The sequence below is a fragment of the Rana temporaria genome, chromosome 4, assembly GCF_905171775.1.
Source record: "Rana temporaria chromosome 4, aRanTem1.1, whole genome shotgun sequence".
NCBI classification, from domain to species: domain Eukaryota; kingdom Metazoa; phylum Chordata; class Amphibia; order Anura; family Ranidae; genus Rana; species Rana temporaria.
In genome coordinates, this window is record NC_053492.1 from 196,621,931 (window position 1) to 196,766,109 (window position 144,179).

A 144,179-nucleotide genomic window follows, 5' to 3' on the forward strand; every position below is an offset into this window, starting at 1 on the left:
ACCTGTACCACCCAGGTATACAGGAAGGCTGTGAGTTCTGAAAATCCTGTTTACCCCACGGACATGGATCAACACCTGAAGAACTTCATAGATGGAGTAAGTACAAGACGTTTTCTAATTCTGAAGAGGCACAGGGAAGGTTTCTAGGCCTACTGCTGCTGCTTTAGGGGTATAATTTGGGGGGGGGGTTGCCAAGTCTGGTTGTCAGGCGGACTGTTGAGTAGTTTGGCTTCTTCATCCCATGGTGAAGATCCAATGGGAATACTTCATCCTGGAGCTGAGGGCTCAGAAGATGCCACATGGGGTCAATCACTTTATGAGATTATTAAAGCAGAACTCCTCCCCATTTACTATTGTTTTGAACATAGTGGGGAGGATTAGATCACCTGCCATCATTTTAATCTTGTCTGTGTCCCTGTTGTGGACATTTTGTTACATATCCTGTCCTGGGGACACGGAAATCCCACCAAGGAGGGACACACAACAGAAAGGTTCTAACCCTTTCCAACTCCATTCATCAAACTGCTCTGATCGCCCTGTGCTGATAAATTATGTTAATGAGAAGAAAAAAAGATATTTAAAAAAATCCAATCTCCTCCCTTTTCTTGTGGCTGTAATTCTACTTTAAGTGTCACCGCCAATCTAAAGAGCTCAGGGAGTTAGAAGCGATCTAATGGCGGCACATCATAAAGTGTACTCATTTGTTGTGCTGGAATATATTATGAATTCCATCCATGTCAGCAGACATCCAGCACCTGTACTTGGCTATATGTGTCTTCACATGCTATGATCCTCCAATGGGTGAAAGGACCGCCCAGGAGGAGACACACTGTACTCAAAGTTTTTGTTTTCTTTTATAAAAAGTGCAAAATGAATGCAAAATAACTCTTAATTTCTCTTTTATAGCTTCTATGCAAATGTCCAGACAAGAGGCTTGGAGTCGGCAGAGACATAAGACGGCATTTATTCATGAGGCTCATCAATTGGAAGTCGCTGGAACAAGGGAAAGGATGGCCACCTTTCTCAGTAGCCCAGGTAAGTACACAAATCTTTATAGGATGAGGATTCAAAAAGAAGATTGTTACACACTGTAAGGAGCATTGCTGTGTCCTTACAGCCAGGCCCGGACTGGGACAAAAAATAGGCCCGGGCATTTTAGACTGAGCAGCCCGGGGGGAGGGGGGGGGGCACGCGGCGGGGGTTAATGATGGGATGCGGCATTATAGGCGTTTTTAAAGGTGACCTATTTTTTTACATTAGAAATCTCAAAAATGATGGCAAATTATGAAAAACCATAAAAAAAATAAATTAAAAAATGTAATTGCTTGCATTGCATTGTGGACAATCCACAACTTGTGGCAGGTGACGTGGCCAGTGGACAATCCACAACTTGTGGCAGGTGACGTGGCCAGGTGATTTGGCAAGTGGATAATCCACAACTTGTGGCAGGTGTCGTGGTCAGGTGACGTGGCAAGTGGACAATCCACAACTTGTGGCAGGTGACGTGGCCAGTTGACGTGGCAGGTGACATGGCCAGGTGATGTGGCCAGGTGATGTGGCCAGGTGACGTGGCAAGTGGACAATCCACAACTTGTGGCAGGTGACATGGCCAGTTGATGTGGCAGGTGTCGTGGCAAGTGGACAATCCACAACTTGTGGCAGGTGACATGGCCAGTTGACGTGGCAGGTGACGTGGCCAGGTGATGTGCCAGGTGACGTGGCAGGTGACGTGGCCAGGTGACATGGCAAGTGGACAATCCACAACTTGTGGCAGGTGACGTGGCCAGGTGACGTGACAAGTGGACAATCCACAACTTGTGGCAGGTGTCGTGGTCAGGTGACGTGGCAAGTGGATAATCCACAACTTGTGGCAGGTGACATGGCCAGTTGACGTGGCAGGTGACGTGGCCAGGTGATGTGGCAGGTGACATGGCAGGTGACGTGGCCAGGTGACATGGCAAGTGGACAATCCACAACTTGTGGCAGGTGACGTGGCCAGTGGACAATCCACAACTTGTGGCAGGTGGCATGGCCAGGTGACATGGCAGATGACGTGGCAAGTGGACAATACACAACTTGTGGCAGGTGACGTGGCCAGTTGACGTGGCAGGTGACGTGGCCAGTGGACATTCCACAACTTGTGGCAGGTGACGTGGCCAGGTGATGTGGCAGGTGACGTGGCCAGGTGACATGGCAAGTGGACAATCCACAACTTGTGGCAGGTGACGTGGCCAGGTGACGTGGCAGGTGATGTGGCCAGGTGATGTGGCAGGTGACGTGGCCAGGTGACATGGCAAGTGGACAATCCACAACTTGTGGCAGGTGACGTGGCCAGGTGACGTGACAAGTGGACAATCCACAACTTGTGGCAGGTGTCGTGGTCAGGTGACGTGGCAAGTGGACAATCCACAACTTGTGGCAGGTGACATGGCCAGTTGACGTGGCAGGTGACGTGGCCAGGTGATGTGGCAGGTGACGTGGCAGGTGACGTGGCCAGGTGACATGGCAAGTGGACAATCCACAACTTGTGGCAGGTGACGTGGCCAGGTGACGTGGCCAGTGGACAATCCACAACTTGTGGCAGGTGGCATGGCCAGGTGACATGGCAGATGACGTGGCAAGTGGACAATACACAACTTGTGGCAGGTGACGTGGCCAGTTGACGTGGCAGGTGACGTGGCCAGTGGACATTCCACAACTTGTGGCAGGTGACGTGGCCAGGTGATGTGGCAGGTGACGTGGCCAGGTGACATGGCAAGTGGACAATCCACAACTTGTGGCAGGTGACGTGGCCAGGTGACATGGCAGATGACGTGGCAAGTGGACAATACACAACTTGAAGCAGGTGACGTGGCAAGTGGACAATCCACAACTTGTGGCAGGTGACGTGGCCAGGTGATGTGGCAGGTGACGTGGCCAGGTGACGTGGCCAGTGGACAATCCACAACTTGTGGCAGGTGGCGTGGCCAGGTGACATGGCAGATGACGTGCCAAGTGGACAATACACAACTTGAAGCAGGTGACGTGGCAAGTGGACAATCCACAACTCGTGGCAGGTGATGTGGCCAGTTGACGTGGCAGGTGACGTGGCCAGTGGACATTCCACAACTTGTGGTAGGTGACGTGGCCAGGTGATGTGGCAGGTGACGTGGCAGGTGACGTGGCCAGGTGACATGGCAAGTGGACAATCCACAACTTGTGGCAGGTGACGTGGCCAGGTGACGTGGCCAGTGGACAATCCACAACTTGTGGCAGGTGGCGTGGCCAGGTGACATGGCAGATGACATGGCAAGTGGACAATACACAACTTGAAGCAGGTGACGTGGCAAGTGGACAATCCACAACTTGTGGCAGGTGACATGGCCAGTTGACGTGGCAGGTGACGTGGCCAGTGGACATTCCACAACTTGTGGCAGGTGACGTGGCCAGGTGATGTGGCAGGTGACATGGCAAGTGGACAATCCACAACTTGTGGCAGGTGACGTGGCCAGGTGACGTGGCCAGTGGACAATCCACAACTTGTGGCAGGTGGCGTGGCCAGGTGACATGGCAGATGACATGGCAAGTGGACAATACACAACTTGAAGCAGGTGACGTGGCAAGTGGACAATCCACAACTTGTGGCAGGTGACATGGCCAGTTGACGTGGCAGGTGACGTGGCCAGTGGACATTCCACAACTTGTGGCAGGTGACGTGGCCAGGTGATGTGGCAGGTGACATGGCAAGTGGACAATCCACAACTTGTGGCAGGTGACGTGGCCAGGTGACGTGGCCAGTGGACAATCCACAACTTGTGGCAGGTGGCGTGGCCAGGTGACATGGCAGATGACATGGCAAGTGGACAATACACAACTTGAAGCAGGTGACGTGGCAAGTGGACAATCCACAACTTGTGGTAGGTGACATGGCCAGGTGATGTGGCAGGTGACGTGGCCAGGTCACGTGGCCAGTGGACAATCCACAACTTGTGGCAATTGACGTGGCCAGTTGATGTGGCAGGTGACGTAGCCAGTGGACAATCCACAACTTGTGGCAGGTGACGTGGCCAGGTGACGTGGCAGGTGATGTGGCCAGGTGACGTGGCAGGTGACGTGGCCAGGTGACATGGCAAGTGGACAATCCACAACTTGTGGCAGGTAACGTGGCCAGGTGACGTGGCCAGTGGACAATCCACAACTTGTGGCAGGTGACGTGGCCAGGTGATTTGGCAAGTGCATAATCCACTTGTGGCAGGTGACGTGGCAAGTGGACAATCCACAACTTGTGGCAGGTGTCGTGGTCAGGTGACGTGGCAAGTGGACAATCCACAACTTGTGGCAGGTGACGTGGCCAGTTGACGTGGCAGGTGACGTGGCCAGTGGACAATCCACAACTTGTGGCAGGTGATGTGGCCAGGTGACGTGGCAGGTGATGTGGCCAGGTGATGTGGCAGGTGACGTGGCCAGGTGACATGGCAAGTGGACAATCCACAACTTGTGGCAGGTGACGTGGCCAGGTGACGTGGCCAGTGGACAATCCACAACTTGTGGCAGGTGGCGCACTTGGCCAGCTCAGTGGCCTTTTTGCAGGACATTAGAGCAGCCCGGGGGGCAAATGCATTCTTGCAACCCAGCCCAGTCCGCCCCAAGGGCCTTGGTACACATCTGGGTAGAAGTGACATGCGGGCCGCCGAGGGCCGTTCGCGGGCCGCGGTCGGCCCGCGGGCCGCCAAGGGCCATTCGCGGGCCACTACCGGCCCGCGGGCCGCCGCGGCCCACCGGGCATATGCCCGGTATGCCCTATGGCCAGTCCGGGCCTGCTTACAGCTAATGTAGGGGGTACAGACATATCCCAGCCTGCAGGAAAACCTCACAGACTAATCAGTCAATACAGTGGAACCTCAGATTATAATCCATTCCAGGAGAATGCTCGTAATCCAAAGTACTCGCATATCAAAGCGAGTTTCCCCATTGAAATCAATGGAAACGAAAATAATTTGTTCCGCATTGACTTCAATGGCATGCAATATCACATGCAGCCAGAGGTGGGGGGGTGCCGGAGAGCCTCGGAAACAGACAGAAAAGGCCCGAGGACACCTCGGTTGACCTTGCAAAGAACCCATTCCCGAGGTCAGCCGAGCTGTCCTCGGGCCTTTCCGTGCATTTCCAAACAGTGGCGATCATCGCTGTTTGGCTCCAGCGCCCCCCACCTCAGGCCAAACGTGGTACTGCACACAGATTTGGTCTGAATAGTGCTCGTTTTGCGAGACAACACTCGCAAACCGAGTTACGATTTTTAAAAATATAGTGCTTGTAGTGTGAAACGCTCTTTAACCGCGTTACTCGCAATCTGAGGTTCCACTGTATTTCATTTTCTATGGGAGAAGTAAATAAGAATGAAACTTTCTATGCATCAGACACAATGGGGATTTACTAAAACTGGAGAGTGAAAAATCTGATACAGCTGTGTATGGTAGCCAATGAGCTTCTAACTTTTTGCTTGTTCAATAAAGCTTTGACAAAAAAAATACGAGCTGATTGGTTAACATGCAGAGCTGCACCAGGTTTTGCACTCTCCTGTTTTAGTAAATACGCCCCATTGGTGCACAGCTGGGAGTGACAGTTGAAGTGAGAAGGTGCAATGGTTCATAATACAATCTCTGAGCTATCTAGGACATTTGGCTTTGACCATCATGATGTGGTGGAAGGCATGGGACCAGACATGTAGTTTGCTTCTAGATTTGTATCCTATCTGCTCCTCCACTGCATGGAAAGAGGAAGAAGGTTCTAGGTCGTATTAAAGAAGTTGGTCAATGTTAACCTCCCTGGCGGTATGATTCTGTCAGAAAAAACATGCTAAAAGCGGTACCATTATTTGCAAGGAAATTTGGCGTTTTATATTGTAGGTCTGTAATTTTTAGAAATAACTCACTTAAATCTGACCAAACAAGCTTCTAATAGGCATCCCGGGTATGACATTTTTTTAAAAACAAAATTATAAATTATAATATAATAAATAATTATAAATAATTATAACAAATAATAATATAATTATAATAAAAATTATTCAATAATGTAATCAAATCAAAATCACTGAAATTTGCTCAGTTGCAGAATTGTTGCTGTCATTATTTTTTTTTTTTTATGACGAATTTCCCCACAAATCGCTATCGCACAATTCTGCAAGTGATTATAATTTATTATCGCTGTTTTTTAGCTGATCTAAAACTATTTTTGACATAAAGGGACACTTTTGGTTGCTATGGACAATCTACAGTTTGCAGGGAGAAAGAAACGTTTTTATTATATAAAATGACATGCATGACACAGGACAGACCACTAGGGACAGGGGGGGTGTGTTTTTTTTACATACAGTACTGTAATCTATAAGATTACAGTATACTGTATGTAAGGTGTTTGTTTACTTTTTTGAATTTGGCGCCGTTCTCCGTCCCCGTGCGTCGTAACGTCGCAGGGAACGGAGATCGGCGTCACACGGAGGCACTGTGTGAATCGAGCGAGGTCCTGCTCGCTCACACAGCGCGGTGGCATCGCTGGATCCAGGGACAAGGTAAGTAAAACATGCCTGTGGATCTAGCAAGGCAAGCCCGAGTCTGACTCGGGGTTACCGCTCGCAGCAGGAAAATCTAACCCCGAGTCAGACTCGGGAATACCGCCAGGAAGGTTAAAGCCCAGTAAAAAAAAAAAAAAAATGCACAGTAGGCAACCACCACCCCCACCCCACCCTGCACTCTAATGTTTTATGCTTGTAAACTCTAGGGACAGAGAAAGAGGAACCTCGCCCTAACCTCTCTGCATCACCATGTACAATACAGGCCTATCAGTCCTACATTGTATGTGAGGGTAAGCATGTGACCGTGGTTGGGAAAGCTTTGGAGAGGCTCTGTGAGGGACCGGTTACATAGATGAAGGCTGTCCAAAGCAAGGAATAAATTATTATACCTTATTGCTCTACCCCTAGGCAAAAAATCCCCACCCCCCCACACACACACAAATACTGCAATGGTTATTTATTTGTGTTTCTGGAATTAGACTTTAAAGCGGGAGTTCACCCAAAAATCAACTTTCTGCAGTTAGATCCAGCATACTGCTGACATCTGCAGTATGCTGTTTTTTTTTTTTTTTTGGTACTTATCGTTATAGCAGTATTTGTTTTATGGCTCTGAGCAGGGAATCCTGCGGAGAATGGGCGTTCCCGAAGGCAAGCACGTTGATTCACGGCCTTTGATAGCGCATCACGGCTTCCGAAAACAGCCGAGGTGACACTTGGCTGTTTACGGCACCTGCGCCTGCCGTGTAGAGCTGACTGCGCAGGCGCCGTAAATTGCCAAGTGTCACTCGTGTGGATTTTCGGAAGCCGTGACGCGCTATCGAAGGCTGTCAATCAACTTGCTTGTCTTCGGGAACGCCTATACCAGGAAGTAATCCCTGCTCTGGGCCATAGAAGAAATACTGCTATAACGATAAGTACCAAAAAAAAAAAAAAAGACCAGCATACTGCAGATGTCAGCAGTATGCTGGATCTAACTTCAGAAAGTTGCTTTTTGGGTGAACTCCCGCTTTAAGCAATATCCGGATATTTACTCAGGTCAGAGATCTATGAATACAAAATCTCATATTTGTTTTTTCATTTTGGAGCCCTTGGACATGGACATGGAAACAACCTGTCGACTTCCTCCATCAGCGATCGATGTAAAGGCATTGGAAATTCCAGGAAGAAAAATACACATTCCTGGATTCCTAAACATCGACAGGCTATGAGGAGGCCTGTCATGCTGTCAACCTGTACTGTCATGCCTGTCAACATGTAATGTATATGGTGTGTTTTGTGTATGGTGTGTGTGTAGTGTGTGTAATGTGTGTAGTGTGTGTAGTGTTTGGTTGACAGTGCCTGCCAGCAGGGTGCCAGCCAGCAAGCCACCCACAGCAGGGTTCCAGCAAGCCACCCATAGCAGGGTGCCAGCCAGCAAGCCCAACCACAGCAGGGTGCCAGCCAGCAAGCCCACCCACATCAGGGTGCCAGCAAGCAAGTCCACCCACATCAGGGTGCCAGCCAGAAAGCCACCCATACAGGGTGCCAGCCAGAAAGCCACCCACATCAGGGTGCCAGCCAGAAAGTCACTCACATCAGGGTGCCAGCCAGAAAGCCCACCCACACCAGGGTGCCAGCCAGAAAGCCACCCACATCAGGGTGCCAGCCAGAAAGCCACCCACATCAGGGTGCCAGCCAGAAAGCCACCCACACGAGGGTGTCAGCCAGAAAGCCCACCCACACCAGGGTGCCAGCCAGCAGACCCATCCACAGCAGGGTGCCAGTCAGAAAGCCACCCACATCAGGGTGTCAGCCAGAAAGCCACCCATATCAGGGTGCCAGCCAGAAAGCCACCCACATCAGGGTGTCAGCCAGAAAGCCACCCATATCAGGGTGCCAGCCAGAAAGCCACCCACATCAGGGTGCCAGCCAGAAAGCCACCCACATTAGGGTGCCAGCCACCCACACCAGGGTGCCAGCCAGAAAGCCCACCGACACCAGGGTGCCAGCCAGAAAGCCACCCACACCAGGGTGCCAGCCAGAAAGCCACCCACACCAGGGTGCCAGCCAGAAAGCCCACCCACATCAGGGTGCCAGCCAGCAAGCAAGCCCACGCACATCAGGGTGCCAGCCAGCAAGCCAACGCACAGCATGGTGCCAGCCAGCAAGCCCACGCACAGCATGGTGCCAGCCAGCAAGCCTACGCACAGCAGGGTACCAGACAGTAAGCCACCAGCAGCAGGGTGCCAGCCATGGAGCCCACATACAAAAGAAAAACTGCACTGTACAAAAGAGCCACCCACATCAGGGTGCCAGCCAGCAAGCCCACCCACATCAGGGTGCCAGCCAGCAAGCCCACGCACAGCATGGTGCCAGCCAGCAAGCCTATGAACGTTTATTTACTTGCACACACTGGACTGGCATGCACTGACCTACACTAACAGAGGACGTCCAGATGTACATAAACTGACCGCTCCATGCTTTAGAGAGATGCACACAGACAGACAACCAAATTAGGAGAGAGTAGATCGCACACACAGATTATAGGAAGAGGCCGTACTACAAACATACATCCAACATTAGAAAAAGGATGACTAGCATCCAGTAGGGTAGCTTAGTGTAGTTAGTGTAGGTCCTGCCCTAGAAGAGTCTACCTTGCCGTGGTGGGCAGGCTTGGAATATATATATATATATATATATATAGTTGCAAAAGGAAAAAATGTGTATAGATCCATAGTTATACTTTCATAAACACACAATAAAAAAATTGGTATATTTACATTTGAATTGCTTGCTCTTTTATTTGATCCTTTCCTGACCGGGGGGGGTAGGGGGGGGTTATTACCACTTGGATCCACAGGCCACATTTGTAAGGCTGGAAGGGGCTCTATGGCTACTTCTTCCACTTCTGGTGTATTTAGGGATGTGTAATAGGTGTTTATGTAATAACATGTGTCCTAACCATCAATGGCGGACTAAGCAGGGGGCGAGGGGGGCGGGCCGCACCGGGTGCCACACACTGGGGGGGTGTCAGGCCGACGCCCCCCCCTCCGTGACTGAGGCATGGCGCGGTGACAGCATGATTGACGGCAGACTAGGTAACACACAGCCTGGCTATTCAGGAGGGGGGGGGGGGGGCCGTGCGAGCCGTACCCGAGTGATACTCGCCGCCCGGGACCCGGCCGCAATGATCCCCCTTCTCCGTGGCAGCGCAGCGCCGCGGCTCTGATACTATCGGCTGTGACTGTCTGACAGTCACACAGCCGACCCAAGCAGCGTGAAGCTGCGGCCGCCTCCCCCTCCTCCGTACAAGTGCTCTAACACGCGGCACGCTGATCATCACTTTACATCAGCAGCATTACGGGTCTGAAGGCAAGGGGGGGTGTCACTCTGCACTATTGTAAGGGGGGGTTCTGTATATGAGGGGGGGTTCTGTATTGTGGGGGGTGTTCTGTATATGAGGGGGGGTGTTCTGTATAGGAGGGGGGTTCTGTATTGTGGGGGGTGTTCTGTATATGAGGGGGGGTGTTCTGTATAGGAGGGGGGTTCTGTATTGTGGGGGGTGTTCTGTATAGGGGGGTTATGTATATGAGGGAGGGGGGGTCTGTATTGTAGGGGGTGGTATCTGTATGGGGGGGGTTCTGTATTGTAGAGGGGGTGTTCTGTATTGTAGGGGGGTCTGAACTGTAGGGGGGTTCTGTATTGTATGGGGGTGGTATCTGTATAGGGGGGTTTTGTATTTGGGGGGGTTCTGTATTGTAGGGGGGTGTTCTGTATTGTAGGTGGTGGTATCTGTATGGGGGCTTCTGTATTGTAGGGGGGTGTTCTGTATTGTAGGGGGTGGTATCTGTATGGGGGGTTCTGTATATGAGGGGGAGGGGAGTGGTATCTGTATGGGGGGGTTCTGTATATGAGGGGGGGTTCTGTATTGTGGGGGGGTTCTGTATTGTAGGGGGGGGTCTGATCTGTAGGGGTGGGTCCGTATTGTGGGGGGGGGGTGTTCTGTATTGTAGGGAGGTCTGCACTGTAGTGGTGGGTCTGTATTGTAGGGAGGGGTTTGCACTGTCCAGAGGTGCAGTCTAATGTAAAGGGATATAGAGGTGCTGTGTAATGTAAAGGGGTCCAGAGATGCAGGGTGATGTGTAATGTAAAAGGGTCCAGAGGTGCAGGATGCTGTGTAATGTAAAGGGGTCCAGAGGTGCATGGTGCTGTGTAATGTAAAGGGGTCCAGAGATGCAGGGTGCTGTGTAATGTAAAGGGGCCCAGAGGTGCAGGGTGCTGTGTAATGTAAAGGGGTCCAGAGGTGCAGGGTGCTGTGTAATGTAAAGGGGTCCAGAGGTGCATGGTGCTGTGTAATGTAAAGGGGTCCAGAGATGCAGGGTGCTGTGTAATGTAAAGGGGCCCAGAGGTGCAGGGTGCTGTGTAATGTAAAGGGGTCCAGAGGTGCAGGGTGCTGTGTAATGTAAAGGGGTCCAGAGGTGCAGGGTGCTGTGTAATGTAAAGGGGTCCAGAGGTGCATGGTGCTGTGTAATGTAAAGGGGTCCAGAGATGCAGGGTGCTGTGTAATGTAAAGGGGCCCAGAGGTGCAGGGTGCTGTGTAATGTAAAGGGGTCCAGAGATGCAGGGTGCTGTGTAATGTAAAGGGGTCCAGAGGTGCAGGGTGCTGTGTAATGTAAAGGGGTCCAGAGGTGCAGGGTGCCGTGTAATGTAAAGGGATATGTGGAGAGGGGTACACAGTAGTTACAAAGAGATATTAAAGAATGCAGGGGACGCAGTGGGGTGTTTTTACATTTTACCGTGGGGGTGCCAGATATAGGATCCGCCCCGGGTGCCAAATGCTCTAGGTACGCCCCTGCTAACCATGTATATATGTATGTACTGACAAGCCCCCTATGTGACAGTAGTGACAACAAGGTCCTCTCAATGGAGACATCAGGGATCTTCACCCCAAGGACAGGATATATACGATTAAATCCTGAAATGAAACATTACCCTAGGAAAAGAAATCAAGTTCTCAGGGAATGTTATATACATTTTTAATAAATGTTCTATACTATACTTTAGTTTTAAGCCTTTCTCTAGTCTCCAATACAATTGGAGACTAGAGAAAGCACTATTTTAGCAGCACTTTACTGTCGTTTTTGCGGCGCTATTCGGCCACTAGCGGGGCGCCTCAAAGACTTTTTGGAGCGTCCTGCCAGCACACTGCTAGAGGCCCAGAAGAGTTAAAACCGGCCGCAAAGCGCCGCATTGCTGGCAGTTCAGTGGCGCTTTTTTGAGCATCCTGCTAGCGCACCGCTCCAGTGTGAAAGCTCTTGGGCTTTCACATTGGAGTGAGAAAAGAGGCTCTTTTAGGGCACTTTGCAGGCGCTATTTTGTAGTGCTGCAGCACCAGCAAAGCTCCTCAGCGTGAAAGTAGCCTAAGACCCCTTTCACACTGAGGCGCTTTGCAGGCGTTATAACGCTAAAAATACCGCCTGCAACGCGCCCTGAAAGAGCGGATCCATTCACTCCAGTGTGAAATCCCAAGTGCTTTCACACTGGAGCGGTGCGCTTGCAGGACAGTAAAAAATCCTAAAGCGCCCCTGCCCATTGAAATCAAAGCGGCGATTTGCGGGTATTTTTTTAAACCCTTTCTTGGCCGCTAGCGGAGATTAAAAGCACCCCGCTAGCGGCTGAATAGTGCTGCTAAAAATAGCGGCGTTTTACTTTCCGATGCCCCCACCGGCCCAGTGTCAGGGGGGGGGGGCAAAATGCACCTTCGCCTGAGTTGGCAAAAATCCTTGCACCGGCCCTGCACAGAGGCCAATAAATTATTATGCCTATGTTTTGTTCCTGTGGGTGAACAGGAGCATAATTTTCATTGGATGTAAGAAGGTGCGTCCTACAGTACATGGATAGTACAAAGCTTCACAGGTGGAGAGGGCTGGTGGTACGCCAGAGCCAATTTGCAGGGCTGCAACATGGTCCAGTTTTTCAACCTTTGTCAAGCACTACAGATTATACCTGTTATCTGCTAAGGATCAGGCCGTTGGTCGAAAGGTCCCTTAAGTTGTGGTCCCGCCCTAGGGGTAATCACTCCTCACATTTTTGTAAATATTTTATTATATCTTTTTATGTGACAACACTGAAGAAATACAATGTAAACTAGTGACTATACAGCCTGTATAAAAGTGTAAATTTGCTGTCCCCCTCAAAATAACTCCGCACACAGCCATTAATGTCTAAACCACTGGCAACAAATTAGGCCCAATTAGCCATTTTCCCTCTCCGGTGTCATGTGACTCGTTAGTGTTACAAGGTCCCAGGTGTGAATGGGGAACAATGTGTTAAATTTGGTGTTATCGCTCTCACTCTCTCATACTGGTCACTGGAAGTTCAACATGGCACCTCATGGCAAAGAACTCTGAGGATCTGAAAAAAAGAATTGTTGCTTTACATAAAGATGGCCTAGGCCAGTGATGGTGAACCTTGGCACTCCTGATGTTTTGGAACTACATTTCCCATGATGCTCATGCACTCTGCAGTGTAGTTGAGCATTATGGGAAATGTAGTTCCAAAACATCTGGGGTGCCAAGGTTTGCCATCACTGGCCTAGGCTATAAGAAGATTGCCAAGACCCTGAAACTGAGCTACAGCATGATCACCAAGACTATACAGCAGTTTAAAAGGACAGGTTCCACTCAGAACAGGCCTGGCCATGGTCGACCAAAGAAGTTGAGTGCATGTGCTCAGCGTCGTATCCAGAGGTTGTCTTTGGGAAATAGATGTATAAGTGCTGCCAGCATTGCTGCAGAGGTTGAAGGGGTTGGGGGGGTCAGCCTGTCAGAGCTCAGACTATACGCTGCACACTGCATCAAATTGGTCTGCATGGCTGTCATCCTAGAAGGAAGCCTCTTCTAAAGATGCTGCACAAGAAAGCCTACAAACTGTTTGCTGAAAACAAGTAGACTAAGGACATGGATTACTGGAACCATGTTCTGTGGTCTGATGAGACCAAGATAAACTTATTTGGTTCAGATGGTGTGAAGCGTGTGTGGCGGCAACCAGGTGAGGAGTACAAAGACAAGTGTGTCTTGCCTACAGTCAAGCATTGTGGTGGGAGTGTTATGGTCTGGGGCTGAATGAGTGCCGCCAGCACTGGGGAGCTACAGTTCATTGAGGGAACCATTAATGTCAACATGTACTGTGACATACCGAAGCAGAGCATGATCCCCTCCCTTAGAAGATTGGGCCGCAGGGCAGTATTCCAACATAACGACCCCAAACACACTTCCAAGACGACCACTTCCTTTCTAAAGAAGCTGAGGGTAAAGATGATGATGGACTGGCTAAGCATTTCTCCAGACCTAAACCCTATTCAGCATCTGTGGGGCATCCTCAAATGGAAGGTGGAGGAGCGCAAGGTCTCTAACATCCACCAGCTCTGTGATGTCGTCATGGAGGTGTGGAAGAGGACTCCAGTGGCAACCTGTGAAGCTCTGGTGAACTCCATGCCCAAGAGGGTTAAGGCAGCGCTGAAAAATAATGGTGGCCACACAAAATATTGACACTTTTGGTCCAATTTGGAAATCTTTACTTTTGTTGTCAGCGGTTTAGACATTAATGGCTGTGTGTTGTTATTTTGAAGGGACAGCAAATTTACACTGTTATACACTCACTAATTTACATTGTAGCAAAGTGTAATTTCTTCAGTGTTGTCTCATGAAAAGATATAATAAAATATTTATAAAAATGTGAGGGGTGTACTCACTTTTGTGAGATACTGTACATACCAGTATAAATATTCATGTTATAATATAATAACCACTTATTGTTATTAAACTGAACAGTTTATATACAGGGATTGCAGGGTTTCTATATGTGTTGAAAATGTATAATTAATTAGATTCAATTATTTTAGTTCTTTTACACAGCGATTATGTCGTGAATATACGATATTTATAGTTATAATGTTTTTTTTTTTTTTTTTGCTGCACTGTACTATTTTGGCTAATATTGATCACTTTAGATGTGAGAATTCAGTACAATGTGAGCAGCAAGATTATTGATGTATTAATTTTTATGAATATAATATTGAAGGGCTTATGCAGAGATTATTTGGTATAAATATAAAAAAAAAATTGTTTTGGGCTTTAATACCACTTAAATTTGAAAAAAAAATAAAAAATAGTGACATGTGTGTATATATATATATATATATATATATATATATGCATGATTTCACATATACATACCAGTATAAATATCCGTATTATAATATAACAACTTGCTCCAGGTATTCTGTTTTTATATATTTCCATGACCTCATTCCCTTATCTCATTCTCTCCCATTAAGACAGCAGCATGAGTCTGAGAAACGAAACTTGAACGACTCTGTTTACCAATTTTGTGACAGACCATAGAAAGTATGTCAGCTTTTATTATTAGAATAGCAAAAGCCCTGCAGCAGAGTGTGACAAGGCCCATGTACATATGCACGCACATAAATCCTTACAGTAAAGAAATATGATACCATATAAACTGACAGATAGCTGAAATCATTAGCACAGACAGGGATACATACACATGCAGGGACTTGCTCTTTTATGAACTGAATGGCTGGGGAAGTGGGTAGGACCAGTGCACCTTACTGTTAATGCAATGACAGGAGGAGCCACTGTCAAACAGATACTCTTACCAACCCTGTAAGGCGGTGGTGCTGGTGACATAGGCAGCTGGGAGCCTAACACAGGGCAAGTAAGAATGTTTGCTTGAGTTTCTTTAACAACATTATGTTTCTGTTATCAGTATATTGTACCTTATGAAACAGTTCTGTCTTACTTCCTCTTTATAACCCAATATAAATACAATTTTGAAAAAAAGAATGTTTGCTTGATAGCAGTTTCTCCTGTCATTGCAATTTACAGGGCAAATAAGTCCTGTTTACAGCCTGGGTGTTATTATTCGTGTAGGAGCCACTGATTGATTTGGGATCGGCGTATTAAGTTACCTCTATGTGATGTCTAGGGGTGAAGGTAGTGAGTAGAGCAGTAATCGAATGTCCAATCTGTAGATAAGGTTTTTCTGAATGCTTTCTTTTCCTGGTCCAACACGACTAACACATCAACTTGAGGTAGACAGGACAGGTTGATGAAAATAGAGTAACTTTGCAGTATCAGGCTTTGGATGAAGAAAGCAGTCCTGCCTTCTATAATTGTAGCAATACGTCGCCACTCTAGCCAGAGTGGGTGACTTGCCCCCGGACAGACTTCTGCCACAGGCCTGGCAGCCAGAGCGTCACTTTAGGTTGCTGGGAGGAACAAGTCTCTGCCACAGACTTGGCTCTGATTAAATGTTGGGGCCTCTGCCACAGGCCTAGTGCAAATTTAAGTTGAACGACAGAGTGAATCCTCCCAGTAGATTACGTTAGGGTCACCGGCTGACAGTGTAAGTGTACCTGTCAATGTCCGGTCACCAGATTCCCGATGGTTCGTTCAAGCCCTTTTGGATAACCTGCCTCCGGGTTTTCCTCAAGCCGATCCCCCACCGAACGGCATACAGCCTGGAATCTTCTCAAAAGAAGTGTGGACCCAGTAAGTCACTTGGGCCCCTTGGTAGCATCAGTTGCTCCAGGCCAGAAGGGCCCAGAGTCAGGAACTCAGCGTAGCACGCGACCCCAGGCCAGGTGGGCCATGGTGGTGGGGCCCGCGATGTGCGCACACCCTAAAGTTGGGTGCCGCACCCGGGACCAGGAACCTGCGAAGAACCCAGAACAACGGCCTCCGCCACAGAAATACTCCTCCCCAGCATTCCCCACGAGGGAAAACTCCTCTAATTGGCTGCTGGGAAGAAGCGGCTCTGCCTGGATCTCTCTGGCGCCACCTGCCGCCCAGAGATGAAACTGTATCCCTGGAACGCAGACTGACCCGCAGAACAATCCAGATTTGGCGACAGCCAAATTTGACAAAAAATCAAGAATGAGAGCAACATAACTCTCTCATTCCCCCACTAAATTTAACATAGCGTCCTTTCTGAAAGTAAAGGGGCGCTACATTACCTTATCTCCTTCCTTTGGGAACAGTAGAATGAGTATCACAAAGCTGCAATGGTATATGGAAGGAAACCCATAAATATATGCATGCTCATTAATCTTAAAAGTAAAGAAATGTGATACCGTGTAGCGCTACCCCCTCAGGAGCCGCTGGTTGATTTGGGATCGGCGTATTAAGTTACCTCTATGCGTTGTCTAGGGGTGAAGGTAGTGAGTAGAGCAATAAGCGAATGTCCAGTTCGTAGATAAGGTTTTCTGAATGCTTTATTTCTTGGCCCAACACGACCAACATCGACTTGAGGTAGACAGGAAAGGTTGATGAAGTAAAGGAACTTTGCGTTATCAGGCTTGGATAGAAGGAAAGCAATCCTGCTTTCAGTAGTAGTAGTAGTACAGTTCGTCGCCACTCCAGCCAGAGTGGGTGAAGTGCCTCTGAACAGACCCCTGCCACAGGCCTGGCAGCCGAAGTGTCACTTTAAAGTTGCTGGGAGGAACAGGCCATTGCCACAGACCTGGCTCTGGATAGGATTAAGATGCCAGATGAGGCCTCTGCCACAGGCTCAATGCTGACAATGTGAACAGCAGAGCAAATCCTCCGAATAAATCACAATAGGGTCACCAGTTGACAGTTGAAGTGTACCTGTCAGTGTCCGGTCACCAGATCCCCGATGGTTCGTTCAAGCCCTTTTTGACAACCTGCCTCCGGGTTCTCCTCAAGCCGATCCCCCACCGAACGGCACACAGCCTGGGATCTTCTCAATAGAAGGGGACCCAGTCAGTCACTGGGGCCCCTTTGTGGCATCAGTTGCTCCAGGCCAGAAGGGCCCAGAGTCAGGAACTCTGCATTGCGCATGACCCCAGGCCAGGTAGGCCATGGTGGTGGGGCCCGCGATGTGCGCACACCCTAAAGGTGGGTGCCGCACCTGGAACCAGGAACCCGCAAAGAACTCAGAACAACGGCCTCTGCCACATAAATACTCCTCCCCAGCATGCCCCGCGAGGGAACACTCCTCTAATTGGCTGCTGAGGAAAAGCGGCTCCGTCTGGACCTCTCTGGCGCCACCTGCATCCTTAGGTACCGCATCCCTAGAATGCAGTCTGGCCCACAGAACAATCCAGATTTGGCGACAGCCAAATTTAACACAATTAAGAATGAGAGCAACTTACCTCTCTCATTCTCCCACTAACTTTAGCGTGGTGCCCTTATTGAAAGTAAAGGGGGCGCTACATACTCCCCCCACTTAAAATGACACTGTCCCCAGTGTCCTAAGGCATTCAAGCCTGAATGCCAGCCTGATACCTGCTAACTGCACAGAAAAGTAGGAAAAAGAGGAGAAAACAATTGTAAACATTGAATTACAAATCTTAATGCTTTAAGAACATGACATTACAAACATACACAGCCCTATCTATCTATGCTGCCCATTCTCCGCAGTGTTCATAGTAGGTGGGTCCAAATAACCTGCATAGAAAATATAAAAGAGAACATACATAGAAAAATACACATCCTGATATATTATAAAATGTTTCCTATATACAATCTCTAAGGTCAGAATTGAAACTGCACGCTCGAGCCCGAACGCAAAATTTCCCTTCCTCCCAAAGAGATACATAAGTGCTGAGCATAATTTACTCTTTACTCTGTTGCAAGAAATATAAAAGAGAAGAAAAAAAACATATATACATTACAGTTCTGCATTAATAACGTTGCAGAACACTGCCCCTAGCGGTCAGTGCGCTGGTACTGCGGCAGTCCAAGTTCAATTGCAAAGAAATAGCAGCAAAAGGGAAGTAAAAAGATAAAACATTTATTTTCTCACTGAATCTTCCTGTACTGCTGTGGAGAAGTTGGCAAGGACCCCCTCTAACTGACTGAACCCAACCCCTCCAAAGTTCTTCACATAGGCCGCAATGTGGATCCGGAGAGGCCAGGGGGAAAGGGGAAACAGGAGAAAAACAACTTGAGTGGGGGCGAGAACTCTTGTCCAGAACTTCTTTAAAGTTAGTAGGTCAGGCAAAACTGACATGCAGCTCACTTATAGAAGCGCAGATCTGGCAAAATAACAATGGCACCATCTGCTGTGGTCGTGGTAGTTAAAAACACCTGGTCCACTCTCCCAGGAGACTTCAGCACGACCCGATCGCTGTAGATATGCCGACCCCAGCTCCAGTCGCGGAGACAGCGTTCAAACTTAACATTTAGATAAGACAGCCTTAAATCCGCACCCTCCAAGATGCGGGGCACTTTAAGGTGTGTCCATATGGCCTCCTGGCACCAAGCTTCCCGTTCCTAGTCGATCTGCAACAAAAGGGAAGGTGGCACATACGGGTATTCATACCCATGCCGGGCAGCAACTCTCTGGATTACCAGGCGCTGCAGCCTGGCCAAAGTTGGCAATGTTTGTGGGTCCCCTCGTCCCGGCAGCACAATAGCATCCGGTGCCCTTTTCAAACTGGGAGCAACAAGGGGCACGGGGTGGTGAGCGTAACAACAGAAACAGGATTTGACTCACCGACTCCCCAGGTAAGCTGCGGAACATTCACTGACAGATTTGGAGACCCACGCAATGCGCTCTGGCCGGAGCGTTTCTTCCTCCTCCAAGTACCGTAGACAGCTCGGGATCCTCCGAAGCCCTGCGACTCCGGGAACATAGGCTCGAACATAGAGTCATGGAGGTCACCATTATCCGACAGCGAGTCGAAGTCAGAGAAGTTTAATTCCTCCGCCGGTAGAAGACCGCAAGGTTTGGATACAGGAAGGTCCCTTGGCCAATTCGGCCAGGAGTGGCTGGGAGGTAGGCCTCCACCGCGGCTGCGGGGGGCTGGAGCAGGTCCTACTCCAGTAGAGGCATGCCACACGGAGACCGCTGTGGAGGTTGTGGTCTCCGAAGTGGTCTCGGCCTGTGTGCTCGTCACGTGTGTTAGACTGGTCACGCTGGTTGGGTCATCTTCAGTCATAGGGCTAACCTCCAGAAAGCAAGGTGGCGGGGTAGCCGAGTGCAAGGTCAAGGTTGATGAGACCGAGATGGCCTCCGGCTCTACGATCTCCACCAACAGGGATGGTTCCGGTCTTGTGGCTTCCTCCTCCGCGGTGACGGCAGCCGTAATAAAGTTCACCCTGTACTCCCTTGGAGTTTTAACGGGCGATATGGCAACAAAAAGGTAGGCCCGGCACTTCTGGCATCGGGCGAATGGCTGGATTTTCACAGACAGTTCCTCGCATCGAGGGCAGGATAGCCCCAACATCTCCGTTCCTCCGGTCGACAACAGCACAAACTGTCCTTGGGTGGACATGCGAATGCCCGTGTCCGTTATTGGCACTCCTGGCGGTGCGAACATGCTGAGGACCCCCTGTGAGGTGGTTGGAGACCTCAATCGCTGGGTGGCAACACTCGGATGTAGGAAGGCAGACATTGCCACGTGGTTTCTCCTTCTCTCTTGCTGGTGGGCGGCGTTCTGCTGAAATAGTGCGAAGACTCTATTATACGTCTCGCGCAGGGGTGGGTGGCTCCTCCCACTTGAAGAACTTGTCCAGGCACGTTTTTGGCGCGTGCTCTGCTGCACGTACGCCCAAGCTTAGCTGTGCGAGGTTAACTCCCTCAATACCGGACAGTTCAAAACACGACACTCTTCTCTCTTTAGTAAATCTGGTAATCACAATTTTCCGTTGCCAAAGGTAACAGCCGAATCCCGGACGAGCTCCCACGTGTAGCGCTACCCCCTCAGGAGCCGCTGGTTGATTTGGGATCGGCGTATTAAGTTACCTCTATGCGTTGTCTAGGGGTGAAGGTAGTGAGTAGAGCAATAAGCGAATGTCCAGTTCATAGATAAGGTTTTCTGAATGTTTTATTTCTTGGACCAACATCAACTTGAGGCAGACAGGAAAGGTTGATGAAGTAAAGGAACTTTGCGGTATCAGGCTTGGATAGAAGGAAAGCAATTCTGCTTTCAGTAGTAGTAGTACAGTTCATCGCCACTCAAGCCAGAGTGGGTTAAGTGCCTCCGGACAGACCCCTGCCACAGGCCTGGCAGCCGAAGTGTCACTTTAAAGTTGCTGGGAGGAACAGGTCTCTGCCACAGACCTGGCTCTGGATAGGATTAAGATGCCAGATGAGGCCTCTGCCACAGGCTCAATGCTGACAATGTGAACAGCAGAGCAAATCCTCCCAATAAATCACAATAGGGTCACCAGTTGACAGTTGAAGTGTACCTGTCAGTGTCCGGTCACCAGATCCCTGATGGTTCGTTCAAGCCCTTTTTGACAACCTGCCTCCGGCTTCTCCTCAAGCCGATCCCCCACCGAACGGCACACAGCCTGGGATCTTCTCAATAGAAGGGGACCCAGTCAGTCACTGGGGCCCCTTTGTGGCATCAGTTGCTCCAGGCCAGAAGGGCCCAGAGTCGGGAACTCCACGTTGCGCTCGACCCCAGGCCAGGTAGGCCATGGTGGTGGGGCCCGCGATGTGCGCACACCCTAAAGGTGGGTGCCACACCTGGAACCAGGAACCCGCGAAGAACTCAGAACAACGGCCTCCGCCACAGAAATACTCCTCCCATCATGCCCCGTGAGGGAAAACTCCTCTAATTGGCTGCTGAGGAAAAGCGGCTCCGCCTGGACCTCTCTGGCGCCACCTGCCGCCCAGGGATGGTACCGCATCCCTAGAATGCAGTCTGACCCACAGAACAATCCAAATTTGGCGACAGACAAATTTAACACAATTAAGAATGAGAGCAACTTACCTCTCTCATTCTCCCACTAACTTTAGCGTAGTGCCCTTACTGAAAGTAAAGGGGACGCTACATATGTAAACTGGCAGATAGGTGAAATCATAAGCACACGCAGGGGCAAGTACTAACAAAAGAGAATTTGATAACAACTATCACTTTTTCATTTAAAGCTTTGCAGCTCAAAAACAAAATTGATACTTGCTGCATTTTCTTCTTGATATACTGAATGCTGGAGCATCCTCATGTCAGCCTTTTGTGGATCAGCTCACCCCCATTAGCTTCTCAAGGCTACTCTTCTCCTGGGAAGACAGCACTGTGTACAAAGTAAAACTTCTGGTTGGAAGCCATCCTTGATGCCAAAATGATATCTATTTTCGCCTGTATTGCTCTTTTGAAATGAGTGATAATAAATGCGCTGTGTGGGTATGGAGGGATAGGGCAACAACCAAAAAACAATAAACAATAAAAAAAATAAAAAATAAACAGTGGTCAAATAAGTCCCACCAAATGGGCGGGGTAAACTCTACAAGCAGTGTACAATCTGAACCGTGAAGGTGGGTGATCTGGAAAAGGTTAACACTATGCAGCAAAATCCTTATAAGGAAATAAAATAAACATGGAAGTACAGTTATCAAAATAAATGTCCAGGATTGGTACTAAAGACCAAAGGTAAGTGATCCCAACACATAATAAAGGGTAAAAATCCAGTGAAATCGAGTGCAAATACAAATCTCGCATCCAAAAAGCATATATTTAAAGGTGCAGTCCTTGATAGCTGTGAATAATAAGTGATGAGAAACCAGGAAATCCAATATTTCAGAGAAGAGCAAGCTTCGGTGCGCACACCTCTAGTGGTATGGAATGCTCACCTCAAGGCCATAGCACGGATAGCCTGGATACCACTCAGGGTGTACTCAAAGATCCAGCAGGATGAGGGCTAGATGTAGTCTCCACATTAAATGACCATATTGGAAGAAACAAGAAAAAGATATGGCGTAATACTGGAAGCAAGGGTCTAAAAAACTATCAATCACATGCACATGCACTCACATGGAGGCCGTGAGCAGTGGGCCTATCTCCTAAGAACAGCGAGTTCGTGCGACCCAGTCTGAGATCTTGATTGTATGCTGATCCTCTCTCTTTGGCCTCCACCTAAACATCCACGGATACTGGCACTAAATGCTCAGCAGGTATAGATGGGCAAAGAGAGAAGAAGGCACATAGTACAGCTCCGCTTCAAAAGGTATTTAATATAAAAACATATAAAAAAACTCACATTTAAAATGTCAGAAATATCCAAACAAAACGAGCAGCGAGCTCATATCTCTCTCTTCAGAGTGTGTGAGGTCTGGTACTTCCTGTCCCTACTAGTGGCGTCATGTCACTTTTGAAGCGGAGCTGTACTATGTGATCAACCTGGTGCACTGATGGCATATCTTTTCTTGAGGCCCTAAAATGCCAGGACAGTAAAAAAATACCCCCCTAATTACCCTTTTTTTTTTAAATAGATAGTGAAAGATATTTAGTAGGAGGCATTATAAGTTTTTTTTAAGTTATATTTTTTTTTTACATTTTTGGGAAAGAAAGAAATAATAACATTTGGATTTTTTTTCCCCATTTTGCAGTACAGCTTTATCATATGACTGGTGTGGTCATATGATGGTGTGGTGGTGCTCAGGGATACTGGTAAAAGTATGTAAAAATAATAATAATAATAATACTAATAATCATTTTTTATTACTATTAATTTTCTTTAACATTTATTTTTTTCATAATGGGGGGTGGGGGTGATCTAGATTTTTTTTACACTGTTATTGCTCATAACAGTGATGATCACTGTTGTAAGCAATAGTTTTAAAGTGGAGTTCCACCCATAAATATAACATTACATCAGTATTTTAAAAAAAATGTCATTAGTCCTTTATGAAAAAAAAAATTGTTTTTAGATGCCTTCAAAGTGTTGTTGCTAGGCAGAATAGTTAATCTTCCCACTTCCTGCACCTAGGTGCTTAATGCTTCCTAACCTACACCGCACAGACTCCTGGGAATGTAGTGGGTGTAACTTTCCAGGAGTCTGTGCACTCCCCAGTCTCAAAGAATCATGTGACTTGGACAGCACAGGTGCTGAAACCTGATCTGACACTGCTTGTGCAGCACTGAGCATGTGCGAGATCTGCAAGGCTGAAATCCAGGAAGTCATACAGTCTGGCTTCATGATGCCCACACTTAAGATGGCCCCAGTCAATTTCTATTTTATAAAGTGTCTAAATGCTGTAACAACCTAACAAAATGGACCTTAGTTTACAGACTAACTTTACTAGAATACATTAAGCTTGTGTATTACAGGGGTATTTATATTTAAAAAGTGAAATTGTGGCCGGAACTTCGCTTTAAGTGTCATAAATGTCCTGATTCCAGTTTGTTTCCATCAGCACCATGTAGTGGTATTCAAGAACCTGCATTTCCTTTCCTTAAAGAGGAACTGCAGTCTGCTCACATAATTTGTAATAAAAATAATCTTTGCCATTCTGAAGCTTCCCTCCAGCCACTATTTTATAAATAGTGTGATTCTGTACTTGCCAAATATGCTGCAAAAATCTCCCTCCACTGAGTCTGGCTGTATCCATTTTAACTGTGGGCAGCTGACGCTGCTGCCTGTTCACTTCCTGGATTTACACAGACACACAGAGGCACACCTCCAGCTCTGCAGGCCCTCCTATGACTCATCCTCTCTCTCTTCCTGGCAAATGTTCATGAGTGTGAGAGAGAACTGTGCATGATGTCATAAGCCTAGGCTTTTTTCCAGACAAGAAACAGAAAGTGGGCTGTATAAAGTATTTACTGGCAGAAAAAAAATGTTTTACTATCCAAAGTTACAACAACAAGGGCAGAAGATTTATTGGATGGAAAGTTGACAAAATGACTGAAGGTCTGCTTTAACTCCTGTCCAGTGAATGTATAAAGCACTTACAGTATTCAGTATACAGTATTCATTCCTAATGCCATATATCCACATTCAGGTTAGACAGATCATTTTTATGGAGCAAAACAAAAACACTCAAATGAAGTGTCAGCAAGGTAACTTTTATTGATGTCAAATGATCTTCTTTACATGTATAAAACAATATACAGAACCTTACAGCAGTTTTAACCTTTCCCCACTTGGGCCAAAGCTAAAGAAAATTGTTGAACAACAGATATTGTATAACATGTTATTGTGTAATGCTGTGATTTTATAAATATATTCCTTTGGAGGCTGATACTTTTATTTTTTACAAGTAATTGTCATTTAGTTTTAAAGTGTGTTAGCCCAACATTTCATATTTCAGACATGTGTCTGTGTTACCATGTAATAAAAAGTATCCTGTTCTCTTTGCATTGCTTCCTTTGTGTGAAGCCCCCGGTGATCCTGTTAGTCCCCCTGCTTTCCTATTTCATGACAACGCTAGGCATAGAGGCACATCCATCCCTGTGTGGTCAGTTTTCTTTCTAGCATTCTACTTGGGACAAACTTGTGCTGACACCCCCCCTGCGCAGCTCTTTACTGAGCTTTACTCAGTGTACTGCTGTTTCTCTGCCTCCTGCTGACACGCCCCCTGCCATTCTCCTCACAGTGTATTTCTGTCTCTGTATTTTACACTGCAGTGTGACCGTGTCCTGTTCAAACTGCTGCTGCCAAATTCCCCCATCATTATTTCAAGGAGTCTCCATCCCCACCTCTCTTAGCCTCTTATATAGATAAAAACGGAAATCATATGATAACATAGGGGAAAAAAAGAAAACAAAGATATTAAGATTTTTTTTAAATATATACAAAAACATTTTTCCTTGAATTTCTATTTTAAACTGAAAAGATTGTTTTACAAGGTAAAGGTTTACATATACTTTAATCTAATATCTATAACTATGCTGGATAAAACATAGGATAAATATAATCCTTGGGGTTCCAGTCGCTCTTGATATTAACCAGGCTGCACCTGCCAGTCACATAAATTATGTTTGCAGGCTTCACAATGTTCTTTATTATGTGGACCTTCCAACCTGCCATATGGTTCTGGTTTCAAGCCTTCATTTGGATCATGCATGCTATAAAATTTCTTCTGGATTTTAGTGACCACATTGCTGACAACTCTTTTAATATTTTCATGTGTGATTTTGGGGATTTCGAATACATCAGCAGCGCAGGTTTTACATTCCTGCCTGAAAATCCGCATTTTTACAGTTCCTTGTTTGAAGATTTTATTTTGGTTCATCAGGAATAATATATACACCTTTGATGATTTCCAGTGGTGTCTACACTTTGAGCAATTAAATCTAAACAAAAAAATAGAAGAAAAAGCATGTTTCAGAGCAAGTTACTATCACAGAGAAATAAAGCTCATACCGTATATACTCGAGTATAAGCCGACCCGAGTATAAGCCGAGGACCTAATTTTACCACAAAAAAAATGGGAAAACGTATTGACTATATATAAGCCTAGGGAGAGAATGCAGCAGCTACTGTAAGCGGAAATAAGGGTCAACAATGCCCATTTGCAGCCTGACCTCACTGTGCCCATTTGCAGCCTGACCTCACCGTGCCCATTTACAGCCTGACCTCACCGTGCCCATTGCAGCCTGACCTCACCGTGCCCATTGCAGCCTGACCTCACCGTGCCCATTGCAGCCTGACCTTACAGTGCCCATTGCAGCCTGACCTGACTGTGCCCATTGCAGCCTGACCTCACCGTGCCCATTGCAGCCTGACCTCACCGTGCCCATTGAAGCCTGACCTCACCATGCCCATTGCAGATTCCGATCTGTGTACTCGAGTCTGTGACATAGACGGCGACCGTGCAGTTTTAAAAAATCGCGCTCCTCCTTGTGCTGTTCCGTGATAGGCGGAACACTCGGTTTCCCAGAAAACACTGTGATCAGTGTTCCGCCTATCACAATCGCCCTCTCATTCGTGATAGACTGAGTATAAGCCGAGGGGGTCATTTTCAGCCCAAAAAAAGGGCTTATACTTATACGGTACATAACAGACCCCGGTAGAAATCCACCAATCAGACTTCCCTTCCCCAGCAGCAAAGCATGCTGAAGATGAGGACCACTGTGCTCTATTTGAGAGTAGAGGTCTGACACACTTGCTGCACAGTCACAACTACACTATATTACCAAAAGTATTGGGACGTACTATTGCCTTTACATGCACTTTAATGGCATTCCAGTCTTAGTCTGTAGGGTTCATTATTGAGTTAGCCCACCCTTTGCAGCTATAACAGCTTCAACTTTTCTGGGAAAACTGTCCACAAGGTTTAGGAGTGTGTCTTTGGAAGTGTTTGACCATTCTTCTAGAAGCATATTTGTGAGGTCAGGCACTGATGTGGCCGAGAAGGCCTGGCTCAAAGTCTCCTCTCAAATTCACCCCAAAGGTGTTCTGTCAGGTTGAGGTGCAGACCAGTCAAGTTCCTTCACCCCAAACTCGCTCATCCATGTTTTTATGCACCTTGTTTGTGCACTGTGCAGTCATGTTGAAAAAGGAAGGGGCCATCCCTGTTCCAAAGTTGGGAGCATAAAATTGTCCAAAATGTCTTGGTATGCTGACACCTTAAGAGTTCTCTTTACTGGAACTAAGGGGCCAAGCCCAACCCCTGAAAAACAACCCCACACCATAATCCCCCCTCCATCAAATAATTTGGACCAGTGCACAGGCCAAGGTCCATAAAGACATGGCTATAGTGTACTACAATGCTCATCCTTCCTACCGAATGGAGAGCTGTAGTTGTGTCTGACTGGGTCCAATTGTTTAGATGTGTGTGAACACCTCTCTAGGTCAGTCTCCCATCTCCACCTAACACACAGACCAGGTGCTGGCCCCGTCCATCACGGATTTCAATGAGCAAAAAGTAATTGTGGCTGTCCACACGTCCAGTAAAATTACCTTTATTTCAACAAATCCATAAAAACATGTCCAAAAACACAAATAGAGGGGAATAGCATCACCAGCTAATGTGTTTCACGCTTGGTCATAGAGCTATGACTAAGCGCTAAGGAAGAGTGAAACGCATTAGTGTTTTGGACATGTTTTTATGGACTTGCTTAAATGAAGATGGTTTTACTGGACGTGCGGCCAACCAGAATTATTTTTTGGGTCCGATTGTTTAGTAAAAGTGGAACTTCACTCTCTCAATTAACATTGACTATTTTTAATCATTATGCAGCTAGGATTAGTAAATAGATAGGAAGGTATATTATATATGATTGTTTTAAACTTTTTTTTTTTGTTTTCATTTCTTCAGTTACTTCCTGGTTTCCATGCCTAGGCAAATGATGTCATACATCTCAGGAGTCTTTAGGAGGGAAGGAGGGAATTTCTCTGTTAAGGACACCCTCCTGCCTCTGCTAATGGCATATGGATTCCAGGAAGTAACTGCTACATGATTTATCTGCCCTTATTCAAGATGGCCATGACCATAAATTATAGGGGTTTTTTTCAAAGTGATTTCTCAGCAAAAAAAAGCATGGCAACATTATTATTGCTTTTTAATAAAAAAAAAAAAAACATGAATTAAATAGCATTTTTGATTTATGGTGCTCAGATGCAGTGTAGCTAATATTCTTGTTATTTGTTAATAGTTCATACTCAATATCTGTTCATACTTTAATATAAATATACTGTTACAAACATACATGTGTTGTATTTACCCAGCAAAAGTGTTCTGTGTATAATACAATCCTCTATGCCCCTTTAGAAGATTTTCATCAACTACGAGTTTCCACTCATCTCTAAAGTCTGCTTCCTTGATTTTATTCACAAACTCTTCTTTCCACACTGCCACACTCATTTTCACTTCTTTTCATGTACTTTCTGTTGTTTTCTTCCTGGAGTAAAACAGAACATAAGCATTAAAATTTCCACCAGATGTGTGTAAAATGGTTTTACCCCCTTAATGACCAGACCATTTTTTGCAAAACTGCGCTGCGTTCTTTTAACTGACAATTGCGCTGTACCCAAACAAAATGTATGTCCTATTTTCCCCAAAACGTATTTTTTTTTAAAAAAACACAATATTTTCTACTTTCTGCTATAATACATATCCCCCAAAAAATGTAAAAAAAATATTTCTTTATCAATTTAGGCCAATATGTATTCTTCTACAAAATTTTGGTAAAAAAATCCCAATAAGCGTATATTGATTGGTTTGCACAAAAGTTATAGCATTTACAAACTATGGGATAGATTTATGGACTTTTCTTATTTTTTTATTGTTTTTACTGGTAATGGCGGCGATCAGTGGTTTTTAGCGGGACTACGACATTGCGACAGACAAATCTGACACTAATGCCGGCCATACCCGGTTCAAATTTCGAAAGAATTTTCTTTCGAAAATCGTATCTAAGAATTTTCGTATGAATTTTGCACCATTAGTGGGCTGCAGCAACAGCCGATTTTTGTGCAGCAATCAAATTTGAGGAATCAGACATGTTGGAAAGTTTTTGAAAAACTAACGATTTTCTAATCAATGTTGGGAGAATCTTGCAAGAAATGGAATAGAAAAAAGAATGCACATGAGTGCAAGAAAAAAAAAATCCCTGAAAGAAAAGAAGATTCCCGGCCATGAAAATAATTTTCTGTAGCAACAGGAGGTGAAATTGAAGGTTTGGTCGGCCGAATTTCAAAAATCAATAGTGGCATCATCGGATCACAAAAAAAAAACTTTCTGATTTTGAAAAGAAAATTAGTTGGAAATTTGTGAAAATTTGTGTATGGCCTCTGCTTCACTTTTTGGGGACCAGTTACACCAATACAATGATCAGTTCTAAAACAAATTAACTGATCACTGTATAAATTACCTTGGCAGGGAAAGGGTTAACACAAATGTTTTGTAACTGTGTACGGGAACGACTGACAAAGAACACAGAGATCTGTGTTCCTGATTACTAGGAACAGAAAATCTCTGTGTACTTCCCTGTCAGAATGGGGATCTGCCTTGTTTACATAGACAGATCCCTGTTTTGCCTCTCTGTGGAGCGATTGTAGGTGGCTGGCGGATATCGAGTCCACTGGACCTGCCGATTGGCTCAACCTCCGTGCAGCAGGCGCACACGCACCCACAGTATCTAGTTCTCGGAACAAAGTACAGGTACGTTGTTTTGCGCAATAGAGCCGCCCTGCCGCAGTATATGTGTGGTGGGCAGTCTTGAAGTGGTAAAGAAGGGCAGCAGGATAAGTCATCTTCTACCCTGTCAACCTTGGTGATATCTGCCTGTTTGGGACAAAGCATTATAAATTTGTTTATTGAAAGTCCTACCTTCTAAAGAGAGAATACTATATTGCCTGTCTTAACCACTTGCTAACCGCTGACCGTCATTATACGGCGGCAAAGTGGTTGCTTAACTCTGGGAGGACGTCCTCCCAGAATCGCGCTCCCGCGCGCCCTCTGGGGCGCGCACACGGGAATCTCCGTGAACGCAGGGTCCTCCGGACCCGGCGGATCACGGATCACGGTAAATCGCCGCTGATAGCGGCGGTTTACCACGTGATCGCTCCGTCCAATGACGGAGCGATCACATGTAAACAAACCGCGCGTCATTTGATGACGCCGGTTCCTCCCTCCTCTCTCTGTACCGATCGGTACAGTGTGAGAGCGGGGAGCGCAGGTGTCAGCAGCGCTGTGGATGGATCTGTGACTATTGCAGTCACAGATCCATCCATCCCTGCTCAGCCATCCCTGCAACCCCCGCCCCAATACTGTACAATACCCCCTGCCATACTCTGCAATACCCCCTGCAATACTCCCTGCCATACTCTGCAATACCCCCTGCCATACTCTGCAATACCCCCTGCCATACTCTGCAATACCCCCTGCCATACTCTGCAATACTCCCTGCCATACTCTGCAATACCCCCTGCAATACTCTGCAATACCCCCTGCAATACTCTGCAATACTCCCTGCAATACTCTGAAATACCCCCTGCAATACCCCCTGCAATACTCTGCAATACCCCCTGCAATACCCCCTGCAATACTCTGCAATACCCCCTGCAATACTCTGCAATACCCCCTGCAATACTCTGCAATACCCCTGCAATACTCTGTAATACCCCCTGCGCTAATACTCTGCAATACCCCCTGCGCTAATACTCTGCAATACCCCCGCACAATACTCTGCAATACCCCCCGCACAATACTCTGCAATACCCCCGCACAATACTCTGCAGTACCCCCGCACCAATACTCTGCAATACACGGCACCAATACTCTGCAATACCCCGCACCAATACTCTGCAATACCCCCGCACCAATACTCTGCAATACCCCCGCACAATACTCTGCAATACCCCCGCACCAATACTCTGCAATACCCCCGCACCAATACTCTGCAATACCCCCGCATCAATACTCTGCAATACCCCCGCACCATACTCTGCAATACCCCCCCGCACAATACTCTGCAGTTCCCCCGCACCAATACTCTGCAATACCCCCCGCACAATACTCTGCAATACCCGGGGAAAAAATGTGTTTTAACCACTTCCTGCCCGCCGGCCGTCATATGACGTCCTTGACTTTGTGCAGGGATATCTGAATGATGCACCTACAGGCATCATACAGAGATCATCTTTTTCAGTCGGCGATTCTCTACACCATAAGAACAATCATGGCGGCTGTTACGCCTTTTGATTGTTCTTACGGGAGGCGAAAGGGGACGTCCCCCCTCCCTTCTCCCTCCGGTGCTTCTTCCGACTCACCGCTACGATCGAAGCCAGGATCGTTTTTTTTTCAGGCTTCCCAGCCTTGAGGTGAGATGTGGGGTCTTATTGACCCCATATCTTACTGTAAAGAGGACCTGTCATGCTATATTCCTATTACAAGGGATGTTTACATTCCTTGTAATTGGAATAAAAGTGATCAAAACATTTATTTTTGGGGAAAAACATGACAAACTAAAAGAAATAAAGTAAAATTAAAAAATAAAATAAAAATTAAAGCGCCCCTGTTCCCGTGTGCTCGTATACAGAAGCGACCGCACACGTAAGTCCCGCCCACATATGAAAACGGTGTTCAAACCACACATGTGAGGTATCGCTGCGAACGTTAGAGGGAGAGCAATCATTTTGGCCCTAGACCTCTTCTCCAACTAAAAAGATGTAACCAGTAAAAATATTTAAAGCGTCACCTATGGGGATTTTTAAGTAGCAAAGTTTGGCGCCATTCCACGAGTGTGTGCAATTTTGAAGGGTGACATGTTGGGTATCTATCGACTCGGCATAACTTCATCTTTCATATTATGCAAAAACATTGGGCTAACTTTAATGGGTTTTTTTTAAAGCACAAAACCGTTTTATTTCCAAAAAAACGCATTCGAAAAATTGCTGCGAAAATAACGTGCGCGATAAAAAGTTGCAACGACCGCCATTGTATTCTCTAGGATTTTTGCTAAAAAAGCATATATTATGTTTTTGGGTTCTATGCAATTTTCTAGCAAATAAATGATGATTTTTCCATGTAGGAGAGGAATGTCAGAATTGGCCTGGGTGCTCCAAAATGCCTGATGGTGCTCCCTGCATGTTGGGCCTCTGTATGTGGTCACGCTGTGTAAAAGTCTCACACATGTGGTATCGCCATACTCAGGAGGAATAGCAGAATGTGTTTTGGGGTGTAATTTGTGGTATGCATATGCTGTGTGTGAGAAATAACCTGCGAATATGAACATTTTGTGGGAAAAAATTTTTTTGCAAAGACTTGTGGGAAAAATTAACTTAAAAAAACTCACCATGCCTCTTTCTAAATACCTTGGAATGTCTTCTTTTCAAAAAAGGGGTCATTTGGGGGGTATTTGTACTTTTCTGGCATGTTAGGGACTCAAGAAACTAGAGAGGCTGTCAATACTTCAGATGTGATCAAATTGATAAATTTTCAGATATTGGCACAATAGCTTGTAGACCCTATAACTTTCACCCAGACTAAATAATAACCACATTTTTTTTTATATACCAAAGATATGTAGCAGTATACATTTTAGGCCAAATTTATGAAGAACGTTTTATTTTTTGCAAAATTTTATAATAGAAATGAAGAAAAATTCATTTTTTTACAACATTTTCTTTATTTTTTCATTTATAGCGAAAAAAATAAAAACCGCAGAGGTGATCAAATACCACCAAAAGGACAAAAATTTTATTTGGTTACAGTGTTGTATGACTGAGTTATTGTCATTCAAAATGTGAGAGCACCGAAAGCTGAAAATTGGTCTGGTGATTAAGGGGGTTTTCGTGCCCAGTGGTCAAGTGGTTAAACTGATGCAAATTGTATATTTCTATCAAGGACATTACCACAGAAAATGGTGTGACTGCTACAGAGTCCAGCAGCACTGGGGACCTAGCACTAGTGTCATTATAGTAATTTATGCATGTGGTAATTGTATTTGGCAACTAAATATGGATACCGCTGGATAGATTGCTGGGAGTGCATGTGGGATAAATGTTATAATTCGGGGAAATGTATACTAGGGGGTGTGGGAGGAATGCCTAGTGACTGCAGTGCCCGGCTGGGATTGGTCGATGAGAAATGTACTCTTGGTTTTGCTGTGAAATGTTGAATGCCATAAGCTGTATACCACCTTTTCATCAATAAAAACTTTTTTTGTTGGATTTAAAAAAAATATGGATACCGCTGAATGTACATGTAGTCTGTAAATCTCTAAAAATGTTTTTAAGAAAGCAGGATTTTCTATCATTAGGGGATTCCCTTTTAGATGGAAAGTAGAGGCAAAGGGTCCCTTGGTTTTGTTATTGGGACCCTATAACATATATTTATGCCTCTAGTTTATATTGCTCTTTAGATAGTGTTACTGTTTAGGAAAGCTGCATATTAAAATACTACATACAAAATGTAATACTAATTAGATATTGTGTGGAAATACTGCTGTTTAATAGATAGCGAGTGTTGTCACCCTAAGATAAAAACTGCATTACTGCCAGGGGAAAGGAAAAAAGGGCCAGTTCACACCACAAAAACGCACACCGGATCAGTTCCAGATGTGTTTCTGCATGTGCATTTTTAACACGTTTTTGATGTGTTTCTGTGCGTTTTGTTGAATTTTTTATGCATTTCTAAATGGTCCGATGTGTTTTTGATGCTTTTTACTACGTTCCAGTACAGTTCTGTGCAGGAAAAAAGCGGCATTTTGTACTTTTCTTTCTGGAACTGAAATGCACTGGAATGCATTGCACTGGTGTTTATTATGACATTGGAAACCATATAACCTACTTTCCATGTGTTTATGTTGCAGAAAAAATAGCACTGCCCTGCAATTGGTGTGAACGGGTCATAAAAAGAGAAAACTAATGCAGCTTCGATATTTAGTGCTGGTAAACTGTAATGTGTTACATTATTGATCTTAGTTTTAGATACACTGTGAATACATTCAAGTTTAAAGGAAACCTCTTCATGTCTAGAATGGTTAGGCAATGCTCAGTCTATATCAATGACTGAAAGTGGAACTAACGGGGTAATCCACAAAGATCCGGCGTAACGTAAATTTTCCCATTTAAGTTACACTGCCTTAAAATTTCTACCTAAGTGCCCGATCCACAAAGCACTTACCTAAAAATTTTTGGCTGTGTAACTTTCCGCCGGCGCAAGGCGTTCCTCTTTTCATGGGGGCGATTCCCATTTAAATTAGGCGCGCTTCCGCGCCGGCTGTACTGCGCATGCTCGTGACGTCATTTTCCCGACGTGCATAGCGCGAAATTACGTTACGCTGAGCTTTGTGGATCGCGACGGGTCAATAAAGTTGCGTCAGGAAAAAAAAAAGATACGACGAAAAAAAAAAATTCAAAACAAAAAAAAAATCGCGTCGCTGGACAGAAGGGTCTGCTTTTACATGGTGTAAACAGTTTACACTTTGTAAAAGCAGCCCTAATTTTGCGTTTGCAAACTAAAACTTACGGAGAAAAAACGAAGCTGAAAAGCTTCGTGGATCTCCGTAAGTGCTAATTTGCATACCCGAGGCGGCATTTCGACACGAAATGCCCCCAGCGGCGGATGCGGTACTGCATCCTAAGATCCGGCAGTGTAAGTCTCTTACACATGTCGGATCTTCTGCCTAACTATGGAAAACTGATTCTGTGGATCAGTTCCATAGTTAGAAACAGGGATACGACGACGTAACAGCAGTTACGCCGGCGTATCCCTTTTGAGGATCTGGCCCAAAAGGTTTAATACTTACCTGTCCAACGCTCCTACTCCGGGACCAGCCTCTTCTTCTGAGTGCCAGCCTTCAGACCTCTTCATTGGCCGGGGGGGACAATGTTATTCATGCACAGAAGGCCATCATCTCAGCATGCAGAGTTCGGCCTGGTGCTGTAAGCTGCCGGAGTGCCGGAGAACACAGCGAGCAGGCAGATACAGGCATTTTAATGCAGAAGAGACACAGTGCATGTCTCACCTGCAATAAAAGCCTGCCTGATCGCCCTTTCTTATAACGGAACATAAGGCAAAGTTCCACCCAAAAGCACCCCTCGCCCCCTTACACGTCACATTTGGCATGTAATTTTTTTTGAGTGGGTGCCTACTTTAGAGAGGGACTTCCTGTCCCACTTCCTCCATCCACTTACGGGCTGCATAGGCGACTCCTCCTCTCCCTCTAGGTGGCCCCTCCCTCTCTGCAATCTTCTGGAACACGTAAAAGGTCCCAGAAGATTGCCTGTCCACTGGGAGAGCGCAGCACGACTCGCACATGCGCAGTGCGCGCCCGGACGTGAAGCTGCAAGCTGTTATGGCTGGGTGCCCACAGTGTCAATGGAGGCGCCGAGGAGAGGAGGGGGAGAGGAGGGGCCTCCGTGCCGCCGCATTGCTGGACCGTGAGACAGGTGAGTGTCTGTTTATTAAAAGTCAGCAGCTAAACAAAGAAAGCCTGGAACTTGGCTTTAAGAAAGTTCCACTCGTAGAAAAGTTTATACATAGGGCCAGATTCTCATACATTTACGTTGCTCCTGGGCAGCGTAACGTATGTGATTTACGTTACACCGCCGCAGGTTTACAGGTTTACATCCTGATTCTCAGAACACTTACCTGTAAACTTGCGGCGGTGTATCGTTAAATCGCTCGGCGCAAGCCCGCCCAATTCAAATGGGGCGGGCAACATTTAAATTAGGCGCGCTCCCGCGCCGAGCGTACTGCGCATGCTCCGTCGGGTAAATTACCCGACGTGCATTGCGCTAAATGACATCGCCCCGACGTCATTTGCTTAGACGTTTACGTAAATGGCGTCCAGCGCCATTCACGGACGTCTTACGCAAACGACGTAATTTTTTTTAAATTAGACGCGGGAACGACGGCCATACTTAACATTGGCTGCCCCTCATAATAGCAGGGACAACCTTACACGTCACGTACGCTACGGAAACGACGTAAATTCTCAGCGTCGACCGCGCGCATGTTCGGGAATCTCGCGTACTTGCCTCATTTGCATAGACGACGGGGAAAACAACGATGCGACACCTAGCGGCGGGAAAAAAAATAGCTTTTAAGATCTGACAGCGTAAGAGCCTTACGCCTGTCAGATCTAATGGGTATCTATGCGTAACTGATTCTAAGAATCAGTCGCATAGATACCTGGGGCCAGATGAGGAGTTACGACGGCGCAAATGGTGTTGCGCCGTCGTAACGCCTTTGAGAATCTGGGCCATAGTTTTCACTCTCTGAGGTAAACAGACAACATCACAATAGAAAAATGAAAGGTGCTGTAGTTTTATTTCCTATTATCTTGCTACAGGTAACAGAATTATGAGAGGAGAACATGAAATGATAAAGCTTAAACATATATTATATAGCAGAAAAGTCAACAATCTGCTGGAGTTTATGTCATAGATTATGTGCATAAATATCATACTTCATGTAATGGTTACTTCATGCACAGTGAGAACAGAAATCAAAAAAATAAATAATAATAATTACAAAGTAAAACCACATTTAACAAATATTGTAACTGTCAAGCTCACATAAATATATATGTACAGTAAATTAAGTATTTATAATGGCTGTATATAATAATTACATAAACAGCCCAGGCATTAAAGTCACTTTAGATGTCACTTACCTGTCTGATGGTTAGGAATGGTACATGCACACCGGAAAATCAGCTGGTATTTATAATAGGCTTTAGCATCATTATTCAACCATCTCCTCCCTCCTATCATCTGTAGTATGACTTCGAGAAATGAAACTGTCAGCTTTCAGTTTCCCAATCCCTTAGCGATGTTTGCAAACAGTCAGTGATGTGTGAAAAGGCAATAATGGGAATTTCCTAGCACAATTCAACCTGCTACTAGTCAATAATAGAATTATTGTATACTGTTGTAGCGACATTAGACAATACAATATGACCCTTCCATGGTAAGGATATATGTGAATATATATGGGTGATATTGTGGCTAGGTGACAATGTTGCATCATGTACCTTATCCCTAAAATTATGTAGATATCACAAGGAGTAACCAGTGGGATTATAACGGTGCCAAGTGACAGAAATTATATCTGTATTATTATTGTATTATAGATATCCAGTATCAGGTCACAATGCACGATCACTTTGGACAAATAGTTGTGTTGTAGTGTCTGATCCAGGGCCGGATAAACATAGGGGCGTTTGGAGCTGCAGCTCCAGGCCCTTTCCTCAAGATAGGCCAATTTGCCCCAAAAAAAAAAAAAAACACAAAAAAAAAAGATCGACTTTGAGGATCGAGCTCGGTGACCAGAGATCCCACATTTGGGGGGTATGTAGCTGAAGACCCACCCCATCACTGGTCAAAATATGGGGCTTGCTTGCGAAGCCTATCAGAAGCTACATACAGAGCGGCCACTTTAAATACAAGCTGACACACTCTGCAGCAGCAGACTGAAAGGATGAGATCACTGGCCCATATTCTCATAGAAGTTACGATGGAGTATCTCAGGATACTCCATCATATCTCCCTTTTTTGGCCCGTGTATCTATGCGACTGATTCTTAGAATCATTTTCGCATAGATACACTTAAGATCCGCCATCTGTAAGTCACTTACACTGGCGGATCTTAAATGTAATGACGCCGGCCGCCGCTAGATGGCATTTACGTGAAGGACTCATTTGCGTATGCAAATGATACTTCTACGCCGATTCCCGAACGAGTTCGCGTCGCGTAACCGTCGCTAACGTCGTTTGCGTAAGCGGAAATTTAGTCCTGCTATTATGAGGAGTAAATTTCCGCAAGTCCCACGTAGGCCATGTTACGGATGGCGTCGGGTCCGCGTCGTGTTTTTTCGTCGGGTACGTTGTTTCCGTAAGTCGTTCTTGAATACGAATTTACGTCAATGACGCACACGTCGGCGTCATTGACGTTTTCCGCCGAGAACTGGAGCATGCGCACTGGGCTTTTTGAAGTTCAGTTCAGTTCATTAATATCGGGGGCGCGCTTAATTTGAATACAAGCCGCCCCCTTGGAGATCCGCCAGGCTACGCCGGGGCATTTACACTCCGCCGTCCCAACTTATGGAGCAAGTGTTTGGGGAATACAACACTTGCTCCTGTAAGTTGGGACAGCGGAGTGTAAGTGCCTTAAGCGCAGCCCGCGGATTTTTAGAGAGAATATGGGCCTGCGTGCTTATAATAATTATTTGTATATTACTTATAGTAATTAACCCCTCGCCACCCAGGCCAATTCTGACACTTCTCTTCTACATGTAAAAATCATCATTTGTTTTTAGCTAGAAAATTACTCAGAACCCTCAAACATTATGGGGTAGATTCAGAAAGAAGTTACGCTGGCGTATCTATTGATACGCCGCGTAACTTCTAGGATGCTCCGGCGTATGTTTTTTCTGTATTCAGAAAACAATCTTATCTTAGTTGCATATTTACGCTGGCCACTAGGTGGCGCTTCCGTCGATTTACGCGAGGAATATGCAAATTAGGTAGATACGCCGATTCAGAAACGTACGTCCGCCCGACGCATTTTTTTACTTTGTTTACGTTAGGCTTTTTCCGGCGTAAAGTTACCCCTGCTATATGAGGCGTATCCTATGTTAAGTATGGACGTCGGGCCAGCGTCTAATTTTCCGTCGATTACGTAGTTTGCGTAAGTCGTTCGCGAATAGGGCTGGGCGTAATTTACGTTCACGTCGAAAGCATTGGCTTTTTGCGGGTTAATTTGGAGCATGCGCACTGGGATACGTTCACAGACGGCGCATGCACCGTTAGCCAAAAACGTCATTTACGTGGGGTCAGCCATCATTACCATACAACACGCCCACTGCATGGAGAATTTGAATTCCGCGGGCTTACGCCGGACCACATACGCTACGCCGCCTTAACTTAGGGCGCAAGTTCTTTCTGAATACGGAACTTGCGCCCTAATTTACGGCGGCGTAACGTATCTGAGATACGCTACGCCCGCAGAAATTTACGCCGGGCTATCTGAATCTAGCCCAAGATATATATATATATATATATATATATATATATATATATATATATATATATATATATATATATATATTTATTTATAAAAAACACTAAAGTTAGCACGATTTATTTTTGTATACTAAGCAATGCTTTAATTTTTTTTACAGGTTACATGTTTGGAGTTACAGAGGAGGTCTAGTTCTAGAATTATTGTTCTCGCTCTAACGATCGTGGCGTATGTAACCTGTGTGTATCTGGCTCTGATACTAGCCAGGGCCTTCCCAGGGACTGACTAGTATCTCTCCCCAGCCTGTCCCCCACACACCCTCTCACCTGCTGACCTGTGGGTGGGGGAATCACTCCTGCAGTGTTATTGTGTTCTGTCTGTGAATACAATGATCAGTGTTGCTAACTATAGCTGGCAGCACTGATTGTTTTGGGAAAAACCTGACAGGCTGGTTGTACTCAAGTCAGATAATAGAATGACTTGTGTAAAACCAGCTAGCCCATACGTTGGGTATCTATTTACTTGGTGCAACCTTGTCTTTTATAGTTTACCGGAAATTTGGGGAGTTCATTGCATATGTTTACCCCAACTGAAATTTTGAATTTCCTAGACCTTTGCAGTAATAACCTGTGACAAAAAAAATGTTTTATTCTCTAGGGTGTCTGCTTTCAGAAAATATTTAGGGCCAGATTCACGTAACTGCGGCGCAGCGTAACGTAACCCGTTTACGTTACACCGTCGCACGTTTTCAGATTTAGTGCCCGATCCACAAAGCACTTACCTGGAAATTTGCGGCGGTGTATCGTAAACACGTCCGGCGCAAGGCGGCCCAATTCAAATGGGGCGGGACCATTTAAATTAGGCGCGCTCCCGCGCCGGACGTACTGCGCATGCTCCCGTCGTGCTTTGCGCGAAAATTACGACGCGCCGACGTTTTGTGAATCGCGACGTGATCAAAGTACTTACGCCGGGAAAAAGAAAAAATTAAAAAAAAAATCAAAAGCGACGCGGGAAAGACGGGCATACTTTAACATGGTGGAGTACTTTTACACCATATTAAAGGTGCACTATCTTTGCGACGGAAATCTAAGGCCCCATACACACGATAGAATCCATCCGCTGAAAAATCCCAGCAAATGGGTTTCAGCGGATAGATCCTATGGTGTGTACACTCCAGCGGATCTGTTTCCGCGGATATTTCTCCCCTGGGATTGATTTCAAGCAGATCGAATATTTGCTGACATGCTAAACAAATCTATCTGCTGGAATCCATCCCAACGGATGGATCCGCTGGTCTGTATAGACTCACCGGATCCATCCGTCCGAAGGGATCCCCCGCATGCGTCGTAATGATTCGACGCATGCGTGGAATTCCTTATATGACAGCGTCGCGCACGGGGATCGCCGTAACTCCTAATTTGCATACCCGACGCTGGTTTACGACGCAAACTCCCCCCAGCGGCGGCCGCGGTACTGCATCATAAGATCCGACAGTGTAAAACAATTACACCTGTCGGATCTTAGGGATATCTATGCGTAACTGGTTCTATGAATCAGTCGCATAGATACTCTGAGAGATACGACGGCGTATCTGAGATACTCCGTCGTATCTCCTTTGTGAATCTGGCCCTTAGTGTTTAGGGGTTTTGTGTAATATTAAGTTCTAAAATAATTTTTTAAACGTATACAAAAATGTCTCCTCTGGCGGCAAAAAGGTAAAAACATTAGGTTGTTTGGGCATTATTTAAAAATTTTAATGAGAGCAATTAGTCTATTTTCAGTTTTAGGTGGATGTGAAAAGAGCCAGCATACCAGAGACACATTGAGAGATGTTCAGATGAGGTAGAGTCAAGATGCCCACTTAATAAAATAATCCACTTTAATAAAAGAACCCCAGCCTATGCCACCCCAGCCATGCCCTCTATTCTGGCAAGAAGCTCTGAAGTTTTGGAACGATATGCCAGACCTTCAGAGCACGTGCACCGCAGACGTCAGCGGCATGATGTCACCGTTCAGGTTTAGTAGATATTGGGCCAGATTCTCAAAGGCGTTACGACGGCGCAACACCATTAGCGCCGTCGTAACTCCTCATCTGGCCCCGGGTATCTATGCGACTGATTCTTAGAATCAGTTGCGCATAGATACCCATTAGATCTGACATGCGTAAGGCTGTTACGCTGTCAGATCTTAAAAGTTTTTTTTTTTCCCGCCGCTAGGTGTCCCATCGTCGTTTTCCCCGTCGTCTATGCAAATGAGGTAAGTACGCGAGATTCCCGAAACTACGCGCGTCCGACGCTGAGAATTTACGTCGTTTCCGTAGCGTACGCGACGCGTAAGGTTGCCCCTGCTATTAGCAGGGGCAACCAATGTTAACTATGGCCGTCGTTTCCGCGTCAAAGTTTAAAAAAAATACGTCTAAGCAAATGACGTCGGGGCGACGTCATTTAGCGCAATGCACGTCGGGTAATTTACCCGACGGAGCATGCGCAGTACTCTCGGCGTGGGAGCGCGGCTAATTTAAATGGTGCCCGCCCCATTTGAATTGGGCGGGCTTGCGCCGAGCGAATTAACGATACACCGCCGCAAGTTTACAGGTAAGTGTTCTGAGAATCAGGATGTAAACCTGTAAACCTGCGGCGGTGTAGCGTACAGCACATACATTACGCTGCCCAGGAGCAACGTTAATGTATGAGAATCTGGCCCATTAATTTTACCTACCTTATTATAGGCTTATCTGTAGGTAAAAATCACCAACACAACTGCTTTGAGGCTGAACATTTAAATGAAAAATGATCATTTGTTAAAGCCATAATGCCCCTGTGGAAGGCATTATGGGAGGAAAGCATTCAAAGAACAGCCCTCGAAAATCTGCTTTGTTCTAGCATCAGAAACATATCTGGCTCTCATCAGTTGTGCATTGTGGGAACAAAATGATGCCAGCCTGAAGAAGGAGGTGATTTTTTTTTGTCAAGTAATAAAATGTGATACAGACATTTTGATTTTTCAGTTTTAATGTTTTCATTGAATTTCAAAAGTAGGTACATCATAGGTTGGTATGACCATGCTATTGTAGATTACATTGCACTCTCAATCAACATTTACAGCATTTGACAAAAATTGTTATCAAATCAGCAATAAATATTAAGTAGTCAACAAAGAAAGGAAAAAAAAAGTTCTGAGGTTAAAACTAATGATATCTCAATTCCTAAGTGAATCTAAGGTAGGTAACCTAGAAGAAAGACATACATTTGAAAAATGCATCCTAATCAGGGGTCAAGTCCTGGGGAAAAAAGTGTGGGAACTCCCACCCAAGATCCACTCCCCCACCAAAAAAAAAAAGATACACTCATATGCATAATTACTAAACCGCATGTTTTTTTTTTCCGATCCACTGTACCTTAGTAATCCTTTATGTTACTGCCCGCTTCCTGTATATGGATTCATCAGGTAGTGTGCGGTTATTCCTCGATGCTGCAATGTCTCCTGGGAGCTTTTGTCATTGTTTCCAGGAGACATTGAGGAGGTCTGCCGCGAGTTATCGTTGAATTTAAAAAGAAGTAAGTTCTTTCTAAATCCCGCGATAACTCATGGCAGACCTCGGCAATGTCTCCTGGGAACAATGACAAAAGCTCCCAGGAGACATTGCGGCATTGAGGAAGTGACGGAATACCCGCACGCTACCTGATGAATCCATATACAGGAAGCAGCCAGTAACATAAAGGATTACTAAGGTTCGCCTGCCCCTGACAGTGACTCGAGCTGGGCATCGGCGCTTAGTGAAGGATTGGCTCGGGTGGCTCGGCTGCTCTAGTCCTGCAAAGGGAACTGAGTTCCTGCTGTGACAAAAAATTGCCAGGACTCCGTTCCCACGCGTTCCCGCAGGACTTGAGCCCTGATCCTAATGATACTGATCTTCACATATGGAAGAACGTGGCAAACAAGTGAAGTATATAGGATGGCCAGCAAGCATATAAATGTAGTGGATATACAGTAATGCATGAAGACTAGAACGAGGATAGAAAGACAGAAAAAGAGAAAAATAATTTCTGCTTTGCTCAGTACTCACTGAGTGGTATGACAGTGCTGGGCCCTATCACGATGTAAAAAGGGTATTGTGTCACCCAGACTTCTCATCCAGGCAGGTTGAGGGTTTCCAGGGTGTTTGTGTCATACAGAGGAAACTGGATTTTCAGCTTCCTCAAAGACTGATAAAACGCGGTTTCGGTCCTGGAGCACAGAGTCTTTGTAGAAACGTGTTTAACTAAACATGCTATGGAAATAGGAATGTGTGTGAGGTAATTGCAATCCCCAATTCTATCCAGAAGAATCATAGTTTTGCCTCTAGATGGCTGTACTTTACATAACTTTATTTAACCACTTCCTTACTGGGCACTTAAACCCCCTTCCTGCCCAGAGGACTTTTTGCGATTCGGCACGGCGTTGCTTTAACTGACAATTGCGCGGTCGTGCGACGTGGCTCCCAAACAAAATTGACGTTCTTTTTTCCCCACAAATAGAGCTTTCTTTTGGTGGTATTTGATCACCTCTGCGGTTTTTATATTTTGCGCTATAAACAAAAATAGAGCGACAATTTTGAAAAAAAAAAAACATTTTTTACTTGTTGCTATAATAAATAGCTAAAAAAAAATTGTATTATTTTTTTATCCTCAGTCTAGACCGATACGTATTCTACATATTTTTAGTAAAAAAAAAAAAAAAAAATCGCAATAAGCGGCTGGTTTGCGCAAAAGTTATAGCGCCTACAAAATAAGGGACAGAATTATTATTTTTTATTTTAATTTTTTTACTAGTAATGGTGGCGATCTGCGATTTTTATTGCGACTGCGACATTATGGCGGACACATCGGACACTTTTGACACATTTTTGGCGCCATTCACATTTATACTGCAATCAGTGCTATAAATATGCACTAATTACTGTATAAATGTGACTGGCAGGGAAGGGGTTAACACTAGGGGGTGAGGAAGGGGTTAAATGTATTCCCTATTCAGTGTTCTAACTGTGTGGGGGGAGGGGTCTGACTGGGGGAGGTGACCGATCTGTGTCCCTATGTACAAGGGACACAGATCGGTCTCCTCTCTCCCTAACAGCACCGCTGTCTGTGAGAGCCGGCAATGAGAAATGATCTCATATGTAAACATATGAGATCATCTCTCATTGGCCGCACAGATCGCCTAGCAAACGGCCACTCCGATTGGCCGTTCACGGCGATCTGTGATTGGCTGTGTCCAAGGGACATGGCCAGCACAGAAGTTCCCCGCTGCGCGCTCGGGAGCGCGCATGGGGAACGCGGAAAGGGGCGGACGTCAATTGACGGCGCCTCAGAGAAGTAGAACCACCCTGCGGCCGTCAATAGTCGTACGGCCGTCGGGAAGTGGTTAATGTCAGTGTCTCTTTAAAGGGTTAGTTCACCTTTGCAGAAAAAATGTAAAGGTCAACTAACACTGGACACCTACCAACCCCCTCAGTCCCCGCAGTACTTACCTCCAGTGATCCTGAGCTGTCAGGGCTACCACAGTCACTGCAGCCAATCAGGGATTTAAAATCCCTGCTGTTCTCCCCTCTTCTTTTTCAGCACTTACAGGACAGACCACAGTGATTCTGACTAGTCAGTGCCCTCAATAAGATGATGTTAATCAATGCGAATCCATCACTTTAAGGAAGGTCTATAAAATCTTGCAAAAATTGAATTTAAATGATAATTTCACAATTGAACTGTAATCACACAGACAAACGCTAATTTATTTCATTCTCTTTACAATATTATACAGCAACAATTTGATTGTGGCTCGTGCTGTGGCACACTTCTATTGTTTACGAGTGGCCTAACTTCATGCCTTGAATATCTTGATGCTTCCCGATTCCTGAATGCTCGCTGCTGTGCCTTATTTTCTTGGATTTTTACGTAGTTGCAAATTCCCTTTGAGCAGGCTTCACAATTATTCCGATCATGTGGGCCATTTTGAAATCCATCTTTCACAAAGGTCTTTGGAAAGTCTTCTATGGGGAGTTTGTAAAATTTCTGACATATCCTGGTAACCAAGCACTTTATAGCTATCTCAGCATTCTCTACTAAGATGATGGGTTCCTCGTACTCGCCATAGTTACATACTTTGCACTTTTGCCTGAAGATTTGCATCTTCACCTGCCCAATAGACATTTTCAGCTTCATGTGGAATAAAAGATGCACTTTTGAAGATGCCCAATTGCGGCCGCAAATTGAGCAGTAAAACCTGAAACAGATAACTGTTGTATCAGATTGGTACTGGCAGAAAATGGAACATGATCATTTCAGGATAATCAGTGGGGACTTATGCCACGTACACACGACCGTTATTCATGTCATGGAATAAAACAACGTTTTTCTCGACGTGATTCTTCTCAAGCCTGCCTTGCGTACACACGATTGTGAAAAAAAATGCTCGAGCAAAGCGCGGTGACGTACAACACGTACGACAACACGTACGACGACACTATAAAGGGGAAGTTGCATTCGAATGGCGCCACCCTTTGGGCTGCTTTTGCTGATTTCGTGTTACCGCATGTTAGTAAAAGTTTGGTGAGAGACGATTCATGCTTCTCTTTGTGTTTTTCAGTCTGTTACAGCGTGACGAATGTGCTATCTCCATTACTAACACTAGTTTTACCAGAACGAGGGCTCCCATCTCATAACTTGCTTCTGAGCATGTGCGTTTTTTCCCCCTAATTAAAGCATACACATGTCCGTTTTTCTCGACCAATTGAAAAACGGTCGTTTGTACGCGGCATAAGACCTCAGAATGAATACAGTTGTTACATCCAAGTTTTTTCTGCAGTTTTCTACATATTTATGACTAATTTGAGTTTGTAAAACAATGCAGTTATCCATCAGCATTTTAATAGCGATACAAACAGTAGTTATAATTGACAAAACATTATAAGCTAATTTGCTAAATCTCCATGCAAGCTGTGAGTGCTGCCTGTTGGCTGGCCATCACATTCCACAACTTTCTGAATTTCCTGTGTGTGTTGCAGATTCTCTTTTGCTGTATACTTTTAATTTCTAAGGACTACATATCCCATGGGCCCTTGCTCCCTGCAAGCAGCGATTCCTGTATTGATTCTGCCTACTGAAACTACTCCTTTTAGTATCTCTGTCGTTCAGAAGACAGGCTTTGTAAAAATGTGTCACAGAATTCAAAGAAGTAAATGTGTAGGGAACTTCACAAGTAAGTTTACAAACTTCAAGATGGTTCAGATTAATAGGAGTAGGCTATAAATAATTGAAAGTATTTATGATTTTATATTTCACCATAATTGCTGTTTAACCGCTTGCCGCCCGCCGCACGCAGATATACGTCTGCAGCATGGTACGGGCAAGCAAAAGGAAGTATTTATACGTCCCCTTTAAGAAGCGGCATTGTGGACGCACTCCCAACGTGAGCTTCGTGACTCCGAACGCGGTTCCTGCGGACTTGATGTCGGTGGGGTTACCCGTGATCGTGTCACGGTGAGGAAGAAGGGGGAAATGCTTATGTAAACAAGCATTTCCCTAGTCTTCCTAGTGACAGGACAGTGACCACAGCTTCCTGTAATCGGAAGCAGTGATCACTGTCCTGTCACACACAGCCCACCCCCCTACAGTTAGAAGCACTCCCTAGGGCACACTTAACTCCTTTAGCATCACCTAGTGGTTAACCCCTTCACTGCCAGTGTCATGTTCACAGTAACCAGTGCATTTTTATGGCACTGATCGCTGTAAAAATTACAATGGTCCCAAAAATGTGTCAAAAGTGTCTGATTGTGTCCACCATAAAGCCGCAGTCACGATAAAAAAACGCAGATCACCGCCATTACTAATAAAAAAAAAAAATAATAAAAATTACATAATTCTATCCCCTATTTTGTACACTCTATAACTTTTGCGCAAACCAATATACGCTTATTGCAATTTTTTTACCAAAAATATGTAGAAGAATACGTATCGGCCTAAACTGAGGAAAAAAAATGATTTTATATATTTTTTGGGGATATTTATTATAGCAAAGAGTAAAAAATATAGATTTTTTTTTTAAATTGTCGCTCTATTTTTGTTTATAGCGCAAAAAATAAAAACCACAGAGGTGATCAAATACCACCAAATAAAAGCTCTATTTGTGGGGAAAAAAAGAAATAAAAATTTTGTTTGGAAACAACGTCGCAAAAAGTAGCCTGGTCTTTGACAGCCAAATGGTCCAGGGCTTAAGTATTTAAAGAGGAAGTAAACCCTGATGGGTTTTACTTTCTCCTTTTCCCCCTGATTTCCCCTGCAAAGTAAAAGCATATTGCATCGCACACTAGCCCATTATGCGCCACTTCCCTGCAATCAAAGCATTGTCCCTGTTGGTGGCCACATCCATCTTCGCCCCTCTTCTTTCCGGGGCCGCGGACTCCAGCTCTGTGACTGGCCGAAGCAGCGTGATGTCACATCCGCACATTCGCACAGGAGCCTTCAGTCACGGCACATGCTGGTGAAGAAACGGCACGGTTGGCCTGTTTCTTCATAGCGCATGCACCAATGACATCGGCCTACCTTATAGGCTTACCTGTAGTGGTGTACCAGGGTTTACAACCTCTTTAATAGCTGCATTTTGTTCTAAATTTCCACTGAAGATAATCAATGTGGTTATGAGAGGCTGCAAACAATGGCCAACTCACAAGGAGTGTCAGTGTAGTAATGCTATAAGTAAATAAGGAGTATGGTATATTGGAGCTGTGACGTATTCAGGAAACTATTTTCACTGGCTTTTCTGCACAGCATTATTATGCAGATTTCTTCAGTACAGTGACCTATAATCTCAGAATTAAAGGGGTTGTAAAGCCTCAAGGTTTTTCACTTTAATGCGTTCTATGCATTAAGGTGAAAAACCTCCTGTGCTGCAACTTCCCCCAGACCCCCCTCTTTTTCTTACCTAAACCCGATCCAGCCATGTGCACGATGCAGTGGCTCCAGCCGCTGTCTCTCTCTTCATAGGACAGATTGATAGCAGCAAGAGCCATTAGCTCCTGCTGCTTTCAATCAAATCCAGTGACACAGGAGTGGAGGGGCGAGTATCGTTGTCTGTGTCAATGGATGCAGCAGCGAGACAAGAGAGCGAGCCTACACGGGTGTCCCTAGGGAAAGTGGCTTTGCGTGGGGGCACCCAATAAAGTGGAGGGGCTTGGAGCCAGCGGGGCACCCCAGTAAAAAAGGATTAAGGCTGCTTTGTGCAAAACCATTACACAGAGCAGGTACGTATAGGCATGTTTGTAATTTGTATTTAAAAAAACATGAGGGTTTACAACCCCTTTAACAAGATGTATGTGATTGGCTCACATCACCTCAGAAACACAAACACTGTGACTCCCCTTTGAATTCCTCTTTATATTGTGAATTGTTTTAGTAGCTCCCCACTTACCTGCGATCTTGTTAAAGAGGAATTAAAGTGCTGCAATCACAAACTTTATTGCAGAAGAGATACGCAGTGTCTTTTCTGCAATAAAATCTACCTGCCTGCTTACAGCATTCTCTGGCCTGCGAACTGAAACGCACAGTGTATAGGTTATGATATCATAAAACTCTTATCAGTGATTTCCTAACATGCATAATAATATACAGTATATTTTGTTTTTTTATACAGTAGGTTATTATGGTTTCGACACATAAGAAGAATAACAAGTGTAATACGGTTAAAAGCAATTCATTTGATATGAGCTCACCTGGCAAAGCAGCACAATGTATATTGAAGCCAGCCCTTCTGTGCCTGGAAGTTTTCTTCTACAGAAAAGTCCCACAGATCAAGGATTCCTCCGTCTTGCATTTCATTTTCAAATATTTCTTTCCAAGTGTCCTCGTCCATTTTCTCCTTCTTATTGAGTGAGTAGTGTCAAAGTTTATTGGTGATACGGCTGTGAGAAATACCTGTGTCTTTTCTGAATAAATGAAAGTGAAACCTGGATTCTTCTCTGGAAGTAGGGAAATTTTTAGAGCAAAAAACTGTTTTATACCAAAGGTCCAAGACTGGATCAGGCTAGCAATTTTTCATCCTCCAATTTTGGTTTATGTGGCCAATTGGCAGATATTGCACAATAGAATGCCTGTCTGTCTAACTAACACCAGTGCTACATTGTACATTGCTTATAATAAGTGTTTTTTTTTGGCTCGGTAGAGGTGCCCTTACTCTACTGTCCCACCTCCTAAGCACCACCCAACACCGCCTTGCCTTTCAAGCACTGCCCCTTCACTGACCTTTTTAAAGAGGAAGTAACGTCTTCCTTTTTAATTGTACCTACAGGCAGGGGCGTCCCTAGGGGGGGACCAGAGGGGGCCCTGACCCCCCCAACATCATGCTGTGCCCCACCATGTGCCCCCCCAAAAAAAAAAAAATTTTTTTTTTTTTTTGCAATTTTTGTATTTTGCTCCCCGAGAGGGAAAGCGTCCCCAGTCAGCTCTGCGGGGGATTCCTCCCCCTCCCTCTGCTCGCCATCACTGCATAATGTGAGCGCTCACACAACCAGATATTCTAGCCTGGACCGTGTTTAAGTGTGTGCACTGCAGACTGCAGTACACTGTAATCACTGAACTACATTATCTCCATCCCTTCTCTCCCCCATCTGTCTCCCTCCCCCTCTTCTGTTCTTTCAAAACATTCACAATTTACTTTCACTTTCAGTTAGGCAGGTAATATATGGTGCAAATTTCTTTCCTGTATCCAGATTGCAGGAAAGAAACTTGCATGATTCCCCCATCAACAGACAGTGGTGACAGGGGAATATCCCTCCTGCCCAGCAATTATATTCTCCCGACAAACAGTGATTATCACTAGTGACTATACAGCAACCACTAGTGATAATTATAATAGAATCTGCTCATTAATGGTTCAAATCTCAGCCAGTTTCTGCTGAACCAGCTGAGATTTAAACTGCCTATGGCTGGTCTTAGCTCTTAGGCAGCCCATACATTGATTAGCACTGTGGAGTGTCGGCTTCCTGGCGTGATCGGGCATGTGGGATTTCAAACACACCCGAGCCCATCTCTATTGGTTGTAGACAGTTGAGCTCCCTGCAGGTGGCTTAGCAGCAGTGGACCCTTCTCTGACATGCTGATCGGGATGCAATCCAGGTGATGCTCCCAGTCAAATCCTAGTCATAAATATCAGTGATTTTATTGATCAAAGCCCACACTTTACAGGCATAGAGCCCGCACTTTACAGGCATAGAGCCCACACTTTACAGGCATAGAGCCCACACTTTACAGGCATAGAGCCCACACTTTACAGGCATAGAGCCCACACTTTACAGGCATAGAGCCCACATGGCTGCTGATCATACGGTTGATTATATTTATGTGGTTGTACTCTTGATGCTAATAAATACTGTGTTTATTAGATCTGACTGGGAGCATCACCTGGATCACATGCCGATCAGCATGTCAACAGAGAAGGTTATACAGCATTACTGCTGCTAGGTGACCAGCTGGGGGCTCAGCTCTCTATAACCAATAGTGCCAGCCTTCCCCTGCATGCACCCATAATGTCACCAGCACTAGGTCCTAATAGACTGCCGCCGCTGCCAAGGAGACAGACGCCAGACCAGCGCTGTAAATAGCAGGGACAGGACAGCTGGGGATCCCCACTGTGGCAGAACACCAGGGCCCGGTGGCATGACCACCTTTGCAACAATGATAGTTCTCCCACTGCTTTGGACCCTTATATTTTCTTGGTGTGCTGGTGACATATATCTCTTGTTTTCTGCCACCCTGGGGGGCCCCAGTATAGTAGGAAGGGAGCTCACTGCAGAACATATGAAAGGGCCCATAGTGGGATCGTAGTAAAGGGCCCCAGGATATATATATATATATAATTGCATTTTATAGTTGGCCCCCCTACTTTTGTCCCTGTCCCCCCATGTGCCCCCCCTAAATATGAAAGCTGGAGACGCCACTGCCTACAGGTAAGCCTATAATAAGGATTACCTGTAGGTACTATAAATATCTCATAAACTTGCACAGTTTAGGAGATATTTACTATATACGCCACCGCCATCGGTGCATGCACTCTGAAGAAACAGCCCCCTGTGCCGTTTCTTCAGGGCCCTGTGCCATGACCGGCGGCTCCTACACACATGCTCGGGAATGACGTCATCAAATTATTATTTTTTTAATAGGATTTACAACCTCTTTAAAGGGACCAAATTATATGCAGGCATTAGTACAGCACTATACTTTAAAGGAACTACAGTGCACAGTACTGTATAGGTCTCTCATAATGAATCTGGTGACAAGTGAGTGCTGCATCTGTGGTGATAAGCTTTATCTGTGGTGACAAGCTTTATCTGTGGTGATAAGCTGCATCTGTGGTGACAAGCTTTATCTGTGGTGATAAGCTGCATCTGTGGTGACAAGCTTTATATGTGGTGATAAGCTGCATCTGTGGTGACAAACTGCATCTGGTGACAAGTGAGTGCAGCATCTGGTGACAAGTGAGCCAAGCTGCATCTGGTGATAAGTGACGTGGCAGATGACACGCTGCATCTGGTGGCAGGTGATGTGGCAAGTGGCACGCTGCATCTGGTGGCAGGTGACGCGGCAAGTGACACTCAGGGCTCCCATTGATTCTGCATTATGGTGAGTTGAACTATTTCATTTTATATTACAATGTAGTAATAGAAATAATGCACTTCAATCATTCAGACACCATAACAACTATGGAGCCGTGATGGTTGAAGCGCTATCATCAGGTGTTTGAAGTATCTTTATCTGCTAATTGTTAAACTTTCTGGAATACACATATTGCTATTGTGGTGTAAGATCTGGGCCTGCTGTCCCTCCATCCCTCTTTCTTTCCTTCTTTCTTTTCTTGCTTCTCTTTCCTTCTCTCTCTATCTCTTTCTCGTTTATTCTTTCTCTCTCCCTCTCTTTCTCCCTCTCATTTTCCCTTGTCATGACATTGCTCCAGTCCTCCAAGGCCATAGAGGTGATCAGAGACAATCTGGTCTCTGTCTGCCTCTGTGATCAGCGGGCCACACTGTCAGATCATTTTTTTTGGAGTGCGGCGGTAAAAACGTTAAGCCTGAGAAACACAGATGAGCAGTGGAAGGGGGGACGTCCCCTCCCACTGCTTCTGAAAGCGATCCAGCTGCTAATGAGCCACTCGGACCGCTTTTATGAGAAACACAGCCGCCGGCTGGAAAAAAAAATACTGAATTTATGGCTGAAAGCTTTAGCCATAACCCCAGTAAACCACTTGCAAACTGCAACGTATATATACGTATTGAAGTCGACAAGTGGTTAAGCTGCTAACATTAGTAAATAGAAAGCAGTGGCGGCTCGTGCATTATGAGCGCATGGGCGACGCTCCTCCTAACATCTACACCGCACGTCCTATTCATGTGCCCGTCCTCTTTCAGGATGCCAGACACATGAAATACAATGGTGGGGATATGCGGGGGTTGTGTATTTTGAAGCACGTGATTAGAGCCAGAGGCTCTAATAGGCTTCAAAATAGGGTGGGCTTGGGGTGCAGAGCACTGCGTCTTGATCCCACCCTGTTATGTGACATAGTGCAAAAATAGCGCAAATTCATTTGCTAACGTTCCTCCCTTCCAATCAGGAGGCAGAACAGTGCAGATCCCGCTTTGGCCAAAGCATTAGGCGATCCTATTGGATGCCTAACGCTTTGGCGGAAGAGGAGACACGGCGGAGGAAGCCTGAGGTGCCGACGCTTCCTGCTACTGCAGAAGAGGAGGAGGAGAGCCCCGTCACTCCAGGAGAGGAGCAGAGCCCCACCACACAATCGGCAAGTGCTGCCGGACCGGCCGCGTGAGGGGGTTGGTAAAGTGACAGCTGGGGGAGGTGCCTGGCTGCATTTGATGGCACAGTGACTGTATTTGGTGGGCACAGTGGCTGCATATAATGGACACAGTGGCTGCATATGATGGGCACAGTGGCTCCATTTGATTGGCACAGTGGCTGCATTTGATTGGCACAGTGGCTGCATTTGATTGGCACAGTGGCTGCATTTGATTGGCACAGTGGCTGCAATTGATGGCACAGTGGCTGCAATTGACGGGCAAAGTGGCTTCATTTGATAGGCACAATGGGCCAAATTCTCAAAAGAGATACGCAGACTTAACTCCATTTTTCTAAATTTACACGGCGCGTATATTTGCGCACGATCGTCAAAACGACTTAAGCAAAGATTTCCGTATTTTCAGCCGTACTTAAATTAGTTACACCTGCGCATTCCCGGGCGCAAATTACGCTAGGCTCGCCGCTGTTTTTGATAGGCAAAGATGCAAATGAGGGAGTTAGGGCGATTCTCAGAATTAAGTGTGTGTGCCGTATTTTCCGCCCTGTGCGCACCTGTTAGTTTTTCTGACTAAATTTCCACATTATAAAACTAGCCCTAATTTTACACATGCTGTGGAAGGGTTTGCTGAAGGTAGTGACTAGAGGTTAGAGCTCTAGTTGTGAAGGTTTTTGTTTAAAAATGCCAGGACCAGCGATGATTTTGACGGCACTTGCTGCCTTACAGGCACAAAGGAGGAGGAGGAGGGCACAGAGGAGGAGGATGAGGGCACAGGCGCGTGTTTATCGGCCACGGCGTGATATTTGGCAAATGCCAGCTTATGAGGTGATTGGCAACTACCGATTTGATAGGGAGGCCATCCTGGAGATCACCCAACTCCTTCATGAGGATCTAATCGCCCCAACCCTACGTTCCCATGCCCTGACACCTCTTGAAAAAGTGATGGCAACCCTCCATTTTTTAGCGAGTGGCTCATTCCAGCGAGCATCTGGAGGTGTGGCTGGGATGGTGCAGTCAACCATGAGCAAATGTCTACATCAGGTGGTCCCTGCCATACTGCGGCGCATGAGCAACCAGTTTGTCATGCCCACCCAGGAGGACCAGCGTGTGCAAGCAATGACAGACTTTTACAATATTGCTGGCTTTCCTAAGACCATCGGGGCGATTGACTGCACCCATGTGGCACTACAGCCCCCCCATGATACTGAACACCTGTTCAGAAACAGGAAAGGCTGGCATTCGATCAATGTCCAGGTGATCGTAGATGCACATGGCCTCATCTGGCACGTTTGTGCCAAGTTTCCCGGCTCGTGCCATGATAGTTACATCCTAAGGCAGACCAAGATCTACAGAGACTTTGAGATGAACGTGTATGGAGACAGCTGGCTGATTGGTGAGTGACATTGGTGTCAGGTATGCCCCCCCCATGATGCAGACATCACAAGGGGCACATGCATGACTAATATCCTCCTGTCTTTTCCCTTACAGGTGACTCAGGATATGCCTTGGGACCCCACCTGATGACCCCCTTTAGGAACCCCCAAACACCCGGAGAACGAAAATTCAATGAGGTGCACATCCAGACCCGGGCTATAGTAGAGCGGACTTTTGGCCTGCTAAAGTCAAGATTCAGATGCCTTGACAAGACTGGGGGTACACTATTGTATTCCCCAGACTTTGTATGCCAAATTATTGGGGCATGTTGCATACTGCACAATTTTGCTTTAAGAAGGGGCATGCATGTGGAGATATGTCCTGACCTAACCCCCCCACCCAGGCAATCCCCCCCCCCCCCCAAACCCCTCTACCCGGTCTGCTGAGGGCCAGGCAATCAGGAGACAACTGTCTGAAGGCATCTTTGGCCAGTAAATGGATCCTAATTATATTTTTGTTTTTGCTTTGCCCAGAACAAATCACAGAGATTATGTGACCTTTAAATCTTTACTTTGCAAAATAAATGCACATTACTTATATGCCAATGAGAATGTTTTTTTTTAGTTACAAAACGCACATTAATTATCTCACAATGAGAATGCATGAATGCACGTCACTGTGGTCCCTAGCACAGACACATCACATGCACATCGAATTGGATTAGATCCAAGTACCCCCCCCCCTTTGGTACTTGGGAGCAGTAACGCCCCGCCACGGCTCCAATTATGTCACTGTGCATTCATACACCATTCAGGAACCTAGTCCTCTTCTCCCTGGTCCTGGGGATCCCTACTCCACCAAAACTGAGGGTGACACCCTTATGTTTTCAGGAATGCCACCCCCCCACATTCACACATCATTCATACACATAAACCAAATCATAAGTACAGTGTAAAAAAAAAAAAAATTCAAAAAAAAAAGTACCCCTGCAAATTAGGGATGTTGCCGAGTGCTCCTTCTGGGCTGCCCACGGGCACGGGCACGGTCATGGGCACGGGCACGGCCACGGGGACGGCCACGGCCGACTGGGGGATCTTCACAGGGGGGGGTCTGTGCAGGGGAGGGAGTATTTTCAGGGGGGGGGACTGTGCAGGGGAGGGAGTATTTTCAGGGGGGGGGACTGTACAGGGGAGGGAGTATTTTCAGGGGGGGGGGACTGTACAGGGGAGGAAGCAGCCTCCCCTGGTGTCTGTCCTCCTGCTGGCCTTCCCTCCAAGGCAACGGCTATCCTTGTCAGACAGGAAGTAATGTCAGCCGTATTGGCCTGCACAGCCCGGGTATTGGCCTGCACAGCCTGGGTGAGGGCAGTCACCTCCTGGGCCACACCTGTTGTGGCGTTCCTCAGGTCCCACAAACAGGTGATGACCCCCACGGAGTTGGTGGCCACGTCACCCAGTGACTCCCTCATTGCACCCAGGCTGCGCTCCACCTTGCTCATTGTTTTTTGTATTGCAGACAGACTGCGGGTCTGCCGGACATTGTCCCTCAACAGACTGACCGGCAGACGCACCAACCCCCCCCTGTTTTCAGGGGTCGGCATCCTACTTGCCCCTGAGGCTTGTGGCCTTGGAGGAGGAGTTGGAGTGAGCCATGGGTGCTGCTGCATGTTGGAGGAGGGTTGGAAGGGGCGACCCATGATGGTGGCCTGACTGCTGGGCGCCTGTGGGGTTCCCTCAGGGGATGATTCAAAGGTCATATCTTGGCCCATCATTATTTCCTGCCCAATCAGAATATTGTCATCTTCCTCCCCCTCATCCTCCTCCCACTCAACATCCAAATTAGGGGAGTTGTGGGCACTCCCCTCCCATGGCGAATCCTGCCCTTCTTGGGACTCTGCATGAGCCTGTCTTGGGGGTGGTGCAGCAGCCTGCCCTGATGGGCCTGCAACCTCCTGACCTGATGGCCCAGCCACCTCCTGGGCTGATGGGGCTGCCACCTCCTGGGCTGATGGGGCTGCCACCTCCTGGGCTGATGGGGCTGCCACCTCCTGGGCTGATGGGGCTGCCACCTCCTGGGCTGATGGGGCTGCCACCTCCTGGCCATCTGGGGAGGACACAAAACAATCACAGGTTGTTGGATCCACACACTTGGCACATCTTCCCTTCCCCCACCCACACATGCTAATCACCAGATAGAAATTCAAAAAAATTACCTGTCCTCATAAGAGGATCATTGTCAAAGCCAGGCAGGCCCACCACCTGCTGTGGGTGGAAACACTGGGCCACTGCCCATTCCTCCTCACTCATCCTGACTGGGCAGGGTCCCCCTCCTCCAGTGCCCCTGGTATGGGCATGCAGCGTTGCCAGCTTGTTCCGGGACACGCTCCTCAAGTCATTTTTTTTTTTTTTGAACTCCAGCGATGGTCCTGGTCTCCCCCCCCCCCCCCGCCGCATTGATCCGATCGGTGATCTTTTGAAGGATCTCCTTCCTCCTGGCTGGGGTGGTGGTGTGGCTCTCAGGGCCATGGAGAAATCGCCCAAATTTAATGACGCCCTGAGCAAGTATATGCTTCTCTGCCAGGGTAAAATTAAGCTTCCTGCGCTTGGGAGCCATGACAGACAACACCCAGCAACAGGGAACTCACCCAAAAAACAAACAACAATACACACACACAACAAAGAAAATACAAACAAGCAAAAATAAAAAATATACAGACAGCTACTATTAATTCGAAAACAAACAGGCAAAAAAGGAAAACAAAAAATATAAACACAACCAAAAAAAAAAACTTATCAAAAACAAACAGGCAAACAATCAAAACAAAGAACAAATTATAAAAAACAAACACCAACTATACCCTCCAACTCCACAAACACTTTTCTCACAAACCAATCTTACCAACAAACACTGACAAACGTTCAAAGCAGAAGCAACTTGCTTTAGGAAGGGAACACAGGGAAATACTTTTGCAATTGAAGTCTGTTTGACTGGGGCTATTTAGACACAGGGCGATCTTCAAACTAAGTACGCTTGGCCTTTTACCTATCTCACTGATTGCGCTGACCAAAGTTCTGCACATGCGCAGTGAGGTCCAGATTCGTGCGCACATGCGCAGTACGGCCGGCACTTCATTTGCATGGGTCACGGCTCATTACAATGAAGCACGCCCACTTCATTCCCACTTGCCATAACCACGCCTTACGCATTGAAACTTAAGTTAAGCATGGCGCAGTTTTGTGCGCAAATGCACTGAGAATACGGTACTTACGACACCAACTTAGGGCGCCGTAACTTAAATGACATAAGTTAGATAATCCTAAATTTACACATGTTTTTGAGAATTTGGCCCAGTGAGACTGCAATTTATGTTTTTTTTAAGTATTTTTCAGAATGTTTCAGTTTGTTTGCGCTCCCGCAAAAACTTTGAGCACCAGCCGTCACTGATAGTAAGGAAAGTATATTTATTTATTTATTATAGGCACTTATATAGCTTTGTCAATTTACACAGCATTTTTATTATACATTCACATCAGTCCTCGCCCTCAAGGAGCTTACACTCTAAGGTTCCTAACTTACATTCATACATACACATACTAGGGACAATTTAGACAGCCAAATAACCTACCAGCATGTCTTTGGAGTGTGGGAGAAAATCCGTGCATGCACAGGGTGAACATGCAAACTTGCTGTAGGTAGTACTGTGGTTGAGATTTGAACCATCAACTCTAGTGCTGCTAGGTGAAAATGCTAACCAATGTACTGCCCGTATTTACTTGTTTTAAACTTTGTTTTTACATTTATTTAAACTTCCTGGTTTCCAGGCCTAGGCAAGTTATGTCATGTATTCATGTCAGGAGTTTTCGGGAGGGGAGGAGGGTTTTTCTCAGCAGATGGATTGCAGGACGTAAATGGCTGCTACATGGATCACATGCCCTTGCTGAATTGCCACAACCAGAAATGCTAGGGATGTTTTTCAAAGTGATTTCTCAACAAAATAAAAAATGGAGACATGGATGGATGGGAGAGTTTTCTTTATCGTTGGATGCATCTTATTTTTACCAGTTTGTCTATTTACTGGCTGAATACTCTAGAATATGTAATTAATAATTTCTCAATAAAACAATCCTGATTTTAAAAAAAAATTGTGTTTTTGGTTTGTGGAACTCAGAGGCAGTGTACTTCCGCTTTAATGACCACATTTTGTATGAAGGTGCTCTTCTGGAATGTGGCCAAGTCACTATTCAAGCCATCAAAAACTGGTGATCACCCCACTTTAAAAAGGGCCATAACATATATGACTTTGATGTGTTGGCACCAATCTTAGTGGCTTTTACATGTATCTGGGGTTAATATAAGACTAAGTAAAACAAAAATACACAAAACATCCTAGAGTGCCTGTAATTCATTTATTAACCACTTAGGACCTGGACCAATATGCGGCTTAAGGACCTGGCCCCTTTTTGCGATTCGGCACTGTGTCGCTTTAACTGACAATTGCGCGGTCGTGCGACATTACATAGTTACATAGTTAGTCAGGTTGAAAAAAGACACAAGTCCATCCAGTTCAACCACAAAAAAATAAACAAACAAAATAAAAAACACAGTACAAAACCCTAACACGCAACTCCATACCCACAGTTGATCCAGAGAAAGGCAAAAAAAAACAGCAGAGCATGATCCAATTTGCTACAGCAGGGGAAAGAATTCCTTCCTGATCCCCCGAGAGGCAATCAGACTTACCCTGGATCAATTTTACCTACAAATCTTAGTACTCAGTTATATTATGTACATTTAGGAAATAATCCAGGCCTTTCCTAAAGCAATCTACTGAGCTGACCAGAACCACGTCTGGAGGGAGTCTGTTCCACATTTTCACAGCTCTTACTGTGAAGAAACCTTTCCGTATTTGGAGATGAAATCTCTTTTCCTCTAGACGTAAAGAGTGTCCCCTTGTCCTCAGTGTTGACCGTAAAGTGAATAACTCAACACCAAGTTCACTATATGGAACCCTTATATATTTGTACATGTGGATCATATCCCCCCTTAATCTCCTCTTCTCAAGAGTGAATAAATTCAGTTCCTCTAGTCTTTCCTCATAGCTGAGCTCCTCCATGCCTCTTATCAGTTTGATTGCCCTTCTCTGCACTTTCTCTAGTTCCCGATATCCTTTTTGAGAACTGGGGCCCAAAACTGAACTGCATATTCCAGATGAGGTCTTACTAATTATTTGCACAGGGGCAAAATGATATCTCTGTCTCTGGAGTCCATACCTCTCTTAATACAAGAAAGGACTTTGCTTGCTTTGGAAACGCAGCTTTGCATTGCATGCCATTATAGAGCTTATGATCTACCAAAACCCCCAGATCCTTCTCCACTACGGATCCCCCCAGCTGTACTCCCCCTAGCATGTATGATGCATGCATATTCTTAGCCCCCAAGTGCATAACTTTACATTTATCAACATTAAATCTCATCTGCCACATAGTTGCCCAATTAGACAGAGCATTGAGGTCGGCTTGTAAGGACGTCCTGCAAGGACGTTATTCCACTGCATAGCTTGGTGTCATCTTGGTGTCATCTGCAAGACAGAAATGTTACTTTTGATCTCAGACCCAATATAATTTATAAAGATATTAAAAAGTAAGGGTCCCAACACTGAACCTTGGGGTACACCACTGATAACCTTGGACCATTCAGAGTAAGAATCATTAACCACAACTCTCTGAATTCTGTCTTTCAGCCAGTTTTCTATCCATTTACAAACTGATATATCCAATCCTGTAGACTTTACCTTACACATGAGCCGTGTGTGCAGAACTGTATCGAACGCTTTTGCAAAATCCAAATATATCACGTCCACAGCCGCGCCTCTGTCCAGGGTTTTACTTACCTCTTCATAAAAGGAAATCAGGTTTGTCTGACAACTTCTGTCTTTCATGAATCCATGTTGTCTGCTGCTTAAATAGTTTTTTTCCTGCAAGAACTCATCCATGTGGTCTTTTATTAAACGTTCCAGTATCTTCCCAACTATAGAAGTTAAACTAACAGGTCTATAGTTACTTGGTAAAGACTTTGTTCCCTTTTAAAATATGGGCACCACATTGGCCCTGCGCCAATCCAGTAGTACTATTCCTGTCATTAATGAGTCCCTAAATATTAGATACACTGGCTTTGAAATTACAGAGCTTCTTTTAGGATCCGTGGGTGGATGCCATCTCGTCCAGGTGCTTTATCCACCTTTATTCTGTCTAAATATTTCTGGACCATATCACTTTTGAGCCATTGTGTATCATTTGGGGCTTTGTCACTCCCACCCCCATTATGGACACGAGCTCCCTCATGCTCCAATGTATACACAGAGCTGAAGAAAGCATTTAATAAATTAGCCTTCTCTTTCTCCCCAGTCACCCACTCTAGATTATTTTGTAAAGGGCCTACATGCTCAGACCTGACCTTTTTACTATTAATATACCGTATTTTCCGGCGTATAAGATGACTTTTTAACCCCTAAAAATCTTCTTAAAAGTCGGGGGTCGTCTTATACGCCGGTAACCTAACATCCCTTACCTTATCCTAAGACATGTAGAATCGCGGCCGTCCATTTTTCAAAGCTGCGCCTCCTACTTCTTCTGTTCCGTGATAGGCGGAACACTCAGCTTCCCAGGAGGCACTGTGTTTAGTGTCCGCCTATCACGGAGGCCCTCTCGTCCTCGGTCAGGCATGTCATAAGGGAAAAGCGAATCTGGCATGTAATGGGGCACAGTGAGTCTGGCATGTAATGGGGCACAGTGAGGCACAGTGAGGCATGTAATGGGGCACAGTGAGTCTGGCATGTAATGGGGCATAGTGAGTCTGGCATGTAATGGGGTACAGTGAGTCTGGCATGTAATGGGGCACAGTGAGTCTGGCATGTAATGGGGCACAGTGAGTCTGGCATGTAATGGGGCACAGTGAGGCATGTAGTGGCACAGTCTGGCATGTAATGGTGGCACCGTGAGGCGAGGCATGACTAGTAGGAAGGGGGTAGTCTTATACGGCGAGTATATCCCAAAACCAACATTTTAGCTGGAAAATTGGGGGGTCGTCTTATACGCCCAGTCGTCTTATACACCGGCAGATACGGTATTTAAAGATTTTTGTTGGGGTTTGTCCTACTATCTTTTGCAATCTGCCGTTCATTTTGAATTTTTGCATCCTTGATTTCCTTTTTACATATCCTGTTATATTCTTTGTAACATTTAAACGACACTAGTGTTCCTTCATTTTTATATTTTTAAAAGCTATTTTCTTATTGTTTATAGCTTTTTTAATTTTGTTTGACCGTGAGCCACATAGGTTTTATTTTTAGCCTTTTAAACTTATTGCCCATGGGAATATACTTTGCAGTGAGGTTCCAAACAGTCTTTTTGAAGAATTCCCATTTCTGTTCTGTGCCCATTGATGCCAATATTCCCTCCCAGTCTAAGTCCTGGAAAGCAGCCTTCATCCTTGAAAAATTTGCTCTCTTGAAATGTAGTGTTTTTATCTTTCCTGTATGTATTTTTTGCTTATAGTTAACATTAAATGAAATCATGTTATGATTACTGCTACCCAGGTGTTCCTTTATCTGAACATTAGTAATAAGCTCTGCATGGTTTGAGATTACCAGGTCCAACAGAGCATCATTTCTAGTTGGGGCCTCAATAAACTGGACCATAAAATTGTCCTGCAATAGGTTTTTAATTTTTTGTCCTTTAACTGTCCCAGCAGTGCCATTAATCCAGTCAATTTCTGAGTAGTTAAAATCCCCCATTATTATCACCGTCCCAGCCCTTGCAGCCCTTTCCATCTGTGCAAGGAGCTGAGTCTCCACCTCCTCATTAACATTGGGTGGTCTATAGCAAACTCCAATGATTAACTTTGAACTACGCACATCTGTATGCAGTTCCACCCATAATTCTTTAGCCTCATCACACTCTCCATCAACCAGGTCCTCTTTCACGCTTGCTTTGAGGTCACTTCTCACATAGAGACAGACCCCTCCACCTTTCCTTTTTACCCTGTCTTTCCGAAAGAGAGCATAGCCAGGAATATTAATAGCCCAGTCATGTGAGGATTAAAGCCAAGTTTCAGCAATACCGATTACATCATAGCTCTCCTCATGCACCAGAGCTTCCAACTCACCTGTTTTGCTTGGCAGACTTTTGGCATTGGTAAACAAACACTTAAATGTATTGTTACATTTTTCTCTGGTGTTTTTCATATCATTTTTAGTAGTACAAATGGCACTATAATTTCCAATGGCTGTTTGCAACATGGGAACTTTCTTGTCACCTACCATAGCCCTCCCCAAATCTATCCCCATTCCACTCTTCATTAATGTCTGACCCCTAACTGACCTGTGTGCCTGATGTAATTCTAGTTTACCGTCCCTCTCAAGTCTAGTTTAAATACTCCTCCAGCATTCCCATAAACCTCTCCCCCAGCAAAGCAGACCCCCTTCCATTCAAGTGCAAACTGTCTTTAGCATATAGGTTGCACACCAATGAAAAGTCAGCCCAGTGCTCTAGAAACCCAAATCCCTCCTTCCTACACCAGGTCTTTAGCCATGCATTCAGCTCTCTAATCTCCCCCTGCCTTTCCTCTGTTGCGCATGGCACAGGCAATATTTCAGAGAATATCACCTTGAAGGTCCTTCCCTTCATCTTGCAGCCTAGTTCTTTAAATTGATTCTTAAGGAGCCTCCACCTTTCATGTATACTGTCATTGGTTCCAACGTGGACCAAGACAGCTGGGTCATGCCAAGCCCCTCCCAGTAATTTATACACCTGGTCCACCACATGCCAAAACCAGGCACCAGGGAGACAGCAAACCATTCGGTTGAGGCGATCCTGGCGACAAATTATTTTATCAGTCCTTCTGATTATAGAATCCCCTATTACCACCAACTGTCTAGGCCTACCCGCACTCCCCTCCCCACCTCTACTAGATGGGTTGCTCTCCCGGCTGTTAGGGGGTAGCAGTAACATCTAGGGCTGCCACCTCTGTGTTTGCCACCTCCACATCTTCACCCAACTTGGCAAATTTGTTTTGATGCACAAATACAGGACTGGCCTTCCTTTTCTGCAAGCCCCTTCCACTCCCTCTAACTACATTAACCCATCTCCCTATCTGATAATCCTGACTTGCCCCTCCACCCTCCACATCAACCTTACTGACCACCTGCTCAGCGAGCAAAGGACCCCTATCAAGGTTGTCCTTTCTACCCATTGTTGCAACTTGCTCCTCCAGATCTCTAATGTGAGCTTCCAGAAGGGCAACCTGCTCACATCTGTCACAGGGGTATCCATCCTGGAGCTGTTGCACCAATTTTGCATACATGTGGCACACTGTGCACTGAGCAAAACCTTCAACACTGCTAGCACTCATTTCCCAGTTACAATATATTTACGTGGCTCCCAAACAAAATTGGCGTCGTTCTTTTCCCACAAATAGAGCTTTCCTTTGGTAGTATTTGATCACCTCTGCAGTTTTTATTTTTTGCTCTATAAACAAAAATAGAGCGACAATTTCGAAAAAAAATTCAATATTCTATACTTTTTGCTATAATAAATATCCCCAAAAAATATATAAAAAAAAACATTTTTTTTTCTCAGTTTAGGCGTTTAGCCGATACGTATTCTTCTACTTATTTTTGGTAAAAAAAATCGCAATAAGCATTTATTCATTGGTTTACGCAAAAGTTATAGTGTCTACAAAATAGGGGATAGTTTTATGGAATTTTTATTAATATTTTTTTTTACTAGTAATGGCGGCGATCAGCGATTTTTTTCGTGACTGCGACATTATGGCGGACACATCGGACACTTTTGAAAAAAAATTTGGGATCATTGTCATTTTCACAGCGAAAAGTGCTATAAAAATGCACTGTTTACTGTGACAATTACAATGGCAGTGAAGGGGTTAACCACTAGGGGGCGCTAAGGTGTTAAGTGTGCCCTAAGGGAGTGATTCTTACTGTAGGGGGGTGTGGCTGGACATGTGACGTCACTGATCGCCGTTCCCTATATCAGGGAACAGACGATCAGTGACACTGCCACAGAGAAGAATGGGGAAGGTGTGTTTACACTCACTTCTCCCCGTTCTTCAGCTCCTGTGACCGATCGCGGGACACCGGTGACGATTGGGTCCACGGGTCCCGTGGGTGCGGTCACTGAGCTTCAGGCTGGGTCGTGAGCGCCCGCCGGCGGCATGCACGATCCACGGCTGGGATCTTAAAGGCGACGTACCTGTACATGCCTGTGCCCAGCCGTGCCATTCTGCCGACGTATATCGGCGTTAGGCGGTCCTTAAGTGGTTAATAAAGTAATTCTAAGTATTGTGGTTTAATTTCAGTCAATAAGCTAAGCTTTACAAGAGGTACAATGAAGTTTTGCATAATCTAACTGTGAAAACAGGCAATAACAAGACATGTGGGGGCTATTTACGAAAGGCAAATCCACTTTGCACTACAAGTGCACTGCAAGTACACTTAAAAATTTGGGATTTTTTTACTTTCACTTTCAATGATAATGGTAAAGAGGACACAGGAGAGGATGATTCTTACTAAGGGGGGCACTGACATCAATAAAAACCGACAACTTTTTTAATCCCTCTCCACTCTATACAAAACAAAAAAAAATATGTTGTCTTTAGTTATACTTTAACTGTACACCCATGTGTACCATGTTTGCCCGTGTGGGGATGCAGAGGTGGTCTGTGGATCCCCATGCATGCAGTCCCATTCATGTCAATTGGGACACAGCTGCTGCATGGACACAGCCACTGCTCTCAATTTGACATCCTTGTGGGTGCGGGTGCTTGACCCCAAACACAGACACTGTGAGTTTGGGGACAAGCACTCGCATGTAGACATGTACACACTGAAATATTTCATTTCGGAATTTCGTTTTCATCCGAAAAATACATTTATTTAGTTACTCCCGAAGTTCGTTTTTATTTATTTTGTTTCGTTATAAAATGCATTCGTCTGAAAATCCGAATTAATTAAGGTCGAATATGTCAATTGAAGGCTTATGGTGTCTGCCAAATGTTCTAAGAACATTTGACGGAGCAGCTAAACTGTATGACCTCATACACACGATAGGTTAACCAGAGGACAACGGTCTAAAGGACCGTTTTCATCAGTCCAAACCGATCGTGTGTAGGCCCCATAGGTTATTTAACCTTAGGTTAAAAAAATGAGAACTTGCTTTAAAATTTAACCTATGGATTGGTAACCAATAGGTCAAAACCGATCGTTAGTATGCAAAACCATCGGTTAAAAACCCGCGCATGATAAGAATAAAGTCGACGCCTGCTTGGAAGCATTTAACTTCGTTTTTTCAGCACGTCGTTGTGTTTTACGTCACCACGTTCTGACACCATCGTTGTTTTAACTGATGGTGTGTATGCACAACGGACCATCAGTCAGCTTCATCGGTTAACCTAAGACAACGGTCCTTCAGACCGTTGTCCTCTAGTTAACCTATCGTGTGTACAAGGCCTATGATGCCGCAATCATACATTTCCGGTCGAATGTTCCGCCTACAAGCTATAGAAGAATTCTAATGTTGTATGACACTAGTAATAATTATATTTATGAATTATTATTACTAGTCAACTAACATTCAAATTCTTCCATAGCCTATAGGCAGAGCATTTGACCAAAAATTTATGATTGCGGCGTCGTACAGTTTAGGTGCTTGTTGAATCTTCTTAGAACTTTCGACAGACACCATAAGCCTTCAATGACAGATTCGACGTTTGTATGTTTTTCTCTGCTTCGTCGAATCTTCATCGTTCATGTCGAATGGTCTACCCCAACACTGTCTCTATAATGTCGAATCTTTTCTCTCTATGTCGAATCTTTTCTCTCTATGTTTAATCTTTCTTCTCTATGTAGAAAAATCTTGGACTAATAGAGTTAAGGTTAGGCACATTCGACCGCAGATTTGATAGACACAGATTGCTATTGTCAGCGTCATGTCGAATCTCCTATCTATATAGAACTGTTGTAGCAACGAAAACGAAAATAAAGCATTTTTTTTATGTCGGATCTTTTGGATTTCGGATTCTGCGCGTTCGTTTTCATTTGTTAAAACAATAACGAAAATACCCGAAATTCGGACGAAAATGCATTGGGACAAAAAATAATGCACATGTTTACTCACATGCACACGCACCCACACGGATGTCAAATTAGGAGCAGCAACTATGCCCATGCAGCCATTGTGTCGCGATTTACATGAACAGGACTACCTGTACAGGGTTGTATGACTAACCCATGCAGGTAAACACAGCTCTCGCACATGTATACGCTTGGATACACTCATGCCTTTTTCTTCTTCAGTTGTTTCTCTTTTTGGTCTGTTGTAGATAGAACTTAATGAAAATGTAGTTATTACCTACCAGTTTTTATATTGAAAAGCCAGGAAAAAGGAACAGCAGCTGCAAAGAATGTGCTTGTGGGTTTAACCAATCATTTTTTGCATATAAATCCTTCATGCTCTAGGGCAGGGGTGTCATGTGCTGTACCTGCATACTTGGTGCTAAATGTGCCCCTCTTTCCCATATAGAAATCTGGGAGGTATATTAATATGAAGAAAATGCCTGAAAGGACAATTTGCAGAATACAGCACTGAAATCACATTGTATTGACCCAGCAGGTACAGTAAGACTGGTTCACTAAAACTAGAAGAAAATGAGCAGTTGTTACAAATAGCAACCAGTCAGGTTTCAATTTCTATTGATTGAAAAAAAATAACACAGGCTTTCTAATTGGTTAATATGTGCCCCACTCCCTCCTATTTATGTTTTTTTCCCCCCCTCAAGCTTTAACGGATCATCCTCATGATTTCTTTGACAAATGGCTGACCAGACACATTTCTAATATTTTCCAAGAAATCATAACCAAAACAGCAAAAAGTACAAACAATTATGTGTAAGCAATGGTTATTTTTCCATTGCTATACTGTAACTGGATAGATTTTTATTCACAAGTCAACTCATGAGATCGCACACAATTTATTACCATGTTATTTACATAGACTTATCATAATGAAATACACTTCACATAAATCAGTAAAGCACATTACTATATTGTATAACAATATTTCATATATTAACACAAATTTTGACAAGATTACTTAGCTTTCTGCATATCTAAATAAGATTAAAAAAAAACTTTAGGTCCTCTGCAATTGTTTTTACTGAATAAACGTTTTACTAAACATACATTATATGCTATGTACTTATACTATAAGGTTTATAAACTAAAAGATGAAAAGGATGCTCACTTAGCAAAGCAATATTTTTGTCTGCACGTGATTGGATGACTGAAGTGAGCGCAGCTTCACCATATTTACTGACCCTATTTACTAAAAAAATTTGATTTTTTTTTTCTTCAAAAGAAAGTATTTGTGCATATATTTCATGGTATATAATATGTTGTGCTGTACTCTATGTTGTATATATGTTCTATATATTTGTTGTGAAATTAAAAAGAAAGTATGAATATAGTAAAATAATTCTGTCTATAGTACACCCAATCAATTATACAAAGTAGTGAAATCATATAAAATGATACAACATTGAACAAACTATACGATGTATAAAAATGATTTATCTCAACTCAGTTATACAGTATTCAGTTTTTATCAGAAATTATATAAATCGTTTGTATATTTTTACAGTATATTTATATATGTGAGGCACTGACTGCCAAAATTGTTGATGGAGTGTATGTGTCACATAGGTTTCTCACCTACATTTTGCAACTGGCTCCTGATGTGGAGAAAACAAACTTTTGTTTTCTCAATTTTTTATTAAGTTCTGGGCTGTGTCCTGGAGCCTAGAGACTTTTTAGAGCTTTTAGTGGGATATAGCCTCCATTCCTATGCTCACATCTTGCATGGGTGCCAGACCTCATTATTGGTCTCAGCTGTGTTAAGACCTTTATATATGTGAGCTGACCAATGCTCGTGGCTCTTTCTCCCACTCTCTCTGCTGTTGGAGCCTGCTGCTGGGTGAAGACTCTAACAGCTGACAGAACACTAAAAATGTACAAGTGCTGCCTGTTTGTTTTGGAGAACCCATTGGCACCCTGTTAGTCATGAACTGATCTGAGTTATGTTAGTTGCTCAGATAAGCAAATGTTTTGTTTGTTTTATGCCGTGGACTTTCTGTGCAAAGTCCACCTGCATTGAAGCAATGTTTCTTTGCTGCCTTGCGGAATACAAGTTTAGGACAAACCTGCTTGTACTGTTTCTGGGTGTCTGTAGCACCAGACACCCAGAGCTGCTGCCAACACCAGCTGAACCTATCCTTCTTACAAAAAAGGGCCTTGTTTCAGGTGTCAAATTATTTTATTTTCTGCTGAAAATGCAATTATTCTATGCATAGAGTGCTGAACCTGTGTTTTAATACAGGTGCAGACCCAGTTAATCTGATATCAGCCTACAAGCTCATCAGCACTGTGGGGACTTTATAAGGGGTTCCTCAAGAACTGCTCCTCCCATAGCGCTGGTGCTATGCTGATGGGCACTGGACTGATCAGCATCCCCCATTGTTGTTTTTTTGCACCCCCTACCTGCACCCTGCTTTATTGGTTTTAGAGGCCATGGGATCCCTAACAAATTCACCATGAATGCAGGTAAACAAAAGTAAGAAAAAAACACTGGCATTGCTGCTCATAACAAGGAACTCCTTCCCCAAAGTTTCCTAGGCACATAAAACAATGGAAAGTTTGAGTAGTGAGAACGTGTGTATGGGGAATTGGGAGGTGGAGGGCTGGGTGTCCAGCTTCTCCATCCTTCATCCTTTCAATGCTTGATAGACATCATAGGACACCTTTGAACATCACTAAAACTTTAAAGGAAATATTGGTTAACAATAGACTTAAAGAGGTTGAAAAGGTAAATGTTTTTTCACCTTAATGCATCCTAGGGAGACTCCAAGAAAAGGTAGCAGAGCTGAAAACAATGGTATGAAGCACTTTCTACTGAAGTCCCAGAGATGATAGAAAAGCAGGTAACTTCACTTGTCAACGTCATTCACAAAACTAAAATATTTGCTTTAACTATACTAACCCATTATTATAGGCTACAGATAAAGCATCATGAAATGGTGTGAAAAAAATGAAAGTAAGGCCATTTAGGAGACTATGTTAACATTATTTGCCTAAATCAAACATCATTTATGCTGTTCTGTTTTGCTGAAAAGCTGTTCTGATTGGTGAATTTTGTAATTTTGTTACTATTGTGCAACATTGTGTACTAATTCCTTTACAGTATTATACAATAGGGTTCTGATGGATCACTTTGCTCATGTGTTGGTTTAGGAATAAAGTGAAGCCAACCATACAATCACTAATAAACAAACAATCAATAGTACAATCCACAATAGTTTCACTCCAGTTTCTGGCCTATCCAAATAGGCTGATCTCTGAGGTTGCGATAAACGTTGATAAGAGAACGTGATAGGGTTAGGAAATTTGGTCTCCATCTGTTTACTTCCTTGATTGGTTATCTTTGTGAAAATTTGCAATTTGTCAGAATATTGGATGTCTGTGTAGTTGTTACAAATCCCCAATGCACAGCCCTCGCAGTTGCTGTAGTCATGAGGACCATCCTGCATGCCATCTGTCACAAAGCTCCGTGGCAAATTGTCCATATGCAAGTTGTAAAATTTCTGGGTTATTTTATTAACCAAATTGCATATAGCTATCTCAATGTTCTGTACCAGGAAAGTAGGCTCCTCATACTTGGCAGCTGTGCACTTGTTGCACTTTTGCTTGCAAACATACATCCTCACTGCCCCAGTTGGTCTTTTCAGTCTCATGTGGAATGAAATGTGAACCTTTGAAGAACCCCAGGAGCGACGACAGATTTTGCAATAAAACCTAAAATAAATAAAACTTTCAGATTACATTTTGATTTTGGAATAGACACATAGAGAAAGTTATAATTACAAGTCAGGCTATGTTGTAAAGAAAAATCTAAAAGGTACTTCTATATTTATTAACACCACATTTTGTTAGCTTTTTTTTTATCTTTATAGGAGCAGTTCACCATAAACATACATGTGAGAGCAGGCTGAATCACTTGGCTTCCAAAAAGGAAAAAGGAAAGTTTAAAGTGGTAGTAAAGTCCCCCTGGACACTTCTACCTACAGGTAAGCCTAAAATAAAGCTTACAATACCTGTAGGTACAAAGAATATCTCCTAAATATGCACTGTTTAAGAGATATTCAGTGTCCTTGCAGCCGGCGACATCACCAGCTCATTCGCGTCTGACGGAACGGCATACCATGTGGTTCCTTCAAAACCCTGTGCCACAAACAGTGACTATCGCACGCATGCCCGAGAGTGAAGTCATCGCCACTCAAAGGACCGCAGCCCGCAAACCCAGAAGGAAGACCGGGTGAAGATGAAAGCCCCGTCAGCAGTGACAGCTCGCCACTGGAGGGCTACGTTTCAAGGTACGTTTTTCATAATGTGCTAGTTTGCATTGCATACTAGCATATTATTACTTTACCTTGCATGGAGAAGATTTTTAATTTTTTTTACAATTTTACTTACGCCTAAATAGAATGATCTGTTTTAATTAAACTGTAAAAAGCTGCACAGTGTGCATTGTTTATCAAAGGGCAAAACAAAAAGACTTTCTGGGACAAGTCTACTGATACTTAAAGTTTAGAATGTTCAGAGGGGGGATCCCTCCAACAGCCATCCCTGCCAATAAGCTGGGCTATTGATCAAATATTTGATTTAACTGTGTGTTACTTATTACTGATTGGACAGTTCATCCCACCCTAAATCCAAGGAAGGGGGGATCGTCCCACAGCTGTATATCTGTTGTACAAGTGTTTTGAATAAATCAATCTGATGTTTTACCCTACACTGTGCTATGACTAGTGAATGGGAGAGCTAAGGGGTCTTGGATCGTGTGGTACCGGACAGAGGAAGCATTTACGGCTGACAGACTCACTCTGCACACAACTGCAGCTTGAGCTGATATCGGTGAATGGAACTGTGGTCTCCACTGACACCAACCCAGCAAAAGAGCTGACAACAGGGCAGAGTACTGCTGGCCTCCGCCCTCAACTAACAGAAGAGGGAGTTCCTGTGGTAGTGAATGGGATTTTGGTTTGGTGTGAAAATTGTGTGGCACTGAGACAGAAGGATGTCAGCCATGCTTTGCAAGCACCTGGGGATTTTCACCTATCAAAAGTGGATGGGATTTCAGTCTCCACGTGTATACCCCAGGGATGCTGGGCAGTCGGCCCAGATCCCCAACAGCATGATGGAGTAAGCCCAGTCCCCCTGTCTTCTCTCCAGTGGCTAAAGGACTCCAGGGAGAAGGGCCAGTCCATGCCACTCCCCAGTGGCGGGTATATTCTCTGAGAGAGGCAGAGGTTGGCTGGTCAAGTAATGCTCTGTTTGGGACAATTTATTTGGGGTACTGTGTGGATACCGGCATTGGGGGATTGGAACTACTGACTAACTTCGGAGTCAACTCATTTGGGGTCTCAATCTGTGTTAGTCTTCTATCAAAAGGGTGAGATGTGACGGAGTCACTTTGGGCGGGGGGTCCCGTGGAACCCAGAATCTCTTGGGGAGGTTGGGAAAACCTTGTTTCAGCTCCTAATGCATCTCTTATGTCTAAATCACCCTGTGTCTCAAATAGGGGCACAGGGTGACCGAGAAATCCAGTCTAATCTGCACTAATTGGACTCACTGTACAGCCACACTGGAAAAGTGTGTGTGTGTGTGTGTGTGTGTGTGTGTATATATATATATGGGAGCAAATTCCTCCAACAGCTCTCCCTGCTGATTGGACAGTCTACCCCGACCGGGTGCAAGGGGGGGGTTGCCCTTATTATTACCTGTGTTTTCAATAAAACAGCTCTTGTTCAGTAACCGACGAGTATTGCCTTGTTTTGTAGTTGTCAGTGGTTAGAATATCTGATATTATTTCATACTGGGAGGAGGCGGTATATGAGGAAAGCACTCAAGCAGAGTGTGGGACGTTTCGTTACATGGACGTTGTAAGAAGGATTCTTTGACTGCTTCCAAAAGGGAAAAACAGACAAATTTTTTCACTGCAACTAAAGAAAGACAGTGACTGCTCCTAAAGTATCATACCTTAGATCTGCCTGTTATTAAGCAGCTGCTCTTAAAGGGCCTACTACTACTTTGGAATATCTGTTCTCTTGATGTATGTGCTATCTTCTGGTATACTGCAACCATAAACCCCTATGGAGTTCAGCAATTAAATGTAAAAAGACTAAAGTGACTGGGGGCCAGCTTATATTTTGCCCCAACATACACCAAGCACCAGACGGTGAAATCTGAAATGCTAGACTGGGGTTCAACTACTATTAATCAAGGGTAAAGGGGTCTTACATTAATGTGAAAGATTATCTTTCCTGAAAGGTTAGCACCGATTGCAGTCTGTTGGCTCTCCACAGGATAGATAGATACACTTGTCATGCCATGATACCAGAAACAGTAGTTATCTTCAGCAAATGTAACCCATTTAGCAACCCACTTTCAAAGGGTAAAATAAATGTTACTGTTCAACACATGCATAAACATATATCCCCCCCCCACCAAGGATCCTCCCACTAATATGTTTCAGCCTCTGCTTGGGAACCAGGACCCAATCAAATTATTCAAAACAAATCCATGCCCCCGCAGAAATATAGCTTATACTACTTGATTCTAGGATTATGATAGATAGGATAGGATGAATCTCGAAAATGAAATGTAACCCATTATTTTTGTATCATTTGAGAGGCCACAGGCAGGGAAGTTTTACATGTTTAGTACATAGTTAAAGGCCACTTATACTTTAGGTTAAAGCCTAATTGAATTTTCAATTTAAATTAGCTAAATACATTTTAGGCAACAAATATTGTGCAAAGACTGTCTTTAAAAAAACAGCCCCAGTGTGAGTAGAAAATCTTCAACTCTTCCAGCATGCCCCAGAGTAGGACCTTTGTACTGTGTAGAAACATAGATATATTTACAGAGGTCTGCTGGGTCAGGCCCCGTACACACGTCCGAGGAACTCGACGGGCAAAACTCATCGTTTTGCTGGTCGAGTTCTGTGTGAAGCCGCCGAGGATCTCGGCGAGCCAACTTTCCTCATTGAACAACGAGGAAATAGAGAACATGTTCTCTATTTGGCTCGACGAGGAACTCGTCGGCTTCCTCGGCCGAAAGTGTACACACGGCCGGGTTTCTCGGCAGAATTCAGCTCCGATCGAGTTTCTGGCTGAATTCTGCCGAGAAACTCGGTCGTGTGTACGGGGCCTCAGAGTCAGATCTCTCCATCTCCAATCAGTAGATCACTGGGCTGCATGAACATTGCTGATTCCAGAGCTATATGTCTGACTTAGCGGGGGGGGGGGGGGGGGGGGGCATTCTGTATTTTCTCAGTACAGGTTTCCTTATTTCGTATTGGTAGCCAGAGGTGCTATTAACTAATACAGAATTTGTCAGAAAACAATGAACAAATACAGTATCATAGCAAATATCAGAGTAAACAGAGCTGTGTAAACACTGATATTGAATAAACAATGAAACCAAAGTAAGACCATTTTAGTAACCCTTCCAGTCAATAAATAAAGTGAATTGACTGTCCTACTGAAGTGCAAACACCCTTAGGTTCCTGCTCATACCTTTTCTTAACTTCCCAGGACCCCTTTACCTTAGGAGCTCTGATTCCTTTTATTGTTTTCTTATATTTTCACCTGCTCCTATCGATGACACATTTTCTGTCCTAGTGTGTCAACACTCTCTCACTGTGGTGTTTCTATAAGGTGTAGCGTTGTCAGCCTAGGACAGGAAGTGTGTTAAGGACTACCAAACACTGCCTCAGCTTCTCATGTTCTTAAAGGGGTTGTAAAGGATTTTTTTTTAATCTAAATAGCTTCCTTTACCTTACTGCAGTGCTATTTATAATGTCCTGATTGTTCGTTTTTGCTCTGATGTAGCTGTATTTCTTCTGTTATCTGGACACTTCCTGGTTGTCTGTTTCGTTATAACCAAAGTGATGGGAGCTTTCTAACTGTGGTCACAAACGTGCTCGCCCCCGTCCTCGGGACTACAGCAGTGCGTCATGCTCGCTCTCTACATGATACTGACTTCAAGGAGGTGTGATTACTGTGTGTCTAAAACCCCACAGCACCTCCCCCTTGGATCAGTTTCGTTTAGCAAATTGATCGCTGGGCGGTATAGTGGGAGGTATAGTGGACGGTTTATTCAAATTTTGAAAGAGAGCGCCCGTGCCCGTTTTTGTTCACTGTGCATGCGCAATGGATACTGGGAAATGTAGTTTTTACAGTACAGCGGCGGCGCTCACATGAACGAGCGCCGAGAAGCAGGAAGTCATTTGAAGAAATGAAACTAGAAACCCAGAGGAATCGCTTTTTACTCAGTTTTTAAAATAATCATTATACGATTCTATCTATGTACCTTGCAAGCAAAGATTATAGCAAAAACATTTTTTTTATTTACAACTCCTTTAACAAAGGGGTTGTTCTATGGTTCACAGAGGTAACTTGTGCAGGTTTGATAAGACTTCTTGAGACAACACTACAGTGCGAAGATAATACAGAACAGCATTGTCATGCTGACAGAAATAACATGCTTTTAATGCATTTATGGAACATTTATAGAACAAAACACTTTCAATGGTATATTTAAGAGTGCAAAATGGAAACAAATAGAAAAGTTAATTGTTAAAGTTTACAAGCAGTATACTCTAAAGTCTCCCACAATCTGAACGTGCATATGTTGTAATTGTCAAGCATACTGTACACCAGATAGGTCTATTATCCCCAATTAAAACTGTCCTGCTGCTGTTCTGCAGTATTTGACTTCAAGTGTTTTTTCTGAACCCTTGGTAAATTGACCTAGAGCAAGGGTGTCAAACTAAATTTCATTGTGGGCCGCATCAGCATTATGATTGCCCTCAAAAGGGCCAGTTGTATCTGTAAGATTAGATGTCCAGCGCATCCCTCCCCTTATATTAGATGTCAAGAGCCACCCCACCATCAGAAGTTGAGTCTCCAACTCTCCCTTACATCACAGTTCACCCCTCTTACTTTATGCTGCTGCTGGGAAGAAGCTGGATGCATTGCTTGAAAGCAGAACGTAAGGGTCTGGAGGAGGACTTGAGCTCTTCTGCAGCTGCAGGAGAGGTGCAAGGGCCACATGAAATGGCCTGGAGGGCCGGATTTGGCCCGCGGGCCTTGTATTTGACACCTGTGACCTAGACAGAGCTGCCCACCGGTAAGAGTAATACATCATGTTGCAGCTCTGGGAATTCAGTGCCATGTAATTTTAACATGTGTACTCCCAGCACTACAGGTGTACATTAATATTCTCTACTCCAGAGTTACAGGGCCCTCGTGTGTGCCACTTAGAGCAGAAAAAAACATAAATGAAAGGAATTGTAAAAAATAAATAAAAAATTGACTACATTTAAAGAGATTGCAATGAAATGAGTATACCTGGCATAACAACGTTGTCCATACTGCAGCCATCCCATCCGTTCCTGGTAATGTTCATCCACAGAGAAGTTCCACACATCAGAGATCCATTTGTTTTCTAAATCAATCTCAAATTTTTTTCTCCATGCGTCCCTGTCCATTATTGTTCTTCTCGGTTGCAAAGTATATTGCTGTTACCAGAGAAGTGATGTGTCATTTGTTCAGGAAACAAAAGTAGAATTCACCTCCCTCTATAAAGAGTGCTGGGCAGTGTCTACAACCTGAAACATACCTCACAATTTTATGACATGAGAGAGAGGCACACCTTTTAGCACAAAGTATGCAGGCAAAATAAACACTCCTTTCAGACATGCAGTTACATGGACCCCAAAAATGTATATTAATTATTGATTTTACAACTATGTTTACTTTACACTGAAAGAGGAAAGATAGTTTCCTTTCAAAAGAGGAACAGTCCCTCAACCGGGGCCGGTACAGGGGGGGGGGGGGCGGAAAGGGCGGATGCCTTTGGCGGTACTATTTACTGGAGAAAGGGGGGTGCATGTGAAGTGTAGGGATGAGCTTCGTATTCGAGTCGAACTCATGTTCGACTCGAGCATCGTGTGTTCGATCGTTCGTCGAATTACGAACGTTTTGGGCAGTTCTCAACAAATTCGAGTTGCGTTTCACGGCCCATAAATTACTGCGGCATCGCAGTGCATTGCTGGCTGATGATTGGCCAAGCATGCACTATGACCCACATGCTTGGCCAATCACAGCTTGCAAAAAACAGAGAGCCATAATTGGCCAAAGCCAGGGTGGCTCAGGGGGTTTAGTACACGCCCCACACTATAAAAGGCCGCCTGCAGGTCGGCCTTGTGTAGTGTGTTGCGGTGGTTAAAAGAGAGAAGACAGAGAGAGAGAGAGAGAGTGTCACTTTTAGTAGATAGATAGAGCAGGCAGGCTAGTCAGTTAAAGTTACAGTGTGTAGAGGATATATATGCATCCCAGGTGTTGTATATATTTATACACTGTATAGTTTAGCTAGATCAGCTCTTCCTAATTTACTGGCAGGCAGGTGATTGTGCTAGCTGCTGTATTCTCACGTGGTGTATTGCCTGTGTCCTCTGCAGTGTGCACCATAAAGCTACGTGGTGTGTGTACTGCCTTTGTCCTCTGCAGTTTGTACCTAAAGCTACTTGGTGTGTACTGCCCGTGTCCTCTGCAGATTGCACCTAAAGCTACGTATTGTGTACTGCCCGTGTCCTCTGCAGTGTGCACCTAAAGCTACGTGGTGTGTGTACTGTCTGTGCTATTTTTTTCAATGATTTTCATCCATATTGCAGGGACCAGACATTACATTAAAGCCGCAAGCAGTTTTAAATTACTTTTTTCTTATAGTAATCTCATTTTGTGCAGGGACAGTTCTAAACACATGCCACTTCACAGGCATACTATAGACACCCAGCAGGTACGATATTTAACCACTTCCCGCCCGGTCAATTGGAAATTTACATCCGGGAAGTGGTTACACAATCCTGACTGGACGTCTATGGACGTCCTGCAGGATTTCATGCCGCGCGTGCCTGTGGGGGCGCGCAGCACGGCGATCGGTCTAACACCCTGCATCTCCGATCTCGGTAAAGAGCCTCTGGCGGAGGCTCTTTACCACGTGATCAGCCGTGTCCAATCACAGCTAATCACGATGTAAACAGGAAGAGCCATTGATGGCAGACGCGAGTAGAGGAGAGCCGATCGGCGGCTCTCCTGACAGGGAGGTGTTCGCGCTGACTTTTTATCAGAGCAGCCCCCCCCTCGGATCGCCACACTGGACCACCAGGGAAGCCCACACTGGACTACCAGGGAAGGGCAAAAAAAAAGGGAGGCAATAAAAAAAATCAGTAAAAAAAAAAAGGCAGTTAAAAAAAAGATGCCAATCAGTGCCCACAAATGGGCACTGACTGGCAACATGGGTGCATCAGTGCCACCCCGCAGTGTTCATCAGTGCCACCCCACAGTGTCCATCAGTGCCACCCCACAGTGCCCATCCATGCTCAGTGCCCACCTGTGCCACCCATAAGTACCCATCAGTGCCGCCCATGAGTGCCCATCAGTGCCGCCCATGAGTGCCCATCGGTGCTGTCCATGAGTGCCCATCAGTGCCACATACCAGCGCCGCTAATCAGTGCCCATCAGTGCCACCTCATCGGTGCCCATCAGTACTACCTCATCGATGTCCATCAGTGCCATCTCATCGGTGCCCATCAGTGTAGCCATATCAGTGCCCGTAATTGAAAGAGAAAACTTACTTATTTTTACTTACTTATTTACAAAAAAATTACATTAAAAAAAACTTAATTTTTTTCACATTTTTTTTAGTTGTTGCGCAAAAAAAGGTGATCAAATACCACCAAAAGAAAGCTCTATTTGTGGGGAAAAAAGGACGCCAATTTTGTTTGGGTACAGTGTAGCATGACCGCGCAATTGCCATTCAAAGTGCGACCGTGCTGAAAGCTGAAAATTGGCTTGGGCGGGAAGGTGCGTAAGTGCCTGGTATGGAAGTGGTTAAAGGAATTTTTCATTTATTTATTTTTTTAATTTAAGCATCATTAACCACTTCCCGACCGCCGCATGTAAATGTACCTCCACAGAATGGCACGTACAGGCACATGGGCGTACATGTCTGTCCTTGCCTTCTAGTGGGTGGGGGGTCCGATCGGGACCCCCCCCCCCCGCTACATGCGGCGGTCGGATTCCCGCGGGGAGCGATCCGGGACGACGGCGCGGCTATTCGTTTATAGCCGCTCCGTCGCGATCGCTCCCCGGAGCTGAAGAACGGGGAGAGCCGTATGTAAACACGGCTTTCCCGTGCTTCACTATGGCGCTGCATCGATCGAGTGATCCCTTATATAGGGAGACTCGATCGATGATGTCAGTCCTACAGCCACACCCCCCTACAGTTGTAAACACACACTAAGTGAACACTAACTCCTACAGCGCCCCCTGTGGTTAACTCCCAAACTGCAACTGTCATTTTCACAATAAACAATGCAATTTAAATGCATTTTTTGCTGTGAAAATGACAATGGTCCCAAAAATGTGTCAAAATTGTCCGAAGTGTCCGCCATAATGTCGCAGTCACGAAAAAAATTGCTGATCGCCGCCATTAGTATTAAAAAAAAAAAAATTAATAAAAATGCAATAAAACTATCCCCTATTTTGTAAACGCTATAAATTTTGCGCAAACCAATCGATAAACGCCTTTTGCGATTTTTTTTTACCAAAAATAGGTAGAAGAATACGTATCGACCTAAACTGAGGGAAAAAAACAATCAAACGATCAAATACCACCAAAAGAAAGATCTATTTGTGGGGAAAAAGGGACGCCAATTTTGTTTGGGAGCCACGACGCACGACCGTGCAATTGTCTGTTAAAGCGACGCAGTGCCGAATCGCAAAACCTGGCCTGGGCATTTAGCTGCCTAAAGGTCCGGGGGTTAAGTGGTTCAAATCAAATTTTTTACCATTGATACATGTTCCCTGGGGCAAAACCCGGGTTCTCAAAGACGTTTTACGACAATAACTTGCATATTAGGCTTTAAAATTAACACTTTTGAATTCAAACGTTCGAGTCCCATAGACGTCAATGGGGTTCTAAATGTTCGCGCGAACGGTCGGTCCGTTCGAAGGTTCTGGTGCAATCCAAACAGGGGGGTGTTCGGCTCATCCCTAGTGAAGTGCTGGCTATGTGCTTCTAAAACTGTCTGGACACACCAGCCGCTAATACCTACACCTGCAACAATGTGCCAAGTGCGCTCCTGCACCCGGCACAAGCCTAGAACAGATCAGTGCTTCACTTATTCACTCCCTTGTCAGTGGAGATACACCCCCTTACAGGCGCTTGGCATTCCCTACCCAGCATCACACACTGAGAGGCTGGCCTGGAGACGGGATGGGAGCAGTGCGAGGGGGGGCAGACCGCACCCAGGTGACACCATAAAGAAAGCTGATAGTTGTAGTGGGAGCTGTCAAGCCCCCCCTCCCTCCACCCCCCATCAGTGAAGCTGTGATAGCAGCGGTGTGATAGGGGAGAGGCGAGCTACGAGATTGACAGAATGTTTCCCCCACTCACCTCCCCCCTTTCTCCTGTCAGCAGTACGGGAGGAGAGATAGCCGCTCTCTCACTGGGTTCGCCGCCCAGCTTCCTGCCCGCTCTTTTTCCCTCCACATCGGCCACAATGTAGGGCCATTTACAGCAGACTAGTGGAGCATCATGGGACATGTAGTAGTCCCAGAAGATCGATGACGCATTGCTCTCCACAGGGAAGAGACTACAGCTCCCAGCATGCACTCTGCTGGGGGAAAAACAGATAGAGAGAGCTTGGAACCCAGAAACAAGGCGGGGGAATGAGTGATATACTTTAACAGCTCCAAAAGACAGAAACAGAAAGAGAGGAGTGTACCGGGGGGAAGCCAAAGAGAGCGCCATGCTGCTAACCAGAGAGAGCCATGCTGCTAACCAGTGCCACCAGAGCGAGCCACGCTTCTAACCTGCACCACCAGAGAGAGCCACGCTGCTAACCAGAGCCACTAGAGAGAGCCACGCTGCTAACCAGAGCCACCAGAGAGAGCCACGCTGCTAACCAGAGCCACCATAGAGCCATGCTGCTAACCAGAGCCACCAGAGAGAGCCAGGCCGCTAACCAGAGCCACCAGAGAGAGTCACGCTGCTAACCAGCACCACCAGAGAGAGCCATACTGCTAACCAGCGCCATCAGAGAGAGCTACGATGCTAACCAGCACCACCAGAGAGAGCCATATTGCTAACCAGCATCACAAGAGAGAGCCATGCTGCTAACCAGAGCCACCAGAGAGAGCCACGCTGAGCCACTACCAAGGTACAGACGTGCTACACTACTGACCAGAGTCGCTCCGGGGAACACAGAGTGACCAAACAGCCAAAGAGATAGCCATGCTGCTTACTAGAGAGAGCCACGCTGCTAACCAGAGCCACCAGAGAGCCATGCTGCTAACCAGAGCCACCAGAGACAGCCATACTGCTAACCAGCGCCATCAGAGAGAGCCACAATGCTAACCAGAGCCACCAGAGAGAGCCATGCTGAGCCACTAGCAAGGTACAGATGTGCTACACTACTGACCGGAGTCGCCCCGGGGAACACAGAGTGAGCAAACATCTAGCCAGAGGGATGAATAATGGGGGAAACTAATGCGCAAACCACACTAACTAGAGCAATATTAATAAAAAACTACAGATTAAAAATTAAAAATACACTAAGCAGCAGCCACGCCAATAAGTGCTTACACACTGATAGTAATTGATAAATACGGGGGAGGGCAATGGCGCTTGCTAATAATCAAGATAATACCATAACAATACAAAAAACTAAATAACTTCTAGAATCCTGCTGTGGTCACAATCCAAATGTTCAATCAATTGAGCCAGAAAATTTGTGTCACTCCTGATCAATATCACCCACCATCAATCAACAGGATGAAAAGGGGGTAAATTTGAGTGATGTTGTAAATGTGAACCACTTGGGTGGTATAAAGGATATCACCAAATAAGTGATGATAAAAATCGATAACGTGAGAATGTGTTACATAAATGATATGATGACAACCATATAACATAATAGTAAACAAGTGAATAAATAAATAAGAGACATGCAAATGATTAAAAAATAAATACGTAAATCACTGTGCACACTCCACACTCCAAGGTGTGTGCAAAAATAAAAAACACAGATGAGGATGGAGGTGTTAAGGCACTTAAGTTGATAAATACTAATATGGCAATCTATAAATTAAATATAAAATATACATAAAGTGCAATATGCAGTGCTTATAAGTTAACAGCAATGCATAGCCTGTAAAAGTGGGGGGTGTAGTGGCGCTTACAAGTAAATGACGTGAAAAGATGCACAGCACCGTGTGATAATTAACTAGTGATAAAGTAAAAATGTTTCACTCTAAGTTCCTCACAGATTCCTTACACACCAACAACTAAGATGTGAAGGAAGGGAAATGTGAAAATAATGACATCCGGCAAATAATGACTCAAATCGCAATTTGAGGTCATACACATGAAAAATTGTGAAGCAATTATAAAACAATTGTATGCTTAAGTGAAAAAAAATCTGTGCAAACACTAATAAAATAATTGGTATGTGTGAACCAAAAAAACACACTAAATAATCAATAAGTGCACTCAATTGTGCTAATATATAAATACTGTTCAAGCAAAGTGTTCAAAAAAGAAATCCATGCACAAAAGTTTTCCAAGTGGATAAAGAATGAAGTAAAGTGCTTGCTGCAATAATTTCCACGAAGTGCAATATATAAAATAAAGTGCTTGATGCAAAAAATTTCCACAAAGTGCGATAGTGCTTGATATAAGGGTGATGCTGCAGTCCAATGCACGATCCCTCCGTGTGGTAGTGCAGATCAAATAAAATGAAAATACCAGCCTCTCACCTCAAGAAAGGCTAATTAAGCCTATGTGTTGTAATGTACACCAGCAGGTAGGAACTATGGGTCCAGGACAATCCAGGCTATTTCCAGCATCCGTCCACAGGATCAGAGAAGTGCCGTCGGTGACGTCATCTCCGCTCGCGGCCGAGAGCGGAGATCTGCTGCTGCTGTTTGTTACTTTGTTCCTGTAACAGATATTTTAAACTGTGAGTGATACGTTTTTTTCTATTAAACTTGTTTATACTTACTACACTATGGAGTGCTGGTGTACATTACAACACATAGGCTTAATTAGCCTTTCTTGAGGTGAGAATACTATCGCACTTTGTGGAAATTTTTTGCATCAAGCACTTTATTTTATATATTGCACTATCTATTGTGCTTCAATCCACAATCCACCGCAAAAATGTGCTCCAAGTGCCCCTGTCTCCCCAGCCTCTCACCTCAGGGGGTTTATAATAAAAGCCTTGTACGATCTCCACTGGTACAGATTCCCACTAGCACTGCAATCACTAATGTAAATAACCGATTCCTAGCTGGCTTTCAGGCTGGCCCTTCTAGTTCCACAGCAGCAACTTCTATGTAGCACTCTCCCAGTATGTAAATTAAAACAGAGGGAACTCCATAGCGTCATAACGTCAATGAATTTAATAAAAAATGTCGTAAAAACTTACATCAACAAAGGACAATACAAGCATGTAAAACACGGATATCCCCGCTCTCGGCCGCGAGCGGAGATGACGTCACCGATGGCTCTCCTTACTCCCTTACGCTTTATGCCTTAATTCTATGATTAAGCGGCGTGCACAGCCGCGTAACACGTAAGGGAGTAAGGAGAGCCATCGGTGACATCATCTCCGCTCGCTGCCGAGAGCGGGGATATCCGTGTTTTACATGCTTGTATTGTCCTTTGTTGATGTAAGTTTTTACTACTTTTTTTATTAAATTCATTGACGTTATCACGCTATGGAGTCCCCTCTGTTTTAATTTACATACTGGGAGAGTGCTACATAGAAGTTGCTGCTGTGGAACTAGAAGGGCCAGCCTGGAAGCCAGCTAGGAATCGGTTATTTACATTAGGAAGCAGAAATAGAAACACAAAAGGCAGCTCGCCATGCAAAGATGGAAGCTCGCCAAGCAGAGATGGAAGCGCATAGCAAAACTCGCCAAGCAGAGATGGAAGCTCACCAAGCAGAGCTGGATGCTCAAAGCAAAACTCTTGAAGCAGAGATGGCAGTTTAACAAGCAGAGGTAGATTCCCAAATAAATGTTCTGCAAATGGAAAAGGAGGAAGCAGCTGCCCTAGCAAGGCCCAGAGTCCTTAAACAAGCGATGGGAGAAAGTGCTAACTCAGACTGTTCCATCCCAGCAGAGCTGCAAGACCCAGTTGAACGCAACAGTAAATATGTACTAAAGCATTGTGTTTGCAATGATACAGAGTCATCTCCTATACGTCCTACTAACAACGCTGTTCTGTCTCTCAGCACAGAGACCTTAAGCTCCAAATGCCTGAGCCTCTTCAAGTCTACAACACAAGTGCATCTATGCAGCAAACCACATCACCTCTAGCTGACAACAAGGTGACTTCCAGTATCAAGCCACAGCTCAAGCCACAGCCAGCACAAGCCTTAGGGATTACACCACAGTTAAACGCTCTTGCAACATAATTTTATCCTGGTAAACCTCACCCTACTTCACCAAAGAACTTTCACACCGAGGGGTTCCACAAGTTACTTTGGCACCAAAGAGTGAGATATCAGACTTGAATGACTTTGCCAGGTATATGATACGCCATGAGCACATTAACACTACCCTCTCAAGGTTTGATGACTGTCCAGAGAGCTACAGGGCCTGGAGATCAACCTTCAAAGCTGATATTGCTGATCTCAACCTTTCTACCAAGGATGAACTTGATTTGCTCATAAAGTAGCTGGGGCCAGAATCTGCATATCATGTTAAAAGACTGAGAACAGTGCATGTTGACCACCCAGATGCAGGTCTTGTCGCCACATGGGCAAGACTTGAGCAAGCCTATGGTAGCTCTGAAGCCATAGAGAGCGCTCTATTCAAGATACTGCAAAACTTCCCAAAAATAGGGAACAAAGACTATCGCAAGCTTCTAGATCTGAGTGACCTTCTCATGGAGCTGGAGTTGGCAAAGACAGACCCACGTCTACCTGGACTAAGCTTCCTGGACACTGCTCATGGTGTCAATCCAGTGGTGTCTAAACTGCCATACGGCCTGCAAGAGAAATGGGCACAACAGGGCTCAAGGTACAATAGAGACTATAATGTATCTTTTCCTCCATTCGCATGTTTTTGCAGGTTCATCAGTGATCAAGCCTGGATGAGAAATGATCCCAGCTTCAGCTTCAGTGAACCCAACTTGCCGGCTTCATCATCATCATCTTCATCAGGGTATGATAACACAGCAGCTAAACGTAAAGACTTTAATAGAGCAATATCTGTTAAAATCACAGACATCACACCACCCGTATCCTCTACTGCTCACCAGAGCGATTCGGGTGACAGAGATGAAGACCCTAATCGTCAGTGCCCTATTCACAAGAAGCCTCACCCCCTAAAGAAATGTTGTGGGCTTAGGGCAAAGACGTTACAAGAGCGCAGGGAGATTCTTCAGTGCACAGAATGCAGTAGTGACAGACATGTTACAGTTATGCATCCGGGCACACCCTCGGACAATTCAAAGCAGCCTCCTATCTCCAGCCCTGTCTCAAATCATGGCGGGGAGCAACAAGGTCATGCTCCCTGGGCTTCCCCAGTGACGTAGCAGAGGGTACGTCAGAGGGTGCAGGGTCACGTGACGGGTGGCCCTGCCTCCTCAGTATAAGTAATGTCACAGCTCCAGCGTGTCATTCGCTGGGCTGTGTCCAGCGCTGAGAGGAGGTCGGGGATGCTGCGCTCCGGATGGATCTTCTCATCGCTGGAGCGGAGATCACCCGGCCGTCGCTCGATCTTCTCATCGCTGGAGATCACCCGCAGCTGTCGCAGGATCGGGACAACGTTGGAGCAGGAAGCCGGGAACGAGTGGATTATCACCGCTGGAGTTTTTTTTTTTTTATTAATAAAGGACTTTATTCTACGGTGTGTGTGTGTGTGTTTTTTTTACAAGACTTTACACTTCCTTTGTGAAATGGTAGGGGTACAGTGTACCCCATTACCATTTCGCACAGGGGGGGTCAGGATCTGGGGGTCCCTTTGTTAAAGGGGTCTTCCAGATTCTGATAAGCCTCCCGCCTGCATACCCCCACAACCACCGGGCAAGGGTTGTGGGGATGAGACCCTTGTCCTCATCAACATGGGGACATCCTCCCCATGTTGAGGGCATGTGGCCTGGTGCGGTTCAGGAGAGGGGGGGGCCGCACTCTGTCCCCCCCCTCTTTTCTGCGGCCGGCCAGGTCAACGTGCTCGGATAACGGGTCTGGTTATGGATATTTAGGGGGAACCGCACGTCATTTTTGTTTTAAATTGATGGCGGGGTTCCCCTTAATATCCATTCCAGACCTGAAGGGTCTGGTTATGGATATTTAGGGGGAACCGCACGCCATTTTTTTTTTAAATTGACGGCGGGGTTTCCCTTAATATCCATACCAGACCTAAAGGGTCTGGTTTTTGAATTTGCGGGGACCTCCGTGCATTTTTTTTCTAAAAGTCTGTGTCCCATTGACTACAATGGGGTTCGGAGTTCGGGTTTCGGGTTCCCGAACCCAAACTTTTTTTTTTAAGTTCGGGTTCGGACCCGAACCCGAACATCCAGGTGTCCGCTCAACTCTATACAGGACAGTACTGAATTCTTGGTAGGATCAATTGGTATTTTTTATTTAACAGATAAAACAAAGCTCTTTCAATTACAGTATATATTTAAAAGACCAAACAGGAGAAAGTAAGAGACAGTAACTTTTAAGCTTCAGATATACTTTAATGTCATATTCCCCTGCAATTCATATGTGATAAAGGTTAGGCATATACCAGTTAAGCCTATTGTCCCTTATCAAAACTGTCCTGCTGCTGGTCAATTTTACATTGTTCTATCCTCTGCAGTATCGTAATAGAACCCTGTTTGTACTCTTTTTCTCTAGTGTGTTTGACAAGTCTGCCTCATTGAACAAGCTAGGACAGCGACAACGGACTTCTAGCCACTTTTTATTTGCCAGTCAAAGCTGACCTATTACAGTTTGATAAAAAAGAAAAACACGTGTCGCTGCAAAAACTACCTGAAAAAAAGCCTTTTTTCAAGCTGAAATTAATTATATTGTGATGCTGCTGCTTAATGTGAAACAAGATAATTGTTAAAGGCCTCGTACACACACATGATTTTCTCGGCAAGAAAGCTGCAGGGAGAGCTTTTTGCAGAGAAAACCGCGAGTGTGTATGGTTTCTTGTCGGGAAAACTAGCGGGAATCTCGATGAGAAAAAATAGAGAACCTGCTCTCTAATTTCTCGTCGGGATTCTCGGCAGTGTTTTCCTGCAGAGAAAACCGAGCGTGTAATATATGCTTACCTGTCCTCGGTAAGCCCACGCATGCTCGATGAGACTTCAACGCATGCACAGTAGCTTACAAGGGCAGTGTAGGGTGTAGCAAGATGGCGGCGATGGCATTGAATGTGATGAGCGCATGCTCGTCGTAGTCTATGACATCACCGCGTTCTTGCCATTCAAAAGAACGACGGTTCACTCGGCGAGCAGGAAAACTTGCAAGGAATCTCGTCAGGAAAGCCAATAATTTTTTCCTGACGAGATTCCCGGCCGTGTGTACAGGGCTAAAGAAAAAAGGCAATTTCGCAGCCAAATATGTATGCTGTTGCTGAGACTGCCAGTGAAAAATGTATGTTCTGTAACACACCATGTACTGGTTGGGGCATCCCCCCAGAATGCTATTTAAAGGATCAGTGTATTTTTAATGTTGTCCTTAAAGTCACATGAAAAGACCATCTCTGGCGCTATATAAGTACCGGAAATAAATAATAAAATAAATAAATCTCCTTGCTGTTTTTTTTTTTTTTGCATTGGCGCATGACTCATATTGCAATGGCCAGCTCGCATGTCTTTATTTTTTTTCTTACATTAGTTTGCCTATTGGACCAAAGAAATGGCCACAATAAAACAACAAGATTTACCCCTCAAGGAATTTAATAGGATTTGCCAAATTAACAAGATCTGCCAAACCTTGGGTGAATTGAACCTGGAGAGATGTTCCCATCACAAACAGTGATATATCATGCTGCAGCACTGGGACCTCACTGCCATGTTATTTTAGCATATGGCTCCCAGCACTGGAAGTACAGAGTATGTCCTTATGTGTGTCAACTATAGCAAAAAAAGTGACACAAATTAACGCATAGATAACTATAATAGATAAGTAACACTAAACTCTAGTTTTCAAGACTATTCAAGTATGTATTTTGAATTTAAAAAATCCTTTTTTTTTCCACTGCTGTGGTCTGACTTTGTGTCAAAGAGTGGCTTTTCCATGGTCCCACTATAAGTAGGAATATAGCCATCCTCTCTTGCTCATTCCTGAGATTGACCATAGACTATAGGATTTGTATTGTGTTATGAGCAGTACACAGGACTTTTATTTTAATTTTGTTTCACAATCAAAGTTTTATTGAGTGTTGAAAAAATAACAAGTTTACAAAGTAAAAAACATCAAATTCAGATTACAATCTCATTTTTTTGTTTACAGTTGCTATATATTCAAATGTAATACATTAAGGCTTCATTTCCATGGACTTTTTACAGCCACTTTCTTTAGCCTTTTTTACAGCTTAAAAACGCCTGTCCATGTTTATTTATTTATTTATTTATTTTTTTTAGCTCAAAAACGCAACAGTAGCGTTTTTGAGCGTTTTTGCGCGTTTTTGAGCGTTTTTAACGTCTGGCGTTTTTACAGCTCTACTCTGGAGCTTCAGAACGCCCTGGTCCTGCGTTTTTTTTACAGCTCAAAAACGCCTATGCCATTTGCAGCTCAAAAACGCCTATGTGGGCATGATGCCATAGAATAACATGGAAAGGCGTTTTTAAGCTGTAAAAAACGCTCAGAAAGGTGGCTGTAAAAACGTCACTGGAAATGAAGCCTAATGGTTAGCATCTTATGTCTTTTAATGGGGGGGGGGGGGGTAAATATAAGGTAATGTTGAGGTCTAGGGGGTGGGTAATAGGTGGGGTGATAGGAATAATGCAAAATAAAAGGACAGTGGCAAATAAACTATACTATTGAAGTAACAAGTGGAAATATGACCTATTCATGAAAAGTACATTTTTCTTCCGTCTGGCGTAACGGATCAGATGAATACGGACACAAGCTCCGTATTCATCTGATTCTCCATAGGGGAGAGCGGAGGAGAGACAGGGCGGTCTCTGCACTGTGTGCGGGGACCGCCCTGTCCGCCAACAGCTCATCGGAGATTAACGGAGGAATCCCCGCTGAGCCAAATGGGCTAACGGAGCGGATCAATACGGATCCGCTCCGTGTGAAAGAGCCCTTATGAATTCCAGAATAAGAAAAAGAAAACATCCAAAAAACAAACAGCACAGTCCAAAGTATCCTGGAACTCAGAAAGACGTTGCAGGAAGCTAAAGAGCGAAAATGTCTATACATAAGATTGAATGCAGCAAATCTCATAATCATATGAAAAATAAATGTATATATAAAAGAGGGTGCTGATGCTAAACAATAATGCTGAAAGGTTAGCAGTGTAACCATCCCAACCAGGCTTATGCCTGGTGGCCTAATAGACTGAAAAAAGAAAGAGAAATGGGATTGGAAAAGGGAAGAAAAGAATGGAGAGAAAAAGGGGAGAAAGGGTAACCAGAAGCAGAAAAGGAAAGAAAGAAGAGGAGAAAGATTCCACAGAGTATGGATCAGGAACATATTATATCAAGACGAGCATAATATCAAATCTGGAAGGTTGACTATAAGCAACCCACAGTTGCCAGACCCGAAGGAATTTATCATGTGTATCTGAAAGGATAGCTGTCCACTTTTCATTTACCATAATATCACTCATACAGTTTTTAACTGCCTCAAAGCTAAGTACAGGTGTTTTCCATGCCTTTGCTATAGTTAACTTGGTTGCAGTAAAAACATGCAGCGCTAGCTGACACCCCGGATGAAGTAATTTGGATATCGGTTTGCAGAGGAGGGCTTTATAGGGGTTCCTCTTGAGATTAATATGAAATAAGTTGCGCAGAAAAGTGTAGACTCTGACCCATAATATGCATACCTTTGGACAAGTCCACCAAATGTGTGCCATAGTGCCCTCCTGGGAACATCCACGAAAGCAAAGAGGAGAGTAAGCTGTGCTAAAAAGAGCCAGCCTAACTGGTGTATAATACTACCTGTACAATATTTTATAAGCATTTTCTAATATGAGAAATTTTTTTTGAGCATTTAGATAATGCTATAGCCATGATCTGCAAGTTCTCCTGGTCAAGCTGTTGCCCCAACTCCGCCTCCTAGTTAACATTTCAGTTCAACAGGTTTGAGCAATCTTAAAATTATTTAATGGGTAGCTTTCTTAAAGTGGAGGTTCACCCGGAATTTTTTTTTTAACATTAGATTGATGCTCATTTTGTCTAGGGGAATCGGCTATTTTTTTTTAAAAAGAAGCAGTACTTACCGTTTTAGAGAGCGATCTTCTCCGCCGCTTCCGGGTATGGGCTGCGGGACTGGGCGCTCCTATTTGATTGATAGTCTTCCGACAGGCTTCCGACGGTCGCATCTATCGCGTCACGATTTTCCGAAAGTAGCTGAACGTCGGTGTGCAGGCGCCGTATAGAGCCGCACCGACGTTCGGCTTCTTTCAGCAACTCGTGACGCGATAGATGCGACCGTCGGAAGCCTTTCGGAAGACTGTCAATCAAATAGGAACGCCCAGTCCCGAAGACCATACCCGGAAGCGGCGGAGAAGATCACTCTCTAAAACGGTAAGTACTGCTTCGTTTTAAAAAAAAACTAGCCGATTCCCCTAGACAAAATGAGCATCAATCTAATGGAAATCCAAAAATGGAACTTCTACTTTAAGTACTCGTGACCCCCTGACATGCCACATTTGGCATGGCATTTTTTGGGGGGAGGGCGGGTACCTAGTTTTCACAGGTACCCAGGTCCCACTTCCTCTCCTGGCACCGTGGCGTTGGAAATAAATTCACCTCTTCCCTGTCCCTCTTGTTACAGGTCCCAGAAGATTGTCCAGCCTTTTATAACACACAGCACAGCTTGCGCATGCGTAGTGTGCGCCTGGCTGTAAAGTCACAGCTGGACGCCCTCACTTTCAATGTCGGCGCCGCAGAGAGTAGGGGGAGAGAAGCGAGGCTACGGGCGGCCACATCACTGGACAGTGGGACAGGTGAGTGTCTGTTTATTAAAAGTCAGCAGCTACACTTTTTGTAGCAGCTGACTTTTAAATGGGTGGATCTCCAAAAGACATGCTGGTAGGTAAAATTGGATCTCGTCCAAATTGGCCCAGTATATATGTATATATGTGTGTATGACTGTGTGTCCCTAGCGTGTCATGATCCTACGGGGTAAAAATGACCGCACCAGCCAAGTAGATACTGGCTGAAAAAAGCGCCCAGAGGCGATTCAGTTCGCATGCGTTGCGCTATACAAGTCACTCATATATTCATTCATTCATCTCCGCTTAAACTGTTGAAGCATACGTGAATTTCCAGTAGATTGGGATGAGAGCCTTTGCTGTTTTTAGGAGATGCCTGGTGAGTAATCTTTTGTATTTCCCAAGGGAATGAAAGTTTATGAGTAATAAGCATGCATCGGCATCTAGGGCCAGTGAAGTTCCCGTGATTTGTTTGATCCAGCATATGATTTGTTGCCCAAAATTTAGGATTGGAGGACAGGTTCACAACATATGCAAGAATGTGCCTGAAGACTTTGACTAAAATGCACTGTTTGTTCCAAACAAACCGAAGTGATGGGGAAAAGGAAAGGTTTGTGAGCTCATAGAGGACGTAACAAGGAGGAGTAAGAAATAATTGAATGAGAAATAGATTACAGGGCCATTACATAATGGATGTGTGTGGATTATTTTTGGAGACTAATGATATTGTTAAGTGTCACTTTAATGCAAGGTTTTACAGTACATTAAAACTTCCAGGAATATAGATTCATATAGAATGGTAAACACAAAAACTTAAACTAGCTTTAAAGTCTCTAGGTTTTTCACCTTAACCTCTTGACCACTGGGCACTTAAACCCCCTTCCTAACCAGACCAATTTTCAGCTTTCGGTGCTCTCACAATTTGAATGACAATTACTCAGTCATACAACATTGTGCCCATCTGAAATTTTTGTCCTTTTTTCCCCACAAATAGAGCTTTCTTTTGGTGGTATTTGATCGCCTCTGGGTTTTTATTTTTTGCGCTAAAAAAGAAAAAACACTGACAATTCTGTAAAAAAAAAAAAAAAATCGTGTTTGTCATATTAGCGGGTATTGCGGAGTATTGGGGGTATTGCGGAGTATTGGCGGTATTGCAGAGTATGGGGGGGTTATTGCAGAGTATGGGGGGTTATTGCAGAGTATGGGGGGGTTATTGCAGAGTATGGGGGGGTTATTGCAGAGTATGGGGGGGCTATTGCAGAGTATGGGGGGGTTATTGCAGAGTATGGGGGGGTTATTGCAGAGTATGGGGGGGTTATTGCAGCGTATGGGGGGGTTATTGCAGAGTATGGGGGGGTGTGGGGGTATTGCAGAGTATGGATTTTATTGCAGAGTATTGCGCAGGGAAGGATGGCTGGATCTGTGACTGCATTTGTCACAGATCCAGCCACAGCAGCTGCTGCTGCCTCCGCTCTCCCCCCTCTCCTCTCACACTGTACCGATCGGTACAGAGAGGAGAGGGAGGAACCGGCGTCATGACATGACGCCGGTTTGTTTACAAGTGATCGCTCCGTCATCGCGCTATGTCAATGGACGCAACTCGGGAGTGCACCCGCATGAGTTCCCCCATGGAAAGTGGCTCTCCGTGGGGGAACTCGACAAAGAAGAGGGGCCAAGAGTGCCACCGGGGACCCCAGAAAAGGAGGATTGAGGCTGCTCTGTGCAAAACCTGTGCACAGAGCAGGTAAGTATAACATGTTTGTTATTGTTATAGCAATTAACCTTTACAATCACTTTAAAGAGATTTCTATGACATCACCTGGCATAACAACATATTAAATATTGAAGCATGTAGGGGATCCCTCTGTTTTCTAAATTGGTCTCAAGTATTTCTCTCCATGCACCCTGTTCATTATTGCTTTTCTCATTGAATGATTAGTTACAAAGAATACTGCTGTTTCCAGAGCAGTGATGTGTTGTCATTTGTTCAGGAAACGAAAGTGAAATTCAGCTCCCTCTATGGGAATATTCAGAGTAAAACAAATATGATTTTACATCAGGGATCCTCACATACTGCTTAGCAAGATTATTGAGGTTCTCTCATGTGCTCTCAGGAAAACACATGATGTCTTTATACCTCTTGTAAGTATGAGCGTAATTAAAAGTTATTTCTTTAAAACATTTAATGAGGACTAATAACAATAGTACAATTGTATTATGGAACAAAAAAAAAAAGATTTCATTAAAGTGTATCTATGGTCAAAATATAAAAACATATATTCACTTTCGCAATATTTTTCAATTATTTCTACTCTACTCCTGTTAACCACTCCAAAAGACCCCCTTCAGGATAAGAGCATTGGCCCAGATTCACAGCAGAGATACGACGGAGTATCTCAGATACTCCGTCGTATCTCTCAGAGTATCTATGCGACTGATTCATAGAATCAGTTACGCATAGTTTGCCCTTAGATCCGACAGGTGTAATTGTTTTACACTGTCGGATCTTAGGATGCAATACCTCGGCCGCCGCTGGGGGGAGTTTGCGTCGTAAACCAGCGTCGGGTATGCAAATTAGTAGTTACGGCGATCCACGACGGTTTTTCGCGTTCGCTACGTCGCTGCTAGTCTAGTTTCCCGTCGCAAAGTTAGTCGTCGTTTTTGCTGCCCTAACTTTACACAGCACACGTATGTGCTGTATAAAGTATGGCCGTCGTTCCCGCGTCGAAATTTGAAAATGTTTTGATCTTGCGTAAGACGTCCGGGAATACGAAAGTATGCTACGCACGTCGCCGTTCGAAAAAATTACGTCACTTCGCGCAAAGCACGGCGGGAATTTCAAAACGGAGCATGCGCAGTAGGTCAGGCGCGGGAGCGCGCATAACTTAAATGGCACACACCCCTTTGAATTACGCGGGCTTACGCCGGAGGCCGCCAGCGTAAGTTTTCATGCAAGTGCTTTGAGAATCAGGCACTTGCGATGAAAACTTGCGGCGGTGTAAGGTATCTACGATACGTTACGCCGCCGCGATTCTACATGAATCTGGGCCCCTGTTTGCTGTTTGCCACTGCGCTACTTGCACGGTTATGTAACTTGAAATTGATATCACTTTTTTCACACAAATTGATCACTACTGTTTTTTTTTTTTTTATTATATAAATAAAAGAAGGCTGAAAATGTTGACACAGTGGCTGAATGGACACAGCCAATGCTCCCAATTTGACATCCATGTGGGTGCGGGTGCTTGGCCCGAACACAGAAAGCGTAAGTTTGGGGACAAGCACTCACATGCACACGCACCAACACAGATGTCAAATTGGGAGCAGCAGCTATGTCCATGCAGCCATTGTGTCCCGATTTACATGAAAGGGACTACCTGTACAGGGATGTATGGAATACCTGTGCATCCCCATGCAGGCAAATACAGCTCTCACACGTGTATGCCTTTTTATTCCTCAGTTGTATTTTTGGTCTGATGTAGATAGAACTTTATACAAATTTAGTTATTAACTACCAGTTTTTATCTTGGGAAAAGACAGGAAAAAGGAACAGTAGCTGGAAGGACGTGATTGTGGGTTTAATCCAGGGCTCGACAAATCCTGGTCGCCAGGTCACCATGGTGACTAGAAATAAGGTCCTGGCGACTTGGCTTGGAAGGGGGGCAAAAAAAAAATAATAATTTTGTGAGCTGGCGCCATCTGGTGGTGAGCCGTTGGTATTACAAGTTATTACCACCAGATGTGTAAGCTGGCGCCACCTGGTGGTGGCCGTTGGTATTACAAGTTAAGCATTACAAGTTAAACAGCAATTCTAATGTAATTTTTCACTATTATATATATTTTTTATCCTAACACCCTAGAGAATAAAATGGCGATCATTGCAATACTTTCTGTCACGCCGTATTTGTGCAGCGGTCTTATAAGCGCACTTTTTTGGGGGAAAATTACACTTTTTTTAATTAAAAAATAAGACAACAGTAAAGTTATCCCCATTTTTTTTAATATTATGAAAGATAATGTTACGCCGAGTAAATTCATACCCAACATGTCACGCTTCAAAATTGCGTCCGCTCGTGGAATGCCGACAAACTTTTACCCTTTAAAATCTTCATAGGCGACGTTTAAAAAAAATCTACAGGTTGCATGTTTTATGTTATAGAGGAGGTCTAGGGCTAGAATTATTGCTCTCGCTCTACCAATCACGGCGATACCTCACATGTTTGGTTTGAACACTGTTTACATATGCGTGCACTGCTCACGTATGTGTTCGCTTCTGCACGCAAGCTTGTCGGGATGGGGAGCGTTTTCTGGCTCCTAACTTTTTTGGCTGGCTCCTAGATTCCAAGCAAATTTGTCAAACCCTGGTTTAACCAATCATTTTTTGCATATAAATCTTTCATGCTCCATGTAGCTAGGAGGTAGGGCAGGGGTGTCATGTGCTGTACCTCTATACTTGGTGCTAAAGGTGTCCCTCTTTCACATTTAGAGAGATGGAAGGTATGTAAATATGAAGAAAATGCCTGAAAGGACAATTTGCAGAATGCAGCACTGATATCACATTGTATTGGCCCAGCAGGTACAGAGAGACTGATTCACTCAAACTAGAAAAATGAAAATGAGCAGTTGTTGAAAATAGCAACTAGTTAAGGTTCCATTTCCATTTATTGAAAAAAATAACACATGCTTTCTAATTGGTTAAAATGTGCAGCCCTCCCTCCTGTTTATGCTATTTTTTTCCTCAAGCTTTAATAGATCATCTCCGTGATTACTTTGACTACTGGCTGACCAGACACATATCTAATATTTTCCAAGAAATCATAACCAAAAACAGTAAAAAGTACAATATATACATCTTGTGAGACACTGGCTGGCAGAATTGTGGCTGGAGTGTCAACTAGCCTCACCTACACATGGCAACTGGCTGCAGGTTTTATGGCTAACAAACTTTTCTTTTCAGAATTTTAAGTTCTGGTCTGAGTTTTAGAGCCCGGAGACTTTGTAGAACATTGAGTGTAATATTGCTTTCATTGCTAGGTTCACATCTAACCAGGTTGCCAAACCTCATTATTATTCTCAGCCGTCTTCAGGCCTTTATACTGTATGTGTGAACTGACCAACGTGCATGGCTCTTTCTCCCACTCTCTCTGCTGCTGGAGCCTGCTGCTTGGTGAAGAGACTGACAACTGACAGAACACTAAAAATGTACAAGTGCTGCCTGTTTGTTTTGAGGAACCTATTTGTACCCTGTTAGTCAGGAACTGGCCTGAGTTTAGTTAGTTGCTCGGACGAACAGATGTTTTGCTTGTTTTATGCCATGGACTTATTGTGCAAAGCCCACCTGCATTTAAAAGTTTTTTTGCTGTGGAATAAAAGCGTAGGACAAACCTGCTTGGAATGTTCCTGTGTGCCTCAGACACCGAAGATTGCTACCAACACCAGCTGAGCCCACACTTCTTACAAAAAAAAGTGCTTTGTTTTAGGTGTCAGGTTATTCTGGGCCAGATTCACAAAAGTGTCGTATCTATGCGGCTGATTCATAGAATCAGTTTGGCATAGATAGCCCTAAGATCCGACAGGTGTAAGTGACTTACACCGTCGGATCTTAGGCTGCAATTCTAGGCCGGCCGCTAGGTGGCGATTCCATTGCGGTCGGCGTAGAATATGCAAATGACTAGTTACGCCGATTCACGAACGTCCGCTTTGCCCGTCGCTCTAAATTTACGTCGTTTCCGTAGAGATACGTCGCGTAAAACTAAGGTTGCCCTCTAGGTGGACTAGTTAAGTATGGCCGTCGTTCCCGCGTCAAATTTTTAAATTTCACGTCGTTTGCGTAAGTCATCCGTGAATGGCACTGGACGCCATTTACGTTAACGTCGAAACCAATGACGTCCTTGCGATGTCATTTAGCGCAATGCACGTTGGGAAATGTTAGGGACGGAGCATGCGCAGTACGTTCAGCGCGATAACGCGCCTAATTTAAATGGTGCCCGCCCCATTTGAATTAAGCGGGCTTGCGCCGAGCGGATTTACGCTACGCCGCCGCAAGTTTACAGGTAAGTGCTTTGTGAATCAGGCACTTACGCTGTAAACCTGCGGCGGTGTAACGTAAATGGGATACGTTACGCCGCCGCAGCGTAACAGATTTCTACGTGAATCTGCCCCTCTATTTTCTGCTGAAAATTCAATTATTGTCTATAAGTGCTGAACCTGTGTTTTAATATAGGTGTAGCCGTCAGCTATGCTGATACCAGCCCATGTGCTCTTCAGCTTTGTGATCACTTAAGGATTTTTTTAAGAAACCCCTTAAAGAAAGGGAAGCTCTGCTGATTTTATCATCCAAACAAAATGCTGTTTTTTATTTTCCTTGCATGTCCTCCTCAGATCTACAGCGACTGCACTTCCAAGTTCACTTGTAGTGCAAAGTGGATTTCCCTCTAGTAAATAAAACCCATAGTATATTAATATTTCAAAGACTTTATTAACTAACCATGAACTGCAAGACCTGCACAATTCCTGCAGACACTTCTTGACTGTTGAATCATTTTTATATTGCAGCAAATGATAGAAAAGCAGGTGACTAGACTCATCATTTATAAAAACTAAAATATTTGCTTTGGTCAGTTTTATCTATTATTATAGGCTACAGATAAAGCATCATGAAATGGTATAAGATAAATGAAAGTAAGGTCAATTGCGAGAATATTAATGTATTTGCCTAAATCAAAGATGATTTTTTGCTATTCTGTTTTGCTGAAAAGCCGTTCTGTTTTGGTGAAGTTTATCATTTTTGTGTGTTACTATTGTGCAGTGATTTCTTTACACATTTACAGTATTATACAACAGGGTCCTGATGAGTCAATTTGCTCATCCGATGGTATGTTAACAATGTAATGTGAGCTCTCTCCCACTCCCGTTTCTTCCCTATCCGAATAGGCTGATCTCAGAGGTTGCAATAAACTTTGATGATGAGCGTACGTGTTAGGGAGAGGAAATCTTTTCTTCTTCTGTTGACTTCCTTGATTTGTTCTCTTCGGTAAAATGTGCCGTTTGTCAGAATATTGGATGTCTGTGTCGCATTTACAAATCCCCAATGCACAGCCCTCGCAGTTGTTGTAATCATGAGGACCATCGTGCCTGGCATCTGTCACAAAGTTCCGTGGCAAATTAGCTATAGGCAAGTTGTAAAATTTCTGGGCTATTTTATTAACCAAATTGCCTATAGCTATCTCAATGTTCTCTACCAGGAAAGTAGGCTCCTCATACTTGGCCGCTGTGCACATTTTGCACTTTTGCTTGAAAACATGCATCCTCGCCTGCCCGGTTCGTCTTTTCAGTTTCATGTGGAATAAAATGTGAACCTTTGAAGAAACCCAGGAGCGACCACAGATTGAGCAATAAAACCTAAAATAAAAACATTTAAATAAAATTTTGAATTGGAAATAGACACATAGAGAATGTTATAATTAAAAAAGTCAGGCTACGTTGTGTGGAAGACAGTAGTCTAAAAGGTACTTGTATATTTATTAACACCACATTTTGTTTGCTGCTTCTGTATCTTTACAGGATCAGTTCACTATAAACATATATGTGAGAGCAGGCTGATTCACTTGGCTTCCAAAAATCTGTTGGGTACACCTGACTCTGAGTTTTTAAAGTGTTACTAAACCCAGGACCCTGCATTCACTATATCTGATCTCCCACAGTACACAGAACTTGGAAGTGCAATTATTTTAGTAAATATAAACTGCAAAATACCTTTTCTCATCAGCAGTATATAGCAGTTTAGTGACTTGTATGAGTGTCTGGTTAAAGCTTGTGGGAGGAGTTTTCATTCTGTACTGACTGTCCTATCAGGATGCAGGACCCCTGATCTCTAACATTACACACCAAACTGAGCATGTGCAGCCTGACCCCTGGCTCTGTATTATCAATAAATATATTGGGGACAGTGGAAGGAAGAGAGGATCAGAGGAGACAGGATAAAACAGCCTTTTTACACAATGCAGAGGATTAACCCCTTAGGTTGTACAATGAGTATAACAAGCAGGCTTTACTGCATATACAGACTGGTTTTACTGTTGTGGGTTTACTAACACTTCAAGGGTACAACTGGAAATTCCATTTTGTGCTACAGTTGCACAGAGAGATGTAAAAAAAAAGAGTTTTTTTTCCTTTAGTATTTTCCTGAAATTGAAAAAGTAAAGTTTAATAGAATTACCTGTTTTTATTCATCTGTAAATAGCTGCACAGTGTGCATTATTTATCATAGGAAAAAAAATCAAGATTTGCAGGGACAAGTCTACAGATACTTAAAGGGGTGTTCCAGCCAATTTGTATGTTTATTAAAAGTCAGCAGCTACAAAAAGTGTAGCTGCTGGCTTTTAATAAACAGACACTTACCTGCTCCAGCGCTCCAGCGACGTGCCGGCCGGGGCTCCGCTCCTCTCCCCCCCTCCCCGGCCGGCGTCTTCATTCTCAGTGTGGGCACCCGGCCGTGACAGCTTTCGGCTTCACGGCCGGGCACCCACTGCGCATGCGCGAGCGGCACTGCGCATGGGCGAGCGGCGCGGCCCAGCGCTGCGCCGTGTAATTGGCCAGGAGATCGCCTAGGACCTGTGACGTGTCCTAGGCGATCGCCTACAGCAGCCCCTTCCTGTAGGCGATTAAGCTTAGTCGCCTACAGAAAGGAGGATGTGGGACAGGAAGTCCCACTCTTCCTGAAGCCCCCACTCCCCCCCCAAAAAAATTACATGCCAAATGTGGCATGTAAGGGGGTGAGGAGTGGGATAAGCGGAAGTTCAAATTTGGGTGGAACTCCTCTTTAAAGTTAAGAATGTTTCGATGGACACAATCAGTGTCACAGACAAATGAATGAAGTGTTGAAAAACACATTCATTATAGCACCTCTCAGGATATCCACTAAGGCGGCTTTAACTACTTCAGCCCTGGAAGATTTTACCCCCTTCCTGACCAGAGCACTTTTTACAATTTGGCACTGCATCACTTTAACTGACAATTGCGGGGTCGTTTAAGGCTGTACCCAAACAAAATTTGTACGCTTTTTTTCCCCACAAATAGAGCTTTCTATTGGTGGTATTTGATCACCTCTGCGGTTTTAATTTTTTTCGCTATAAACAAAAAACAAGCAATGATTTTGGATAAAAACAATATATTTTACTTTTTGCTATTAACCTCTATACTACCAGCCGTCGTCAATTGACGGCGGCAAGGTAGCTCAGTTATTCTGACAGGAAGTCATGTAACGTCCTCGTCTTTTAAAGCCGCTAGGGGGTGAGCGCGCACCTGTAGCATTACTGGGAACACGATGCGCGTGCCCGGCAGTATAGCCTCAAGCTGTCTGGCCGGGTGCCCACAGTCTCTAGAGGAGGAGAGGAACGAGGCTTTGTGCTGCCGCATCATTGGACCGTAGGACAGGTGAGTGTCTGTTTATTAGAAGTCAGCAGCTATACTTTTTGCAGTTGCTGACTTTTAATAAACTGAAAAAAGCCTGTAACTCCGCTTTAACTAATATAAAATTTGGCAATAAACTATTTAATATCATAGCACAGATCAGAGTAAACAGAGCTGTAAGAAAACTGATATTAAATAAACAATGAAACCAAAGTAACCCTTCCCGTCAATAAATAAAGGGAATTGACTGTCCTACTGAAGTGCAAACGCTCCCAGGTTCCTGCACATACCTTTTCCTAACTTCCCAGGAGCCCCTTTACCTCAGGAGCTCTGATATGAAAATGCCAACATTCTCAGTATTGGCCAAGGGCTGGACTGCCCTGTCTGAATTCCACAACTACTTAAATATTAGCTACTCTGAACCTTCCTTCTTCTACCCACTCCACTTAAAGGGATTGTAAACCTTTGTGGTTTTTCACCCTAATGCATCCTATGCATTAAGGTTAAAAAACTTCTGGCAGTGACCGCCCCACAGCCCCCCCCCCCCCCCATTTTACTTACCTAAGCCCTGTATTTCCCTTGGGCGAGACGCGATGTCCCTCTCTGCACGGGGCTCTTGATTGGATAGATTGATTGCAGCGCAGCCATTGGCTCCCGCTGCTGTCGATCAAATCCAATGACGCAAGCACTGGGGGGCAGGGCTGAGTCTGGCATTCGTGTCTATGGATGCCGAATGCTGGACTTGGGAGCACGCCCCCAAGGTAACCCCCAGAAGAGCGCTTCTCCTAGGGGGTTATCTGATGTGAGGAGGAGCCACGAAAGCCACAGAGGGACCCCAGAAGTGGATGATCGGGGCTACTCTGTGCAAAGCGAGTTGCACAGTGGAGGTAAGTATGACATGTTTGTTATTTAAAAATAAAAATAAAACAAAGGCTTTCAATCACTTTAAGGTTCTACCTTTAACTGTATGATGCATACTAGAACATTGTGACATTCATTTGGGGGGGGGGGGTTCACAGTTTAATACCGCTTTAAACCTGCCCAGGGTCCAATCTTTTTTTTTTTTTTTGCGGTTTACTACTGCTTAACCACTTGCCGACCGCGCACCGTCGTTATACGTCCACAAGGTGGCTCGGCTGGGCGAGAGCACGTAATATGACGTCCTCTCTCCCAGCCGCCACTAGTCGCCCCCGACTCCCGTGCGTGTGCCCGGCAGGCGCGGTCGCCGCCGGGCACACGCGATCGCTCGTTACAGAGCGGGGACCGGGAGCTGTGTGTGTAAACACACAGCTCCCGGTCCTGTCAGCAGGGGAAATGCTGATCTTCGGTTCATACAATGTATGAACCGAGGATCAGTGTTTCCCCTAGTGAGGCCACCCCCCCCCCCACAGTAAGAACACACCCAGACATACTTAACCCCTTCCCCGCCCCCTAGTGTTAACCCCTTCACCGCCAGTGGCATTTTTATAGTAATCCAATGCATTTTTATAGCACTGATCGCTATAAAAATGCCAATGGTCCCAAAAATGTGTCAAAAGTGTCCGAAGTGTCCGCCATAATGTCGCAATACCAAAAAAAAAATCGCTGATCGCCGCCATTACTAGTAAAAAAAATATAATAAAAATGACATAAAAATACCCCCTATTTTGTAAACGCTATAACTTTTGCGCAAACCAATCAATAAACGCTTATTGCGATTTTTTTTTACGAAAAATATGTAGAAGAAAACGTATCGGCCTAAACTGAGGAAAAAAAATGTTTTTTTATATATTTTTGGGGGATATTTATTATAGCAAAATGTAAAAAATATTAATTTTTTTCAAAATTGGCTCTCTATTTTTGTTTATAGCGCAAAAATTAAAAACCGCAGAGGTGATCAAATACCACCAAAAGTAAGCTCTATTTGTGGGGAAAAAAGGACGCCAATTTTGTTTGGGAGCCACGTCGCACGACCGCGCAATTGTCTGTTAAAGCAACGCAGTCCCGAATCGCAAAAAGTACTCTGGTCTTTGGGCAGCAATATGGTCCGGGGGGTAAGTGGTTAAAGAGCATGGCATAACATTTATTCTCTTGGGTTTAAATAAAATGTATTTTATTGCAGCTTACCAGACCTCATAAGGTGGCAACATTAATTTTATTAATTTTTTAACCTGGTGTTCCTATCAATAACTGTGTGTCCTAGTGTGACAACACTCTCTCCCTGTGGTGTTTCTTTAAAGTGGAGGTTCACCCTAAAACAATTATATAACATTACATCCAGCATACTTGCGACATGAACAGTATGCTGGTATTTTTTTTTTACATACCGTTATATTGTTATTTCCCCCCCCCTCTTCCGGGTTCTGATTCCCACGGGACTGGGCGTTCCTATTCAGAAGGTAGATGATTGACGTCTGGTGAAAAACTTCCTAAGGCGCGTCACCAGTTTTCCGTAAATAGCCGACCTGCGAGTCGACTCCATATGTTAGCTCTACACGGCGGGCGCAGGCGCCGTATAGAGTCGACTCGCAGGTCGGCTATCAATCATCTACCTCCTGAATAGGAACGCCCAGTCCCGCGGGAATCAGAACCCAGAAGCCGGGGGGAAAATAACAATATAACAGTATGTACGGCGAAAAAAAAAAAATACCAGCATACTGTTCATATCGCAAGTATGCTGGATGTAATGTTATATAATTGTTTTAAGGTGAACCTCCACTTTAGGGTGTAGCATTGTGTTAAAGGCTGGGCTTCTCCTAAGGGTCACAGGAGTGCAATTAGAGAGCGGGCTGAAGTCCGCTGTCTGCTGACGTCACCAAGTTAAGTCCAGGCAGTGATGACAGCATGAGACAGCCGCTCCATAGCTCAGCGCTCCAATGAGCGTAGAGGAGCATAGCCGGAGAGCTGCTGATTGACAGTCAGCAGCTCTCCGCTGGGTGAGCCAAGAGAAACGAGCCATCAGCGGTGTTCAGTGGCTTGGTTCTCAGTTCAGAGACGCCAGGGAACAGATGCAGCATTAGACCGATGCTGCATTCATCTAGGTAAGTATGATTAGGGGGGGGGGAAACATACTTCTCCTTTAACCACTTAACCACCAGCCGCCGTCATATAACGGCGGCAAGGTGGTTGCTTAACTGGGGGTCGCCGTTATTTAACGGTGCCCACCAGAAGCAGTAATGCGCGCCGCCTCGGGCGCGCACACTGAAAATTCTGTGCGCGCCGGGTCTATGAGACCCGGCGCTACACAGATCTCGGTAACTGACCGACAACAGCGGTCTTTTACCATGTGATCGCGCCGTCCAATGACGGCGCGATCACAGGTAAACAAACCGGCGTCATTTGATGACGCCGGTTCCTCCCTCCTCTCGCTGTACCGATCGGTACAGTGTGAGAGGAGAGCGCGGATGGCAGCAGCAGTGTGGGATGGATCTGTGACTATTGCAGTCACAGATCCATCCATCCCTGCTCAGCCATCCCTGCATTAACCCCTGCAATACTCCTGCCTTCCCTGCGCAATACTCTGCAATGCTCTGCCTTCCCTGCGCAATTACTCTGCAATACCCCCTGCGCAATAATCTGCAATACCCCCCGCGCAATACTCTGCAAAACCCCTGCTTAATACTCTGCAAAACCCCCGCGCAATACTCTGCAAAACCGCCGCGCAATACTCTGCAAAACCCCTGCGCAATACTCTGCAAAACCCCTGCGCAATACTCTGCAAAACCCCGCGCAATACTCTGCAAACCCCGCGCAATACTCTGCAAAACCCCCACGCAATACTCTGCAAACCCCCGCGCAATACTCTGCAAAACCCCTGCGCAATACTCTGCAAAACCCCTGCGCAATACTCTGCAATACCCCCGCGCAATACTCTGCAATACCCCCGCGCAATACTCTGCAATACCCCCGCGCAATACTCTGCAGTACCCCTTGCGCGATACTCTGCAATACCCCCGCGCGATACTCTGCAATACCCCCGCGCGATACTCTGCAATACCCCCGCGCGATACTCTGCAATACCCCCGCGCGATACTCTGCAATACCCCCGCGCGATACTCTGCAATACCCCCGCGCGATACTCTGCAATACCCCCGCGCGATACTCTGCAGTACCCCCGCGCAATACTCTGCAGTACCCCTTGCGCAATACTCTGCAGTACCCCTTGCGCAATACTCTGCAGTACCCCTTGCGCAATACTCTGCAATACCCCCCGCGCAATACTCTGCAATACCCCCCGCGCAATACTCTGCAATACCCCCCGCGCAATACTCTGCAATACCCCCCGCGCAATACTCTGCAATACCCCCCGCACAATACTCTGCAATACCCCCGCACAATACTCTGCAATACCCCCCGCACAATACTCTGCAATACCCCCCGCACAATACTCTGCAATACCCCCGCACAATACTCTGCAATACCCCCCACACAATACTCTGCAATACCCTCCACACAATACTCTGCAATACCCCCCACACAATACTCTGCAATACCCCCCACACAATACTCTGCAATACCCCCCACACAATACTCTGCAATACCCCCCACACAATACTCTGCAATACCCCCGCACCATACTCTGCAATACCCCCGCACCAATACTTTGCAATACCCCCGCACCAATACTTTGCAATTCCCCGGCCAATACTCTGCAATACCCCAACACCAATACTCTGCAATACCCCAACACCAATACTCTGCAATACCCCAACACCAATACTTTGCAATACCCCGGCCAATACTCTGCAATACCCAGAAAATACTCTGGGGAAAAAAATGTGTTTTAACCACTTCCCGCCCACGTCATATGAGGTCCTTGACTTTGTGCAGGGATATCTAAATGATGCCTGCAGCTACAGGCATCATTCAGATATCATTTTTTTCAGCCGGCGATTCTCTACACCATAAGAACTATCATGGCGGCTGTTCCGCCTCTTGATCGTTCTTACGGGAGGCAAAAGTGGACGTCCCCACTCCCTTCGCCCTCCGGTGCTTCTTCTGACTCACCGCTGCGATCGAAGCCAGGATCGTTTTTTTTTTTGGGGGGTTTTTTCAGGCTTCCCAGCCTAGAGGTGAGATGTGGGGTCTTATTGACCCCATATCTCACTGTAAAGAGGACCTGTCATGCTATATTCCTATTACAAGGGATGTTTACATTCCTTGTAATTGGAATAAAAGTGATCAAAACATAAATTTTTGGAGAAAAACGTGTCAAACTAAAATAAATAAAGTAAAATGAACAATAAAAATAAAAAATAAATATTTAAAGCGCCCCTGTTCCCGCGTGCTCGTATACAGAAGCGAATGTGCACGTAAGTCCCGCCCACATATGAAAACGGTGTTCAAACCACACATGTGGGGTATCGCTGCGAATGTTAGAGCGAGAGCAATCATTTTGGCCCCAGACCTCCTCTGTAACTAAAAACATGTAACCAGTAAAAACATTTAAAACGTCGCCTATGGGGATTTTTAAGTAGCGAAGTTTGGCGCCATTCCACAAGCGTGTGCAATATTGAAGGGTGACATGTTGGGTATCTATTTACTCGGCGTAACTTCATCTTTCATATTATGCAAAAACATTGGGCTAACTTTAATGTTTTTTTTTTTTAAAAGCACAAAACTGTTTTATTTCCCAAAAAAATGCGTTCGAAAAATTGCTGTGCAAATACCATGCGCGATAAAAAGTTGCAACGACCGCCATTGTATTCTCTAGGGTCTTTGCTAAAAAAGCATATATAATGTTTTGGGGTTCTATGTAATTTTCTAGCAAATAAATGATGATTTTTACATGTAGGAGAGAAATGTCAGAACTGGTCTGGGTGCTCCAGAACGCCTGATGGTGCTCCCTGCATGTTGGGCCTCTGTATGTGGCCGTGCTGTGTAAAAGTCTCACACATGTGGTATCGCCATACTCGGGAGGAATAGCAGAATGTGTTTTGGGGTGTATTTTGTGGTATGAATATGCTGTGTGCGAGAAATAACCTGCTAATATGAAACTTTTGTGGAAAAAAAATAAAAATAAAAAAAACCTTGATTTTGCAAAGAATTGTGGGAAAAAATTACAACTTCAAAAAACTCACCATGCCTCTTTCTAAATACCTTGGAATGTCTTCTTTCCAAAAAGGGGTCATTTAGGGGGTATTTGTACTTTTCTGGCATGTTAGGGTCTCAAGAAATGAGAAAGGCCGTCAGTACTTCAGATGTGATCAAATTGATAAATTTTCAGTAATTGGTACCATAGCTTGTAGACCCTATAACTTTCACCCAGACTAAATAATAACCCATTTTTTTTTTTTTAACCAAAGATATGTAGCAGTATACATTTTAGGCCAAATTTATGAAGAAAAATTCATTTTTTGCAAAATTTTATAATAGAAATGAAAAAAAATTCATTTTTTTACAAAATTTTCGTTCTTTGTTCATTATTAGCGGAAAAAATAAAAACCGCAGAGGTGATCAAATACCACCAAAAGAAAGCTCTATTTGTGGGGGAAAAAAGGACAAAAATTTCATTTGGTTACAGTGTTGTATGACTGAGTTATTGTCATTCAAAATGTGAGAGCACCGAAAGCTGAAAATTGGTCTGGTTATTAAGGGTGTTTAAGTGCCCAGTTGTCAAGTGGTTAAGGAACTACAGAACACTGCCTCATCTTCTAATCTTCTAATTTTCTTAATAAAGGAGTTGTTCTATGGTTCACAGAGGTAACTTGTGCAGGTTTGATAAGACTTCTTGAGAAAAGACTACCGAGTGCAGATGATACAGAGCAGCATTGGCATGCTGATAGAAAAATGCTTTTTATGCATTTATGAAACAGATATAGCAAAACACTTTCAATCGTGTATTTAACAGTCCAATTAGAAACAATTAGAAAAGTTAATTGTTAACGTTTACAAACAGTATACTCTAATGTCAATGTCTAAATGTGCATATGTTATAATAGTTAGGCATACACCAGATAGGTCTATTATCCCCAATTAAAACCGTCCTGCTGCTGGACAATTTACACTGTTGTATCCTCTGCAGTATTTGACCTCAAGTCTTTTTTTTACCCTTGGTAAATTGACCCAGACATAGTTGCCCACCAGTAAGAGGGATACATCATGTTGCAGCGCTGGGAATTCAGTAACATGTAAAAATTTCAATGAAATGACTATACCTGGCATAACAACATTGTACATACTGCTGCCAGCCCATCCGTTCCTGGTAATGTTCATCCACAGAGAAGTTCCACACATCAAAGACCCCTCTGTTTTCTAAATCATTCTCAAATATTTCTCTCCATGTGTCCCTGTCCATTATTGCTCTTCTCACTGAGTGAACAGCTACAAAGTCAATTGCTGTTTCCAGAAAAGTGATGTGTCATTTATTCAGGAAACGAAACTAGAATTCAGCTCCCTCTATAATGTTGGCTGGGCAGAAGCATAGCTCCAAATTTTATGACATAAGAAAGAGGGAAACCTTTTAGCACAAAGTATACAGGCAAAATGAACACTCCTGTCATGACCCAAGTTACATGGACCCCAAAAATGCATGTCGAAGAATGATTTTACCACTATGTTTCCTTTACACTGGCTTTTCAAGATAGAAAATGGGATATTAAAAAAAAAACAATTGGGGAGTATGAGACTTTATGGGTGCTGCTTGATAGTAAAAATATATCACAACTTGTATAATATAAAAATGTATTTTATTACAAAAAAAGAGGGAAAATACAGAACTATCACATATGAAGAAAGAGATACATTTGCTCTATGCAATTTTTCTACACTTATGTTCTACATGTTTCGCCTTACGGCTTCCTCAGGAACAGTGTGGATATTCTTCTTTAATAGATAAATACAGATGTAAAAACAGTTTTACATATCAAAACACATTTGAAAATGCATCTAAATTGAACATATATGTACATACCTGGCTACATCCAGATGGTTGCAGAAACTTCCAACCAAAAGGTTCTGAATCCAAAATTTGAAGGGTTCAGACACCGTTCTGTGAATGATGATGTTAAAGCAACTTATTGAGCACAAAAATCATCCCATGGAAAACCACCAGATTGAGCCGGATCAACCACAGAGAGGAGTACCTGTCAGGGAAATGGCCGTGGAAGTACTGGCAATCTTGCCAGTAGAAGAAATGGACACCATAGGCACATCATGTGACAGGTGGATCCCCCTGCTGGCCTTTAAAAGGCTGCCACTGTCTGACCCGAATTGCTGTATTGTCATCAGCCTTCCTGAGTTCCTAGGCCTCTGTACTACTGCTGTTTGGATTTCCTGTTGTGACCCGGCATGTTCCTGACCTGTCTGATCTGCTCTCCTGGTTTAACCCCCTGGCTTGCTTTACTGACTTGTTACCTTCTCCAGCACCTGATCCCGGCTTGTTTCACAGACTTTGCCTCAGTTATCTGTTCCTGCCTGTTTTCCAATACTAGACCTTTGGCTTGTCTCCATTCCTGCAACCTGCATCTCCTGCCTGGATCCACAGTGTTTGATCCCCAGCCTGCTTTCACTGTTTCTCCTTGTGCACACCAAAGTTACCAAAGATTCCTAGAGACTGCAGCCCAGCAGTGTTTCCTGTATTTTCCAGTATTTTTCAGGCACTCACCAGCTCTTCTCTCCTGGATCCATCTGGCAACCTGTGCTTCTATGGGCACTACACCCTCTGTAGGTGGGTGTACCCAACCTCAGGGGTGTACTGCACTCAGCCCTAGGGGAGCCCTCTCGGCATTTCGGCCTCCAACCAGGTACGTGACAGTACAATCCAGCAATTGACCGAGGCCAACAGAGGTGCTCCCCCGCTCAAGATGATGTGACAACAAGTCACCACCCTTGCACAAGCCATCCTGAAACTCCAGGAGGGTTACGTTCAATTGAAAGATCGGCAGCAGCATTTGCCTGTTGCTCCAGCCTTGGTGGACTCCAGCTCATCTTCCACTAACACAGCATCAGCATCCCTGCCTCAAAAATCTGCTAACCCGACCCATACAGTGATGATGCCTTCTCCCAAACCACAGGTACCAACACCCAAACGATTCTTCGGTGACCGAAAGAAGTTTCGGGCTTTTAAGAATGCATGACTACTGTACCTGGCCCTCCAGCCTAGAACTTTTTCCTCTGAGTTTGTGAAAGTAGGATTCATCATTTCCCTACTATCCGAGGAACCCCAAGCTTGGTCTCATAACCTGCTGGAACCAAAGAGCCTGGCTTTGAACACTATGGACACTTTCTTTGAGGCTCTAACTCTTTTGTATGATGACCCCCAGCGTATGGCCTTCTGCTGAATCTGCCTTAGTCGCCTTACTCAAGGAGAACGCCCAGTGGAAGATTATACAGTGGAATTCCGCAGATGGTCCACTGATACAAACTGGAATGGGGCAGCACTCAGGTTTCAGTATCGCCAAGGACTATCCGAGACCCTTAAAGATGAACTAGCCCGATTTGCTGTTCCAGACACTTTTGACAAACTTATCCACCTAACCATTCTGCTTGACAGGCGCCTGCAGGCGCGGCGGACGGAATATGCTCAAACCTTTCAGTCTACCCAGAGGCCACCCAGGTCCCCACTTGCTGTTGCACCCACGCCTGCCTGTTCTGCAGGTCCCAAAAGAGGTCCAAAGCAAGTTGGCCTGGTCCGTTCACCCCTTACCTTTGATGAGAGACAATGCCGTCGGCGGGCCTATCTCTGCCTGTACTGCGGAGGGACTGGACATTTTTTACGCAGCTGCCCCATAAGACCCAGTAAGGCCTACCCACCAAGTTCCACTTATCTTCAAGTCTCTGGATCCTCCCATTCCTACCTTGCTCTTCCTATTTCCTTACAAGTGGCAGGAATGGAGGATCGACGACAAGCTATTATCGACTCCGGGGTCATGTAGTTGCTTTATGGACTTATCCCTGGCCAAGAAACTTGGTGTGCCCCTTTATGTGAAAAAATAAAGACTAGAAGTTCTATTGGCCATTGATTCCTTGCCCAGTTCTGGACTTGTCTCCTGTGAAACTATATCCATCTTCACTACTACTGATACCGGCCACCAAAAATTTGTCCGTTTTGACATGTTATGTTCTCCCATGTTTCCCATCATCTTGGGAATTCCATGGCTACAGGCACATAACCCACGAATTAACTGGGCCAAGAAGGAAATCTTTTTTTCTTCAGACTATTGCTTGCAACATTGCTTTACTCCCAATTCCAGTAAGTCTGCTAGCTGTCTAGTCGTGCAACCTGCTCCTGATAACCTCCTGCTTGTCCCTTCTGCTTATCATGAGTTCATAGACGTTTTTGACAAGAAAAAGGCAGATGCCCTCCCACCTCACCAGCCTTATGATTGTCCGATTGAACTGTTTCCGGGGGCTGAGATCCCATTTGGACGAATCTTTCCTCCATCTGAGAATGAGCTGGAGGCCTTAGGTTTCTTCCTCCTTCTTCCTCCTCCCTACTTCCCTTCTGAGCCAGTCAGATCTCACAGACATAATGATGTCATTATCTCTGCCCGGGCGGCCAGGCTGCACGCTGTCCTCGTCTCCTCTCCAGCTACTGCCCGGTGCCCGGAATGGGTGTGAGTGCTGTAATAGATAGGCGGGAGGGAAGGGTGACAGCTTGCAAAAAGGTGTCCACCATTGGCCCGAGACTGAGGTGAGGTGTGATATGTGGGGAGTTGCCTCCCCCTCCTTGGCTGTCTATACGAACACAGACCAGAGGAGGAACACTGTTGTGTATGCCAAGCTAAGGTCTGTAATGTACTCTTTCATAGATGAGGAGGGGCACAGAGTATGGACTGAGGGAGGGAGAGGTGTCTGAATTTAGTGTAAGGGAGGTTTGTACTTAGTGTAGGGGTTCTGGGCTGGGGGAGGGGGTCTGTAATTAGTGTAAGGGGGGGTCTGGACTGGGGGAGGGGGGTCTATACTGAGGGGGGTGACTGTACTAAAAGAGGGGGTCTGTACTTAGTGGAGAGGGGCGTCAAGGCTAAGGGAGGAGGGTCTATAGTGAGGGAGTGTGGACTGTACTGAGGGGGACTATAGTTAGTGGAGAGGGGAATCTGTACTAAGGGAGGGGGTCTGTACTTAGTGGAGGGGGTCTGTACTTAGTGGAGGGGGTCTATACTGAGGGAAGGGGATCTGTACTTAGTGGAAGGGGTCTGTACTTAGTGGAGGGGGTATGTACTATGGGAGGGGGTCTGTACTTAGTGGAGGGGGTCTGTACTGGTGGAGGGGGATCTGTACTGAGGGAGGGGATGTGTATTTAGTGGAGGGGGGTCTGTACTGAGGGAGGGGGTCTGTACTTAGTGGGTGGGTCTATATTGAGGAAGAGGGATCTATACTGGAGGAGGGGGGTCTGGACTGAGGAAGGGGGTTTTTACTTAGTGGAGGGGTTCTGTACTAAGGGAGAGTGTCTGTACTTAGTGGAGGGGGGGTCTATACTTAGTGGAGGGGGGTCTGGAATGAGGGAGGTCTGTACTAAGGGAAGGGGATCTGTACTTAGTGGAGGGGGGTCTGTATTGAGGGAGGGGATCTGTACTTAGTGGAAGGGGGTCTGTACTGAGGGAGGGGGTCTTTACTTAGTGGAGGGGGGTCTGTATTAAGGGAGGGGGTCTGTACTTAGTGGAGGGGGTCTGTACTAAGGGAGGGGGTCTGTACTTAGTGGAGGGGGTATGTACTGAGGGAAAGGGGTCTGTACTGAGGGAGGGGGTCTGTACTTAGTGGATGGGGGTCTATACTGCTGGAGGGGAGTCTGTACTGAGGGAGGGGATCTGTACTTAGTGGAGGGGGGACTGTATTGAGGGAGGGGGATGTGTAATTAGCGGAGGGGGGTCTGTACTGAGGGAGGGGGTCTGTACTTAGTGGGGGGGTCTATACTGAGGGGGAGGGATTTATACTGGTGGAGGGGGGTCTGGACTGAGGAAGGGGGTCTTTACTTAGTGGAGGGGGTCTTTATTTAGTGGAGGGGGATCTATACTTAGTGGAGGGGGGTCTGGACTGAGGGAGGTCTGTACTAAGGAAGGGGGGATCTGTACTTAGTGGAGGGGGGTCTGTGTTGAGGGAGGGGATCTGTACTTAGTGGAGGGGGGTCTGTACTGAGGGAGGGGATCTGTACATAGTGGAGGGGGGTCTGTATTAAGGGAGGGGAGTCTGCAGGGCCGCCATCAGGGGGGTACAGGCATTACACCTGTAAGGGGCCCAATGGTCCCCAAGGGCCTGGCTGGCCCCACTCCTGTTTTTTTTTTAATTATTATTTTTATTTATTTTTTGGCATTTCACCTGTAAGGGGCTTGATGGTCCCCAGGGCCCCTTACAGGCCCGGCCAGCCCCCTCGCGTTCTTTTTTGCATTACATCTATAAGGGTCCCCGGGGCCCCCCCGCCTATTATGTCACGCCAGGAGGGAAGAGATTACTTTTTTTTTTTGTCGGCACCCCCCCCGGTTCTCTGCTCCAGGGGGGCCCTGCCTAAAGCTGTGTAAGGGGCCCCAAAATTTGTGATGGCTGCCCTGGGGGTCTGTATTGAGGGAGGGGGATCTGTACTTAGTGGAAGGGGGATCTGTACTTAGTGGAAGGGGGTCTGTACTTAGTGGGGGGGTCTATACTGAGGCAGAGGGATCTATACTGGTGGAGGGGGGTCTGGGCTGAGGAAGGGGGGTCTTTACTTGGTGGAGGGGTTCTGTACTAAGAGAGGGAATCTGTACTTAGTGGAGGGGGGTCTGGACTGAGGGAGGTCTGTACTTAGTGGAGGGGGGTCTATACTTAGTGGAGGGGGGTCTGGACTGAGGGAGGTCTGTACTAAGGGAGGGGGTCTGCACTTAAGGGAGGGGGGTCTAGACTGAGGGAGGGGGTCTGGACTTAGTGGAGGGGGGTCTGGACTGAGGGAGTGGGGATCTGTACTCATTGGAGGGGGGGACTATACTTGGTGAAGAGGGGGGTCTGTACTGAGGGAGGAAGGTGGTCTATACTTAGTGGGAGGCCTATACTAAGAGGTAACTATAGTTAGTGTAGAAGAGAGGCTGTACTGAGGGAGGGGGTCTAGTCTTAGTAGAGAGGGGGGTCTGCACTGAGGCTGGACTATACTTGGTGGAGAAGGGGTGACACCATGATTTACTGCACTAGGTGACACCAACCCTAGTGAGGCCACTGTGTTTTGTTGTTGGTCTGGTGTAAATGTGTGTGTATCGGTGTGTTGCTACGAGTTACTAACATCCCGCATATTCACCCTGCTACCAGACATCCACACGTCACACTTGTAGACAATGAAGAGTCTTTTGATTTGTTTTGTTGTTTTATTTGGGGGATTGGTTGGGAAAAGGGATATGGGATGCCCATAGAACAAATTGGTATTTGCCATGTTAGAGCGGATCCAGCTTTACATGGACAAATTGGTTTACTCATTATCTTTACAAATGATATAGCGGTTTATACGTTACACTCCTCAGATGGGATAAAATGGCTGACCATAATCCCGACAGACTTTTCACCTCTGCACTATCCCTGCAGATCTTTACCTCAGGACACTTCTCCTGCGCATCACTTTCCAGTCACAGATTAGTACTCCTGTCCCTCCATCTTCAGCCCACTAGGCCTCACTCTGAATAAGTTCTAGTAGTTTCAATTGATGATCCTGAATAGGCCAGGGGCCTGCAGTACCCCTTTTTGTGGCCGTGGATATTACTTGAGGAAAATATTTGATGGTGGACTACTGATCCCAGCAGTCCCGACTTGCAAATCCTGCGCCCTCTGGCTGCATCGATTTGACATAAACTCCACAGTCTCTTCTCTGGCTCTATACCCAACCCCTGTTTCAGGACACCGTTCCATGACAGTGTCAGGAAAGGCTCCCTCCCAGCTCTCCCTGGCGTGCCTCTTCCAGATCTCCACTGTGCCTCACTCACCTACTCCTGCCTCGAGTCCTTCCTAAGGAGTTTACCTGTACCATGCGGACCAACTGCTCTTCAGCTCCTGCTCCAGGATACCTCTCTATAACCGTATAAGAAGAGGCTCCTTCCCAGCTTCCGAGCTCCTCCGCCGGATCCCCACTCCCCAACCCAGATGGGGGTGTCTCTCCAGCCCGCAGTCTAGCACTCCATCCTTTAGTTCACCCGGTCAACAACTTCCCCTAGCAGACTGACTGAGGGAATATATAGGAGGCACGCCCCCTGCCAATCCTAGTTGGGGATTGGTCAGAGCTCCTACATACATGCCACTCCAACTCTCAGCCCTGCCCCCTTTCCAAAACATTCTCACTGGACAGGTGCCCAAAAGCTGAAGTACATGTCAGTCACACCCACTGCTACACTAACCACTCCCTGCCCCCAGATCAAAAACAAACAGGCCCAGCTCGCAGCATAGACCTGCTTAAATGTACATGCACTGGCAGCTAACACCAAAAATCTCACATCTAGCACCTACCTATGGTAGAGGGTGCTACACAAGGTTTTACATAAAACTTCCAGGAATATAGATTTGTTTTAAATTTAATTTGAAGAAAAAAAATAGCTTTAAAGAGATTTCTATGACATCACCTGGCACAACAACATATTAAATACTGAAGCCATCCCTTCCTTGCCTGGAATTGTTCATCCACATTTTGTTCACACAAATAGAGCTTTCTTTTAGTGGTATTCAATTACCACTGTTTTTTATTTTAATATTATTATAGTAGGGAAAAAGACCGAACATTTAAAAAAAAAATATTTTCTACTTTCTGGGCCAAAGTGTATTCTGCTACACGTTTTTAATAAAAAAAATCCCAGTAAGTGTTTATTAATTGGTTTGTGCGAAAGTTATAGCATCAACAAATTATGACTGATATATATATATATATATATATATATATATATATCTATATATATTGTAAGGGGTTAGCTCGGTAGCGGGGGTGTGTGACCTCCTGAGTGGGTTCACTACCCACTGAATTATACAGAGAGGCAGCGTGGGTGGTTGAAAAAACAAGGGTTATGGTTTATTCTTCCATATTGCTGGAAACAAGTGCAAGCATCCAAACCGCAAAAATAACAACCACTTCACCTTCAGAAGTCTTCCTCAGCTCACTGCTCTCCTTAACTCAACAAGCCTCAGGATGCAGCACTCAGTAGTAATCCTCTGGACAACTTATAGAGTCCTTAATTTTCTCATTCTGAACAGCTGAAGCTATCCAACGTCCTTAAACCTTTCAGGCTACCTCTGCAGCCGACACCTGATAGTAATTGGTGAATTTTCTAAACAAGGCAGAAATGTATCTCCCGTCTGTGACAACACCCCCAGATTTACCTGACTTCCTGTCACAATATCTATCTATTTTCTAAACAAGGCAGAAATGTATCTCCCGTCTGTGACAACACCCCCAGATTTACCTGACTTCCTGTCACAATATCTATCTATATATATATATATATATATTTGATTTTTTTTTTTTTTTTATTTCTTTATTTAATACTAGTAATGGCGGTGATCAGCGACTTATAGACAGTGGGCCATATTCTCAGTAGAGTTACGATGGAGTATCTCAGGAAACTCCGTTGTATCTCTCTTTTTTGACCCGCGTATCTATGCGAGTGATTCCTAGAATCATTTTCGCATAGATACGCTGAAGATCCGACATGTGTAAGTCACTTACACTGTCGGATCTTAAATGTAATTCGCCGCCGGCCGCTAGGTGGCGTTTACGTTCAGGTCTCATTTGTTTATGCAAATGAGCCTGATACGCCGATTCCTGAACGAAATTGCGTCGCGTAACCGTCGCTTACGTCGTTTGCGTAAGGTTACCCCTGCTATATGAGGGGTAACCTTACGCCAGTCCCACGTATGCTATGTTAAGTATGGCGTCGGGTCCGCGTCGTCTTTTCCCGTCGGGTACGTCGTTTTCCTAAGTCGTTCTTGAATACGACTTTACGTCAATGACGCACATGTCGGCGTCATTGACGTTTTCCGCCGAGAACTGGAGCATGCGCACTGGGCTATTTTTAGCCCGGCGCATGCGCAGTTCGATCTAAACAGGGGCGCGCTTAATTTAAATATAAGCCGCCCTCTTTGAAATACGCGGGGATACGCCGGGCCTTTTACACTACGCCTCCGCAAACTACGGAGCAAGTGCTTGAGGAATACGGCACTTGCTCCAGTAAGTTGCGGCGGCGTAGTGTAAATAGCTTACGCGAGGCCGCCGCAGAATATTGGAGAATCTGGCCCAGTAGCAGTAACTGACAGTGGGTGGGAACTGACTAACAGACACTGACATCACCAATGATACTAATGCAATGATCAGTGCTAATACTATACACTGTCACTGTAATAATGAAACTGGCTGGGAAGAGGTTAAATCCAGAGGCAATGAAAGTTTAACTGTTTGCCTAACAAGTATAATGTGTGCAATATGTGCTGCTTTTACTAACAGATGTGACTGATTTTTTCCCCTGCTGTTTATTCAATCCCTGTGAGGTCGCTACCTCACATTTATACATAAACATACTGGGGCCACTTTAGACAGGAGCCAATTAACCTTCCAGTATGTCTTTGGAGTGTGGGATTTTATTACTATGCAATTATGTTTCTTTACAGTATTATACAACAGGGTTCTGATGAGTCACTTTGCTCATCTGATGGTATATCAATTATGTGAAGTCAACCATAAAATCACTAGTAAAATCAAAAGTACAATCCACCATGGGATCTGTTCCCCTCCAGTTTCTCCTCCATCCAAAAATCCCGAGCCCAGATATTGCAATGAACCTTGATGACGAGAGTTAATGTTAGAGCGAGGAAATCTTTTCTTCTTCTGTTTACTTCCTTGATTGATTGTCTTCGGTAAAAATGTACGTTTGTCGGAATATTGGATGTCTGTGTAGTATTTACAAATCCCCAATGCACAGCCCTCGCAGTTGATGTAGTCATGAGGACCATCCTGCATGCCATCTGTCACAAAGTTCCGTGGCAAATTGTCTATAGGCAAGTTGTAGAATTTCTGGGTTATTTTATTAACCAAATTGCCTATAGCTATCTCAATGTTCTCTACCAGGAAAGTAGGCTCCTCATACATGGCAGCTGTGCACTTTTTGCACTTTTGCTTGCAAACATACATCCTCACCTCCCCGGTTCGTCTTTTCAGGCTCATGTGAAAAAAAATGTGAACCTTTGAAGAACCCCAGGAGCGACCACAGATTGAGCAACGAAACCTAAAATAAATAAGACTTTCAGATTACATTTTACATTACCGGCACATAGAGAAAGTTATAATTACAAGTCAGGTTATGTTGTGTGAAATAGCCTCAAAGGTTCTTCTATATTTATTAACACCACATATTGTTTGCTCCTTCTGTATCTTTACAGGATCAGTTCACTATAAACATACATGTTGGAGCAGGCTGAATCACTTGGCCTCCAAACTCTTGGCTTTCAAACACTTGTATAGGTCTGACAGGCTATACACTGCACTACAGCTTCTCTCTTTGTCGGCTATGACAAATGTACTCAAACATCATCAATGCTGATGCAGAGGTATTTACTAATAGAGTTAATGAGATTTTCCTGCTTTGTTTAATCCCGTCATTACAACGCCTTTACTTTACCTTTTTTGATTAACAGAATTGAATACTATTTAGTATCCTTACAGCGCTTTGCTGCCTGATCCTCACTCTACTGTGCTTTTTGAGTATCCCATTTGGGACTCAACAACAATTTTCTTATTGGCTTTTCATGATTGTTGAGGTACCATTGTTTAACAAATTTTCTAGAAATTACTTTTATAATGAATGTTATATATTTTCTATTGAAGTGTATATTTACAAAATATTTATACCTACCCTAGATGAAAAAGAGTCTGCATGCGTTCCTGAAGAAGCCTGAACAGGTGAAACATGTAGAACAGCAAGCTTGTGACTCTTACGTGAAAAGGTGCATTGTGTTCTATCTTTTTCTTGTTTTATAGCTATAAGCATAATAAAACGTATGTACTTTTTAACCAAACGTTTTCTTGACTTGACTCAAAATGTATTTATCAGCACCCTAAAAGTCCCACACACTCCCCCAAAAGGGGGCTTCTACATAACTTTTCTATGGGATGGAGGTGCTGAGCCATTTAAATCTATACGAGTGACTTCTCTTTAAAACCTTATCTTCCAAACTCTGTTGTCAACCCTGGCACTAAAACGCCTGACCCTAGGTTCTTAGGGTACTACTTGAAATTCAATGATGTGCTAGTCACATAGAGATGTATAAAAAGAACCAATGCACTGTTTTGCCTTTATTATTTACCTGAAATTGAAAAAGTTAATGTTTAATAGAATTAAAAAAAATTGTAAAAAGCTGCGCAGTGTACATTGTTTATCACAGGAAAAAAATCAAGATTTGTTGGGACAAGTCTACAGTTACTTATAGTTGAGAATGTTCAAATGGACACAATCAGCCTTTTATACGTACGTTCCAGGCCTGTTTTTGTCACAGACAAATTTATAAATGTTTTACAACACAATCATGTAAGTATCTCTGAGAATCTCCACTAGGGCTGCTGTAATGTGACCTTGCCTGGGAGGTTTCCCTTAAAGAGGAAGTAAACCCTCTCTAAAAAAACAAAAAACAAAAACAAACACCCTGCAAGACAAAGGCATAATGAGCTGGTATGCATAGCATACTAGCTCATTATGAATTACTTACCTGAGATTTAAACCCCTGCAGCGTTCCTGGGTGACCTCCTCCATCGCCGCCATGATACCCGGAGTGACTTGCAGGTATCACTGATCCGGCGCTGAGACTGGCCGGAGCAGCATGCGCGCGGGTGCTGCCACTAACGGCATGATCGCCTTTAGAAGCAGCATGCTCAGTGCGCCTGCACCCGATGTCTCTGGCGCATGTGCCGTAGACATCGGTGCCGGTATTTTCTGCAAATATCTCCTAAACCTTTTAGGTTTGGGAGATATTTGTTGCACCTACAGGTAAGCCTTAATCTAGGCTTACCTGTAAGTTAAAGTGGTTGTAATGGGTTTACAACCACTTTAATTTCCAAGGATTTTAACCCTTTCTCACTCTACCAGGAGCTGCCACCTTTTTCTTTAAGCCAAACCTGAACATTTTTGCAGCTTCTAGTGTATAAGGGAAACTCTGTTGTAAGGGGGTTTCTACTCACCAAAGCCCCCATTTATATCAGAGTTCCCACCATTCCCCTTTGAATAAGGGTTCCCAAAGCCCTGCTTACATCAGAGTCCGCAAAGCACCCTTCACATCTGAGTACCGCTTACCTTAGTGTACTCACTCGCTCAAAGGCAGGAAAGAGAAGGAAGGGGGGGGGGGGAGGCTTCAGTCACAGACAGTTGATGGGAGCTCACTCACTCAGACATAGGTACCTTTCATCCATGATGCATCTGCTGTCTGCTGGGCTTCAAATTTACCACAAGCAGACGCAGTGGGGTAGGGGTGGGAGGAGGAGCCCTCTCTCTGCTCCCGTTCGTGCAGAGGGGGGGGGGACTGGTATCTGGCATAGGTGTGCACCCCAAAGCTCAAATACACATGCAAGTCTCCCTTTTAAAAAAACAGACTTCAGTATGAGTAGAGAAGCTTCAACCCTTTCAGAATGCAGCAATGATGAACACGTGTGCGGTACTGGAACGGTGATGATCACTATATAAGCAATAATTTTAGCTGTCAGGAATGGGTTAACATTAATGAGCAGCTGGCTTATGGTTCTGATCTGTGATTAGCTACAGCTAATCACATGGTACATATAGCCAGGTACAATATAGTTACTGTGGACCAATCACAGATCACAACCATAAGCAAGCAATCAATTCATGGAAATTTGTTTACATTTTTATCATGTGATCGCTGTGACCAATCATAGCAAATACACAGTTACGGGTAGTTGTAATCCGCTGTGTCTGGTGGACACAGAGGACATGGAAGCAGCACGTACATGTACGTGATCCAGCCTGCTCGCACCGCCCACCCGCAGTATATGTACAGTGGACAGACGGCAATCCGGCAACTAATTAACAAACTAATTAACAAAGGAAGTGCTCTATGGTTCACAGAGATAACTTGTGCAAGTTTGATAGGACTCTTTGAGAACGTTTTTTTTGCATTTATGGAACAGAAATAACAAAACACTTTTAATGGTATATTTAACAGTGCGAAAGGGAAAAAAAAGTAATAGTAAAAGTTTACAAACAGTATACTGTAATGTCAAAGTCTCCCACAATCTGACTGTGCATCTGTTAGAACGGTTAGACGTACACCAGATAGGCCCAGTGGCGGCCCGTGCATTAAGGGCGCATGGGCGCTGCCCCCTTATCCCTGCTGTCTCCCCCCATCCAATGCGCCCGGCCCCTTTCAGGATGCCGGATGCATGGATTCCTATGGCGGGGGGTGTTTTTTTTTTTAACCACTGGCTGCCCGCCGCCATCGTTATGCGTCGGCTGTTTGAAGAGGAACATCATGGTTATGGCAGCAGCTAACTGCCATAACCCCGGTATCCTCTTCTTCAGCGGGCGGGTTGGCTTTCAGATTAAAGTGGAGGTTCACCCAAAAACGTAATTTTTAACATTAGATTGAGGCTCATTTTGTCAAGGGGAATTGGGTAGTTTTTTTTAAATCGAAGCTGTACTTACCGTTATAGAGAGCGATCTTCTCCGCCGCTTCCGGGTATGGGCTGCGGGACTGGGCGCTCCTATTTGATTGACAGGCTTCCGACAGGCTTCCGACGGTCGCATACATCGCGTCACGATTTTTCGAAAGTAGCCGAACGTCAGTGCGCAGGCGCCGTATAGAGCCGCACCGACGTTCGGCTTCTTTCGGCTACTCGTGACGCGATGTATGCGACTGTCGGAAGCCTGTCGGAAGCCTGTCAATTAAATAGGAACGCCCAGTCCCGAAGACCATACCCGGAAGCGGCGGAGAAGATCTATCTCTAAAACGGTAAGTACTGCTTCGATTAAAAAAAAAAACACCAGATTCCCCTTGACAAAATGAGCCTCAATCTACCGTATTTATCGTGGTATAATGCACTCCCGCGTATACCGCGCACCCCCAATGTTGCCCCCGAAATTCCTGTAAAAAAAAAAGTTATATGATTTTATTACTTACAGTTTTGGTGTCTTCCCAGCGTCCATCGTCAGGCGTCCGTCTGCGGCCTCGATGGTGTCCTCCCGGCTTCTCCAGCGCGCGCCTCACGTCGAGTCCCCGCTTCCCGCGCTCAGTTCGAACGCCTCCGCCGACATATACCGAGTGCAGTACACTTGGGTACATTCGGCAAGGCTCGGCTTAGCTCGCGCTCACGCTCTGTGACGTTTATGCGTGAGCACGAGCGAAGTCGAACCTGGCCGAATGTACCCGAGTGTACTGCACTCGGTATATGTCAGCGCAGGATTTCAAACAGAGCGCGGGAAGCGGCTATCGGCGTATATCGCGCACCCACGATTTTCCCCTTATTTTAAGGGGAAAATAGTGCGCGATATACGCCGATAAATACGGTAATGTTAAAAATTGTTTTTCGGGTGAACTCCCGCTTTAAAGTGGTCTCTGCGGCGGATTTGCAGCAAAATCACTTTTATCGGTGGCAGGAGAGTTATCTTTCCCACAAACATCAGGACCTTTTCTATACCCAATAGACACAGTCCGGCCCCCCTAAAATCGAAAGGACAATAAACTGGCCCTTTGTTTAGAAGATTTGAAGACCCCTGCTCTAGGGTGTTAGAAAAAAAAAAACAATATATAATGTTTGGGGCTTCTAAGTAAATTTCTAGCAAAAAAAAAATGATTTTAACTTGAAAACGCCAAATCTCAGAAAAGATATCCAGGGGAGCCATATGTCCTTTTGAATTTTAATGCATAAAAACACAATACTAATCAATTGTTTAGTAAAATTTAAAAGATCATGTTACGCCAAGTAAATAAACCAAACATATCACGTTTCAAAACTGCACACGTCCATGCAATGACAACAAAAGACAAAATGTTACTATCCATAGGGAACACTTTAAAAGCCTTTACAGGTTACCACTTTAAATTTAACAAGGCCCAGGTGTACATAAACATTCTCTACTGTGTATGCAACAAACATAATATGGTGATTTAAATAAAAATTTCTAGGAATTAATAATTTTTTATTTATTTATTATAAAAGAATTGTAAAAGAATGGTAAACAATAAATAAATTTAACTAGATTTATGATATTCCAATGAAATGAGTATACCTGGCATAACAACATTGTACATACTGCAGCCAGCCCATCCGTTCCTGGTAATGTTCATCCACAGAGAAGTTCCACACATCGGAGACACCTCTGCTTACTAAATCATTCTCAAATATTGATTTCCATGTGTCCTCGTCCATTATTGCTCTTCTCACAGAGTGAGCAGTTACAAAGTATATTGCTGTTTGCAGAGAAGTGACGTGTCATTTATTCAGGAAACGAAACTGGAATTCACCTCCCTCTATAATGAGTGCTGGGCAGAGTCTACAACCTGAAAAATAGCTCACAACTAGATGTGACAAAGATGCATACCTTCTAGCACAAAGTATACAGGCAAAATAAACACTCCTGTCATGCCCCCAGTTACATGGATCTCCAAAATGAATGTCAATTAATGATTTTACTGCTATGTTACCTGTATACTGCCTTTTCCAAATAGAAAATCTAATCATTTAACCACTTCAATACTGGGGACTTTCACCCCCTTCCTGCCCGTGTCAATTTTCAGCTTTTCGGTGCAGTCGCAGGTTAAATGTCAATTGTGTGGTCATGCAACAGTTTACCCTAACAACCTTTTTATTATTTTTTTGAGACAGATAGAGCCTTCTTTTGGTGGTATTAAATCACCACTGTGGTTTTTATTATTTGCTAAACAGACAAAAAAAGACTGAAAAAAACAAGTCTTTCTTAATTTCTGTTATAGAATTGTGTAAATAATATGTTTTTCTCCTTCACTGATAGGTTGCACTGATGGACACTGATAGGCTGCACTGATGAGGTGGCACTGATGGGCACTGATGAGGTGGCACTGAAGGGGAGGCACTAATATGCAGCACTGATGAGCACTGATATTCAGCACTGATAGGCAGCACTGATGGACACTGATAGGCGGCATAGATGGGCAATGATAGGCGGCACTGATGGGCACTGTAAGACAGCACTGATTGGCATCAGTTATGGGCATTGATAAGCATCACTGGTGGGCACCACTGATGAGGCTGCACTGATAATCAGGGCACTGATTATCAGTGCAGATGTCCCCACTGAGGAAAGCCGCTTATTGGCTCGCCTCTCCTCATCCGCTGTCAGCGCGAGGACAGAAATATTTACACTGTAATCAGCTATGATTGGACACAGCTGACAACATGGTAAAGAGTCTTCGTTATAAGCTCTCTACCATGATCGGTGATGCGATGTGTCTGAGGGACACACCACGTGCCACCGGGAGCACGCAAGAGTGGCCCATTCTGAAGGATGTTATATGACATCCACTCAGAACGGTAAAGCCACCACCCAGCCTATAGCAGATTGACGGCCGGGCAGTGGCTTTACCAATTTGAGTGGACGGCATAGGCTCTTTACCATCATCGGTGATGCGGTGCGTCCAAGGGACTAGGTACGTGATTCATCACAGGAGAGCCACCTTGCCGCTGTATAACGGTGTTATGTAATCGTCAAGAGGTCAAAACAAAAAAGGGGGAAAACTAAAGAGTAAAGAGGGACAGAAGGATTTAGTTTCCAAATGGGACAGTCCCTCCACATAAGGGACATTGAGAGTTATGCTAAAGTCTCAAGTTGGCCCATCTGTTCTAAAGATGTTTTCTTCTGTGGTTGTCATGAATGGAAATAGTACACCCCACCTGTCATTTACTGTACTAATATTACATCTGGTATATAATATCCATCTAGGAGTACTAGTTGCCCTGCTGTCTTTGATTCAATATTTTCTAATTTCAAGTCACTGCCCTGGAAAAAGCATGCAGGTTAGAAAGTCACAGTAAAATACAAACTCCTGATATGCATACAGAAGCACAGATTGTATTGAAACCACTGGATCAGCATAACAGTCTGGCAACTCTCAATTTTAAAATGCAATGGCTAGCTCTGTATTTTTTGATAAAGGTTTCCTTATGTCATGCTGGTAACAGGGGGTGATGGTAACTAATACAGTATTTGACCGAAAACTCGGAATACATACAACATACTGTATAGTAAACAGATCTGCAAGAACACTGTCTGACTTCAAATAAACAATGAAACTGGTAAGACTGGTAAAGTAACCCTTCCAGTCAATAAACAATGGGAAATGACAGTGCTGTTAAAGTGCAAGCACCCTCAGGTTTTAGCACATACCTTTCCTTATTTTCTTAGAACCCTCATTACTTGGGGAGCTCTGATGTGCAAATTTCAATATTCTCAGTAAAAATCAAGGGCTTGGCTGTCCTGTCCCGGTTCCACAACTCCTTATAAATATGAAAACGGGGGGGGGGGAACTATTGCGCAAAACCAACCTCAACAAGGGCACAACAAAGCTAAAATAAGAAAATCAAACTAATAATGCAGCTGCCACAACTAATAGTGTTCACACACTTAAAGCAATTAATGACAAGGGGGGGTGTAATGGCGCTTGCAATAGGAACTAATTAAAACTAAATACCAATAACGATTTCCATAATGTGAATAAGTTGTCAGGAAAATGTGCTCCACTGGTTCCTGTGTAAAATTTGTTCCACTCTGAATAAAATCATATACCCACCCAACATTAACTGAGTAATGTGGAGAGTAATAAGAGTGGATAAATGATGATAAAAAAAGACAAATGTGCCAGTGACCCGCACAATATTAACCACTTACCCCCCGGACCATATTGCTGCCCAAAGACCAGAGTACTTTTTGCGATTCGGGACTGCGTCGCTTTAACAGACAATTGCGCGGTCGTGCGACGTGGCTCCCAAACAAAATTGGCGTCCTTTTTTTCCCACAAATAGAGCTTTCTTTTGGTGGTATTTGATCACCTCTGCGTTTTTTATTTTTTGCGCTATAAACAAAAATAGAACGACAATTTTGAAAAAAATTAATATTTTTTACTTTTTGCTGTAATAAATATCCCCCAAAAATATATAAAAAAACATTTTTTTTCCTCAGTTTAGGCCGATACGTATTCTTCTACATATTTTTCGTAAAAAAAATCGCAATAAGCGTTTATTGATTGGTTTGCGCAAAAGTTATAGCGTTTACAAAATAGGGGGTATTTTTATGGCATTTTTATTAATATTTTTTTTTACTAGTAATGGCGGCGATCAGCGATTTTTTTTTTCGGTATTGCGACATTATGGCGGACACTTCGGACATTTTTGACACATTTTTGGGACCATTGGCATTTTTATAGCGATCAGTGCTATAAAGATGCATTAGATTACTATAAAAATGCCACTGGCAGTGAAGGGGTTAACACTAGGGGGCGGGGAAGGGGTTAAGTATGCCTGGGTGTGTTCTTACTGTGGGGGGGGGTGGCCTCACTAGGGGAAACACTGATCTTCTGTTCATACATTGTATGAACAGAAAATCAGCATTTCCCCTGCTGACAGGAACGAGAGCTGTGTGTTTACACACACAGCTCCCGTTCCCCGCTCTGTACCGAGCGATCGCGTGTGCCCGGCGGCGATCGCGCCCGCCGGGCACACGCACGGGAGTCGGGGGCGAGCGGGGGGCGCCCCTAGTGGCGGCTAAAAGGCAGGACGTCATATTACGTGGTCTCGCCTAGGAGAGCCACCTTGTGGACGTATTATGACGGTGCGGCGACGGCAAGTGGTTAATAGCGAGTGATCTGGAATCGTTCAGATAAAATTAACAAGTAGAAGCTATCTTCATAAACATATAACATATATAGTGCAAATATGCAAATGAGCTCAAACCAATCCAAAGTGCATAGTGCAATAAATGAATAATATCCATAAAAGTGAAAAAAACATCAAAAAGTGGAAGAAATATAAATAATAAAATTCCAATCCATGCATAAAAGTGAAAACAAATTTAATCCATAAATGACTGCAGTGAAAAGTGACCCATATAATTCACCAAGTAATTAAAAAAAAAAAAAAAAATCATCAAGAAATGTCAATATAAAAAAATATATATAATGTGTCCAGTGCAATAATAACGTGAAGATGAAAAACAATCCAATCCAATAGTCAAGAACGCAATATCAAGCAAAGAATGAATGAATATAAAGTGCATCTGTGCTTCACTTCTATTAAGATTCCATGATGAGTGCTTCAGTGCAAAGTAAAAAACATGCTTCCAAAATGACAGACTCCAAACCTTTCCACAGTGCAGTAGTGAAGATGGAAATAGTTAATACAAGCCCCTTACCTTGAAGCGGCTTGTATGTAAGCCTTATAACATGTAAATGAAGGATGTCCCACAGCCAGCCTGCCGTTCTTACACTGCATAAACAGAGACCTGATCCCAGCAATGGCACTCAAAAAGAACACAAGGAGGCTTCCATAGCGTAAGACCATTCACAATTTAATGAGTAAAAACAGTTAAAACACTTACAGACAGAGCCGCGAGTGGATAAAGTCACCAGCAATCCTCCTCTTCCTCACGCGTATCGTAACGAACACACGTTACTTAATCATAAAAAATAAAATATGCTATTCTGAACCTTCACTCTTATACCTAGTCCACCTAACGTTCTATCTTCATAGCTGCCAACTGTCCCTGATTTTGAAGGGGTTGTCCTGATTAGGAACAATGTGCCTCTGTCCCTCTTTTCTCTTCTTTTGTCCCTCATTTTGGTCAAATATAGTTATAAATAAAATGCACTTTGTATCTTTCAAAAAGTGTTTCCCAGTGCTAAACCTTTCATCCAATTTCTAAATGACTGCTTTTGTATATTTTAAAGCCAGTATAAAGGAATAGTAGTGGTAAAAAAAAATAAAACTGTGGGTTCAACTAATCATTTTTTTGCATAATTTTTCTTTAAGGGGCATGGCAAGTTGTCCTTTTGCTAACAGGTGTCCCTCGCTCCCATCTCAAAAAGTTGGGAGGTATGCATCACACCTAGGCGTAGGCAATAGCGTCGTTTTCCGGCGTTTTTTTTAGGCGTTTTTTTCGCGCGTATTCATGCTAATATGCGCGTTTGCATACAGCGTTGTCCGACGTTTTTGTACTTAGACGTTTTTTTTTTAGCCAATAGGAAAAACTATCATCTTTTCATCACTTGTTGCTATGTTGGTAGATTTTTTAAATCTTCTGCATGGGCGACAAGTTCTATTGACAAAACGCCTGTAGCAAACGCTTGTTGTCGCGCAATACGCGCGTATCTGGCGTTTTACATTGATTTCAATGGAAAACCAAAAACGCTCAAATACGCGCATATCGCGCGTATTGCGCGACAGAAAAGGGTCCAGAACTTCTTTTGACTACAGGCGATGCGCGTCAGGCGCATCAGCGTTCAGATGTGAACCATCCCCATTGACTTTCATTGCTTTTCGTCCCTCTGGCGTTTGTTCGCGTCGCGCTACATGCGACAAAACGCGAAGGTGTGAATGGGGTCTAACCCCTGTAAGAGGGAGGACCACATCCTAAAAAGGAGAGGGGGGTCTCACCAACCACAGGGGAAGGGACTTTGAATGTGCCAACAAGTGAGGAAAGACAAAAACAAGAATTATATAAAATAATTGTTTTAAATATATCACATTAAAGTGCCATCCAGATAAAACCAGTCAATATTGAATGTTATAAGCATGTGGAATCAACACATTTTGCTATAATAGCTATAATAGCGATGGACACTGCAAAAACAAAGAAATACTTGTAAAAAAACTAAGAAAAAGCATATATATATATATATATATATATATATATATATACACACAGTTGTGCTCATAAGTTTACACAACTACACAAATCATAAATTCTGCCGGGGTATGTAAACTTATGAGCACAACTGTATATATATACAGGGCCGCTGATAGAAATCATGGGGCCCCGTATAGCCTACCTGACGGGGCCCCCTTTAGCCCCTCCCCTGGTCCTGCCCAAGGCCGCTGATAGAAATCATGGGGCCCTATATAGCCTACCTGACGGGGCCCCCTTCAGCCCCTCCCCTGGTCCCTCCTTCAGCCCTATCCCTAGTCCCTTCCAGGCTTTCAGTTGCTGCGGGAGGAAATTGGAGAGATCAGTATTTCTCAACATTTTACCAGTCATGGGGAAATTTATTGCCTCTTCACTGCCTGTCAACTGCCTCTGAAAAGCAATCTGAGCCTGGATTGCTTTTCAGAGGAATTGTATTTTCTTGTTGGTTTTATGAACCCGCTCTAAAAAATCAGTTCTGATCGTACAGAAAAAGGGAGTCAGGTTTAAAAGTAACGTGTGTATACACACACACATGTAAACACGTGTACGCACATACACACACATATACATATAAATACACACAAACATGCACACACACAGACAAGCCTCTTAACCACTTAAGGACCCCTTCACGCCGATATACGTCGGCAGAATGGCACGGCTGGGCACATCAACGTATATGTACGTTGTCCTTTCAGCCCAGCCATGGGGTCATGGGCGCGCACCCGTGGCGCGCTACCGCGACCCGGTCCGAAGCTCCGTGACCGTGACCGCGGGACTCACGGACCCGATCGCCGCTGGAGTCCCGCGATCTGTCCCCGGAGCTGAAGAACAGGGAGAGCTGTGTGTAAACACGGCTTCCCCGTTCTTCACTGTGGCAGCAGCATCGATCGTGTCATCCCTTTTATAGGGGGACAAAATCGATGACGTCACACCTACAGCCACACCCCCCTACAGTTGTAAAGACACTTCAGGTCACATATAACCCCATCAGCGCCCCCTTTGGTTAACTCCCAAACTGCAACTGTCATTTTCACAATAAACAATGCATTTTAAATGCATTTTTTGCTGTGAAAATGACAATGGTCCCAAAAATGTGTCAAAATTGTCCGAAGTGTCCGCCATAATGTTGCAGTCACGAAAAAAATCACTGAACGCTGCCATTAGTAGTAAAAAAAAATAATTAAAAAAAATGCAATAAAACTATCCCCTATTTTGTAAACGCTATAAATTTTGCGCAAACCAACCGATAAATGCTTATTGCGATTTTTTTTTACCAAAAATAGGTAAGAATACATATCGGCCTAAACTGAGGAAAATTTTTTTTTTTATATATATTTTTGGGGGATATTTATTATAGCAAAAAGTAAAAAATATTACATTTTTTCAAAATTGTTGCTCTATTTTTGTTTATAGCGCAAAAAATAAAAACCGCAGAGGTGATCAAATACCACCAAAAGAAAGCTCTATTTGTGGGAAAAAAAAGAACGCCAATTACGCTGCGTATCTATGGATACGCAGACGCAATTGCTTTCTGAATCTACCCCACTGAGATTGAGCTCCTGCACTGACGATTTACACCCCAGCTGAGTATCTGGCAGCCACCTCTTTAACATTTCAGACATGAGGGGGCACAAGGGCCGCCTGCAGCATGGAGCCCAGTTGCAATGGTGACTTCTGTGTCCGGTATATGTCACAGTCATGCAACTGCCATGAGTGGAGGGAGATGAATCGCTCCACCAGGGAAGGGAAAATGCAGACTGGGACTTGACATGCAAGAACATCAATATGATGGTACTCAGAAAGAAGAAAAACCCTAAGATAAGTCAGAGCAGAGGGGAGTGGGGGTTGGGGGGTACTGGCTGGAGAAGGATTTTTTTTATTTTTTATTCTGCATTCTTTTATTCTCTGATTGTCCAGGCCCCCCTGCTGGCCGGGACCCAGTACAACAGGGCCAGTTGTACTGCTTATCAGCGGCCCTATATATATAATGATATTTTTTATTTATTTATATATATATTTTTTTATTTGTGCTTCCTGGTCAAATAGGATGATTAACTTTGTACTGCAGTATATATATATATATATATATATATATATATATATATATATATATATATATACACATATACTGCAGTACAAAGTTAATCATCCTATTTGACCAGGAAGCACAAATAAAAAATATATATATAAATAAATAAAAAATATAATTTATGGGGGGGACAATGGGAAGCAACAGGTGGCACCATCATCCCAAGTATAAATAGCCATCTAAGGAGCTTACGCACATATAGGTAGATTCACAAAGAGTTAGGCCGGCTTATCTACAGATAAGCCAACCTAACTCTGAATCTAAGCCGGCCTATGTTTAAGTGTATTCTCAAACAGAGATACACTAAGGCCTAGTACACACGAGAGGATTTATCCGCGGATACGGTCCACCGGACCGTATCCGCGGATAAATCCTCTCGAGGATTTCCACGGATTTGGATCCGATGGAGTGTACTCACCATCGGATCGAAATCCGCGCCGAAATCCCCTCGCGATGACATGTCGCGCCGTCGCCGCGATGATGACGCGGCGACGTGCGCGACGCTGTCATAAAAGGAATTCCACGCATGCGTCGAATCATTACGACGCATGCGGGGGATCCCTTCGGACGGATCGATCCGGTGAGTCTGTACAGACCACCGGATCGATCCGCGGGAGCCAATTCCAGCGGATAGATTTGTAGACATGTCTACAAATTTTTATCTGCTGGAATTGGGAAATTTCCGCGGATAAATATCCGCAGGAATGTACACACCATAGAATCTATCCGCTGAAACCGATCCGCTGAGATTTTTCAGCGGATGGATTCTATGGTGTGTACGGGGCCTTAAACTTACCTAAGATAGGCTGGCTTGCACCATTCTATCTTAGGTTGCAATGTTTCTTTTGGCCGCAAGATGGCGCTGCCATTGCGGCCGGCCTAGATTATGTAAATGAGGGAATACGCCGATTCCCGACGATTTACGAGCGTACGCCGGGCCTACACCGTCGAGTTACGTTGTTTCCGTATGCGATAGGCCGATTCCTATGAGGTGGAATAACAATGTTAAGTATGGCCACCGTTCCCGCTGCGAGGTTCGAATTTTTTACGTCGTTTGCGCAAGTCGTCCGCGAATCAGGATTTACGTCGTTTACGTACGCGTCGAAATCAATAGGCCCGTACGGCCTACTTAGCCGCAATGCGCACTGGGAAATGTAGTCGCCCGGCGCATGTGCAGTGTAAAAAATGTCAAAAAACGTGAGGTCAAGCCTCATTTCAATAATACACGCCCCCCTCCCAGTCATTTGAATTAGGCGCACTTACGCCCGCTCGTTTTAGGCTACGCCGCCGAAAATTTGAAGGTAAGTGGTTTGAGAATCACTTCTAACCTAAATAAATTTCGGCGGTGTAGCCTAAAAAGAGTAGGCTAGGCCGTCCTAATTTTAGGCGCCCGTACGTGAATCTAGCCAAATGATCAGACTGTTAGGCCGCGTACACACGATCAGTCCATCCGATGAGAACGGTCCGATGAAGCTGACTGATGGTCTGTCGTGCCTACACACCATCAGTTAAAAAAACGATCGTGTCAGAACGCGGTGACGTAAAACACAACGACGTGCTGAAAAAACGAAGTTCAATGCTTCCAAGCATGCGTCGAGTTGATTCTGAGCATGCGTTTTGATCGGTTCAATTTTAAAGCAAGTTCTCATTTTTTTGACTGAAGGCCTACACACGATCGGTTTGGACTGATGAAAACGGTCCTTCAGACCGTTCTCCCCTGGCGATCCTATAGTGTCTACGCGGCCTAACAGACTTTCAAAGAGACCTAAACGGTAGAAACTTAGGGCCAGATTCACAGTGGAGATACGACGGCGTATCTGCTGATACGCCGTCGTATCTCTGTTTCTATCTATGCGACTGATTCATAGAATCAGTTATGCATAGATATCCCTAAGATCCGACAGGTGTAATTGTTTTACACTGTCGGATCTTAGGATGCAGTACCGCGGCCGCCGCTGGGGGGAGTTTGCGTCGTAAACCAGTGTCGGGTATGCAAATTAGGAGTTACGGCGGATCCACGACGGTTTTTCGCATTCGCTACGTCGCCGCTAGTATAGTTTCCCGTCGCAAAGTTAGTCGTCGTTTTTGGTGCCCTAACTTTAGTCAGCAAGCGTATTGCTGTCAAAAGTATGGCTGTCGTTCCCACGTCGAAATTCAAAATTTAAAGTCGTTTGCGTAAGCCGTCCGGGAATACGGAATTACGCTACGCGCGTCGCCGTTCAAAAAAATGACGTCACGGCGCGCAATGCACGACGGGAGTTCGGAAACGGAGCATGCGCGGTAGGTCCGGTGCGGGAGCGCGCCTAATTTAAATGGCACACGCCCATTTAAATTGGCCCGCCTTGCGCCGGAGGAGGTTTTCATCGCAAGTGCTTGGTGAATCAGGCACTTGCGATGAAAAATTGCGGCGGTGTAACGTATCTACGATACGTTACGCCGCCGCTCTTCTATGTGAATCTGGCCCTTAGAGCCCACCCTGTTTTGTCCATAAAGTGATGTGTGGTCCTAGAGGTTAGACTTGAGCTTCCAAAATATCAAATAAGGATAGTATAAATATCACAAAAATATAAATCTGCAAAGCAAATGACAGCATTCAGCTTCATAGAACATAAATAGAGCTATAGGTCATTCTAAAAATACACACACAGCAGAAAAACATACACCTTATCAGCCACATTCAAAGTGACAAACTCTGGTAGAAAGGGGGATTCCTCAAGTCAAATGCAGAGGGGTATAAAAGATGAGTGTCTCCATGGTATGAGGTGACTCCACACCTTATTATGTAGACATATAAAAACAATAAATATTTAAATTTAAGATGTTTAACCATTCAAAAGTATTAAAAAATATAGAGGGGAGTAATATAATTAACCAGTTCTCAATGCATCCACCAGCACCACCATCTGTCTCACCAAACAGAAAGATTGAAGCTAAAAAGCCTCTCTAGACTAAATACCCCCTCCAATTAAGGGAAATTGTTTGCAGCCCCTGGTTCCCCACCAAATGAGGGGTCTGTGTGTGTGAACACGGACACCATACAGTGGGACGCCCCTTCCCTCTCTGATCATAGTGTCCATATCCTAACCAAGAGTGAAAAGCAACATCACATCCATGTTGAAGAAGTAGGAAGTGCCATTGTTCTGTGGCTGTTGCCATTTTGGACACTCCATAGGGCCCCACCACCAGCGTCTGCAAGCCGACTGGGCACTCCACTGTCCATGTGCGAAGGCCTGGTGAGAACCCCGCCGCCGGGGTCCCAAAACTGGCTGGGTTCTCTGCTGGTCAGATTCCCAAGGTGGGGCAACACCAAAGGCTTATTCTCAAAATTCTGGGACACCAAAGGATACCGACTGCCCAATGCCAGAGTCCCTGGTCTGTGCAGGTACCCTGATGCCAGGGCATTCCTTCACGACTAGACCCTCTCTCCCTCTGTTGCTAGAGGCCGCTCTGCACTTTACCTGTCCCTCAGGTCTACCCAGAGCATAGGTTACCTCATTTGGGTCCCCAAATGCATCAAGGATCGCAGAGATAACCCCTGGGTCAGGACAAAGTTCAAATGGAACACTGTCCTTTCCCATAGGACCTCTACTATCGGGGCTGCAACAGCAGATGTGTCTCTCAAGTTCAAAGTGGAGATCTGGACCTCTTGGCCTTGGCACAACATGATCTGCTGGCTGAAAAAAGAACTCAGGATGAGCAAAAGTAGGGATCTTAGCCCACCCAGACAACCCCTTTAGGCCACATAATACTGGAATTTTAGAAGCCTCGGACACATCAGTAGGTGGGAGTTTAACCCGGTCGACAGAGTCCAGCTTAACAGCAAGTAGGGATTTGACATAGTCCAGCTGGGCGGCAGCCCCGGAATCAGCATTGTCCAGAGGGGTGGCAGCCCCGGAATCAGCATAGTCCAGAGGGACGGCAGCCCCGGAATCAGCAAGTTGGGCAGCAGGCACCAGATCAACAGGCTGGGCAGCGGGCACATCAGACTGGGTAGCAGCCCGGGAACCAGCATAGTCCAGTGGGGCAGCGCAGCCTGCGAACCAGCATAGTCCAGCAGGGCATCGGCAAGCTTGGCAACAGATGGCAGGTCATCCGCGGCAGGCTCGGCAACAGACGGCAGGATGGAGGAGGAATGGACACCATTGGCAAGCTGCAGCATGGAGAAGGAATGGACACCATCGGCAAGTGGCAGCAGCATGGAGGAGGAATAGATACCATTGGCAAGCGACATTAGCATGGAGGAGGCATGGTACTTATCTAGCACTGGGGATATGATCTCTGACCAAGCTTGTAGCAGAGGTTTAACTAAAGTCAGTTTGGAGCACTTTCTCAGTGCACTTTCAGTGTCACATACAACACCATCCCCTCCTCTTCTTCTGTTGGGGTACCCCAAGGCTCCATCCTTGGCCCCTCCTATTCTCTCTCTATACCTCATCTCTGGGCCAGTTGATAACCTTCCATGGCTTCCAATACCATCTCGTTGCTGACATCACCCAGATCTATCTCTCGACTCCTTAACTTACAATCTCCTCGCGCATCACAAACTTACTTAGCGACATATCAGTGTGGATGTCAAACCACTTCCCCTCCCATGACTTTAGCTTTGAGATCAAAGGCAAAACCATTAGTTCCTCCACACACGCCAAGGTGCTGGGTGTAATTCTAGACTCTGAGCTCTCCTACAGCTCCCACATCCAATCACTAGGTACATCTTGCAGCCTTACCTGCGCAACATTTCCAGAATTCGTCCCTTCCTGATTAACAAAACAATGTATTAACTGCTATTCTTTCTGTATTAAACTGTATTGTAATTGTACTGCTCCCCCTCTACATGGTAAAGCTCTGTGTAAACTGTTGGCGCTATATAAATCCGGTATGATAATAATAATCATTATATATTAGTGAAATTGTATATTATCATAGAGGTCTATAAATCACATCAGAAAGAGGGACAACCAAAAAGTAAAGAGACACAAAGAGATTTGTGACAAAAAAAAAAAAGACAGTTCCATCAAATGAGTGACAGCTGGAAGCTATAACCATAGTCCCAAGCTGACCCATGTGTACTGATGATTTTTTCCTATTTTGGTTGTAATTGAAAATAACTATACTACTAATGCATCACTGCTGCAGCACATGGGTGACATTAACGTAAAATAATTCCCACACCTATATACCAGTGACTGATGGGCTAATAGGATGACTGAGTCCATTGCATTGGTGTGTGAATTATGAAAATGAAACATGCTGCATGGCATAAAAGCACATAGACACTAGGGGGCCTACAACACAAGCCAATAGTGCAGGAAAAAATGTGACACATCAAGAGAGTTGCAGCATTACTCCTACCGTGTTCAGATCTAGTTTACTCTAGTCTAGTTTATTTAGAAAACTAAGTAGGATTTTTTTTCTTGCTGGAGTTTCCATTAAATAGTATATAAAAAAGTAAGCTCCAATTGTTAAATATGTTTTTAAAATTATTCTATATGAATATGGACATGTAACAAATATAAAGTAGGTATTATCCCAATTTTGTCTGCAAAAGTGGATTTACACTTTAAATTTATGTGTAGCACCCTCTACAATAGGTAGGTGCTAGAATAGGATTTTTCTAGGGATACTTTCAGAGCAGGTACATTTAGGCAGGCCTATGCTTTAGGCTAGCCCTGTCTGTTTTGATCTGGGGGCAGTGTAGCAGTGGGTGTGACCACCTGTGCTCTGGCTCTGGGGCACCTCCCCTGCTTCCAGGGAGATTTTTCTGGAAAAGGGGCTGGACCTGAAGCTGGAGTGGCAGGCAGCTAATGTGAGGAGCCCTGAACAAACCCCATTCGGTATTGGCAGTGGGCAGGCCTCCCATATAAGCTTAGGTCACATGCTGCTAGGAAGTATTGTTGACCTGGAGAAGTGGAGAATGGAATACTAGGCGGCTGCTGTAGGGAACCCCCATCTAGGGGGGGGGGGGGGGGGCGCTGACCGCAGAGGAGGGCCGGAGGTAGCTGTGAAGGAACCTCATCCTTACACGGTCATGGATGAGGTCCGATTCTGTACACGGTCACAGATGAGGAATTCCTGGAGCAGAAGGGCCGGAGGTGCTGCAGGAATGTATTTCCGGATAAAAAATTTCACCATGGATTTGGAGCAGGAGAAGGTCAGTGTGGAAGTCACAGTGGAGTGCTGTGTGAGGAGTCCCGGAGCAGAGGAGAGACTGTGTAGTGTCAAGTTTCTGTGACCTGAGGGCGCACGATTTGCAGTTCGGACTGGCTGGGAACAGTAATCCGTTTGTTGCCATGTGCTACTAGAACTGCTAGACCGCCGGGGAGAGGTGCTGTATACCTCTGGTCTAGTAAAGCGCTGGTACAGCCAGCAAGCTGGGGTTCTTCAGAGTGACCCCCCTTTTTGTCAGATTGATGAGACAAGAGTCTAATGCCTTGTACACACGATCGGAATTTCCGATGGAAAAAGTCAGACAGAATGTTTGTGTGTGTGCCCCATCTGAGTTTTTCCATCGGAAATTCCGACGGACTTAGAAAGAGAATATGTTCTCTTTTTTCCAATGCAAAAAAATTAAATCGGAAATTACGTTCGTCTGTATGAAAATCCGACGGAGAAAAAAACACGCATGCTCAGAATCAAGTCGATGCATGCTCGAAAGCTTTGAACTTTTTTTGCAAGACAGCTTGAACGGAATTCCGTCGGAAAAATACGTCGGAGTTTATCCCGACGGACATTCCGATCGTGTGTATGGGGCATTACAGTTTTGCAGCAAAGGATTTGTACAGGAGGAGAAAAGTTCTGGGGAGTGATGTCCTGCAGGAGCTTGAGCAGAAGAGGAGGAGCAATAGTTTGCATGGAGATATGCAGGGGAAGAGACTGTGAGGCCTCGTACACACGACAGAGGAACTCGTCGTAAATGAAACATCGTTTTCCTCGACGAGTTCCTTGTTAGGCTTGTCGAGAATCTTGACAAGCTTTCTTTGCGTACATACTGTCAAGACAAAATCTCGCCGTTCTCAAACGCGGTGACGTACAACACGTACAACGGCACTATAAAGGGGAAGTTTGATTCCACTGGCGCCACCCTTGGGGCTGCTTTTGCTAATCTCATGTTACTGCGTGTTAAGTAAAAGTTTGGTGAGAGACGATTCGCGCTTTTCAGTCTGTTACAGCGTGACGAATGTGCTATCTCCATTACAAATGCTACTTTTACCGAAGGCACGCTCCCATCTCATACTTTATTCTGAGCATGCGCAGGTTTCTTGTCGCAAACCAGCCCGACGAGAAACACGACGAGGAAATTGAGACTCCCGACGAGGAAAAAGAGAACTTGTTCTCTTTTTTTCTCGTCAAGTTCCACGAAAAACATACACACAACCGTTTTCTTCTGCAAAAAAGCTCTGCCACCAAGTTTTTTGATAGATTCTGTCGAGGAAAACGGTCGTGCACGAGGCCTGAGTGTTAGAAGTGCATCAGTTTCAGGGCTAAATCTACCAATTAATGCTCTCTAAATGTGATTGCAATTTAACAAGTGCTATGCGCACAGGGCCATCTTTAATTTTGATTGGGCCCTGGGCAAACATTTTCTTGGGGCCCCCCCCCTCCATTCTGAGACATACAAAAAAAATAGCAGATAGATGCAAAATCAGTTTACTGCAGCAGATCATGTAGCGATTGCAATTGTTTACCAGAGGTTACAGCCTATCCTTACCACTCACTGGCTGGTTGCTAGAGGTTACAACACATAATTTATACTTGCCGATTGGTTGCTAGAGGTTACTGCAAATTATTAGTGCTCACTGATTGGTTGCTATAGGTTAATGCACATCATTACCACTCACTGAGCAGTGGAGCAATCCCAAATAATTGAGCAAGTAAAGCGGCACATTAATACACATACTACAGGAGAGGGTCAGAGAGTGCAGACTTACTGCACGAGATTATCAGAGACTGCGGACATACTGCACAAGATTACCAGAGACTGTGGACATACTGCATGAGATTACCAGAGACTGCAGACATACTGCACAAGATTACCAGAGACTGCGGACATACTGGAGTCTGCATGAGATTACCAGAGACTGTGACATACTGCACGAGATTACCAGAGACTGCGGACATACTGCACAAAATTACCAGAGACTGCGGATATACTGCACAAGATTACTAGAGACTGCAGACATACTGCAGACTGCAGACATGCTGCACGAGATTACCAGAGACTGCGGACATACTGGATTCTGCATGAGATTACAGAGCCTGTGACATACTGCACGAGATTACCAGAGACTGTGACATACTGTACAAGATTACCAGAGACTGCGGACATACTGCACGAGATTACCAGAGACTGTGGACATACTGCACGAGATTACCAGAGACTGCGGACATACTGCATGAGATTACCAGATACTGTGACATACTGCACGAGATTACCAGAGACTGCGGACATACTGCACAAGATTACCAGAGACTGTGACATACTGCATGAGATTACCAGAGACTGTGACATATTGCATGAGATTACCAGAGACTGCGGACATACTGCACAAGATTATCAGAGACTGTGACATACGGCACGAGATTACCAGAGACTGTGACATACTGCACGAGATTACCAGAGACTGTGACATACTGCATGAAGTTACCAGAGACTGTGACATACTGCATGAGATTACCGTGAACTGCATGAGATTACCGTGAACTGCATGAGATTACCGTGAACTGCATGAGATTACCGTGAATTGGGGCCCAGATGACAGTTTTGCAGAGTGCACAGAGGACACAGGAGGCTGTATTTTCACGCTAGCCAGCGGAGAGGGGGCGGGACCGGGAACTCCACTCGGAACAGAGCGGCTGTAGTTAGAGCCAGTGAACCGAGTGGGCTCATCAGTGGAGTTCCCGGCCCTCTATATTCCCCAGCCAGTATAGAGGGGGCGGGGCCGGGAGCTCCACTGACGCGCCCACTCTGATCACTGCTCTAACTACAGCCACTCTGTTCTGAGCATACAGGCTACATGGGGCGGGGTCAGCGTGTCTGTGGAGCTCCCGGTCCCACCCCCTCACTGCTGGCTAGATCGGGAATACAGCCTCCCGTGTCCTCTTTGCACTCTGCAAAGTCAGCTTCGGGGCCCCAATTCACGGGTAGCGCAGGGCCCCCTACAAAGATTGGGCCCAGGGCAAGTGCCCCATTTGCCCTGCGCTAAAGACGGCCCTGTATGCGCATCTCATGTCTTCCTTTACCCTAACCAAGTTATATCCCCCAATAAACAAAACGCCACCTATCCCCAGTGACATCTGTCCCCAGTGCCACCTGTCAGTGCCACCTGTCCCCATTGCCACCTGTCAGTGCCATCTATCGTCAGCACCACCTGTCAGTGTCACGTGCCATCTGTTATCAGTGTCATCAGTGCCAGGTATCAGTGCCATCTGTCATTAGTGCCACATCAGTGTCATCAGTGCCACGTATTAGTGCCATCTGTCATCAGTGCCACATCAGTGTCACGTGTCATCAGTGCCATGTATTAGTGTCATCTGTCATCAGTGCCACGTGTCATCACTGCTACGTATTAGTGCCATCTGTCATCAGTGCCACATCAGTGTCACGTGCCATCAGTGCCAGGTATTAGTGCATCTGTCATCAGTGTCACGTGTCATCAGTGCCACATTAGTGTCACGTGTCATTGTCCAGATGCTCCAGGGCCTTCAAAAGTGTAATAGGTAATCAACAAGTTAGATATGTAATTTATGCTCCTAGAACGCCTGATGGTGCTCCCTGCATGTTGAGCCTCTCTATGTGGCTTGGCTGTGAAAAAGTCCCACACATGTGGTATTGCCATACTCGGGAGGAGTAGCAGAATGTATTTTGGGGCTTCATTTGTGGTATACACTTGCCACGTGAGAGAAATAACCTATTGCATCGACAATTTTGTGAAAAAAATCTTCATTTTGAAAAGAATTGTGGGAATAAAAATGACAACATCACCATGCATTACTAAATACCTTGGAATGTCTACTTTCAAAAAAATAATAATTTGGGGAGTATTTGTACTTTCCTGGCTTGTTAGGGTTGCATTACATCAGGTGTGATCAATTTGTTATGATTTGCACCATACCTTGTAGACTCTCTAAGAGTCGGTTCACACAGGGGCGGCACAACTTCGGGGGCGACTCTGCAAGGCGTCCTGAAGACGACTTCAGAGGCGACTTGCAAAATGACTTCTGTATAGAAGTCAATGCAGGTCGCCCCGAGTCGCCCCCGAAGTCGTACAAGAACCTTTTTCTAAGTCGGAGCGACTTGCGTCGCTCCTATTAGAACGGTTCTATTGAATAGAATGGGACGCGACTTGTCAAGCGGCTGAGTCACCCGACGAGTCGCCCCAGTGTGAACCGGGTCTTACTTTCACACACACACCAAATAATATCCACTAATTTGGGTTATTTTTACCAAAGATATGTAGCAGTATAAATTGTGGCCAAAATGTATGAAGAAAAATTTATAATTTGCTAAATTTTATTACAGAAACTAAGAAAATTCTTTTTTTTTTTTGTTTTTTTAAATCTGTTTTTTTTTTTTCATTTATAGCACAAAAACAAACAAACCCAGAGGTGATCAAATACCACCAAAAGAAAGCTCTATTTGTATGAAAAAAGGACAAAAAAATCATTTGGGTACAGTAATACATGACTGAGTAATTGTCATTCAAAGTGTGAGAGCACTAAAAACTGAAAATTGGTCTGGCAGGAGGGGGGTTTAAGTGCCCAGTAGGCAAGTGGTTAATAAAACATCAATATATAAACTGGTAAATATAAATAAAATTACCACAAAGCTATGTTGTTTGAAAAAAAAACTTCACACTGAATCACACACTGGTTCACACTGAAATCTGCAAACTGCTGGGGGTTTCAATGTAAAGTTAATGACACTCCCAGATCAATTCACAGATCGCAGTGCGAACAGGGCCAGATTCCCGACAAGGCCACCGAGGCCAGGCCTCGGGGCGGCAGTGGGTACAGGGGCGGCACAGGGAAAAGAAAAAGAAGAGGAGGACACACAGCTCTATTCTGCCAGGCAGATCGGAGGAGACGCCATCAGTGAGACCTGTCTTCACTCCCGGACTCCGTCTTCCTTATTGTGATTTCCCCCGATGGATGGCAGGTAAGGGGAGGTGGGTAAGTTACAAGGGAGGAGTGAGAGAGGGGAGGGGAGGAGAGGAAGGATCCCCCTCTGATCGCTGGCTCCGTCCCCTGCTTCGTCCGGTCACCATGACAACCGCTCCCAGCCACATGAACTCTCCTGTGCGTGTGCATGTCTACCCATATCCTGGCAACAGGCATCAACTTCCGCTCAGAGAACCGGGGACAGCGGAGCGCTCCAGGTACCGTGGGATCAGGGTGATGACATGTACCGGGAGTGTCAGGCTGTCCGTAATGTCAGTGTCGGTTTGGGGGTTTCCCCGTGATTCTGGGGGTTCAGTGACCCAGCATGGAGATGACACCCCTCCATCCCCGTCATCAGAGATTGTATAATACTCCCCCCACATAGGAGAAATAAGGGGTGGGGCGTCCTCCTGGAAATGCTCATCACCTGGCTGTGTCCATTCATTTCAATGAGCAGAATTCAGACCCCCCCCCCCATGTATTGGGGTGGTAGTGGGGGGGGGGGTCTGCCCTGTAAGGTGTGAGATATCCGTGCCTCTGCCCAGGACATGTCTGCTCACTACAACTTGCTAAGGCGGTTTTTTATCAATGAGATATGGGGATAGTTTAATGATCACTATTTACAATCTGATTGTACAATCTGCTTAAAGCCCAAAGCATTTATTATATTGCAGCTATATCATGTGATGATTACATTAGTTCTCATTTATTTTAGGATTTCTTTATTTTCACCTGTCGGGTTGGGGGACTTTCAGTTTTTTTTGGCGGGGGGCGGCATTGAAGGACCCGGCCTTGGGTCGGCAAAGGGAGTAAATCCGGGCCTGAGTGCGAACCCGCATTCAGTGTGAACCTAGTCTTAAAAAATTAATCAGTTACATAACCACTTGCCGACCACCCGCCTGGTAAGGTGGCTCGGCTGGGCGAATCGCGATACTTGCACTAGCTTCTATGGGCACGCGCAGATTGGCAAGCAGGGGATCCAATCAGCGGGTCCGGTGGACTTGATGTCCGCCGGCCACGATAGTTCCCTACAGAGACAGAACGGGCATCTGGCGAAGTAAACAGGGCAGATCTCTGTTCTGGCAAGGGATTAAACTGAGATCTTGTCTTTCTGCTATGCAGGAATCTGTGTGTTATCCCAGGCAGCCCATCCCCCATACAGTAAACAGACCCAGGGAACACAGTTAACCCCTTGATCACCCCTGATGTTAACCCCTTCCCTGCCAGTGTCATTAGTACAATGTCAGTGCACAGTTTTAGCACCGATCACTGTAATAATGTCACTGGTTCCCAAAAAGTGTAAAAACTGTCAGGTGTCCGATCTGTCCGCCGCAATGTCACAGTCCCGGTAAAAATCATTGATCGCCGTCAATACTAGTAAATAAAAAAATAAAGTAAAATAAATGCCATATATCTATTTTGTAGGCACTATTAGGTGGATTCAGAAAGACTTAGGCTAGCGTATCAGTAGATACGCCAGCCTAAGTCTGAATGGGTGCCGGCGCTAATTTAAGCGTATTCTGGAAACCAGATACGCTTAAATTAGGCTCAGATACGAGTGGCGTAAGTGTCTTATACCATCGTATCCTAAAGTGTAATTTTTAGGCTGACCGCTAGGTGGCGCTTCCATTGCGGTCGACGTAGAATATGTAAATCACTAGATACGCCTATTCACGAACGTACGCCCAGCCGACACAGTACAGATACGCCGTTTACGTAACGCATTATCAGGCCTAAAGTTATTCCATCAAATAGCTGGAATAGTAATGTTAAGTATGGCCGTCGTTCCCGCGTCGAAATTCGAAAATTTTACGTCATTTGCGTAAGTCGTCCGTTAGTAGGGATTTACGTAATTTACGTCCACGTCAAAACCAATAGGACCGTGCGGCGTACTTTGCCGCAATGCACACTGGGATATGTAGGCGGACGGCGCATGCGCCATTCGTAAAATACGTCAATCACGTAAGGTCACCCCCCCATTACCATAAAACATGCCCCCTCAGCTAAATTTTAATTCGGCGCCATTACGCCCGCCCAATTTACACTACGCCGCCGTAACTTAGCAGGCAAGTACTTTGTGAATACAGGACTTGCCTTGCAAACTTACGGTGGCGTAGTGTAAATGCCATATGCTACGCCGCCACAACTATGCGCCCGCCTACCTGAATCCACCTATATAACTTTTGCGCAAATCAATCAATATACACTTATTGTGTTTTTTTTAACAAAAATATGTAGCAGAATACATATTGGCCTAAATTGATGAAGAAATTCGATTTTTTATTTTTTATTTTATTTGGTATGTTTTATATCAAAAAATAAAACCGCACAGGTGATCAAATACCACCAAAAGAAAGCTCTATTTGTGGGGAAAAAAGGACATCAATTTTTTTGGGGTACAGGGACCGCGCAATTGTCAGGTAAAGTAACAAGTGATGTATTGCAAAAAATGGCCTGGTCTTTAAAGTAGAAGTCCAGCCTGAGCTAGTTTGGCTGGGCTTCGCTTATGGGTCACAGGAGTGCAATTTGTTTTGCACTCCTGTGACCCGTTTTCAGCAGAGAGCCATCTGAAGTCTGGATCCGCCAGGTGTCTGGACTGATGGCCGTCTCAGCCTCTCAGGGAGCCGCTGAGAGACTAAGACGGCCGCTCCCGCCTCTCCACAGTTCAGTGTGCCTCAGTGAGCTGGGGGTGGGGGGGGGGACAGAGAGGAGAGCAGCAGCTCGGAGAGCTGTGAGAACTGAGCCATCAGTGGTGTTCAATCACTCAGTTCTCAGTGTAGAGGCGGCGGGGACAGATGCAGCTTCGGACCGATGCTGCATCCATCTAGGTAAGTATGATTAGGGGAAAAAAAACAACCTTTACTTCTCTTTTAAGGGATCAAAACCTTCCGGGGCTGAAATGGTTAAAGATATAACAATACAATTAAACTGTTTTTTCACCAATACTTTTATTATCTAATATCAGTCTTGAATAGAAATATGCAATTGTTTGTTTAAACTATTAACATTACCAACCACTTGTGAAAATAAATTCCATGTGTGAAATATTATTGTAGTAGCTGTAACCCACACACACACCACAAGACTTACCGTTAGACATATGAATATGAATGTGCAGTGAAAATGATTTGCAGCGTGTCAGCAATTTACTAGATTTCACTTTCCCGTAAAATACGATAGAAATGAGAGGCTGATTTTTCACCACCTAATTTTTTCCATTATGTATGGGACACAGAATTGGTATAAGAGTGTGCTTATATAAGCTTTGTACAAACTCTTTGTACTACATGTGGTTAATGTGAGTTAATGAGGTTGATTTACTGAAGGCAAATAGACTGTGCACTTTTCAAAGTGCAATTGCAGTTGCTCCAAAGATTAGTAAATGAGTACCCAATCACGTGCAAGGAAGAAAAAAAAACGTAGCTATATAGTCTGGTTG

General features: G+C 44.9%; 4 protein-coding genes across 4 annotated transcripts; all 4 read right to left on the reverse strand.

The window, feature by feature from the left end:
- Positions 1 to 44,137: 44,137 nt before the first annotated feature.
- LOC120935356 (receptor-transporting protein 3-like) lies at positions 44,138 to 48,884 on the reverse strand. The gene is made up of 2 exons (XM_040347478.1): positions 48,471 to 48,884; positions 44,138 to 44,986 (listed from the first exon to the last, which is right to left on the reverse strand). Exons 1-2 carry the CDS (start codon positions 48,608 to 48,610, stop codon positions 44,509 to 44,511), a joined length of 618 nt encoding a protein of 205 aa, XP_040203412.1. The 5' UTR covers positions 48,611 to 48,884; the 3' UTR covers positions 44,138 to 44,508.
- Positions 48,885 to 66,887: 18,003 nt separating this feature from the next.
- LOC120936872 (receptor-transporting protein 3-like) lies at positions 66,888 to 75,750 on the reverse strand. Its single transcript, XM_040349601.1, has 2 exons — positions 75,473 to 75,750; positions 66,888 to 69,851 (listed from the first exon to the last, which is right to left on the reverse strand). The coding sequence occupies exons 1-2, from the start codon at positions 75,610 to 75,612 to the stop codon at positions 69,287 to 69,289; spliced, it is 705 nt and encodes a 234-aa protein (XP_040205535.1). The 5' UTR covers positions 75,613 to 75,750; the 3' UTR covers positions 66,888 to 69,286.
- A 21,012-nt stretch (positions 75,751 to 96,762) lies between these two features.
- LOC120936873 (receptor-transporting protein 3-like) lies at positions 96,763 to 107,066 on the reverse strand. The gene is made up of 2 exons (XM_040349602.1): positions 106,852 to 107,066; positions 96,763 to 97,705 (listed from the first exon to the last, which is right to left on the reverse strand). The coding sequence occupies exons 1-2, from the start codon at positions 106,989 to 106,991 to the stop codon at positions 97,129 to 97,131; spliced, it is 717 nt and encodes a 238-aa protein (XP_040205536.1). The 5' UTR covers positions 106,992 to 107,066; the 3' UTR covers positions 96,763 to 97,128.
- Positions 107,067 to 116,182: 9,116 nt separating this feature from the next.
- LOC120936874 (receptor-transporting protein 3-like) lies at positions 116,183 to 122,131 on the reverse strand. Its single transcript, XM_040349603.1, has 2 exons — positions 121,852 to 122,131; positions 116,183 to 116,844 (listed from the first exon to the last, which is right to left on the reverse strand). The coding sequence occupies exons 1-2, from the start codon at positions 121,989 to 121,991 to the stop codon at positions 116,280 to 116,282; spliced, it is 705 nt and encodes a 234-aa protein (XP_040205537.1). The 5' UTR covers positions 121,992 to 122,131; the 3' UTR covers positions 116,183 to 116,279.
- Positions 122,132 to 144,179: the final 22,048 nt, after the last annotated feature.

Bases quoted from the DNA above. Each gene is read 5' to 3' on its own strand.
- LOC120936872 (XM_040349601.1), bottom strand. From the start codon at position 75,612: ATGGACAGGGACGCATGGAGAAAAAAATTTGAGATTGATTTAGAAAAC. The intron at 69,852-75,472 runs GTATACTCATTT...TATTTATTTTAG, and splicing joins GGACAACGTTGTTATGCCAG to GTTTTATTGCAAAATCTGTC.
- LOC120935356 (XM_040347478.1), bottom strand. From the start codon at position 48,610: ATGGACGAGGACACTTGGAAAGAAATATTTGAAAATGAAATGCAAGAC. The intron at 44,987-48,470 runs GTGAGCTCATAT...TATCTGTTTCAG, and splicing joins ACATTGTGCTGCTTTGCCAG to GTTTTACTGCTCAATTTGCG.
- LOC120936873 (XM_040349602.1), bottom strand. From the start codon at position 106,991: ATGGACAGGGACACATGGAGAGAAATATTTGAGAATGATTTAGAAAAC. The intron at 97,706-106,851 runs GTATAGTCATTT...TTTTTATTTTAG, and splicing joins GTACAATGTTGTTATGCCAG to GTTTTATTGCTCAATCTGTG.
- LOC120936874 (XM_040349603.1), bottom strand. From the start codon at position 121,991: ATGGACGAGGACACATGGAAATCAATATTTGAGAATGATTTAGTAAGC. The intron at 116,845-121,851 runs GTATACTCATTT...TATTTATTTTAG, and splicing joins GTACAATGTTGTTATGCCAG to GTTTCGTTGCTCAATCTGTG.